Below are 109,424 nucleotides of genomic sequence, written 5' to 3'. Positions count from 1 at the left end.
AAATACTCAAGTAAAGTACAAGTACCTCAAAATTGTACTTAAGTACAGTACTTGAGTAAATGTACTTAGTTACTTTCCACCTCTGGTCTTATGCAATGTTGGTGCCACAGGGCACAGCAGACCTTAATTCAGCATCACATTGCATATAGTAATGTATGGGAATGGAACAATGAATTTACAATGTACACTAGCTAATTTAGATTTTGTAGTGTACCTGTCATCTTATACAAAATTAGCAGGCTGTCATAGCTTTAACGCTGCACTAGGTAACACTTTTATTCAAACTCCAGCTGTCTTATCAGCCTAAAACAGGAAGTGGGGCTGCAACAGAGAAGAGAGTACCATTCCCACTAACTGAGATGCCGTAGATTCTGGTATCGGTGTGGTCACTGGGGAGAAATCTCCACACAGGAAGTGACAAGTTCAAACTAACGAGTGGAATCCAAAACTCTCATAAACAGGAGCAAGCGAGTGTTCCGTCCAGAGAAAACTGGACTCACCAGTGATGGCTGAACCTCTGTTCCACCTCCACCTCCACCTCCACCTCCACCACCCACCACACATTTAGTTTATGTTGCGTTCACATCACATGGGAAGAAGCAGAAGAAGTAGGAGACATCTCGTTGCTACAACCTGGAAGTGTTAACATGTTGAACTCGTTGGAAAGCCCACATCCAAAAATCCTAAATTTGATTTTTATTAATAAAGTTTAAATCAGCCGTAAATGAGCTGCAGCAGATGTTGCTGGCTTTGCATGAGTAGTGTTGATTGTATTAGTTTGAATATAACTTATAATTTTGATTTTGATTACTATGGACTGCCAACATCAATGGATTTTGATTACTATGGACTGCCAACATCAATGGATTTGCTGCCTGTGTTGACAGACTTCTGAAATTCATGACACCAAGTGTTCATTGGGGCTGCCAAAGTGCTTAGTGCAGCTTTAAATAGCAATAATAAGGTTAAAATACTGAGGAACATCTCACCTCCCCTCTCTCTGGCTGCAGCCCTGTTACTGCACTTTGAAGTTCTGTTCTTGAGACTGATCCGGGTTCAAAGCGGTTTCACCCTGGGTGTGGACTTTACCCGCAGGACTGCAAATACCGATTATCATTAGGGTCATCAACATGGAGTAAACTCACTGTGTTCCTCTATGCTTCCAACATAGTGAACCAGCTGTACATAAGAAGTAGAGTAAGTGTTGAGTGGATGAATACAAATAAATCATAATGAGCACCTTGTGGAAGTATTATTCTATATTTGTGAATTCCAAATGTTTTTTATTTTTTGAGCTGACACTGGAGGGTAAGGAGAACAATGGTAACACTTTACAATAAGGTTCACTAAGTTAAGGGTTAGTTAATGCTTAATAAGTATAATAATGCTTAATTAACAGTTAACTGTGTAATTTACTAATGGTGTTCATGTTAACTAAGGTATTAATTTATACATTATTTAATGGTTTATAAAGATGACTATTAAATAATGTATAAATTAATACCTTAATTAACATGAACACCATTAGTAAATGATTACCAGACACATTAGTTAACTGTTAATTAATGGTTAGTTAATGCTTATTAAGCATTAACTAACCCTTAATTAATGTACCCTTATTGTAAAGTGTTACCACAACAACCAGTCATTGTAACTCTGGCTTTCCAGTACATGCAGCCGTTGCCAACGGTGAAGAGAGATGACAGGTTAATTGAGATTGGGTGGCATATACTGGGTAGCGATGAAGTAGGTTTGTGTGTGGGGTGGTGTGGGGTGGGGCGCAAGGGCTGTTTGGTGAATGTTTCCTTGCATTTAGTTCACGCCAATGCAATCTTGCCAACCACAACACTGTTTGCCTCTGTGTGACTGTAAATAAAATGAAGAAAATGTAGGCTAAAACTTTTTATTTATCTGAATGAGACTGGCATAATTAGACAAAGTTACCCATGAGTCTATTTTGAAGATGAAAATATAATATTAAATGAATTCCAAACGTGAATGAAAGTGTGTTTTGTTGATTTTGATTCTGGCACTGCTTGTTTTACTTATTTCCTGTTGTTACATTTATCGGTAACACTTTACAATAAGGGTACATTAATTAAGGGTTAGTTAATGCTTAATAAGCATTAACTAACCCTTAATTAACAGTTAACTAATGTGCCTGGTAATCATTTACTAATGGTGTTCATGTTAACTAAGGTATTAATTTATACATTATTTAATAGTCATCTTTATAAACTATTAAATAATGTATAAATTAATACCTTAGTTAACATGAACACCACTAGTAAATTACACATTAGTTAACTGTTAATCAAGGGTTAGTTAATGCTTATTAAGCATTAAGTAACCCTTATTAAGCATTAACTTAGTGACCCTTATTGTAAAGTGTTACCCATTTATCTCAAATTGAACCTCTGTAGAGATTTCAGAACCTAACCTATTCTCCTATACTCTTCAATGCAATTTACTATGTTTTATATATATTTCATTCCATATTTTGTGCTTCATTCATGTGTTTCCCATACATGCTATAAGGAATATCATAACTTTGAGTTCTTAGAGTTCAACTGACAAGAAGGTTGTGGCACTGATTGTTTCATTCAGAAGGCAGCATTTTATCTTGATACTGATACTGATAGATGATTGATAGGACTGACTGCTAATGAGGATGCTAATTGTCTGAGTATAGGTAAAAAAGAGTTTGAGACAATCTCGGAGGTATCATGTGACTGCAGCTTACTTCAGCCTGTGAGCTGTAAAACGTTGCTGCAGAGGGAAGAGGCATAGAAGAAGAGTGGCAGCCATTTTTAAGACATCCATATGAAAACAACTAGGACAAGCCACACAAAGGTGAGATTTTATACTTAAAAACAAACAATATGTTTTACTTGTATAACAGAAAAGCGTTCAAGGACGTCAGAAAGATTGTTTTCCACATGGTCAGACATGGTGCCGTCTCATAGCATGTATTAGTGAGGACCAATAAATGGAGATAAGGTTAAAAAATGGCAAAGGGTTCCTTTAAAAATAAATTACAAATTTATAGCAACAGTAATAAATGAGAAACCAAAATAAAAACAATAGTGACTGTGTAGTATGGCTCAAAACAAATTAGTGTGATCATATAGATTTTTCCAACAGACATTTTACATTATACATTTTCCCAATAGACATTCCCAATAAAATGAAGATAATACTTTAGATTAGGAAACACATATTAGCTATTAATAAATTGCCTATTAGCACATTAGTAGTGTATTAGTTCATTATTAGTTATTACAAACCACTTATTAGCAGCTTATTCTGCACTATTGTCTTCTTCAAGTATAGCACATTAACTATGGGTTTTCCCTCAATAGCCTCCTAATTAATGCTTATAGTAGTCAGTAAGGAAGCTCTTAGTATGCTTTGCTCAGTATGGGGCTTATAAGGTGCTAGTATCATAAGAATAATTATTCTCCCTTAATTAGGCTTTCTGAATAATTTTAATTCATATGATTCATTTGACCACATTGCTATTGGTTTACAATTCAATAACAAAAGATATTGGTGTCCTACTCAAATTGAAGAGGAATTGTTTTTATCCATTTAACAAACATGAGAAACCAGCAAAAAGACATGCATGAAATGCATGAAATGTCCAAAAGTGACAATGGCAACCCAGATAAATCCTTAAAGGAATAGTTCACCCAAAATTTTCATTTTTGTCACTACTCACCCTCATGTCAGATGAAACACTGGTGAAACGTATGTCACTGTAACACACAGCGAGCTAGCTGGTGCAGCTTCATTTACGGTGGCTTGTTTTTTGTCGGGGTTAGCTTGATACTGACAGATGGTGAGACTGTGAAAGTGGAGGAATGTAGCAGTATATATAGCAAGTGTGAAGAGGCCAGCAGACACAGATAATGAAAAAGGTGTGGTGTGAAAAATAGGTGGTGTATAACCTGTGTCAAAAGTGGCTCACCGTCAATACAATATATGACTCCAATATTTCACAGTCAACAGCTTTCATTCATACACAATATGTAGCAATGATTCTCAGACTGGACTTGGTTAGACAGAGTCTGTGGCAAGTCAGTTTTACCTTTATTATTTCTAAGAAAAAACACTGCCATACACTCGATACACGCAAAAGGAACAAAAAAGACAATCAAACATCATCAGAAGCAATACAACAATTTCAATGTATCTAAAGTACATTGGTCACGTCACGTGCAAAAGAATCCAAACATACCAGAGCAGTAGCCTCAGCCTACACACCAGTCCCCACAACTACACAAAATCACCACAGCGGCAATCTATTAACAATAAAATGTGAAACATTCAATTGTAACAGCAATTAATATATTCTAAACAGCTGAACATAGTTATTGCAGCATAACATACCAGCAAAACACCCAGATTGCCCCTAATCAAGTTGCAGGCATCCCAACTGCAGCCAATGCACCGTGGCACAAGCTGAAAGCATAAAAGTGACAATGACAGGACTTTTGTATTCATGGCAAAAACAACTACAAATTGCCCAATTCAGGTAGTTACTCACATTTTTGCGACCTGCATGGCTCACAGCAAATGCTAAGGAGAGAGTCGGCTCATTCTCTGAACACATTCTCCCGGCGATTGCTCAAGGGCTCTAACACTGTGAAGTCCATAGCCACAACTTCCAACGGCTGTGAAGCGAGCAAACTTACCCACTCCGCATAGGTGGAGCCAGGGAGGGGCTTGGGAGTGCTATAGCACCATCTGCAGGCAAACCAGATGCTGCTCAGAGGAAGTAGAAAAAACTACCACATTGTCCAAGTACAGTAGCAGAGACTGAAAATGTTGAACCAGAACAATCTCCATCAGGTGCTGAAATGCGCCTAAGGCATTGCACAGGACAAAGGGCATGGTTGAACTCACAGAGCTCAAATGGTGTGCAAACTGCCGTCTTCTGGCGATGTTTCTCTGCCAACATGATCTGATTGTAGCCACTGGCCAAGTCAAGTGTAGAAAATCACTGGGCCCCACTCAAAGCATCAAGTGACTCTTCAGTCCTCAGTAAGGGATTTGTATCCTTCCTTGTGTTCAAATTCAGCTGCCAGTAGTCCACGCACATCCTCTGGGTCACATCTTTCTTCCGCGCAATGGCCAGGGGCAAGGAATAGCAGCTATAGCTCTTCCTAATGACTCCCTGCTGCAGAAGTTGCAGGAAGTGCTTTCACCTCTTCAAACTGACTGGAGGCAGCCTTCTTCCCAAATCATTATCACCAGTTGCGAAAACGTCTGCATTCTCATTCAAAAGTTCCCTCACCTGGGCTAGCTGCTGTTCAGACGGAATATCTGTGACATTGGAGCAGTGCTGGCCATTGTGGCCTACTTTGTACAGATTGAGACTTCCACTTCCTGAGGCCCTACCTCAGCTGCTGATGTGGTTGGATGTGCCTCTACTAGCAAACTTGTAAAATTGTGATACTGGAACCCTGCTGCTGAAATAAAAAATATGTTGCAGTCACCACAACATGGGAGGAGGCTAATACCTTAGCAAACCCCGTAGTGTGGCCAGATGAAGGTGGTTCACATGTAAGACATGGGGGACAAGATGAACGTACTCTGCATTTCTTTATTATATTCAAGACAAGATGAACGTACTCTGCATTTCTTTATTATATTCAAGACAAGATGAACGTACTCTGCATTTCTTTATTATATTCAAGCCAAATATGCCTGGAACTTGTCTTTCCATCTTAGTGACAGGATCATTCATCACCAAGATATCACATTGAGGGTATACAGTTCCATCAATCTCAACATCAAGTTTCAAGTATCCCACATAAGAAATCGGTACACCATTGGCCCCCTTCAAACTCAGCCACCCACATGCTTTTAAAGCAGCCTGACCCATGCCCTCAATGTTTTGCTTGAAAAAACTCTTAGTGATAACCAAACATTGGAACCTGTATCCCACAGACAAGATAATGGTACCCTGTAAGCTTCAGCCACCTCTTCCTGAACACTACTTTACATTACATTACATTACATCATTTAGCAAATGCTTTTGTCCAAAGCGACTTACAATAAGTACATTTTGTCAACAGTAGTGAAACCAACTGTGCATCACAGTCTTCATCAGCTAAGACTTTTAATAGGAATAAGTAGCATTTGTTGATTTTTTTTTTTTTTTAAGTTTAAGAAGGGTAAGAAGTTAGGTTAGTTCAAGAAGGGTCCAGGTGTAACCTGAAGAGATGTGTCTTTAGTCTCCGCCGAAAGATGGGCAATGATTCAGCCGTTCTGACAGAAGGGGGGAGCTCGTTCCACCATTGTGGCGCCAGGGATGAGAAGAGTCGCGACCGGGATGAGTGACTTCTGAGGCCACGTAGCGACAGAGGGGCGAGGCGACCTGCAAGGGTCAAGGAGCGGAGGGAACGAGGCAGGGTTTGGAACCTGACCATAGATTGATAGGGAGGGGCAGTCTGATGTACTGCCCTGTAGGCGAGTACCAGTGTCTTGAAACTACTGGTGTCTTCTGAGCCTAGCTGGCCCCCACCTGTAGTTTGTCTCTCCACTACAGAGGGGGGAAGTTTCCGTGCTGCCCCTGAACCTGGGCAACCTCACCCCTGGCTTGTACTGGAGGTATAGTGCTAAAAGTAGCATTGGTGCAAATCCTACGACTAGCACTAGCATTAACATTACGCACAGACGCCCCTCTACATGTGACCCACACCCTGAAATTTGAAATAAATGGGCCTACCGGTGGGATTGTATCTGGGCTCCTGCCTACCGCTATGCAGACATAGCCTGCACCTGAAGCTTTGCCACTTCCCTGCTCCACTAGTATGGGGTCAGGAGGAGTAGAAACATTGGCTACGTTTACATGCGCACAATAATTCAACTAAGCGACTTAATTGTGTTATTAATTGTGTTTCTTCCTCACCACCACAACCTGCACTAAACCTACACAAACCTACACTCACTAGCTCCCCCTGGCGGCCTGGTGCTCCCAAATCCCTGCAAGCGTCTCCAGAGGATTTCTTCAATTATTACGCCTAGGCACTCTACTCGGAAAACTGGCGGTGTTAATCCTCAGAGCCTTCGTCACATCCCGACATTGACCTCTTTTACACCGAACAATTTTAAAGCACGTAAAGGGCTTGGTCTCTTGCATTTTAATGCTAGGAGCCTTATAGCAAAGATGGACTTCCTAAGGATTTGGGTTGAGAACACAAACCCTGACATCATTGTTATCTCTGAATCATGGCTGAATAATACTATTTCTGATATGGATGTGGAAATAAATGATTTTAACATCTTCAGAGTAGATAGAGTCAAAAGAGGTGGTGGAGTGGCCATTTTTGTAAGAAATGATTTAAATGTTGCTGTAAAGGTTTCCATTTCTGTCCCAGGTCAGTTTGAACTACTGGCGATTCATGTTGAAATAGGTAGAGACTGCCCTCTCATGGTTGTGGGAGTGTATCGTCTGCTGTCTGCTAATTCTGTTCTGTTCAGTTTGACAGAGCTTTTATCTTCCTTGGTTACTTCAGAAGTGGTTATTATGGGGGATTTTAACCTGAACTGGTCATCTCATGCAGCTGATGGCTTGAAAGATATATGCTCTGAGTTAAATCTGACCCAATTAATTATAGAACCCACACGACCAAATATGAAAAACCTTGGGAATTCCACTCTTTTAGATCTCATTCTCACTAATAGGCCCCATAATTATCAGCATAGCTGTGTGTTCTCAACAGACTTTAGTGATCACTGTCCAGTTGGCTGTATTAGGGACACTAGAATGAAGAGCTCAGGGTCACAGTTAATCTGTAAGAGGTCTTTTAAGAAATTTGATGAACAAGCATTTCTACATGAGCTATATCATAGTGATCTCTCTTCTACAGCTCTGGTTCCAGATGCTGAACCGGCCCTGGAACATTTTTTGTCTATTTTTAACTCTTAAACAGACAAACATGCCCCATTTAAGAGACGAGTTAAGAACAGATGTAACCCTTGGTTTACTCGTGAATTAAGTGGTCTTATTTTGCAGTGGAACAAAGCATGGATATTGGCCAGATCTACTGGTTGTGCTGTGGACTGGCAAACATAAATGTACGTTCATGGTGAAAAAGGCTAAGTCTACCTTCTACCTGAACAATCTCTCTGATTGTGGAAACAACTCAGCAAAATTCTGGAAATTGGCTAAATCACTTAAGGGCAGTATCTCAGCCACTCTCCCACAGCAGATAATGCTGGACTCTGGCCCTTTAAGTGACGAGAGGGAGATCTGTAATGTTTTTAATCATCATTTTATTGATTCAGGCTCTCTATTTGATCAATTGAATAGAGTACCTAATTCACAACTAGCTCTAGATGATAGGGTCACTGACACAAATGAGGGAGTGCCCTTGGCTTCTCCTCATGGAAGTGTTCCCACTATCACAATCAGACAAATGAACTACTATGAAGTTTTAGATTCCCTGTGTTCTTCTAAATTTATGAAAAGTTCTACAGGCGCAGATCAGTTAGACCCGTATCTGTTACAGCTTGCTGCCCCCCTTATAGCTGAGCCTCTAACACACATTTTTAATTTAACAATCACCTCTGGCCTGATCCTTAAAATCTGGAAATTGGCCTTGGTAACTCTTTTACATAAAGGGGGCGATACAAGTGATTTAAATAACTACCAGCCCATTTCTAAGCTTTCTTGCCTAGCCAAGATATTGGAATCTCTCATTCATCTCTCTCAGTCTTCATCAGCTAAGCCTTTAAGTATTCAGTTATAATATTATAATATATTCAAAATCTAAAAATCTAAATAATATATTCAGTTATAATATTCTTTCTGAGACTTTCAACATAGGTGGGATTATCCCAAAAATTGTCCCTTTGTTTTGTCTCCCCACCAAAGTGGAAGTTGGCAGAGTGGTTAAGCCCAGCAGAGGTGCCAGCCCCTAATAATAATACATAGAAAAACACATTACATACATTAGGAGTTCACTACGTTTGTATATTCTAGGTATATATTTTCTTTAAATAAGTTACAAAGTGTCATGAAAAAAGCTGCAAAAGTGGTGAGTGAAACTGCAAAGAATCTGGACAAGAACAGTTTGCATATATGATCATGTCAAAAATCATCATAATGTAGTAATTCTGAAATTATTTTGCTGTAGATTAACCCAAAATTGACATAATGCGCAGCACTACTGATTACCGTTGGTTTACCAGAACAGTTTTTCCAAGTGGGAAAGTGGTAACATCACTGCAGGGACAAAACTGGGGAAGGTAGAAAGGACAATTCATGAAGATAAAGGAAAAGTAATACCAGTTATGCATTTACATACTGAAAGTAAAGTGTATGCTATCAGACATTTGGCATACCGATGTCTTGACTTTCACAAGCTCTATGTACTTTCAGAGTACAATCCTGCAATCATGGCTCAGGCCTTTGGAAAAATGTCATTTTCACAAATAAGGTCAGGATAAAAATAACCAGAGTCAGTATTGGAATGACAGCAGAGGCTCTCCTACTGTAGAGAGTGTGAACCTTATCCTCAATAGAGGAGGAAGCACACACACTGCTAAAGCAGCAGGTGGCATAGTTACTGGTAGAAATGTGAGTACAACTCTCTACCTCTCTACACTTTCACTCTTCCTCTCTCGCCCTACCCCTCTCTATCTCTGCTGTTGCCATGGAAACCTGGAGGAGAGTGTTGGTGCATCACCTTGTCAGTCTCCACCTGATTGGATAATTACATCTCTCTGGGGAAAACTATGGAAGCGTATCGCATGCATAATTCAAATGGAAATGTAATATGTAAAATGGCCATGTAATCCTACATTTGAATTTAAATTTGCCACTTGTATGCATTTCGAGAGGACTGCATTAACATTGTCCACAGTTTGTTGTTGTTTGTTGTTTTAAAATTCAGTATTTACTGATGTTAAACCATGTTAACCATAACCAAAAGAAAATGCGCTTCGGCGTCAGAACCGGAACTGATATTGTGGCCAGCTTCACAGAACTCCCCGCATTCTCTCCTTTCCCACATTGTGAACTACTTCTGATTGCGCAATGCAAGACCCGCCTTAATGGGATGACTGACAGGTGGACGCTTGTGACAATGTTAATGCAGTCCTCTCGAAATGCATTTGCAATTGCATTTTGCCAGGGAATCAGCGCAGTGGCGAGTGTATTAAATGGCAAAGACAGGAGGCGCTGTTTCACTTTTTACATTTGGATAAGCGTTTACATTTTGCCACCTTTACAGCATAATATTGTCTTTGATAATGAAATGTACAACACCCTATTAGAGAGTGCAAAACCATATAAGGTAAATTACATATCAATTATAATTTTGACACCATTATTGCATAATCACATGAAACATATCTATGCAGTTTGGGAAATACATTTTAACTTTCCAATTTGCATCATCATTTGAATAAAGCTAAAAGCGTGCAAATGAAATGTCAATACTAGTATAGGAATTGTCAAATGCAAATGACATTATTGAATTTTCATTTTGAGCCAAAAACTGCACATACAAGTGGCAAATTTAATTTCAAATGTAGGATTACATGGCCATTTTACATATTACATTTCCATTTGAATTATGCATGCGATACGCTTCCATAGGAAAACAGGGTATACAGAGAAGGAAGATAGATAAGCCCAGCAGAGACCTGAACTAATGCTCTAAAAACTCATGTATGTATAAGAAATTACTCTTTACTAATAGCAAGTCTAGATGTTCTTAAGTCTGGAGGTATAAGAGACATGCTGCCTTTAAAAACATTTGAGTGTTGGCTAAACACTGAACAAGAGACAGGGAGAAGGCTTGATTCATACAGTTTTATGAAGCACAACAACATTATTAAAGCAGGGGTGGCATAATGGTTAGCGAAGAGGGTTTTCAACAAGAAGGTTCAAATCCTCACTAAGGCTGGGAAAATCTGGACATGGGAATGAGAGACTAACATTGAGCTAACAATTATAAACAGGGAAACAATCTCCATACTGAAGTTATGCTAGTAAGAACTGCATGAACACTGGGGGAAACTAAACAGTTAATTATAAACACCTTATTATGAAGCTTATGCAATTAACTGAACAACCTGCCCACTCCAAACCCTGTGCCCTGCTCAAATTTCTCTATGTTGTATTTTGTGAAGACCTGTAGTGTGGAGCAAAATATTTCATAAATATTATCCAGTTTTTTTTTTATTGGAACAAGGCTTCAAAACAGCTATATAAACACAACAAAACCAATGGTTATCATTTTATTTGATTTTGAAGGTCTCTAACCCTAACCCTAACCCTAAAGGCCTTTACACACCAGACGCATTTTTTTCATGCGATTAATTCACACGTTAATAATATTTTTCGAACCTGTATCCAGTCAATGCAAGCTTTCACATCAGCGACGGAATTTCGCTGAGCGATATTGCGGCTTTTATTTTTTCGGACCAAGGTTGATTTTTCCAAGGTTTCGCTTCCGACATGTCCACATCTGACCAATCAAAATGCATGTTGTTGACAACGTCACATTCAAAACATTCAACATGGCGGATCGTTTGATTGTCTTTGTTTCACAGAACTCCGTTTTGTATGATAAAAGAGAAAAGAATTACAAAGACACTGATCTAAAAGACAACGTGTGGAGAGGAATAGCCCACGAGCTTCAGTATGATGATGGTCTGTGTATATCAAGCTTCAACAGTCTACGTAACGTCTTTGTTTAAACTTCCAACTATGCTAATGTAATGTTAGCCCATATGAAGCTAACCTGCCCAGTTACAACGTTAACGTTATCTAATGTCACTTTTTCAAAGTCATGTCAGTTTGTTTGCCTGGCCTAGGCTGTATGTTTATGGATTATGGATTATGCATTATCTGCACCTAACCCCGATTCGGTAGGCTGCTGGACATTTTACAATAGGACCCAGCAGATACCGAGTCTGGGCTAACCTGCACCCATTGGGGTTAACAAAGCAGGATTATCAGGTTAATCAGATATCTTTCAAAAGTGCTACAAAATATCTTCTGAAATTTTGTTTATAATGGATAAGTGAACGTTCAAGGTTTGTTTTACAGAGCCAAATCACTATCACCAAGACGTTATAACATAATCTTTTTCACAGTTATCTGACTAATTTTCTAATCCTACTTTGTAGAATATCCCCCTGGTTTCTTCTTTTGCGGATGTTTGTCAGTGTTGGGTGTACCCAGGCATTTCATTTTTTTTTCTTTTTATTAAGTAAAAGGAGCACCAGGTCATCATTGCTTGATGTTAAGTTCATTTTTTTTCTCCGTAGCACGATTTTTTTTAGAACCTTAATAATTTATTCGCAAAATCGCGTTGTGCTTGATGTGAATAGTCAGGCGTGTCAAAATTCGCCTCTGAATTATTCGCAATTTCGTGCCGTTTATTTGCATCGCTGTTGGTGTGTAAAGGCCTTAACCCTAACCCTAACCCTAACCCTAACCCTAGAACTGGGGAACATAGGACCCTGGGAACATAGGACCCTTTGTCATGTTCCCATTATGTGCCATATAAATCTGGGGAACATAGGACCCGGGAACATAGGAATGACTCCATTCAAACCAACACCTTGCTGTTGTAGGAGACAGTGCAGATGTCACCTGGGTGACACATCAACAGCCCCAAAGGAAACCCCATCACAGGCTTCACCGAAGCAAATGTTCTAAATGAAACTAATCTGCATTTGAATTACGTCAAAACAGTTCTCCACAGTATCTCCACTCTACACTACTAATCAGATGATCTGTGATCAAAAGGACTAAAACAACAGTATAGTCTGGTTACAGCCCTGTGCTCCCTGACTGGAGAGTGGCCTGGCATGAATGTGCCTTGCCTGTGCACAGAGCAGAAGAACAAAGGAATATTTCCCGACCTGTGCAAAACTCTCAAAATATAACAAATAAGAAACTTTAATTGAGCTTTCTGTCCAGGACTCAATAGAGAAACATACAAGTGTTTGATTGTTTTACAAAGTGTGGAACTTGTTTTTTTATGCTCATACCATTATCTCCATCCTTAATGTACATAACACAATCTTGTTTGGTGTCACACAAATCAATAATTCGTTTTGGGTCACCAATAACTTCAGAATTAAGTTATAACACTGGAACCACATGCTCGCCTAAGTTTATTGCAATGACCCGCCCCCTTTGGTGTATCCCAGATAAAACTTCTCTCTCAACGTAGATTTGTATCTGCTAAAGAATCTGTTAACGAACAACCAACCAACCAACCAACCAACAAGATGAATTGCCCAAGATTGACCTTCTCGTGTTGGGACAAGGACTTGTCACTCCGCTGCCAGGACGTTTCACCACAACCGGATAATCATAAGAACTACCTCCATTCCCCAACCAATGGCACAAATATTAGCTATTGATTACCAATGACCTAAATCTTGTAGCTGGTCCTTTTTATGTATTTCCTGTTTATTTTCTTATTTTCTGTTATGTACCGAGTAGGTATGTGTGTTAACCAATAAAGCACCCAAAGACTTATATAATTTTACAATTCAGTGTTCCCGTCTCCCTATATTAGATATTATTAAATAATGTAAAAACATAGCTTAAAAACATAGGAAAACAAACCTTAAACAAATCATAAAACCTTTTTTTTTTTTTTTAAAGTTTGCCCTCATCTCCACTGCCTCCTACTACAACCTATCAGCACTCAGCTTCACCGGTCTACTAATTCCATTGGATTCACTCCAGTAAGAAAATCACCAAGCTACTTCTTGGTATGTGGATATACAGCACACCAGTCTCCAGTTGGTTGATGCTCGTTTCCCTTCTGCAGTACTGCCTGATGTACAAGTGCACACTGTATTTCCCTTATGCAGGGCTCTTGGGGCTCTGTGCCGTCTCAACAGTGCATACAGTAACTTCCCTAAGCACTGTGCATGGCGAAAAGCGCCATGAACAAACACACAAACGAATGAACAAATGAATGAATGCACACAAAGGGCCCAGGTCCTATAGAGGTGCTCCGCCCAAACACCTAATAAAACTACTTCATTTAAAAACTATTTCTAGTAAAGATTAAAACACTAATCTAGTCTAGTTTATTTATATAGCCCTTTATCACAAGCATGTCTCAGAGGGCTTTACATAGCATCATATACAGTACATATGCTGTATATACGCATCATATACTACGTGTTATACATACTTCATATATATCATTAACTATATCATATACATACTATACACCATTTTACTAGATCATATACCATACTACACACAAACACACTCATGCCTATGGGCAATTTAGAGTCTTCAATCCACCTGACCTGCATGTCTTTGGACTGTGAGGAAACCCACGCAAACACGGGGAGAACATGCAAACTCCACTTAGAAAAGACCAGGGCGGAGATTCAAACCCACAACCTTCTTGCTGTGAGGCAACAGTACTAACCCCTGAACCACAGTGCACAGTTCTTATTGTTTTTAAATCTGTGAATGGCTTAGCTCCTTCCTACATCGTTGACATGCTCACTGAATACACACCGGACAGATCCCTTAGATCATCAAATAAAGCTCTCCTCACTATACCTAGAATAAACTCTAAATCAGCTTATGGTGCCTTCAGTCATTATGGTCCTACTCTCTGGAATTCTCTATCACATGAACTAAGGTCTGCTACAACAGTATCTTCTTTTAAAAGCAGACTAAAAACATATCTCTTTTCGCAAGCTTTTAGTTAGGTTAGGTTAGATTGTGGTTAACGGAAAAACTTTTATTTTAGAATCAGTATTATTAGTATTATTCCCTTTTTAATAATAATAATAATAATAATGATACCTTCTTATCTTATTCCTTTTTATTGTAATACCTTCTTATCTTATATGTTTTATCTTTTTATATGTTTTTATATATGTAATACCTTCTTATCTTTTCTTATATGTTCCTATCTTATATGTTTTTGTCATGTATGATCTTTGCCTATTTTTTGCTTTTTATTTTGAAGCACATTGATAAACTTGACTTGACTTGACAGTGCAATGGCTGAGTCAAGTAAACTGGTCGCAGCTTGTCATAAATTGCGTGCTTGTTGTTTAGAGCACAGCCCCATCACCTTGAGCTACGGTGGCCTATAATTGACACAAACAACAAAGTCACAGCTTGTTTTCAAAATAGGAGTAAGCTAGACAATTAGAGCAGACATCCAACAGAAAGATCACCATATTAAATTCTGGATTAATGAATTTGTCTGGCTTTAGAACAAGGCTTCTTTTTTTTTTCTTTTTTTTTTGCCTTCGTAGCTTCATAGACATGATGAGCAATTGAAAATGCCAGAAGAAAGTTAACTTTTTACTGTTGTACACTTTTTGCTGTTTTTATGGTTTCTGAACTTTGCAAACACTGTTTTATCAAAGTGTAACAAAGTGTATTATTATTATTGATGTTTATTGCTGTTTCTGTTACATGTCAGTAACAGGAAATGGTTGGTGCATACAGAGAGGCTGACAACTCCAACAGTCTGACAGGACAACACCATGGAACATTGTTACACACACACACACACACACACACACACACACACACACACACACACATAGATAGACACCCAACCCTTCCTTACTCTGTCAGTAATCTATTCCCGGCTAAATCAATAGACTCCAGTGTCCAGCCGTCTCTGTGGATTGACTATTTCGCTGCACAATAGACCATGGAAACTAATTGCAATGCTCACAATAAGCATATTGATAACACACACGCGCGCGCGCACACAGACATGCAGCTGAAGCGAAAGTCTTACATGGGTTTCTATGAATTCCCTTGGCAAAATTCCAAGTACAAGTGCACAAAGAATACATAGAATGTCACAAGAACGTCTGCATTGTGCAGAGACGTAGCTTCAGAAATAGGCTTCAAACTTGTCTAACGAGTGGATTCCTAAGGTCTGACGCTTCCTTCCGAGTCTCAAATATTCACAGCTTTTTAGCATTCAAGCTCATGTCCAGTCATCTCTTCCTGCCGGCCTTGTATCGAGAACTCTGAAAATGAATTTCAGAGTGAGAAAAGTATTGAATGTGCCGGGTAGGGATCTGTTTTTCTTCCACGGCACCGCTGAGCATTCTGATTTTTGTTTCATAGCTCTACTTTAAATGGTTGTGAGGATAATCTTGGTGGATGGACACACAAAAACACACACTCTATCTGTCAGACACTATGCCTTAACTATATCGACTACTATCGAGATCAATATGTATCACGATATGGTTCATGTATGCAAAATCACGTTAAATAATCAAATTAATGTTCATCTCATTGAACCGAATGGTAATGTTAGGTGTGATGTCAAACAAAACAGAAATATTCAAATAACATTCCTACCATACCTTTTTAAGTAAAATTTGCTTGTCATCATCAATTTAGACAGCAGAAATGTGTGTCACAATATCAAAATATCTTCATATCATCACGATATGATTCCACTGAAAGACGATAAACGATAATATTGAATTATCGCCCAGCCCTAATGGAGGCTGTGTGTGTGTTGACGTTTGGCCTTTGATCTTAATGTCCATTTATTTTATCAACTTTTGAGATATTTAGCAGATGCTCTTATCCAGGGTGGGTAACAATAGAAATGGTAGAGTAAGTGAAAACCTGTTTGTCACCATAATTGAAAATAGCCTACACAGGTGATGGCACAGTGGTGAATAGCTATTTTTGCCTTTGAAATATAAGAAGCCAATAAGAATATTGACAGCATGGAAAGAATTCAACTGGAAATTAAAAATGAAGTATTTTAGAACTCCTGTCATTGTAGCAAAATATGATAGAAGTAAAACAAATTTGTGCTGGAGGGATTGTAAACAGGTTGGAGATCACACACATTTTTTGGGACTGTCCAAAATTGAAGTCATACTGGGAAGGGATTCATACAGAAATACTTGCCATTTTGAACACTGATTTACCATTAGACCCATTGTATTATATTATAGGAGCAATCCCTGATGGAGCTATGGAAAAGAGAAAGGCTTACTTGCTGCATATCCTTTTATTGGTGGCAAAAAAAAAAGATAACTTTATCTTGGCTCAAACCACTGCCACCCACCTTACATCAATGGCAAGATAGGTTAATGAAAGTGTACTCAATGGAAAAAATAACAGCAAAACTCCATGTAAAGACAGACATGTTTTCAAACCGATGGGCTCCTGTAATTGCTTATTGTAGATTACCAATGTGATAAGGAGCTGTACTGACTTAAATGTGAATTTGGCCAAGATTAATATCTGTTTCTTTTAAGGTACTTTTCTTTCATTTATTTATATATTTTTTTATTTTTTATTTTTATTTGGAGACTCCTCTCTATGTGGATGCACATGATGCCATGATTTATAATTTTTATGTATGTTTGCCGAACTGTAAATAGTTCCCCTTATATAAACATCGAACAAAAAGTTCGGAAATTTGTGTTTGGTAGATTATTTCTCTGTTGTAACAATGCTTCTTGGCAATACATTTTATACCGTTGGAAAGCCTGTTTATTTCCCTTTTAAACGGTGCCTCATTTGTAAGGAACATGCATTTGTGGGATGAGCAGCACAGCTGAGTATGTGGGTTGCGCTCATGTAAAATTTGCCAAATCTTCTCTGCCAATGCCAAACAGCTTATTCTGCTGTTGCTATTGACTCTTGTTTGGTGTTGTTTGGTGGATTGGATGATTGAAGTCTATCAGTAACAAGGAAGAAACAAGACATATTGGCAATTTTTCAATTTATTCATTTAACAAACAGTCAGGAGCCTCAGTAGCGTGTGGAAGAACCATACACAGCCACAACAGCCTGGCACCTCCTCCTCATGCTGGTCACCAGCCTGGTCACACACTGCTGTGGGATGGCATTCCACTCCTCAACCAGGATTTGTCGCAAGTCAGCCGACGTGGTTGTGTTGGTCACTCTAGCATGAACAGCACGCCCAAGCTGATCCCATAAGTGTTCAATTGGGTTGAGGTCAGGACTGTTGGCAGGCCATTCCATTCTCTCTACTCCCAAATTCTGGAGGTAGTCTCTGATAAACCCCGCTCTGTGGGGGCGAGCGTTGTCATCTTGGAGGATGGAGTTCGGTCCCAGACTGTGGAGATATGGGATTGCCACTGGTTGCAGAATCTCATCTCGATATCTCTCTGCATTGAGATTGCCTCCAATGATGACAAGCCTCATTTTTCCAGTGATGGAGATGCAGCAATCAGCATAGCGTTCTCCCCGTCTTCTCCACACTTTGACCCTACGATCCAACTTCCGTAGGCAGAATCTGGACTCATCGCTGAACATAACGTTCCTCCACATGTTCAGGTTCCAGTGCAGGTGTTGCCGACACCAGCGCAAACGGGCCTGACGGTGAAGGGCAGTCATGGCAGGCCTCCTGGCAGCCCCATGAGCCCGGAGATTGGCTGCGTGCAGTCTGTTCCGGATTGTCTGGGCCGAGAGCCGTGTGCCATATCGTCCTGCAAACCTTGACTGCAAATCTGTAGAAGACAGCCTACGGTTCCTAAGTGCTGAAAGGGTGAGGAACCGGTCTTCTTGGGGTGTCGTCTTCTTGGGACGCCTACTTCGCGGTCTGTCTCTGACATCCCCCGTTTCATGGAACTTGGCCTTCAGTTTGGAGATGGTACTATGGCTCACTCCAAATAATGCCGCAACTTGCTTTTGTGGAACACCAGCTTGAAGTCGCCCTATCGCACAGGCCTTATCGAGATCAGACAAACGTGGCATGCCGATTCTTGGAGCAGACACCAATTGACCACTGTAGCAGGGCCCATGCTCACAGGTGCTGCCAATCAGGTGCCAATCAGGTACCTGATTGTCAGCACCTGGGGGTACCGGAAGCTCAAAACAAGAGTCAATAGCAACAGCAGAATAAGCTGTTTGGCATTGGCAGAGAAGATTTGGCAAATTCTTCATGAGCGCAACCCACATACTCAGCTGTGCTGCTCATCCCACAAATGCATGTTCCTTACAAATGGGGCACCATTTAAAAGGGAAATAAACAGGCTTTCCAACGGTATAAAATGTATTGCCAAGAAGCATTGTTACAACAGAGAAATAATCTACCAAACACAAATTTCCGAACTTTTTGTTCGATGTTTATCTTTTTTTTTTGGTATTTCATGTTGTTTTTGTTTTAATTTCCTGACAAAGCAGCTGTGTACAATTCAAATGTGGATAAGTAGAAATAAACACTTTGTTCAAAAAAATAATATTGACAGCTTCTCAGAAGCTGAAGGTGAAATCCAGTGAGACTGCCATTGATTCAATCAATGTCCTAATCATGCCTTGATTTAATTGTTCCTTTCTGGCTAATCAGCAGTTGCACAGAGAATGACTCATCCTATTGGAAGCTGTTGCAGGTTGTCATGAGAGAGCAAATTAGCTTCTGTACTCGAGAAAACGAGGCAGACAAAACAGGAGATGGGGAAAGAAAACAGACATAGAGGAGACTGACATTTATTTATCCATTTATTGTAATGAGTGGAGGGCCAGAGAGGGAGGTGTAGAGATAGAGGGGCTACAAGACTGGTCCAGTTCAGACAGATTTGATGGTTGCCAAGCAATAGCATATATCTGAAAAACAGTAGCAGTAGCAAGACTCTGTGGTGTGTGTCTGTATGATTGTATATTGCTAATCCATAAAAATGGTTTAAAATTGCAGTCCACATTTTATTTTAACTTCTACATCGTACCATGTTGGGCAATATTGTGCTATGGCTGCAGGGTTTGTTTTGTTTTTTGTTTTTTTCCATCCAAACACTACATTAGCTGATTTCAGAATCAGAAAGCTTGCACAGACATGGAATTCAACTTGGTGGGCGGCTCACACGGGACACACTGAATAAAACACAACACACAAATTATAAAAGTAGTATATAAAATATATAAATAGAACTTAAGAAAGTATCTCTCTTTTCTGCACAGTATGCACATGAGATTGACTGATTGCACTGCTAGGATGCTATGGAAGTCAGAACACAAAACTACGTGTTTTGAATATTGCAAGGAAAGAGAAGGCTGTGGACTGGAATGGTATAAACAGAGTATAAGCTGGTATGAATATATAACTATACAGTCAGTTTAGTATCTAAGAACTGACTAGATCAGTGATTGTCAACCTTTTTCATATCAAGGACCCTAATTTAGTCCACATTAGAGCCACAGACCCCCATTTGATGAGATTTTGTCTCTCGGACCCAAATCTGAGAATATATTTATCGTTGGATATGATTTTGTCCAGAATTCCATGACTATCTGTATTGTAGGTAGAGAGATAACAGAGAAACTATGATCAAAATAGTCATTCTTCTACATTCTCTAATTGTGTTAACTTCTTGTAAATGAAATAATGGTGAAGTTTAACAATTCATCAATTTCCTGGGGACACCCTGGAACCCCCTCAGGGACCCCTGGTGGTCCCCGGACCCCACGTTGAGAACCACTGGACTAGATGACAGTAAGTGCAGGAGCTGGATACCAGCAGTAGAGTGCCATTGTCTATTGTGGTGAACTAGATTTGTGGTGTGCAGCTCAGTTATTGAAGAGGACCACTGCTTGGGGGAAGAAGCTGTCCTGGTGCCTGATTGTTTTGGTTCTGATTGTTAGTAATCAAACAGATGGAATTTCAATCAATTGAATGACAGTGACCCATACCACAGACTGTATTTTAAATTGTTTAGCTCAGTCACACACTCTCGCATAAAGATAAATTTTAGAAAAGTGTCCAGGAATGTCTCCATCACTATATCGAATCTTAGTCCCTATGAAAAACAGCAGACATCCACAGACCCACATTAGACCACAGACTCCCCAAATAGACCACAGACCCCAAACAGACCCACATTGGACCAACCAAATAGAAACAAATGATATCACAGACCCCCAAACACATTTAGACCACTAAATAATAGACCCACATTAGACCACAGACCACCAAACAGACCTATATTAGACCACAGACTCCCCAAATAGACCACAGACCCCAAACAGACCCACATTGGACCACAGACCATCAAATAGACCCACATTAGACTACAGACCACCAAATAGATCCACATTCAACTACAGATCATCAAATAGACATGTGTTAGATCGCTGGCCACCAAATCTGTGGAATGTTAAGCTTCACTTCCATTTTCACACCAGTAGACTGCGAGTACAATGCTGCTGGTCTGTGCATCTCCAAATGACAAACGTGACTTGATGCATACATCAAGCGGATTAGAGATCAATTTAGATTAGTTTAGTTTATTACTTTATTTGACAGGGACAGTGCATATTAATAACATTTCTGAAAATATGCCAGAGTTAGCCAAAAAGGCAAATTTTCATCTGTAGTCCCTGGGCAGGCGATAGTTGAAAGCACAAACGTTAAGAATAAAAACATTGAAAATAAAATCAACGATAAAAACAGTGAAAAATATGCAGATACAAACAGAGCCTGCACTACATAGAGACAAGAAAGACAGCTCTTATAACACACAAAATCAACAATAGCATGAGAACAATCAACAAATCAACAAATAGCATGACGACACAATGTTAGTTCTGGTGAAGTGTGGATATTATGTACAGAGCCTACGATAAGCAAGAGCAGCTCTTACACTAAGCATAATAATGACAAATAAGACAACAAACAACAGTAAAACACCTGTTGTAGTGTTCACAAGTTTGATTTCTAATAAACCAGGTTCTTAATGTTATGGAGAAGGAATGGTAATTGGCACAGTTTCTTATGTGTTGCGGTAAGTTGTTCCAATCCTGAGGGGCTCTAATGGAAAAAGCAGATTGGCCAAAACTACTTTGTCTTCTAGGAGTTAGATTCATTTCTCTACAATGACCAACGTTTTATTTTTTTATTTTACATATCTGTTAATTATATCTTGTATGGAGTCGACCGGTAATTTCACGGTGTAATGCAAACGCACATAACTATCCCGGGTCTGTTTGTGTTTAGCGTTATATTTTGTTGAGATTTCCACATTCCATATTTTCAGTTTAACACAATAATCACAGACAAACATTGTTGCCATTTCATTTACCTTTATTGTTGTTTTAGTTACAGGATTTTCAGAATTGTAGTCTATAGTTACCTTTTCTTTGTTCACAAACTCTTACCTGCCGCGGGAATCGACTGTTTGGGAGGGGGCCGCCCTGCAGTTGCGTGTAATATGTGGTCAATGACGTCAGCGATGATGTCATGGCCTATTATGTCGGAGGTTTTTTTTCACTGTACTAAAGTGTATTGTTGTTTTGCTGTGCGAGATCGCGGCTATTTACTGTATATGTTTGGTGATGCATTCAGGTACAGTCGGAAAATGGAATTCTGTCAAAATGATACTGTGGTTAATAAGATGTAAAAGCTATGCAGGTAATAGCTTATAATGTGTCTCACCCCTGTAGTGAGGTTGGCGAAGGCCAGGGGATGTGTCTTGGAAATCGATGGCTGTATTTAAACAGTTGTTCTGAGGCAGCTGGAAGGGAAGGTCAGGCAGTGCAGATGCCAGTGCACATGCTGTTATTTTGATTTGGTATGAGTTGAGTTATCCTCTGTTCTGTAATCTTCAGTTTTTAAATTTTTTTTTTTTTTTGGGTTGTACTGTAAATAAATGTCCACCTGTGGGACCTTCAAATCGCCTTCTGAGTCCGCCTCCTACTCACTAAAGGCCCTCAGGCTACAGCTATCTCACAGAAACACTGCATCTCTTAGTCAAAGATGCCCTCTAGAGGCCATCTGATGAAGCAACATCTCACTAAGCATCACCTGACTGACTGACTGACTGACTGCCTGACCTGAGTTCGATAATACCTGTTTTCTCCTCCGTGTCATCATTGCCGTCTTGTGACTGGCTTTTTGTGCATCTTGTGACCACAAGCCAGACTGCAATCCATCGTGGGTAAAGCACACAGACAAGATAGTTGCTAAAATGGGAAACAGTGTTGCAGTTATTAAAAGATGTTCAAAATTTTTGACACAAAATTCAATTACACATGTAATTCAAGCTTTGGTGTTGTCCCAACTGGACTATAGCCCAGCAGTAGCCTATGGTCTAGTGCTGCAATGGATAATATAAAGAAGTTGCAAATTGTACAAAACATAGCTGCGTGTATTGCGCTTCATTGCAAATACAGAACAAATGTTAAAATGCACAAATGTCTTATATGTCTTATAAATGTCTTATATGTTAAAAACAGATTATTCTTTGTATTTATAAGAAATATCTCTGTTACTAAGACTGCATTTATTTTGTGCAAGAACTTATCATTCAGGAATTTTACATTACTGAAGGCAAGAACAAATTCAATCAATATCACACATGAAAATAGTCGAATTCATTTTAAAAATGTATTAGACGAACATCTCTTGAATAGAAACTTTGAACAGACGTAAGATAAGCCCTAATGAGATGTGTGCTGAACAAAATTCCGATGATCTAAATGTCGACAAGCCAGTAGCACAACAAAATATATTTTCACTGTGAACTTCATTAATTAACTGAGCTTTGAGGAAAATATAAATATACTTTAACTGTTGATGTACTTTGTGGTGCTGGTGGGTCTGTCTGCATTTGTGATCCTAGAGTAAAAAGTGGGTTCTAATTTTCAAAGATTGAAAGTTGAGAGATGTTTATATGGCTATGTGTATACACGTGTCTACCAAGAATGAGTGTTTCAGGTGAATTATTAATTATTTTAATTTTAGGAGCTTGTCTTATCTGTGTGTTCTAGTGGTCGTCCAGTTTATTCTGTAATGTCATACATTTTGTTGGTTATGTTGTCTCAATGTAGGAGTGTATATTCAATGTATGCGTATGTTCAATTAGCGTATGTTCAATGTATAGATTAGTGTATGTTCAAGGTATGTTTTAATGGCCGTCCTGTTTATTGAGATGTGGCAGCTAATGCAGATCCAAATAAACAAACTGATGTGAAAGTCACAAGTAGAGCGGAATTTGCATCAAACCCTTTCGCACAGTATGTAATTTCTGCCGCTAGGGGTTTCTCAATCAAAACAATAACAAAGACGTAGTTTGATGACGTCGTGAAGTAGCGTGGGATCATGGGAGGAGTTGTCTTCACCACCATTGCCGGTGAAAATCTATCTGACGTGACTCAGGCAGAAATCATGTTCACGGACGAGGTAATGTATTAAAGTTTTATTCACATTATGTCATTCATTCTAATGAAATAGCCGCAAGTAATGTTAGCTAACGTAATGTTAACTAACGTAACGTAACGTTTGGTTCACCTGTATGTTTGTGCTTTACGGGGACAGCTTCGGCGACAGAACCCGCAGCAAACGGGAATGAATAATCGTGATCCGTCACGAGTGAGCAATAAAAACAATAGAATGAAAAAAACAACAGAGCGGCTAGAGCGGCTAGCTAGCTAGTTGGCCGACTTCCTTCCTCACTCTCTGACGTATCTGGTGTTTCCTGTGTTTCCCCGGAAGTTAGGGGGTAAAGGGGATATGATGCCATTGACAGGCGACCAAATGAAACGCACCGTTACCTTGAACAAAATTATGGATTTCTCTGGGTTTGAACATTGATGGAAACATTTGGGATAATCTAAGTACACAACTCAAAAAATATATCATAGGTCTAGTCGTTTTTAGATATTTTAATGCAGAAATGTTACATATTATACCTTTAAGTTTGTGTTACATTATTCTGTTCTGTGATTGACTGATGGTCAGTTAGACCTATAGGTAGGCTCTTTGTAAAGTGCTTTGAGACATACTTGTGATGAAGGGCTATATGAACTTGACTGAACTTCATGCATCTTCATACATCCTATACACCTTCATACACTTCATACACCTTTAATGCAGTGGTTCTCAACGTGGGGTCCAGGGACCACCAGGAGTCCTTGAAGGGGTTCCAGGGGGTCCCCAGCAAATTGATGAATTGTTAAACTGTAGCATTATTTAATTTACAAGAAGTTAACACAATTACAGAAGGTAGAAGAATTACTATTTTGGTCATAGTTTCACTGTTATCCATCTACCTACAATACAGATAGTCATGGAATCTGGAAAAAAACATATCTAACAATAACAATACAAAATCTCATCAAACAGGGGGCCGTGGCTCTAATGTGTACTAAATAAGGAAATAAGGGGTCCCTGATATGAAAAAGATTGAGAACCACGGTCTTAATGCATCTTTGTAGGCTACATCTTGATGAATCTTGATACACCTTCATAGCTCTTAATACATCTTCATACATGCTGATGTATGTTCACGTTTATCCATAGGCTCTGGCACGCTGAAGGCATTTAGTAGCTGTAATAATTCTATACAATAAAATAATTTAGTTTTAATGCACCTTCACTAGAGCGCTGTAAAAAGCGGCGTTTTTGACCAATAAAACGGTGTAAAAAAAACGGCGTTTAATGGAAATCGCGTGAAAATAGAGGCGAATACTGGCACTTTTGGCTTTCCATAAAATACAGTGTATTTTCTGGAACGTCCAGCATTCCATCTGGACCAACAACGGTCGCGAGGTGAAAGGGCGCCGCCTTGTGGTGAACAAAAGTCCCTCCCTGTTAAACAATTGCAAGCTCCTGGTAGTGAATCGTGGCAGTCGGATGCTCTGAACGGGGAAGGACAGCCCAGTAGCAGGTTTATTCCACCTTAACAGCACACTGCTGTGTATTCCACCTTAACAGCACTGCTACTACACACTGTAACGTTACAACACACTGCTGTTTGCAACACGGAATATAGGAGAATCCACCGCTTCTCTCCCGGGGGATCGCGCTCGCCGCCGCCGCTGAGCCCCCCTCTCTTCCTCCCCGCGTCATATTCGCTCTCCTCCTCGGAACAGAATGCGCTGATTTCTGGTCAGTCGGTGTGTTTTCTATGGAAGGATGATTTCCGTCGTCTCTACTGTGGAAAGTGTTCCCAGCGATACGGGCACCTCGTCGCCGAGCCTTTACCAGAGGTTCAGGAAGGTCTTCAGCAGGTAAGGATGATGAGATGATGATGATGATGTCGGCCCAGAAAGAGCTGCTTTCCTCATCTTTCACATTCACGTCACGCTTATCCAAAACGGCAGCAGCGGCTAAACACTGCGGAAGGTGAAGCTAGTTTTCATTTGACTGACAGAACAACCTGTAACATCAAACCATCATCAATTATTGCATCTTGGTTTGTATGAATATCACGTCAGGTATGTCTGGTGTGTGTGTGTGTGTGTGTGTGTGTGTGTGTGTGTGTGTGTGTCCAAGCGTTCAAGTGGTGGCATTCCTGCACCCTAGGGTGTTGGGCTACAGCCTATACAAGGATTGCTGGCTCAAAACCTGTTGGCTTTGTGGCACATTAGGCTGACTAGGTGGAAGTCTTAGCCTGCATTAAACACTGCCTGTGTGTGTGTGTGTGTGTGTGTGTGTGTGTGTGTGTTGGGGGAATGCCCTATTTTCTCACTTTCTTTATTCCCCATTCATCTGAATCTCCTTGTCTCACAATCTCTATCCCTTGCAAACTCCTATCCAATTGCTCTCAAACACACACTTTACACTTATGGATGCAAACACACACACATACACACACACACACACACAGACACACACACACACACAGACGCTTCCTCTCTTCCCTTCCTTGCCATCTGCTGTTCCTTTCATCTCTGGCCTCTCCTATTTATCCTGGGACAATGTCCGATAGGCTGCAAGCTGGAATCTGTGACCAGCATATCAGTTGCCCATGGCGCTATGTGTGTGTGTGTGTGTGTGTGTGTGTGTGTGTGTGTGTGTGTGTGCATACATGGTGGCGATACTCCAGGGCTATTGTTGCTGCCACGGACACAGAGGGATTTTGTGAGCTCTGTTGTCGTAAAAAGGGATAAACACGTCCTCCCTGGATGTGTGTGTCTGTGTGTGTCTGTGTGTGTCTGTGGCCAGCCCCGGGGAATTAAACAGTCCAAAGGAGAAGCACAGTTATAGCATTCTGAAGGCTACAGATCCAGACTATCCAGCAAAAACTGTTGTCAGTCTGACTTTTCTACTCTGTGAGTGTGTGTTCAAAACAGTAGGGAATGCTCACCAGCCTGATCTTACAGTTTCTTATTTTCTCAGAACTCTAAATACAAATAACAATTAGAGATGTTGGAGTTGGTAAACGATTGGTATTGTGATTGCGGTCTGAGATAAACTGAGAGATTTTTTGAAAGTAGGTCCTTTAATGGTTTTATGAGTAGATATGAGAGACGTTAGAAGGTAAGAATTGTGAAGATGTTGAAAACGGGTTGTTGTTGCGTGTTGTGATTGGAACATTAGTAAATTATGTTTCTAGACCAAATGAACGCAAAGACAGACTGCATTGCCTTAGTATGCCTTGTTTTTGTTTAATAAAGTAACGCGGCATGCGTTGCAAATATACATAAGACATTTTTATTATGCATGTATATTTTTATGCGGCAATGAATTTAGTCTATTGCCAATCCCTGATGTATTTGTCCAATCGCCCAACCCTAAAATACAGCAAAATACTCTAAATACTACAACCGAAAAAATACCATGCAATAAACATAGATTTCTATTGACAAAATATGAATACACAGCCTCCTAATTTTATACGATACAAGGAACATACTTGCTGAGTACAGTATGTATATGTAGGACTACAATAAAAAAGTTGCATAAAAAAGACTAGCTTACTTCAATCAGGAGACTAGGTTGAATGCTCAAATGAAAACTTTATTCAGAAGCGAAACATGATGGAAACTGGCGAAACTCCTCCCATTCATGAAGTTAGGAGTACATCTATGGATGGACGTAGGAATTAGGACGTCCCCCTGGGGAGTTCCTCTGGAGCCTGGACATTGGTGGTGGTGGGGTGGAGGAGGGGCGAAGGTAAGCACAGCGACTGGAATGACAGCAGCATACAGCATAGTTCTGTGGGTAGCACAATAGCATAGTAGGTGACGTGTATACTCACGGTCACTTAGACGATTGGCTCTCTGAAAAAGAGAGGGAAAGTGATGGCTAACTCTGATCGGTTCTCTGGAAAAAGAGGGAAAGTGTTCGCCAACTCTGGGTAAAGAGAAAGCATGAATGGAAGGTGGGCGGATTTAGGTAGTCTTTCTGATTGAACTTGCGAATAAACTTAACTTAAAGAGTAACTAAACCCCACCCAAATCTTTGGTGAAGCCTGACACCTAATAATGAATGAAAAGAATGAAACTTAATGAAAAGTAGGGTACTGAACAGGTCATCTGCTATTGGCTGGTCTTTGTGCCAGGTGATGTCACCACCTGTTGTACTCTATAGAGGGTGACATCACCTGGCACGTCATTTGAACTAGTTAGCCTCTGTGTTGTACAGCACTAGTGTCAAACAAACATCCATACCTTGAAAACAATAGATTGTACTGCTTAGATATTTACATTGTGTGAGAGAGCAAGGCTACCTGAAGATTTTGATGTATTGCGCAGTTATTACATTATCTCAGACATCCGGAGGTTTTCAAATATTGGTTTCTCAGCATAAAATCTCCAACACTCATCTAGTGTGACAACGACATTGATGAATAAAACTGAAATAAAGACTATTTTGCCATCATCCAATTCAGTGTTCCTTTTAATGATACATGCAGCATGGAGAGAAGTGCACAGCAAGAATGGTACAGTTCTCTGAAAATGAGATATGTTAAAGGATAAGGCTGGTGTTTTTAAATACATTTCTTATCGTCAACAAATCCTATGAAAATAACAAAATCAACAATGCGTTTGCTCTACTCCCATTACTTTCCGACTTCCCACGTTCCCTTTTTAGCCTTCAAACCGGAAGTCATTGGCTCCAATTGTAAGCTAAAAACCTTTAAATACAGCTCACAAAGACATAGTTTACATTTAAAAAATTGCTAACAGTTACCATAAAAAGTCAGACTATTGTATTTATTACCAAATCAAATTCAAATGGGAACAAATTCTTCATTACGACGGGGACTATTTTCGGTGCTACAGAACTACTTTCCTGAGATCGAAGTTGTTGGAGGAAAAAGTCGGCCGGCCCGGTGCATCGTAATGATGAAATATGCTGCCAGAGCAACGGCATGGCTCTTTGACGTGTTTTTAATCGTTTTTTTTAGTACAATGGAGTTCTATGGCTGCTGGGACATGGCTTTATTGGGCATCGGCTACATGGACGAGAATTCATTGCTGATTTTCTTATTTTCATAGGATTTGTTGATGGAAGGAATGCATAAAAAAATACCAGCCTTATCCTTTAACAAAGCTTATATGGCCAAACATCTCCTAGACAAAGTGTCTCCTAGACAAGGCAACATCTCAAAATCACAGCACTGTCACAGGAATGTACGATGTCTCTAGATCATACCACTGACATAGGACACGTGTACGGCACTTGTCCTTTCTGAGGACACATGAAGGGAGAAAGCCGATATCCTAGCCTAAAGCAAGGACGTACAGCAAGGGCATACAATGCCACTTTCCTCTACAGTCGTCATGCCTTTGTAATTTACCCCCAACTCTCTCTGCAGGAGAGATAACCCATGCTGCCTGTATTTCCCTAACCATTTTCTCTTCCAAATTCACTTTCTAGCCATCTTCTTCTTTTTTTGTACTGCCAGCTGCTCTTCTTTCTCAAGCTCCATTTTAGCACAATTGTAACCCCTTTCATGTTAGGATTCCAAAGAGATGAAGTTATGTTTGTCTTTTCACTAGTATGTACATGAAGGCAGGATTTGTACTGCAAGGGTGTACTACACTGAAAAAATGAACTTTGTGGTAGAGTAAAATATATTAAATTAACTGTCATAATTTCTACATTGTAATATTAAGATTCAGTGAGAACTAGAATTTCTTAAGTAAAAATTTAAATATATACACATTTTATTCATGTAATAAATTAACTGTGTGGGAAGAGTAAGTTTTATTATAGATTTACTAATAGTATTTAAATGTTTTATAGTCACTGCACATAAACCTAAAAATACTGTGTACATTTTAATCTAAAAGTATAGTGCGTTTGAATCCGCGCATGCGCCTTTGGACAAGACAAGACACCCGCGATTTGTTGGGTTGGTTTCCGGTTGGGATTGTCACGGAGGTGCTCCATGCCTGGGTTATCTCAGGTGTAACGTAAGTTATTGCCTTTCTGTTTTAGATTTTTGATAATATATGGGTCCGTTTGATAGTTTGATTCTTGTTTGCTTGATGCAATATATGTTACTGTTCATAATTACCTTAACGTTAGTTTTAATCACATAAACTCAGGGTGATGTTATAACTGTTAGCTAGCTAATACCAGATTAGAAAAAACAATCGCGTCCACATGTAGCGTTAACTATCCAGGAAAGCTCCGCAATTTATTTCACTTCTATAAAACTGAGGGCACAAAAGTTGCCATAGAGAGGAGGGTTAGTCAAAAGCAGAGGAGAGGAAATGTAACGTTTGTTGAGTTAGCCGTGTCAACGTGGCCCCCATTATTGGACCGGGTAAGACTGGCTTGTAACAGTTAAACAAATACTGTGCAGGAAAGCTCCGCTATTTATTTCACTTCTATAAAACTAAAGGCATAAAAGTTACCATAGAGAGGGGTGCTAGTCAAAAGCAGAGGAGAGGAAATGGTTAGTTAATGTTAGCCGTCAACGTTGCCGCCATTATTGGACCGGGCAAGACTGACAACAAATGCGACATGGAGCTCAACCTTTCTCAGTATAAAGCTTTCTAGTCTAATTTTTTTTTATTTTGCTGCTTTTTATTAGTATATTTAACTTAATTGAACATTTAACCAAGTGGAAAGCCTCTCATGAGTCCAGTCTTGTCAGTTAAGTCATTTCTATTATTCAAACAAGTGTAATTAGGTGGAAATGTTATATTCATTAAGTTCATCTGTAATTTGTTAGTTAAAAAAACAAAGTCTTATAAACATATGTTTCTATCAACAGGAAGCAGAACAGTACAGCAGTGAGTTGTAGAGGATACGCTGCAGGATGAGCCATTGGAGTGAGTGATTGAAGCTGCAACATTAGTCAGGCAAGTAGAAATATATGTATGCATGATATAATATTGCTGTTGTTATTTTTCCCTGTTCTTCACTGTGTAATGTAATATAAAATTGTGGCTAAATGTTTTAGATCATTGTTTTAATATCACAAATTGTGTCATTTACAGGGTGACCTTACTCTTAGGACGAGCCAATACAGTGGACAGTTGAGGTCTAGGAAGGAGGACAGATTGATGGGATTCAACGGTGTCATCAGGGAGAAACAGTAGGCTTCCTATGTTATGAGTTGGTCATGCAAAAATTGCAGCTTCAGGACATCAAAACGTTTAGAGCTCTTAAAGCATTATAGATTGAAACATCTACACACCGGTCAAGGCCGGTCACTACCCTGCTTGTACTCAGATTGTCCTTGTTCATTTAAAGGTTGGGGTGCACTTCGCACACATTTGTCTAGAGATCATACACAAACTGAACAGTTAGGGCAAAGTGTTTCATTTTCATGTCTTGTATGCAATTCATATAGTTTTCACACAGAGAGGCAATATTTTGAACACCTCGGAGCTCATCTGAAAAAGCACGAAACTGTTCATTGTGTTTTTAAAGATTGTGACTACAGTACAAATATATATTCAACTTTTGCTTCACATAAAAGTAGGAGGCACAATCCTCACTGCCTTGAGGATTTTAAAAATACTGTATTTCAGACGTATTCAAGTCAGGCAGCTGAAGATAGTAGTTGGTTGGTAGATGAAGGTGAAGTTACTTCTGATGAAACGCTTGTCAAAGAGGGTGAAGATTTAGTTAAAGTCATTGTTGATGAGCTTGGTTCCTTATTACTTAAATTAAACTGCATCTTCAATGTGCCTAGTAGATGTATAGATGAGATTGTAGAGGAGCTTCAATTTATTACTTGTTCAGCATCTGCACCCGTTATCAAAAACATTGTCCATAACACATTAGCAAACCATAACTGCACTGTTGAAGAATTGGTGATCACAGATTTGGTAAATAACATTTGCCAGTTAAATCCTCTTAGTGCAGCCTTTAGTGAAGAAGGTCCTCTTGGCACAGCATACAAGAGAAATAGGTACTTAAAGGAACATTTCTCTATTGTTGAACCGTTAGAGTATATACTTGATGCGAAAGAGGGAAAGACATTCCAATATGTACCAATTTTGCAATCCTTGTCACAAATTCTGAAAAATAGTGACATTCAGGAGAAGGTGTTGAAGAGTGCAACACATTGTGGTTCTTCATGTCAGTATACTAGTTTTCGTGATGGTTCCCACTTCAAGGAAAACACATTTCTATCTGGAGAGGAGTTAAGACTTTCACTTCTACTCTACGCTGATGATTTTGAAATATGTAATCCTTTAGGAACCTCTCGTAAGAAGCACAAGGTAACAGGTGTCTACTGGGTGTTGGCTGATATTCCGTCTGGATTAAGGTCTACATTATCATCAATTTACTTAGCTGTTTTGTGCAAGGCAGATGACGTTAAGAAATTTGGCTATCCTCGAGTGCTAGAGCCATTATTAAGTGATTTGAAAAGCTTTGAAGAGGATGGTCTTTTTGTGCCCTGTTTGGGAAAAATCATAAAGGGCACCGTATTTTCTGTGATTGCCGATAACCTTGGTGCCCACGCAGTCGGAGGGTTTGTAGAAAGTTTCAGTGGGTTATACATTTGCAGATTTTGTGGCAGGGAGCGGTCCCAGTTTCAAGAACTTGAAGTCAGGACAGGAGCGTTCCCTGGCAGAACAAAACAGCAACACCAGTTGGACGTTGAAGCAGCATTGGCTAGTAACACCCATAGCCACGGAGTTAAAAGGCATTGTGCAATTACTCAAAGATTAAATCATTTTCATGTGACAACAGGTTACCCACCTGATGTACTGCATGATTTACTTGAGGGTATTGTACCTGTAGAATTGGCATTGTGTTTGGAAATCTTGATAAAGAAAAAATATTTCTCTCTTGAAGAGCTCAATAGAATCATCAAACAGTTCCCATATAAGTGGAAAGACAGGACGAATTGTCCCCAAGGTATACCACCAACCTTTGCCTCCCGTAACACCATTGGTGGTAACGCACATGAAAATTGGTGCTTACTGAGGCTGCTTCCACTTATGATTGGCTCCAAAGTACAGGAAAATGAACAGGCATGGCAGTTGTTGATGACACTCAAAGATGTTGTTGAGTTGGTTATGTCACCTACCCACACAGATGAAAGCATTGGTTACCTAGATAGCCTGATTGCTGAGCATAGACATAGATTTAGCAGTGTTTTTCCTCAAAGGAAATTGATTCCAAAGCACCATTTTGTAGAGCATTACCCGCAGCTCATTAAAGCATTTGGCCCACTAGTGTCCTTATGGACGATGAGGTTTGAAGCCAAGCACCGCTTCTTTAAGAAGATAGTGAGACAGACTAGCTGCTTCCGTAACATTTTGAGGTCTATGGCAAAAAAACATCAGTCCATGATTGCATACCATCTCCATGGTTCAAATGTCAAAAAACCTGCTGTTTCTGTATCAAAGATGTCAAGAGTTCCATTAGAGGTTGTAAATGAGAACATACAAGAATTTCTATCACAGAAATTTCCTGAAGAGACAGCTGTGAATTTGACAAACCAGGCAGAATTTCAGGGCACCAGTTACGGTATTGGCATGATGTTGGTATATGGCTCCACTGGTGGGTTGCCCGACTTTGCTGAAATACTACAAATCATCATTGTTCGTGACAGCTTAGTGTTTGTAGTGAAATTGCAAAGTGCATGGTACTGTGAGCATTTTAGATGTTTCAAGTTGGAGTCCACAAGCATAGTCAAAGTAATTGAGCAGTCACAACTCACTGACATATACCCATTGGCTACCTATGCAATGCAAGGCGATCGAGTGGTTTCTCTGAAACACCACATCCGCTTGTCAAACTAGGTAAAGTATCACTTTAAATTGTGCAAAACCGGCTTGTGCCTTATTGTTATGTAACACGTTGACAGGACTTATTTGTGTATTTATTCCAGATTTAAACTTGTTTTAAAAAATATTTATTGTATAGTTCTTCTAATCTGTCTAGAGCACTGGTTCCCAACCTGGGGGTCCCGACCCCCACTAGGGGTCGCCAAAGCTTCACAGGGGGGTCGTAAGGCCTTCTTGGTTTTAAGGGGTGTAAGAAAACTTAAAAAATATACAGTATATCTCAGCATTTCATTAACTTCTGTGAAGAAAGAAACTAAATGTAGTTGTTATTTTTAAAGTTTAGATGTTTTTTTAAGATATAAATGAGGATAAGGGCGCAGTGAAGACATGAACACAAGCTATATTCACTCTCTGCGAAACAGCCTCGTCTTGCATTAGAAAAGTTCAGTTAAAACAGCCAGAGAGCGCCAGTGAGAAGAAAGAACTGAATTTGTCCGAAATGAGCATAATTAAGTATGTATGATAGTTAAAAATAAATAATACAGAGAATTGTATAAAATTTTCCTAAAAATATCAGGAAAACTAATCTCTGATGCAATATTCACATAATCTGCTCAATATTCATCCAAATTGCTTGTTTTACACAAACTTCCTGCGTTCACTATTTGGGTTAATTGTACAGTTGTCAGTTGTTCTGTGCTGTCATTGTTATGCATTGAATATAATATGAAATATACATAAAATATGTCACTTCGTCAGGGGTCGTCTGTTTACTCGGTGATAGAATAGGGGTCCCTTAAGGAAAAAGGTTGGGAAGCACTGGTCTAGAGCATGCATTAATCATAGTCTCTTGTGGGGAAATATATTATTTGCTGTTGTCTTATCGAATCATGTCTTTGTTCTTTGTTTTCTCTTGCAGTTCTGCTTGCCCAAGGCTGTGATGATGTCTGCCCCCACTCAACTACGTGTTATTATCGAAGAGACTCAAGTTCTCAAGTTAACCCTACCAGATGGAATCCCTAGCACTGTAGACGAACTTTTGGCAGCTGCAGAGGATCATTTTCAACTCCAAGGGAGTTTTACTGTTATGTACATGGACAAAGATTTTGATAACCAATTCTTCACTCTAACGTCAACAGATGTGGTTAAGGACAAAGACACAATCAAACTAGTTAAAACAGAACCTTCTGTTATTCTCACACTGACTCCCATCAATGAGGCTGCTGCTTCCTCCCCTCCAGTGCCACTGGATCGGTCTTTCCAGGATGACAGTTCCTCAGTTAGTTCATCCGACACCATCATTTTACCACAGTCCCCAGATTATCGAACACAACGTTGGCCAACTAATTTTGTGATACCCACCTTTTCATATAATGTTGAAATGCCCCTTCAAGCAGGAAATAAGGCTTATGAAAGTGATGGCTCACTCCTTCATAATCCAAGCATGAACTCTGACATACTTGAGAAACTTGCTGAAGCAATATTCCACTACACTGCCTATCCCACTGGTCTTCAAATACTGGCAGTTGTAGAAGCTCTGCTAAAAAAGCATCCATGCCTAAGGGAGCCTGGAACCTCATTTTCATGCATGTACGGGTGGCAGCAGCGTCTTAAATACAAGATGGCTAATTACCGTTCTAAAATGAGAAGGCGTGAAGTACCTTGTCCTGAGCTTGATATCAACTCCTTGAAAAGGAAAGCCCCTGGTGAGAAAAATCCTGCAAAAAATTGCAAGAGACCGAAGAGAGCAGAGGTGAACTACCTTCCCCCACATCCAAGTGGAGAAACTAGCGACAGTCTGGAGATGGAGAGACAGGAGCTTCTTAACGAGGTAAAGAAGAAGAACAACGCTAAGGTGATTCAAGAAAAAATGGCCAAAACGTTCTCCTATCGAAGGCTTGAGGTTGTGAGTGGTAGTCCAGCTGCTGATGACTTCAAAGAGAGATGGCCTGCTTTGTTTTGTGAAGCTGAGGTAGGTGAATCTATAAACCCTTAAAAATGTTACCTGCTCCATTGGGCAGTAACAATAATTTGTTTTTATAATATATACTATGGAGTACTGTTCCTGATTGAACACATGAACATAAATATACTTGAAACACACTTCTCTCAAAGTTAAAATTGGAAGCCAAATTAGTGTTCCTCTTTTTGAGTTGATCATTGTAAAACGTGCTAGCTTGTTCATTCCACCATTAATATCTACAGGGTTTAAAACACCCTATACAGAATTTACCCTCCCTTCATTTTGCATCAGACTATTTGGCCCAGTTCCTGATGTTGTACTTGTGTGTACTTTTGTCAATTCAGATCAAGGAGGAATTCAGGAGAATAACTACAATTTCCATGGAGCAGACCTTCATGTACAAACTGGACCACTACACACCAAAACTTATTGCCCTGATGAAGGCCAAGGGAGGTGTCGTGGGGACCAAGCTGAGGCCATTCCTGGACAAACTGAGTCAGGTGTGCTTGTTCCCATTTTTTTGCAGGGAGACGGACCTACTGTCTCTCACTCTCACGCACACATTCAAATGGTTGACGTTTATGGGACCCTTTCAGAGTCAAGAATCATGGGATGTGGGGAACCACAGGGTAGCATCCTGGGTCCTCTATTCTTTTTATTATATATAAATGACTTAAAAGCAGCCGCCTCATGCAATCTTTTTTTATATGCTGACGATTCTGTTTTATTGGTAGCACATAAAGATATAACGGTGGTTGAGAATACTCTCAGAGAGGAACTTCAAAATGTAAGTAGATGGCTATCAGATAATAGATTATCCCTACACTTTGGAAAAACTGAAGCCATTCTTTTTGGTTCTAAAATAAAATTAGCAAGGTCACCAGGTTTTACGGTCAAAGTTGGAGAGTTCCATATAACTGCTAAAGACAATGTAAATTATCTTGGCTGCATTTTAGACAGCTTTTTATCAAGTGAAAATATGGCTTTAAAAGCCCTCACCAAGATAAATTAAAGAATTAAGTTTCTAGCCAGAAAAGCTACCTTTCTGGACAGCTCAATTCTTCACACACTAGCAGGAGCTCTAGTTAAAAGTCATTTTGATTACGCTGCCATCTCCTGGTACACCAGATTATCTCAACACCTCAAAAACAAACTACAAAAGGCTCAAAATAAATTGATAAGGGTTTTATTAAAGGTCCATCCACGTACACATCTTGATCCTGCACATTTTAAAAAGCTTAACTGGTTGACGGTGGGGAAAAGAACCATTTATATTAGGATGCTGCTCACTTACAAAATTGTTAAAAATATGGTACCAAAGTACTTAATCAATTATTTCTCACTACTAAGAGACAATCATAGCTACTTTACAAGAGGTAGCGATTCAATAGCCTAATGGGCCAAAACACATTTCTCTACAGTGCAGCAGTACAGTGGAATAATCTGGCCTTAAAAAAATGGTTACAAAATACCATGTAACATGAGCATGTTGACATAGCTACCCCACCGCCTGCTAGTTATTTATATGTTGATTGTATTGTCTTCGCTTGCTGTCTTGTTGTTTTGCTTTTATCTTGTGTTTAGTTAAGTGTTATACAGGAGGACTGCAATGGAAATGAGCCTTTGGGCTTTATTGTGTTTTCATCCTCTGTGATTTTTAATGTATGTAATGACTGCAATGCAGTGTTATATGTGTTCTTAATCATCAAATAAATTCAGTCATTCACGCACACTGCCCCATGCATACGCATATCCAGCACAAATCCTCGCACTCGGTAGCTTCAATGCCCCTGCACGCTCCATCTTTCCACACATGGCTCTTGCTCCGTGCGCTCAAATCACTGCTCCTTGCACATGTATGCTCTTGTGTTCTCACTTGACAGTTCATTGTGTATGAATAATGGTTCAGTATTGACAAAATATTAATCTGTTCACAGAACCAAAGCATTGAGATGAGACGTGAAGCTGTTATCCGCAGCCTCACACTGTACCTTGGCGAGAAAGAAGAGGAACTTTTTGAAGATTGCCTGGTAAAGCATGATTTTTTTATTTTTTTTTTTATTTCTTTTTTTAATGGCACAATTTAAAATTTTAATGTGTTATCATTTAAAGTGCAAGTTAACCCTAAAGTAAGAGAGGAAGGCAGACGAAGGGATGGAGATATTCCACTCAGCAATGGCCCAAATGGTACATTGAAAAAGCCAACAAAATCTTATATCATCTGGAAGAACAAACTAAATGGATATTTTTCAATGATTCAAATTAAGTACAATCACAAATATTAAATGTGCTCTAGGGTTACAAAGCCATAGGGTTTCCTGGCACTGTAAAGGTGCAGAGGTACACAATTTATGGCTGAAAGCAACATTCATTCAGGGGTCTACAATCTATGGAGTGCAGCCATCTTGCGCCATGTTCCACAAATGTGTTACCAATGCCGGCTCACTGTAAAATAGATTTGACTCAATTTAACGTAATCTGAGCTATGTTTAATGATGGTAGTTTTTAGCACACGTGTTCATTCTGCACTGATAATGAAGTCACTTCAAATGATTCAAGCATTTCTATTTTTATTTGTTTCTCAATAGAATTGTCTTCATTTTTCTTGTAAATTGTATGCAGGAGGACAGCCGCAGTGATGCCACTCAACACATCCTCAAGATCCTGGTCGTCCATGGTGCTGATGAAGAGGATCCAGTGGATGTATCCATCCTTCTTGAAGGCAAGGAGATGTTGCCAGGATGCGGCAGTACTGCTAAAGCTTGCACGCTGCTTATGGGGCTGATTTATGCCCTCAACCTTGCATACCCCCCAACACTGCGCTACACTTTTGAGGTGTTTCAGAAACTTTTCCTAGAACTGGATGGGATTAAACTGTCCCCAAAAGTACAAGCTTTAAAGTTGAAGTTGCTGTCTTAAATGCTATCGCCATGGCAAGTACTGTACAATCTCGGCTGCTGGTACACCCCGACTCTCCATCTTGCAAATGACTGTAACAACAACTTGCAAAGACACAGTCAGCTCCATTGGACCCTCCGCTCACATACAGCAGCTTGTTTTTATATGGACCTTCCACTGTCCAGACACACAGACTTGCAGTGGTCTTCTTCAGTTTTGACTCTCCAAAAGACTGTGTTGGATGTGGTCAAATATGGCCAGGACATGTTCACTTTGAAAACTATATTGCTGTTTGTAAGATGGTTTAATGCAAAAATAATGCATAGATGCAAAAATAATCGCAGTGGAATGATAATGTATTGTGTGCCAGTCTGAATATCAATATCCCTTTCAATATAAACACTTGGTCCCAATAGTATGTAAGGCACTTGAAAAAAATAGTAATGTGGGGCTTTAGTGATGTTGTCCTGCCCCCACCCTTGTGGAGAAATGCCAAGAATTAGCACCTTGCCTTTGAGTTCAACTTCGCCCTGGCTAACTAGTTGTGGGAAGTTGTCTGTCTGAAATGTTTTCCGTTTTGTGTCAACTAAGGCACCTGGTCTTTCTGTCATGGATGTTTATTACAGATAAAGGGTAAAGAAAAAGTTAACATTTTATTCTTTATCTAGAACTGTTAACACCTTTAGCTGTTGATCAAAATGTTTTAATGCTTTAAGGTTTTAATGTATGGAAGTCCATTTCCGCCAGTGTGATTAAAAAAAAAAAGATCCTGTAAGTCATTATAATGAGAAACTTTATCAAAATAATGCCTTAGTATCTCAAAATAATGACTTAGTATCTCAAAATAATGACTTAGTATCTCAAAATATTGACTTAGTATCTCAAAATAATGAGAAACATTATCAAAATAATGACTTAGTATCTCAAAATAATGTCTTCTCGTTATTTTGAGATATTAAGTCATTATTTTGAGGTACTAAGTCATTATTTTGAGATACTAAGTCATTATATTGAGAAAGTTTCTCATTATTTTGAAATATTAAGTCATTATTTTGAGATACTAAGTCATTCTTTTGAGAAAGTTTCTCAATATTTTGAGAAAGTTTCTCATTATTTTGAGATACTAACTCATTATTTTGAGATACAAAGTCATTATATTGAGATACTAAGTCATATTGAGAAGGTTTCTCATTATTTTGAGATACTAAGTCATTCTTTTGAGAAGGTTTCTCATTATTTTGAGATACTAAGTCATTATTTTGAGAAACTAAGTCATTATTTTGAGAAACTAAGTCATTATTTTGAGATACTAAGTCATTATTTTGAGAAACTAAGTCATTATTTTGAGATACTAAGTCATTATTTTGAGAAACTAAGTCATTATTTTGAGATACTAAGTCATTATTTTGAGAAAGTTTCTCATTATTTTGAGATACCAAGTCATTATTTTGAGATAGTAAGTCAGTATTTTGAGATACTAAGTCATTATTTTGAGATAGGATTTTTTTATTTTTCATCACTTCCATATTAATGGAATACTTAAAGTGCACTAGTTCAGAGTGCCGGTTTGAATGTTGCAATTGCAGAGAGATTAAGGTTTTAATTGAATATTTGAAAGGCACCATTGGTGATTCATTGTTTGTTGACAAAATAAACAGTTTAATTGTATTGTATTTTAGTTGTGTGATTTGTGATAAAAGTATATTAATTGCATAGAGAAAGTGATTACATTTATTTGGTAACATTTATCAAAAGAAAATTAGCAACATTTACATAATTATAGTGAGTAATATAAATTCAAACAACTAAGTAATTGTAATAAAATGTAATAAAATCTACTTATTTACTTCATAACAGTAAATATAACAGATATATAAGATTTACTTTATATTTTGATGACAGTGACTTCCCTGTATATGAAAAAAATAAATTGACTTTACTTAATTAGTTTAAATAAATATAACTTCTAACTTAAATATAATTAAGTAACATTTACTTAATATCTTCACGAATGTTAAGTTTAGTGGTAAGTACATTTTACTTGATACTGGCAAGTGAGTTGTACTTGATATTACAGCAGTAAAATTTACTTAAAAAGTACTAGTGCAAATTGTTACAAAGATTTTATCAAGTAAATCCTACAAGTTGTTTTTTTCAGTGTAGTTAGTTCTAGTTTAGTCTCACCTGAACTCCTCTTACCTCCCTATTGGGAAGTAGGTGGGTCAAAACAAAGGAAAGCCAAGAACTTAATTTGTTTTAGATGCCTAATGATATGGTTAATCAACAAAGAGTGAGGGTTTTTTTTACAATTCTAAGATTCTATTCTAATAGAATAGCCTGCTGCCTGAGCTAAGGATGAGTTTTGACCTGGATGTCAAGCAAGATTTCTTTGTACTAGTGTTTGTTTTGGGGTATCCCCTTTTTCCTTGGGATTAACACTTTGGATTGTTGCTGATTTGGCTCTGAGCTGGTAAGACTGATGTCTGTTGCATTCATTTGGCTGTAAGAAACTCTTTCTTTTGGATATCTTCTGGTTTTTCTGGACTTTCTTTTTTCATTTTTTGTGGACAATTTCAGAGCATTACAGTTAATCTGAAACACTTTAAGGACTGTAAAAGTATGAGGTTGTGTTTTGTTTTTACCAGTAGTTTATTAAAACAACCACTTTTTGTGAGTAAGTATTCCCCCTTATAATTCTTTGCTATTTTCAGGGTTAACCTCAGTGTTAATATCCGTTTTACAATCAGGTGAAAAATGTCACATTTCTGCGAGCGAAACAGCGGGGTATCGAGAACTCTCATGACCAAATCCAAGTGCATACTCTTTTAATGTGTGACCCCCAGTCTGTGCCACATTTTTTTGTGTGTGCATCGCATATGTGAGGGAGAGAGTGTATGAGTGTGTGTGTGTGTGCGTGTGGTTGGGTGTGGAATGGATGTGAGTGGGATTAGTTAACAGACAGGTTTATAGGGGTCCAAATGTTTTCAGAATGCGAGGTTTGATGTTCACGTGTCATTATTTTTTGAGGAGGTTCAACCATTGTGTAGTGTTCATTGTGTTTCTGGACTTCCAATTAAGGATGATGGTTTTCTTGGCGATAGTTGGTTGGTTAGTTGAACTTGAACTCTGAGAGGTCACCGAGTAAGCAGAGGGATGGGGATAGCTCCTTACGTTTACGTCTGGACAGTACGGCATGTTGTTCAGCTGGAAGCAAATCTGGTTCTTGTCTGGCTAAAAAATGTCCTACAGCTACACAAATTAATTCATCCTTATAGAGATGCACCGATTGCAGTTTTCTTGGCCGATTCCGATTTCCAATTTTTTTAAAGTCTGACCTGCCGATTCCGATTTTGGCCGATTCCGATTTTCTTTCTAAGAATTATAATTGACAGCATACACAAACATTTTTGTAACTTTTCTTTAATGGAAAATAAAAATTCAATTGTATGTTCATAATAAAACATTGACTATTAATAACTTATATTTTCTCCAAAACTGCACCAGGTTACAGGACCTTCTCTCACTCTCACTCAAACAAATCTCAAAATAAAAAAGTGCTCCAGGTTACTGGACAGAGCTTTTTTGTACAAATAAAATCCAGCTGAAAATGAATTGCAGTATATCCCACTTTATCTAACATGTTTTACTTTCCCAAAAGAAAACAGGTGCAACACACCTAATGTAATTTATTTACATCAAAAGGTTATCCATGGAGCCCAGCCTAATGTAATGGAGATTTAAAGAGTCATAGTGCCATCTTGTGGTGAAAAAAAATGACTTTTTGTTTTGACTCCGCTGAGATCGGGAGGTAGCTCGTTTCTCCCACACAGTAAGCAGGCTGACCAATATCATGCATGTGATAAACTGAAGCTTGAAAAGTAAAATCTATACAATTACATCATATCACCGTTTATTTCCATGCATATGCGCGAGCTCTGTCCACCTGACAGCTGTCTGTTCTGTCGGCGGAGAGAGAGACACACAGACTATGGTGGTTTCAGCGCATCGGCCGACACTTCCGGAGTTTCCCGGGTTTGTTCCCGGTGATTCGTCCGAGATTTCGGCGGGGGTCCCGACGCATCCCGCCGGGTTTTTCGGCAGGATCGGGAGGATCAATGCGACCCGTGAGCGCGGTGGAAAGGACAGCGGCGGAGAGGGGCGTTGCTGGAATGGAGATCAGTATGGATGTATGGACTATTACAGCGGAGTTTTTACCGTTGTCTTAAATTTGACCGGCACAGAATCGGATATATGAGACTGATCTGCCAGTCACCGGTCATGGCCGATCAGCAGAAAACCGGCGGATTCTGGTCACCGAAGGACCGAGAGGAAGAACAAGGCCTGCAGTTCAGTTTCACCCAGGTGAAAATCAGTCAAGTCCTCAACAAAGATGCATGTCCATTCCCATCTCCTCTTCAGCCATCTCTTCTACCGAGCCTGCCACTGCCTCCCTGTTGACTCCATTGGACCTGTCAGCTATAGATGAGCCGCCAACACAGCCACAACTCAAACAGTACCCAGTCTCAGTCCAGGAGCTTCTCTTCACAATGGTATGAGAAGTATGAATTTTTGGAGTACAGCATCAGTAAGGACGCAGTATGTTGTAAGATGTGTCGGCATTTTGCTGAGAGAGGTGGGGAGGAGAAATTTAGAAGTCATGGATATAAGGATTGGAAACACATGAACACGGCTTGTTATAAACATGAGGGCAGCAGGGCTCATCAGATAGCAGTGGATAAATACAGTAACTACAAGTCCGACCGTGGCACAATCATCGATCAGCTTGTCAACATACAAGAAATATTGGAACTTGTGGCGCCTTTTGAGTTGGACCCAAACTTGTGTGTTGGATTTGGGTTTGATGGTGCGTCTGTAATGGCTGGACATAAGGGTGGTGTTCAGGCCATCCTCAGGAGCACCTTTCCCAATGCAATCTATGTGCATTGTCACTCTCATAGACTGAATCTAGTCCTGGCAGCAGTGGCACGGACATCATCTGATGCATCAACTTTCTTTGATACTGTCAACTCATTGGCTCATGGTTGGCAGTCAAAGACACGCTTGTTTCCTCGACGCACAAAAGGAAATGTACCCCGATTGCAGACCAATGGAATTCAAGCGAGGATACAAGGTGGAGTTGCAGATCGACAGCAGTGAGTAAAGTGTTCACTCTTTATGACGAAATCCTTGAAGTGCTGTCAGAATATGCAGAAGAGGGAGGACAGAGTCAAATTGACGCACAGGCATTACTACAGCAGATGCAAACAAAGAAATTCATATTTCTCATTGTACTCTTTAAAGAACTGTTCAATAAGGCAGATTTTGCAACCAAAGGCCTACAGTCCATTAGCGTATCAGTGACAGATACAGTAGATTTGATAGAAAATCTTAAACAATCACTGACAGACATCCGCTCTAATGACAGCTGTAACAGTGAATTCCTTAAGATGCTGACAACGATGAATAAGATCATGAGGGATAATAATATCGACAGTTGGGATATATCCTTGCCTTCCCGCTCACGAAAACTCCCTAGTCGTTTCGGGTACAGTGTCGTTACTGCCTCGCTGGTAAAGTCTACAAGGGTCCGGAGTCACAATGACCTGTGGGCTATGTTAAACCAACTAATAGACTGCCAATCTCGGAACCCATCATCTATCGGTCTGACGATGAGTAGACTCAAGAACAGCTGACGACTTGAGACACAAGAATTGGAGTTGAGAGACGACGTTTACATCAATAATTTTGTAGGTGTTTTAGGTCCAGACGACATTTCGGCTAATCTCTATAAACAGATATCTGCATATGAGACGTCGTCTCTCAACTCCAACACCATTCTCGCATCTCAAGTTGCTAATCGGACTGTAAACAATGACCAGCGCACGGAAGAGGAAGTCTTGGCGCGGATGTCTGCTGGCTGCACCGGAAACCCCGAAATATTGGCCGTCGCCCCCAGAGTCTAATCGTCGTCAGACCAATAGACGATGGGTTCCGAGATTGATAGACTGCCAGCTTAATGAACTTAATGCCAGGTTCCACGATGACTCGTATGGCCTGATGAGATCAGCAGCGGCTTTATTGCCAACCTCTTGTGACAGCAGTTTGACAGATATGACAAAAAGTATAAATGATGCAGGAAAGCTTTTCCATATCAACGTGACAGAGTCTGAGCTTTCAGTGTTCCTCCAGCACGCCGCAAGGAAGAGGGCAAGAGGAGAAACCTTTAAAAGTCTTATTGATGTGATGGACATATGCAGCGAGGAAGTCTTCCCTCATATTCATTCCTTCTTAAAAGCAATGGTCACTCTGCCAATGACATCATGCACTGTTGAGCGCGTCTTCTCCAGTGTTAAGAGAATAAAAACTGCCAGTAGGAGCTCTATGCAGGAGCTCTATGCTCACCACTCGCCTGAACTCGCTCTCCCTGTTAACATTTCAGAGAGATCTTACAGAAACACTGGACTATGATGAGATTATTAACATTTTCAAAAGCAAACCCCACCGACTACTCCTGTAGGGTTAACATAAATAACCCAATGCGGCTCACAGATGACACTTGTTGACATGAAGTATGTCATAGTAAGGAATTGGATTTTCATGCAGCCTATTTTCTTTGTTGTTTTTTTTGTGTTCTGGCATGTTATTTAAAATGTAAACACATAAATGGCAAAGTGTTGACAGCAATGGCTTGTCGAAACGTGTTGATTTAAAGAAAACATTTTACTGATTTACAAAATAAGTCAATGTGTCTATGACATTTAATCAAGATTTTTTAAATAAATATGTTGCCTGTAATTAAAGGATTTGGTTTTGCGTGCATTTTCATTCAATGGGCTATTTCACCCAGTGTTCGATGTTGCTGTAGCAATACGTCAGCTTCTAGCTGTGTAGAATGCAGGACAGGTGTCAACGCCGATCAGCTGTTTAAGTGGCACAATAATGGAAAATGCTACATGTTTGGCATGATAGAGCCATAACACCTACTATAAATAAATGCAATAAAAGACATGGGATGTGCAAACATAATTTCTGTAATAAAATGGCCCATCCAAAATTATTTTGGCCCATCCAAAAATGAAATCCTGGCGCCGCTACTGGGATAGTTGAATGCTACAATTCATTATGAGGGATAGTCTGTCAGTGACTTCTTGCCAGAATTGTTAAGTCGGTGGACAGGGCCATCTGGAGTGCAGATTATTGCAATTATCTTGGGTGTTTAGTGTACATTATGAACAAGTGTCTGAGTCTATGAATCCCATTTAATACATCTTGTGCTGAGTAATGTGTGCCCTTTGGATTATCTTGTACTGTATAAATTGTAGGTTTGTTGATATAGATTGATATAGGCAAAAGACACACCCCAAGAAATAAATGAAATAATAGTAACTAAAATATAGCCGCAAGCAGCAATGACGGGGTCCAAGCACCTGGTGACCTCTGGGGTAAATGTGAGATGTGGACCAATGTGCAAGTTTCATCCCTGTGGCATGTTTGGTCTTTATGATCCTGATACATTTAGGAGAGAAACTATAATAAAATGGAATTGAAGGAAGCTCCCTTGATTAACGTGTTTTATAACTCATATAAACATTGAACAAAAAGTTTGGAAATTTGTGTTTGGTAGATTATTTCTCTGTTATGTATATGAGTATGTGGGTTGCGCTCATGAAAAATTTGCCAAATCTTCTCTGCCAATGCCAAACAGCTTATTCTGCTGTTGCTATTGACTCTTGTTTTGAGCTTCCGGTACCCCCAGGTGCTGACAATCAGGTACCTGATTGGCACCTGATTGGCAGCACCTGTGAGCATGGGCCCTGCTACAGTGGTCAATTGGTGTCTGCTCCAAGAATCAGCATGCCACGTTTTTCTGATCTCGATAAGGCCTGTGCGATAGGGCGACTTCAAGCTGGTGTTCCACAAAAGCAAGTTGCGGCATTATTTGGAGTGAGCCATAGTACCATCTCCAAACTGAAGGCCAAGTTCCATGAAACGGGGGATGTCAGAGACAGACCGCGAAGTGGGCGTCCCAAGAAGACGACACCCCAAGAAGACCGGTTCCTCACCCTTTCAGCACTTAGGAACCGTAGGCTGTCTTCTACAGATTTGCAGTCAAGGTTTGCAGGACGATATGGCACACGGCTCTCGGCCCAGACAATCCGGAACAGACTGCACGCAGCCAATCTCCGGGCTCATGGGGCTGCCAGGAGGCCTGCCATGACTGCCCTTCACCGTCAGGCCCGTTTGCGCTGGTGTCGGCAACACCTGCACTGGAACCTGAACATGTGGAGGAACGTTATGTTCAGCGATGAGTCCAGATTCTGCCTACGGAAGTTGGATCGTAGGGTCAAAGTGTGGAGAAGACGGGGAGAATGCTATGCTGATTGCTGCACTGATAGAGTAACACCTTTTGGTGGAGGCAGTGTGATGGTGTGGGGCGGCATCTCCATCACTGGAAAAACGAGGCTTGTCATCATTGGAGGCAATCTCAATGCAGAGAGATATCGAGATGAGATTCTGCAACCAGTGGCGATCCCATATCTCCACAGTCTGGGACCGAACTCCATCCTCCAAGATGACAACGCTCGCCCCCACAGAGCGGGGTTTATCAGAGACTACCTCCAGAATTTGGGAGTAGAGAGAATGGAATGGCCTGCCAACAGTCCTGACCTCAACCCAATTGAACACTTATGGGATCAGCTTGGGCGTGCTGTTCGTGCTAGAGTGACCAACACAACCACGTTGGCTGACTTGCGACAAATCCTGGTTGAGGAGTGGAATGCCATCCCACAGCAGTGTGTGACCAGGCTGGTGACCAGCATGAGGAGGAGGTGCCAGGCTGTGTATGGTTCTTCCACACGCTACTGAGGCTCCTGACTGTTTGTTAAATGAATAAATTGTAAAATTGCCAATATGTCTTGTTTCTTCCTTGTTACTGATAGACTTCAATCATCCAATCCACCAAACAACACCAAACAAGAGTCAATAGCAACAGCAGAATAAGCTGTTTGGCATTGGCAGAGAAGATTTGGCAAATTTTACATGAGCGCAACCCACATACTCAGCTGTGCTGCTCATCCCACAAATGCATGTTCCTTACAAATGAGGCACCGTTTAAAAGGGAAATAAACAGGCTTTCCAGCGGTATAAAATGTATTGCCAAGAAGCATTGTTACAACAGAGAAATAATCTACCAAACACAAATTTCCGAACTTTTTGTTTGATGTTTACATACAAGTATACATGTCATCATTATGAACTTAGGTGTGGTTGATCAGTATGCTATACTGAGCATTTTGAAATTTGAATGGAGTTTATACTGTATATAATGACTGAGATATAAATACAATTAATGTGTATGGCTATTTAAAGTTATAATGTTGCTATAGCGCCACCTATGGGCCAAAATGCTCCATATTTTGCTGCCTAACCAGGAGTCAATACCTGATGATATGTTTTGAATTGTGTTGGACTTTGCGTTCCTGAGGTATGACTTATGTTGTCAAGTTGATTGGCCTATAGCAGCCAAACGATATGGAGTACCTTAAATCTTTTGATAACTTCTCATCATGGGAGTCCAGAGATGATGCATACCAAATTGAAGATAATTGCCCCCAGATAACTCTAGGAGGAGTTCGCAAAAATAGGGCTGTGACGGTTGCCGCATTACTGCAATACCGCGGTTACGAGACCCTACCGCGGGGTGGAGCTCATCACCACATTTTTTTTTTTTTTTTTTTTGATGTTTTATTGTGTGTCTTACACTTGTTTGGTGGTGAAGCATGCAGGAGTGTATATGTTGTGCAATCTGAAATGTAAACGCATCATAATAAGCACAATAATCATTGTTCAGTTATTATTTTTCACTGACTACCATCCTCTGTTCTAGGGCTTCGGGTAATGTGTTCAATTGCGAAACTTAGACACTTGCTCTTTGAAGTGAGAGGAGGGTCAGTCCATTATACAAAACTGGGGGGGATTTGTCTTATGTGTGTCCGATTATTCTAAATTATTTCTTGGCTTGAGTATGTGTGATATCTACAGATAAACTTAAATTAGATAGCCTAGGATACACACACATAAAAGCCAAAAGCATGCAGTAAGCAGTTTTATCCCATTTTAATTGCAAGTGCTTATAGCGGACACACTGGTGGTGGCCATCACAGTTGGGAATAAACATTTAGGCTAATTGGCTTCATTGGCTTCGTAGACTCAACAATGGCCACGGAGCTTGTACCCAAGCCAAATGTTACATTGCCTATCTGGCCTATTTTGGCTTCGAACCAGATGACAAGGGGCAGCCGGCGAATTTGGACGAGGCAATATGCCGAATTTGTATGAAGAAAATCTCTGTCGCGCGATCTAAGGTCACATCTTCGAATTCACCACCCGTCAGTATTTGCTATGCTCGAAAGCAACACTCCAGCCCCAGGAAGTTCAACCTCAGGACAGCGACAGTTGGGAGTTGCAGAGGCCTTTGCATGAGCTACGAAATACCGACTTGACAGCAACCAGTGGCGTGCCCTTACGAACAACGTCACTCGCTATTTGGTTGAGGAGATGGTGCCATTCCGTACTGTGGAGAAGCCTGCATTCAAAGCCATGCTCCAGGCCTTTGACAAGCAGTATGAACTTCCAAACAGAAAGTATTTCTCACAAACGGCAGTGCCTGAACTCTATCTAAAAGTGAAGGACAGCATAATATGCGAGTTAAAAGATGTTGACCATTTTTCTGTGACAACAGATATGTGGTCAAGTATAAACATGATGCCCTACATGAGTCTGACAATACACTACATCAGCTCAAACTGGGAACTACAATCAAAATGCCTGGAGACGATTTTCACGCCAGAAAGCCACACTGGTGACAATCTGGCAGAAGCCCTCCGCTCCTTATTTCAAGAGTGGTCCCTGGATGAAAATAAGTTGACCTGCATCACCACAAACAACGGGGCAAACATTGTGGCGGCGGTGCGCAAACTTGGCTGGCCATGGCTAAATTGCTTTGGCCATAATTTGCATTTAGCCGTCACAAATGCACTGACTGCAGAAAAAGACCGCACAGCCCGAGCCATGGGATTGTGCAGAACATTGGTGACAACTTTCTCCCAGACCTGGCAAAAAAAGAAAAAGCTGCAGAAAGAGCAGGCTGAGCTCCAAATACCCCAACACCGCTTACTCCTGGTGAGTTGCTATTTTATGTTATGATAATTATTTCAAAGCTAATCTTTCTTAATGACCTTAAATAACTGGGCGAAACTAACGGACAGGCCAATCATAGCTATGAATGTCTTATAACCTTGTTCTGCCATTTTAATTATGAAAAAATAGCCTGTTGTTAATCAATCAAAACTTTATTTATGTAGGACCTTTAGTGCAAGATTGCAATACAAAGTGCTTAACAAGATACGACTACAAATAGATATAACACAGTAATTATAATGAGAATAATGTATACATAAAGTACAATAAATATATCAGTATAATAAAACAGTAATGAAAAAATATTACTACTACTAATAATAATAAAATAACGTAAAATAAGATGGAATAAAATATATACAAATTACATTAAAAGTATATTATTAGTATGCATAAAATTGGGAGCACAGTGAAAACTGAGAGACCAATGCATTACAGTAAAAGGGGAAGATTAAAACAAAACGGATTAGCATAATTACAGATAAAACAAAGTCACAGTCCGATAATTGTAGTAACACATTGTTATGTGAAAGCTAAACGCCTATTGGGGGATACTTAAGGTTAAGGGGATACATAGTTATTTTCATGTGGAAAAACATTTGAAAACGAATACTATCTTTTTTGTCTTTTATTTACAGGATTGTCCTACCAGGTGGGGTACTAAGCAGAAAATGATAGAGCGCGTTCTAGAGCAAGCCCCAGCCATTAGGAGAGTGTTGGATGACCGTCGCAGCCAGCATTTGAACCCAATGTGGCAGGACATCGCTGTCTTAGAATCCGTTAATGCAGCGCTGAAGAAAGTACCGGATTTTACAGATGCGCTGTCTTCAGAGAAGACCGTTACAGCATCCTCAGTGAAACCGGTCCTACAGTTATTAACAGAGGACCTTCTGCTCCCAGCCGAGGAAGACACGCAGTTGACATGTAACCTAAAACGAAAAATGACAACGGTCTTGGAAGAGAAATACAGTGCACCTGCAACACAGCAACTGTTGGCAAAAATCTCATTCCTTGACCCTAGATACAGGGATGACAACCCCGGACAGGACATAAAAGATGCGGTACTAGAGGAGATGCTGGCAGTACCCGAAGAGCGACGCAATGATGGGGATGGGGATGGTGCCATGCAGCCCAGTACCTCGGCGGCTGGAGATGGAGAAGGAGCAAGTGCGGCACCTGTTCCCAAAAAAAGGAAATTGGCAGACCTACTCAGCAAAAGAAAAGAACAAACCTCCACTCCCAAGAGAATCCGTGCGGACAGTGAGCTGACGAGGTATTTGCAGGAGGAAGCCATCGATTCCCATTCGGACCCGCTTGCCTGGTGGCGGGACAATCAGGCTCGACTCCCACTTCTGGCAAAAGTTGCCAGAAAGTATCTGGCAGTATGTGCCACAAGCACTCCCTCCGAGCGCGTATTCAGTGCGGCTGGGAATATTGTCACTCCGTTGAGGTCCTCCCTTAAACCGGACAAAGTCAATATGTTGGTTTTCCTCGCAAGAAATATGAAGACCGAAAAATAAACCAGCAGGATAGGATGATTCACTTTAGCAAAGGATTGAAGTAGGTGTGAACTCACAGTGACTTAAACTATGTTCTAGTAGCCTACGCCTAAGTTATAGGCTACGCCTTTTATTTTTGCACTTTAAAAGCCAAGTTTTTTTTGTTCAGCTGTAAACTTGACTGTTTCAAGAATATAGTCTATTTAATTATCGATTTGGTAGACCAGATTTTGATTGATTTATTTGTCAATAAACAGCTTTTTGGACCTCATGTTGTTTGCCTAATGTATTCTTGTACCGCTGTGCAAGCGGAGTATAGACCTAAAGTACAATTTTCTGCCAGTCTTGCTTGACAAGATAATACAACACAATAATAAAAATCAGAATAATATAGTAGTAATAATAATAGAAACGAATATAATAATAATAATAATAACAGGCTAATAATAAAGTAAAATCAGATAAAATAGATAAAAAATAAATAAAAACGAATGCATAAAACTGGGAGCATAACTGAAACTGAGACCATAATTTTGTCAATAACAGCTTTGCTCACTTTGTTGTTTTTTTCTTTTTTGCACACGTTTTTAAATAGCATGTGCTTGCCGACTTAAAATCCCATAAAGGTCAAATATCAGCAAGTCTTCTACAGCTGTGCAAGCGCAAGTTGGAATGGATATAGGCAACAAGTAGGCATTTATTTAGAGACCTATACGTCAAACATAGAGAGAGGCTATAACAAATAGACTACAGTACAATTTTCTGCCAATCTTGCTCATTACCTACTTGGGCTATTCACAAGTCATAAGCTATACAAGGACGCTCTAGTTTGGTATCATTCCCCTTTGTCTCGTGAACGGTAGGAAACGTTACCGCTCAAACTAATTGTCCTCATTCTTGATATCATTTCATGGGAAAAAAACAAATAATAAAAGGCCTATTGATGAATATTATGTCAATATATAGGCTATTATACAGAATATAATATTGATAAATAATATAAAAGTTGCAGTGTCTGTCTGGGGTCATTTAAAAAAAAAAAAAAAAAAATTGGCGGTAAACCGCCAAACCGCAAGTGGGCAGTACTTTTACACCGTGGTACGAAAAATTCAATACCGTCACAGCCCTACGCAAAAATAGGTTTTCAATAAAATTAAAAATGGCGGAAAATGTAATAGTGCGCCAATGGATGGGGCCTATAAAAATTATGCAATGAATTTGATTAATTTTGTTTGAATTTGCCTTTGTTTTGAGTGTAGTGGTCATCTCTTTTGTTATATCATTTGTGGTTGTTGCTGCTTGTTTAGTTGTGCTTTTGACTGGGTAACTGCTTCAGTAGCTTGGAGTTTTGGTTTGGAGCACCCTGACTAGGTAGCCACCAGGCAGGTTTGAAGAGCTTGCCACTTTGTTGTTTTACCTTTATTATTTTTGGTGGTAATCCTGAGTCGGGGCACGCTTCAGTGTATTGCAGTGGGCTACATCTCTGGTCTTCGGTGATGCACTGAGTTCAGCGTTTAAAGTCGCCTTGAGCTCGGCAAGCCACTGAAGACTAGCTAGGTTAGTTCTTGCTCTGCCCAGGTCTTCTACACCTGATCAGTCCTCAGTGAGGTGCACCTGGCTCAGGAAAGGAAGTGGTTAAATGCTCCAGGCTCCTGTTCCACAAAGCATTTTTTTTTTTTCTCAACAGTGAACAATTTCGAACATATAACTTCAAGTATAAAAACATCAATAAAAAGGAACAGGAAGGGGCAGCACTTAGCAGCAACACACTTCAGTAAAAGTGCAGTCTTCAACAGTAAACAATTTCGAACATATAAATATAACACACAGAAAGGTTCTAACCCAATTATAATTCTCCTTTACATATTATCAGAACACAATAAACTAAAATATACTAAAATATACTAAATACAAAACATATAGTAAATACTAAAACTATTTACTGTTTACTGTGTGTGTGTGTGGGGGGGAGGTTGAGGATGAGGGCAGCCTGTCAGGAGGGTGCTACACCTCTTCTTTGTCCTTCTGGAGCTCCTCCTGAAGGAGCGCTCCTCTTGGCTGACCTGATGGCTGCCCTCTTCTCCCTCTCCCTCGCCTTCTTGGCAGCCATCACTGTGCTCTGAATGGGGCTAAGGCTGACCATGACCCTTCTGTAGCGTTCCATGGCTGCTATGTTTTTGGTAGGTGTCTGTTTAGTAAACACAAAAAGAAAACACACATTGAGTGTTGTGATTGCGGTGTGGGGCCACACAATCCAGACTGAGGCTTTAAAGTACATGTTTTTACTTACTTGGGCGACCGACAGAGGAGAGGCTTCCTCCGCTCTTTCCTCCTCCATGTCGCGGAGCTCCTCCTCGAGGGCGGAGTCACCAGACTCCTGATAGACGATCTCCCCCTCTTCCTCGGTCGAGGAGTCGGAGTGAGAGGCCCTCTTTCTGGTCATGGGACATGGGGTAGAGGCCAAGGCGGGGGAGGCAGCGTCGGAGGACTTGTTGATGTCTACAAACATTTGCCGCATCTCCTTTGCCTGAGTTTCGTCCATATGTAAGGAGCTCCTCCTCGAGGGCAGAGTCACCAGACTCCTGGTAGATGACCTCCCCCTCTACCTCGGTCGAGGAGTCCGAGGAGTCGGACTGAGAGGCCCTCTTTCTGGTCTTGGGACGGGTAGAGGCCAAGGCGGGCAAGGCAGCATCGGAGGCAGAGGCCAAGGCGGGCGAGGCAGCGTCGGAGGCAGAGGCCAAGGCGGGGGAGGCAGCGTGGGAGGCAGAGGTGGACTTGTTAATGTCTACAAACATCTGCCGCATCTCCTTTTGCCTTAGTTACATCCATATGTAAAAAGTAGAATTTGTCAGCCGTTTGGGTGTTGTGGCACATTTGTGTTGCCACCTTGCGCCGCACGTCAGGGTTCTGGACGTTCAGCCGAACTCTTCTGCGTCCAAATAAATTTGGGCCGCCCCGAAGTCCCGGTTTGTCTTGTGTACGCTCACCTGCAACAGACTGACGAGCCCATTCTTTCAGATGAAACCTTAATTATAAAACATGCAATACAGTTATAACACCTTAGTTGACACCTTCATGCTTACATTGATCACATCCTGTCGAATCCTGTCCTTCCTTTTTTGCCTGAAGGACCTCATCGACACCATGTTAGTCAGGACCTCGGGGCGGTGGCCGTAAATGGAGCATATGAAGGCGGCCAGGTACCTGGACTTGAGGTAGTCGGCGGGGCGGCCTTGATGTCGTCTGAAAGGAGAACACAGCCCACAAGAGATCAGAAAAAGAAATTTCAGCACATTGGAGAGAGAGAGAGAGAGACACACACACACACACACACACACACACACACACAGGGGGAATACACACTTACCCAGCAACTCAGGAGTTTTTTTCCTCGACAGCTCCTGGCACCGGCGCAGTGTGTCCTTGGACACGACCCGGGACATCTTGTTGGCCTTGGTTGCGATCTGATGCAACACCGATCGCCTGTTGACACTCTGCAGGGCTCCTCGGAAAGCCCTGAGCACTCCTCTCAGCTGGCTCTGGGAGAGGCGGCAGAGGGGCGGCGGGGTCTCCTGCATATACTTGAAGTTGAAATTGTTGACCAGGTAGAACCTTGCCGTGGTAATTTTTTTTCCCTGTCGACATCATGTACTTTGCCCATCTGTGGAAGGACAAGTTTGGATTTAGTCGCTGTTCACATCAGGCTTGTGTTATAACTAATCAGTAACAAATGCGGTAACCGTACTTACTCTCTGATGTGGTCCATGTTGTCCATGAAGAGCCAGGAGTGCAAATACTTCTTGCACCATGTAAAACAAGAAGGATTTGACCCTGCTGACCTTAGATATGGCATTTTCCTTTTGTTTTACGGTCGGGTCGCTACCCTCATGGAACTTCCAGTAAACCTTGAGGTATTTTTCTGTGAAGACACATGACAAATATGTGATTAACATTTAATATAGCATTACACCCCTCCACACACACACGTACACATACAGAGTGTGTTCTATCTTACCAGTGGATTTGGGGAAAATGAGGTGCCGCATTGTGGAGCCCCGGCCGCTACCGCCGAATAGCCTGCGGATGGTTTTTGTCAGGACACTTGGAGTCTGCTCCTCCTCCTCCTCCACCTGTGCTCCAGGGATGGATTTGCTGACCACGCTTGGTCCCGCCTCCTCCTCCTCCACCTCCACCGCCTGTGGTCCAGGGAAGGATTTGCTGACCGCGCTTGGTCCCGCCTCCTCCTCCTCCTCAATGCTGAGTAGAAAGAATAATACAAATAGAAAGAGAGACTAGTGAAAGAACTATTATTTTGGCACCCATTACTGTACTATGTTAAACCTTTTCCCCCTCTGTTCTCACTCACCGGGATTCCTGCCATGACAAAAAAAGTGAAAGGAATCTTACTCAGCAACTCGGGAATCTTCTTCTGTGCCTTTGACAGGCACTTCACCATGTCCGCTTTGGACACCAGGGTGGTGAGCTTCTTCCGTTTTGTTGACATTTGGTGGAATGTCACATCCCTAGTTATACTCAGGCCCATTTTGATCTCCCTGGTGATGGATGCCAGCTGGGATTTTGTGAGGCGGCAGGATGGTGGCGGTGCCTCCTGAAGAAACCTGATGAAGTTCTGCACATTCTTCAGGTAAAAATTGGCGGTCCTGACTGCCATGCCACTGCTGACAACAGTCCTTGACCAGCTGTGCAGTGGGTAGAAAGCAAAGACAAAAGATACATAGGTTTAGTATTTATAGAAACAGTCTCTTCAGTAAGTAGCTATGGTAATGACAGCAATATTTGTGCATATTAAAATCCATATCTACACACACAAACAATTGTAATCACAACAGTACTCACCCACAGATCCTCGCCAGGTCGTCCAAAAACACCCAGTCGGACAGTCTGGCGTGGGCATGGCCGGTGTAGAGGAGCCACGTTTTAACGCGGCTCACCTAGGATTTTGCGTTCTCCCTAATTTTTGTGGTGGGGTTAGTGCCCTCGTGGTGCTCTTGGTACGACACATCATTTCATGTATTATGCTTAAAATGATAATACCACCTTAAAATGCTATTTCTGCTAAGTATAGGGTTACACACATGCAATATACTGTATGAAGCAGATGCTTTTACATAAAAAATGATGCTACACAAGATTCCATTGTACCTATGGACTGTTGCAGGGTGATGAGCCACATTCTATTACCACGACCGCGCCCGGTGCTCCATGGGGCAAAGGGTTTGGAAGGCGACAGGGACTCTCATGCCTTTTTCCCCCCAGACCTTTTGCAGAGGGCCTTCCCAGGTGGCCTCTTCTTTGGCGTGGCTGCCGCTGCCCCACGGGTTCTAGGCTGGCTCTCCTGCTCCTCTGTGGTTTCTGTGGTCTGTCAAAGCACAAGCAATGGAACATATAGATAGATTGATAGATTGATTGATTGATTACTAACCTCTTCCTCTTCCTGCGTACCACCGGCACTTGACCCTTTAAGTGAACACTTGCTGGTACAGGCGAACTTGGGCACGGAGGATCCCTATGTCTGTCTGGAGGGCCTCAATTTTTTTCTGTTGCTTCTTGCGTTCCCATGAATACATTTTGTTACGCTCTTTACAGCTAGGGTTGTTGCAGTCCACATCAGGAGAGGTGGGAGGTGGCACATCGATTATGTTCTCCTCTGTGTCCTCATCACAGTCAAGTGTGTAAATCATAGCTGGAGATGGGTTTGAGGCCCTCAGTACAGCAAGCAGCCTCATGGACTCCCTCCGCCTGGCTTCAGACAGCATAACCTGTCTCTCATTAACTGTGAGTTCTGTGTGTGTGGTCACTAGGTGCCTATCCAGCTGTGTGAGCGAGTAGTTGCACCCACTCATTGGACAGGCAGCCTGTCTAATTTTGACCCTCCCTGTTGCCAGGTTGAGGAGGATGCAACGCTCCTCCACATTTGTTTTCACGTGAACTTGTCTAAGGTGCTTAGACAAAGCGCTAATACGACGCTGGCAGAGCGGATATGAAGGCATGGTACTGACACTGTGTTTTTTTTTTTTATATCAAATGCAGCATGGCAACTCCCAACATCCCAAAAAATAACAAACTAACTACAACTCCTTCCCATGTGCGCACTTTGCCGACAAACTGAGCACACTTCGCACAGAGTTTACAAGACGATTTGCAGACCTTGAGGTTCAGAAATTCAATTTCGAACTGTTCAGTAATCCGTTTGCAGCTGATGTGGACAGCGTACCAATGAACATGCAAATGGGGTTGATCGAACTCCAGTGTAACAGCACACTCAGGTCCAAGTACAATTCTGTCGGGGTAAGCGAGCGAGTTCCCCCCTTTTATCCCAGAAATGATGCCAGAACTCCGCCTGCATGCTGCCAGTATGCTGTGTATGTTTGGTAGCACGTACCTGTGTGAGCAGCTATTTTCGGTCATGAAGATAAATAAAACATCACACAGAACACGTCTCACTGACAAGACACCTGCACTCCATACAGAGAGTTTCAACAGCTCAGAAAATGACTCCAAACATTGATGGATTTGCAGCCAAAAATAGATGCCAGGTGTCTAGCAAATAGGTGACAAAGAGGTGAGTCCAATAGACCTGCAAACCTACCAAGGCATGTAAAGAGATTGAAAAAAATGTGTTACTTTTATTCTATTTTTTTTTCTTTATTATTAAGTGCAGCCATCCAATATGTGGTTATTGTTTGAGTTTTGAAATGGCCAAGCATATTTTGATGCAATTATTCATGTGGTTTAAGAAGTGTTAAGATAAATAAATTTGGCTCTTATCTGGCCTGTGAATTTGTCATGAGTTTTCAATATGGCCCATTCATGGATTGAGTTTGACACCCCTGTTCTGGGGTATCAGACAGTGGGTGCAACGAGTGTTGAAGAGGAGGCTGAAGAGGATGGCTGTGCGCCCAGCACTGGCATCTCCAATGCGCCCCATACACCATGAAACCGTAACACATCATTATTTATAACCATATGACATCCAGTCTAATTTCTTAACATCTTGAATGTGTTGCAGTTAATTGTGACAAATTGAGGCTCTGCTAACAGACTGTAATGCACTATTGAGAATAATTCACATATCAGCTTATAATGAAAAGTACATGCTTTTTGGACAAATGATTGGCTTTCAAACTAAAGCAACAAAGAGGCTTTAGTTGTAGCCTAGAAGTTCTTCTGACACGGAATATTATTAATAGAGGTCTTTCTACTTTCTAATCTGATGTGGAGTAGGCCTGGAAATGAAGTGTGTAAAGGGTATTTTTGCTTTTTTTCACTTTGCCATTTAAGTCGCCGTTTCCCACTGCCCAAAAATATGTGCACACATGGGTCGTGGGCAAGTTTCTGAAACAGTTTGCACATTCTCATGCCAAGTTTGTTTTTATAAATGTGAAAATCTGTGTAAAGAGTGGCACACGCACTTTTCAGGCCGTTTTTTTATGCATGCAATGTTTTATAAATGAGGCCCCAGATTATGAGTCACCTTGATTATTACCTCCGCCAAGGAGGTTATGTTTTCGGTGCCGTTTGTCTGTTTGTCTTTTAGCAGGATTACGGAAAAACTACTGGCCCAATTTTCATGAAACTTCGTGGAAGGGTGTAGCATGGGCCAAGGAAGAACCCATTAAATTTTGGAGTGGATCCGGATCTGACTCACGAACAAGCAATAATAGCACGAACCTTGGCGGAGGTCTGCGCTCTCCGAGTGCCCTTCTAGTTATAATTGTTACACGCAAAGATACTGTATCATACCTATTATTTAAATTTTAAGTTAATTTGAAATTGATAGAAATTTAACAGGGTTTCGCACTTGTACCACACTTTGCAGGCATGGCCTTTTTGCTGCATCATTGCCATTCTTATCTATGTTGCAACCCATTGACTTCAGTTGATTTGGAGAAGGATGCTACAAAGTTGGCAACCTCCCTGTGTGTTATATGGACTAACAAATTTCACCTGTGTTTCATTTGGCATGAGGGTGAGTAGATGCTGACAGAATTTTCATTTTTGGGTGAACTATTCCTTTAAAGGAGTGTATTCAAGATCGCTCAGAAGTGGATGGGAAGTTTGGACTCTTATGTTTGTCTTTTTCACTAATTTGTATATTTGGAGCCTTTAGTCATTTTTTTCTTTTTTTGGGAGGACTGAGAAGGAACATGGAAGCCATCTGACTAGAGTCATGGACTGTGTGAGGATTTGGGCTGTCCCAGATGTATGTTATACGTTTTCTGTTATTTCTGTTGTGGGACTTTGTTGTGTTCTATGTCTGTGCATTTGGCTTACAGATAGGTAACATCAAGTATGAATTCAAGTATGCAGGAAGTTTCTATCAGCTGTTGAAATGAATAAAGAAAATAATTTTGGGAATTCTATGATTAAGGGTAAATATGGTTAAGGATGAAACAGGCATTGCAAGTTATAATTGCAATGGAGTCACAGAGTGTAAAAAATGGTGCACCATGTTCTCATGAAAGGAAAGCGAGAGCAAATCTTTTGTCTTCAGGAAACACGCTACTAAGAAAGATGATAGATATGTTGGACAAAAGAGTGAGATTGACCAATTTACTTTTTCCACGGTAAGAGAAATTCAAAAGGAATCATGATTCTTTTCAAGAAAGAACTTGGTTTCAAAGTACAGTACAGATTTAGTGGACAGATGGTTAATTTTAAGTAGGTTTGAAGTTTTGTGTTTAAATATATATGGGCCTAACGCAGATGATCCCACTTTTTTTTTTTTGATGAACTATGTAATCAATTGCAAGGCATATATGGCAAAATTATTACGCTGGGTGATTTTAACACTGGCTTAGATAGGGTATTGGATCGAAAAGGGAACTCTGCAACCAACTACTACTTACAAGCTCTTAGACAAATTCATAATCTTATGGATACATTAGATCTAGTCAATATCTGGCATTTCAGGAACCCTAATCTAATTAGAGACACCTGGAGAAGGTTTAAGATAGAAGATAAAAAGATAAGACTGGTTTGAGTCCTACCTCTCAGGGAGATCCTTCAGAGTGTCTTGGAGAGGGGAAGTGTCTAAATCCCACTACTTGTCCACAGGGGTACCTCAAGGGTCAGTGCTTGGACCCCTTCTCTTTTCATTATACACCACCTCATTGGGTGCAGTGATCCGCTCACATGGCTTCTCTTATCATTCATATGCTGACGATACCCAGCTCCTCCTGTCGTTCCCGCCAGACGACCCCACAGTCTCGGCGCGGATATCGGCATGCCTCGCCGACATCTCGGCTTGGATGAAGGAACGCCACCTTCAGCTTAACTTGTCAAAGACTGAGCTCCTTGTCATCCCAGCCAGTCCCTCTATACAACAACAAATCAGTATCCAGCTCGAATCAACTGAGCTCATACCCACAAAGTCTGCCAGAAACTTGGGTGTCATGATTGATGACCAGCTAACCTTCAAGGAGCATGTGACTTCTGTTGCTCGGTCATGCCGATTTGCTCTATACAATATCAGGAAGATCAGACCCTACCTGTCTGAGCATGCAGCACATCTCCTGGTACAGGCTCTTGTAATATCACGCCTTGACTACTGCAACTCCTTACTGGCAGGGCCTGTACTTTCAAACCTCTGCAGATGATCCAGAACGCGGCGGCGCGTCTGGTCTTCAACCAGCCCAAAAGAGCACATGTCACTCCGCTATTCATATCCCTCCACTGGCTCCCAGTTGCTGCCCGCATCAAGTTCAAGTCCTTGATGCTCGCCTACAAAACAATAACCAAAATGGCTCCGACCTACCTGAACTCCCTCATTCAGGTCTATGCTCCCTCCCGCTCACTACGCTCTGCCATGGAGCGGCGCCTGGTGCTGCCACCTCAGCAAGGCCCTAAGTCTCTAGCCAGACTTTTCTCTTCTGTGGTTCCCCGGTGGTGGAACGAGTTGCCAAACTCCATTCGATCCGCAGAATCCCTCTCTATCCTTAAGAAAAGGCTAAAGACCCAGCTCTTTAGCGAATACCTCCTTTCATAAAAAAAAATTAAAAAAATTTGATGCCCTCTATGCATTACCTCATAGCACTGCCTTGTAGCACTCCCTCGTAGCACCTATGTCCTGTTGGACCAGAACTTAGCTTGTTGCACTGTCTCGTAGCACCTTTGTCCTGTTGGACCAGAACTTAGCTCTATAGCACTTACTCTCATTGTTCTCTCCTATCTAGAAACTTGCTTGTGTTGTATGCAAATCTCATGTGTAAGTCGCATTGGAAAAAAGCGTCTGCCAAATGTGAAATTGTAATTGTAATTGTAAGACGATAAAAAGACGACATCACATAAAAGCATGTCTATAAATTCTGGATGCAGAATGAGGGGCCGCTCACTATTTATAGAGCGACTTCCCATAGGGTTGAATAGGCTCATCCTGATTGGCTTGTTCAGCCAATCAGGATGAGCATGCAAAGTTCAGTGCGCTGAGGCGACTAGATGAGTGGTTAAGCCAATAGAGCCCCGTTAGAGGGCAGAGCCTGTGTGAAATAGAACAGAGAGATCAGGATTTGTGACATATAAACCAATACAGTACAATGATATACAAAAAAGTGTAAACTCAATGTAATATAAAAATGTATGAACTCAAAGTAACTGTTCATTGTTGGAAATCAGTTCTGTTCTCAAATCAGTTCTCATCCATTCTTCCATCTTCCCTGCTCTCATTCTCTTCTGTTTGCCTTCATTTCTCAAAACACCAACTCACTGGTGCTTTCTTTTATAGTTGATTATGGACTGATTGTTGATTGGACAATTGTGCAATTATCATTTGTACATGTTTCACTTATTTGTCATTGTTGTTGTCTGCTGTGACCAAATCATGTCAGTTTAGTTGGGTGGGACTTGATTTTTGTATCATGTGTTGAGACTTTACTGTTGTGCAAAAATGTGTTTGCATTAGTATTTTGTGTGAAAGTAACCAAAAATGACTAACTTTTTTTTTTTTTTTGCAAAAATAGATAGTGTTTTGTTGATTTAGGTGTTGGCATAAGTGTTGGCATTGTGGACTACAGTTTCAATCATATGATGTAAGCAATAGAAAAATACTGTAAACTGAATTAGGGCTGGGCGATATGGCCAAGAATATTATCACAATATGTGTTTTCATATTGATCAAAATCAATGATAATGCTCCACCATTTAAACTAGGGATAATGGCTCCAAGATTCAAACACTGGACCTACGGGGGGGAATCACTTGATTTTTCATAATAATCTAATTGAATATTTTAACCCCCTTTTCGGGCCCTTAAAGACACATATGGCCTAAAAAACAAATACTTTTTCAGATACTTGATTTGGTATTTCATAAGAGATTTGTGATCCAAACACAGAACCAAAACAACTTGTACAACATACTTATACAGACATGTAAAGCACAAATAGGTTAGTAGTATTATGGGTTCTGTATTTTCTATTATAGGTTCTCGAAAATACAACATCTTTAAAGAAAATGTGGAATAATTAGGAAAATGTCATATATAGTTTAGTTATAATGCATTATGAAGAGACCCCGTTCCCACACTCCTTGTTGATCTCCCTCCTTTCTTCTTAAAAAGGTGAAGCTTACTATTTTCATTGATTAGGTCCAGTAATTGTCTTTTATTTTACAGTAAAATACCTTACCACCTCTCATCGCTGTCCAAACCTGGTGAAAATAATAGAGCAGGGTTTGATATTATTTTACAGTGAATGAATCTGTTTTTGAGGCTTTTTATGTCTGGCAAAATGAATCAACCACACCTCAGTTAGTTAAAGGATTTGAAACCATATTCAAATATAGTGTACTTTTTCCCAGGCAGGCCTATATTCCCTCCTTTTCTCCTTCTTTAATTTTTCCTTGCTGAATGCCTGGTTAGGTCTTGCCATAGTTTATATGTATTATTGGACTTTTTTCCCATTTTCAATCAAGTATAAGTAAGCACGTTTTCTCCTTTCTCTTATGGGGGTGTCACCTTAACACTGGGTCAAGTCTAATTGTTCCTCATTGGCAGTATTACTGGACTAGTTTCTGTTTGCAGCCATCAATAGTGAATGCAACTTGCTTACCTTTTTCCCCTTTTTCCTCTCCTCCCCAGGGACCTGTTGGTGACCCTAGCGCTGGGTCAGGTCTTGTCGTTACTGGTCTGTGGTGTTGGTCTGACCAGCAAATACCTGGCTGATGACTTCCATGCGAACACCCCAGTGTTCCAGAGCTTTCTCAACTACATCTTGCTGTTTCTGGTCTATACAACCACACTGGCTGTCAGACAAGGTATGGATAGAGATAGAAAGAGAGGTGTGTGTGTGTGTGTGTGTGTGTATTGCTGTGAGTCAGTATGCTGAAAGCCTCCTGAATGGAACACCTATTGCACCATTACATACTGTGTCCTAAATGTTTAATATTGCCTTGAAAAGATGACTGAATTTCAAAAGCCCTAAAGCAGCTGTTATTACAAATGTTTTTTCTTCTGACTTTTTTATTTAACCAGAGGTTGTCATTGCTATTTGCAATTGAACCTTTAGGATCATGTGTACGAGACGTAACATTCATACCTTCGCTAAATAGAATTTGATCTAAATCCTTGTCTTTATTTATTAAATAAATAAATAATGTACATACACTACAAATCATTGGCATATTATGGTATTGTTATTTACAACTTTGTCACTGTTTTTATTCTATTTTTTTTGTTTCCGTTATGTGTGTGTGGGGGTGGAGGCGGAAGGGATGGGGGACATGAGGATACACAGGGTACTACTGTATTATGTTTGTGTGTTTATTCATTGGTGCTGGTTATTGTGCACTTTCTTTTGAACTAAAAAGATGCACAAAAAAAGAAAAGATGACTGAAAGTGATGCAGTACTTTTTACTTGTTGTTTATCGTTGATTCATAGCTCTGCTTTGATAATCACATCATGGCAATATCCAACACAGCATCTTTACCTTAGAAAATTTCCAGAATTATGCAGTTCCTGTCTTTTATCGACCTAGAAAATATTTGTCTCCTCCAGAATTGACTACTTACTACTGTTAATACTACTATCACTACGATTCAAAACATGAACATATTATATCAGTCTTGTTCTGGCTACCTGTACTCTCTACAACATGATCTCACACAAATACGTGAAATGAACGCGAACTCTGAAGTGACGATTTAAGTGCTGTGGACACGTATTATGCGAAAATAAGTTTCTCCACCACAAATTGAATTGCGTTCCCCCGCCAACAATTGAAATACGTTCAAAAAAGGTTGGCCTTGGGTTAAGTTTAGGCAAGTAAAATAACTTTGCTTAAAGTTAGGGTTAAGGTTGTTGGGCGTGGAGGTGGTACAGGTGCCCTCATTTCCAAAGACTGGAAATTTACTAAGCTTTCTCCTCTAAGAAACAACTCCTCCTTTGAATACCATACAATTATGGTTACCACTCCTGTTAAGCTGTTTGTGGTTGTCATATATCGCCCACCAGGTCAGCTGGGGAACATTGTAGTTGAACTGGACATGCTATTCTCAGACATTCCTGAAGATGGCACCCCACTGACTGTCATGGGGGACATGAATATCCATCTTGACAAACCCCAAGGGGCTGACTTCCTTTCACTTCTTTCCTCATTTGACCTCAAACAGGTCTCCACCCCTCCCACACACAAAGCTGGCAATACACTCGATCTGACTGTGACTCGGAACTACAAATCTGACTGTCACCCCCTTACATCTGGCAGAGCACTTCTTTATTAAATTTATGTTTTCTGTGCTGGAACATCCTCACGTTCCTCCGCTAATGGTCTTCTTCTGACGAAACCTCTGTTCCCTCAGACCGGCTCAGCTTTCCAATGAGGTCTTGGCTTCCATGCCCCCTCATAATGAATTCTCCTCACTCCACGTCAATGAGGCTACAGACACACTTTGCTCCTCTCTAACAATCTCTGCCCCCTCTCATCCAAACCTGCTCGTAACACCCCCCCAGTCCATGGCTCACTGATGTCATCAGAGAGCAATGGGCAGGGCTTAGAGCAGCAGAGAGGAAATGGCACAAATCCAGAGATCCCACTGACCTCAGTGACTATTGCCGCTTTTCCACCGCATGGAAAAGCGGCTCAACTCAAGCGCTCAACTCGCCTCGACTTGACTTGACTCTACTCGCTTTAGGTAGTACCACTTGGTTTTCCACTGCAGATAGTACCCCCTCAATGCGACGCAAGAGGGTAAGCTAACCTGGTAGCTAACGTTCGGGTTGCCACTAATTGTAGTTAATTAAATAAAAATAAATTTAAGTTAAATTAAGTTTAAAAATTGCTATTTAAATATGGCGGGTTTGTGCAGGATGTCCCGTGCCGCGCAATGATGCCGATTCTCTCTGACCAATCAGTAGTCTGCAGTGTTTTCACGTCACCTTTTGGTAACACCTCAGCTCGCTTGGAACCTCGACGGAGGTGCTACCAAAAAAAAGTACCAGGTACCAGGTAATATGGTACCTGGTACCTGGTACTTGCCCAGTGGAAAACCAAAAAAGGCGACTTCATTACTGATAAGGTTTCTGTCATCAGTAATCAATTCTCTGAGCCTGACCAGCTCAGTCTGCCCCCCCAGCTAACAGGGCCTCACTCCTCTCATTCTCCCCTCTTACTGAGGAGCAAGTCTCCAAGCTTCTGCTTGACTCTTGTCCCACTACCTGTCCGTTGGACCCCATACCCTCCAACCTCCTGCAGGCCATTTCGCCCACACTTAACCCTGCAGTCACACATATCATCAATTCCTCACTTACAACGGGTGTGTTCCCCATTGCATTTAAGCAACCTCGGGTTACCCCACTGCTAAAGAAACCTACACTCAACCCATCTCAGGTTGAAAATTACAGGCTGGTTTCACTCCTCCCCTCCCTTTCCAACATACTTGAGCGCACAGTCTTTAATCAAGTCTCCGAATTCCTTTCTTGGGTGTCATGATTAACTAACATGACCAACTAACCTTTAAGAATCATGTGGCTTCTGTTGCATGGTCATGTCGATTTGCCCTGTACAACATCAGGAAGATTAGACCCTACCTGTCTGAGCATGCAGCACAACTCCTGGTACAGGCTCTTGTAATATCACGCCTTGACTACTGCAACTCCTTAGTGGCAGGGCTCCCAGCATGTATGCTCAAACCTCTGCAGATGATCCAGAACGTGGCGGCACATCTGGTCTTCAACCAGCCCAAAAGAGCACATGTCACTTCACTGTTCATATCCCTCCACTGGCTCCCAGTTGCTGCCCGCATCAAGTTCAAGTCCTTGATGCTCGCCTACAAAACAGCAACCAAAAGGGCTCCAACCTACCTGAACTCCCTTATTCAGGTCTATGCTCCTTCTCGCTCACTACGCTCTGCCAAGGAGCGGTGCCTGGTGCTGCCACCACAACAAGGCCCTAAGTCTCTATCCAGACTTCTTCTGTGGTTCCTCGGTGGTGGAATGAGTTACCAAACTCAATTCCAACTGCAGAGTACCTCTCAATTTTTAAGAAAAGGCTAAAGACCCAGCTTTTTCGTGAACACCTTCTCACCTGATGGACTGTATAATTAAGAAAAAAAAAAAAAAAATGGGTAAATTCTAAATTGTTATGGTTAAGTTTTGGCAACGAGAACAACTTTGGCTGAGGTTTGGGTTAAGGTTATGGTTAGGCAACTAAAGCAACTTGGTTAAAGAGTAACTAAACCCCACCCAAATCTGTGGTGAAGCCTGACATCTAATGGTGAAAAGTAGGGTACTGCACTGGCAATCTGCTATTGGCTGGTCTTTGCGCCAGGTGATGTCACCCTCTATAATGTACAACAGGTGGTGACGTCACCTGCCGTTGGATTTTCCACCTAAAAACTCTGCAACCTCAAGGGCTTAATGAGGAACTACCCCTACGATGTTTTTTATAAGGGTCTATCCATATGTGATACAGCTTAAGTTGAAATGTGTTAATTTGCTGTATTAACATCCTATGTCCTTCTAGGTCCAATGTCATCCATATGAAGGAGAGGCGATCCTAGGAATGATTAGATTTTTTGTATAGATCAGTCCATGTTCCCAATAGGGATTTTCTCTTTTTCTACAATTGTAATTTTCTAATAAGATGTATTGGACTATTATTTCCGGTACCTATTCTTTGTAGTTTGTAATGGATTATGTATGATGTATAGATTGGTATGGGCTAATGAGCTGAATGATGACCTAATTGGTAACGCCTGAAAACAATAGCCTGACCTACTCCTTGCTGATAAAAGGGTGTCTGTCCATATGTTTGTAGGACACTGAGGACGGTTACATAACCAAAACATTTGTCTTACTTCACTTTTTTGTAAGCATCAAGTGAGCCTTTGCCTTGGGACATATATTAATACGCAATCTACGCACTTGTCAGAAATAGTCAGTGGCTTTTTTATTTGGCGTGACAGTGTTCTCCCAGATTTTATGCCTTTAACAAGTCATCTCCATTTCAGGTTTTTCTGTGAGATCAGGTTGACTCTACTCACAGGATACAAGACTTCTTGTCATTCCACAAATGTGGAAGGTGCTACGTGTAGCATTTTAACAATTCAATAAATTATGACTACATTAAATTTGAGTATAATGACCAGAAACAAACAAGACCATCACAGAGAAGATTGGCAGCCTCTACTGGCCTCAACACTACATTTTACAATGCATTCTTGGTAACCCAGAGTTGAATCCCGATGGTAATCTTAATATCTGATTTGAAAGATTATTTACATTGTTCCCACCACAGATGCAGTTTTGGGGAGAGCAGAGAGGTTTACTGCACCCCCTAGTGACCTAACGCAAAAATGTATGTAGGGCTATATTTTGTCTACAAGCCATTCATCAATTGGGATTGAATAAAGGTCCGGCAGTCATTCACCAGTACTTAAACAAGTTTTTCTATATAATCTGCGCGATCAGAGTCTGACAAACTAGCCGGGTACGCCATTGTTGTCCGTTTGTTTGTTGTTATCAGTGCAAAAATGACAGCCCAGTTGCTATAGCTCCGTGGCTTTTCTGCCCCGAAGCTGCGCGCGCATCCTTGACTGTTTGTAAACGGGAAACTCATCTATAGCATATAGCATATTTCAGGTTGCTTCCCAAATTTTCAAAATGGACTGACTGTTGTGTGTGTAGTTGCCATTGTTGTTGATTGCTTGGCTATCATGCCTGTCAACTCAGACTCATCTTCCTTGGCTAGGTTTTAACTTATTGCTAAACACAGGTCTGTGTCATAGCATGATGTTGTACCACATACTGTAAATCCACAAGAAGTCAAAAATGTATAATTTGTGGCAGGCATGATGATTAATTATTAACAATGATTACTAATCAATAATTGTTGCAAAATATTTTTCCGAGTGGGGCTTTGCAGTTTGGGCCCAACTCAAGGTAAAGGCATTGATGCAATGTGGCTGACTATATAAGTAATGCATGAATCAGAGTCCTAAAAGCCTTGCACAAGGGAAATACAGTGTGCACTCGTACACCAGGCAGTATGGTAGGCCTGAAACAAGCATCAGCCAACTGGAGGCCGGTATGCTGTACATTCACATTCAAGGATGTAGCTGGGTGATTTTCTAACTGTAAGTCAAAGCCTAAGAACGCATGAATTAGGCTACATATTTTATTCAGTGATTCTAACCCTAACCCAACCCTAACCCTAATCCGTGCTTAAAATGTCCCCCTCGAAAAAATGGAGCAGAGCATTGATGGCTCCCAACCTGCGGCTGGGTCAGTCTGTCACCATAGCCAACCCGACCTATAGGCTGATCATAGGCTGATAGTGGAATTTAGTTGAATGAAGAGAGTATCTCAGAATGAAAAAAGTGCACCCATAAGTAGTGATGGCAAAATGAGCCTGAAGCTTTGAGGCTTTACAGCCAGTTGCAATCTAATCAGGCAGGACACACGTACTAGCATGTGTGTATTTGGTGTATCAGGCGGATAGGCAAGGCAGCAAGGTTCTCTTCACCTGTTTCGGGATGAAACAGGCTCTCTACTTGGCTTGTAGTGATGATGATGCTGTTGAGTCCATCTTTGCAGAGATAAACTTTGGTTGTTGTCAGACTCCTTTAGCACATGGGTTGCAACCACGTAGTGCATGAAATCCACTTTGGACAGTGTTGCATGTGGTTTTGTTGTGATCAGGTGAGGGGTGTGTGTGTGGGCTGGTACGTCTAGTGTTACGGCGGGAAAGAGCTCATTACATATGCATAAAACATTCATTTTGGCTCCCAGATCTATCTAATGAATTTGAATTTGAATCTATCTAATATAATTGACCATCGTAACATTGACATTAAACAAATTCTAGAACACTTTGATATCAAATATGGCTATCTAAGCCATAAATTGAATAATGCAAATAACTATTATATAAAACATCACAGTTACACATAATTAGAGATATACATTAGAGTCTACCACAATGTGATAACCAAGGTTTCATGAGTCTGTATCAAAGATCTGTCTTGATTTTGGACACATTCCTATGTGTCTCATCCCAGACTTTCTGACTCTTTGGGGATTAACAGACAGGGCTGAGTGTTGGAGTTTTATAGCTATTTACCAGGTCTGTTCCTTGGCACCATCTTTTAGGGGTGGAAATGAGGTAATTTACGTTGAGGTCAGTGCCCTTTCCTTTCGATCTTACAGTCTTCCCCCCACAGTGCTGACGAGTTATCAGGAGGAAACTCAGACAAGATGCAAAAGGCAATCTGCTTGTAGGATGACAGGCTGCGTTTACTACAAAGGTTATTACATTGAAATAAAGAATTTGATACACACTGGCGACTTTTATGAAGGTAATTTTAAAATCTTACATTTAATGTTACAACGTAAATCCATTGTCCTCATACTAACCCTAACCCAGGTCTCACAAGTAAAAATGAGAGAACAAACCATTTTTATAATTTCAACACCTTACACCTATCAGGTAAAGGAATTATCCGAAGGTACACAGAACCAGCTAGCCAGCTAGCGTTGACTTTAACTTTACAACTACAACTATCGATACAAAATAATAATACTAGAAGGGCACTTGGAGAGCGCAGACCTCCGCCAAGGTTCGTGCTATTATTGCTTGAGTTGGATGCGGATCCGCTCCAAAATTTAATGGATTCTTCCTTGGCCCATGCTACACCCTTCCACGAAGTTTCATGAAAATCGGGCCAGTAGTTTTTCCGTAATCCTGCTAACAGACAAACAGACAAACAGACAAACAAACAAACAAACAGCACCGAAAACATAACCTCCTTGGCGGAGGTAATAATCAAGGTGACTCATAATCTGGGGCCTCATTTATAAAACATTGCATGCATAAAAAACCGGCCTGAAAAGTGCGTGTGCCACTCTACACAAATTTTCACATTTATAAAAACAAACAAAGACACGAGGATTATACTTCCATGAATTCTATAGTTCCGTGGGATCTACTCGCAGAAATGGACTGTCCCGAATAATACCTCACAGCTGCGTATAAGACACATAATAGATATTTGGTCACGTAAGGTCATATAATGGTCCAAGTGACTTTAGTAAACAGCCATGGCAGAACTACAGTGAGAAGAAAACATATCAAGAAGGCTTTGCGGTGCTACTTCATGGAAAAAAGAAAAAAACAGACTATATAGTATAAATTCAATAAGAAACTGACCTGGACAAGCTACAGTCATCCTAATGTTATACCAGGCTTTCTCTGTTTTCTCTTTGTTTCTGTAATCCTTTGATGATAAGTCATACCGTTATCTCAAATGTAGGAATGCTAATGCTAATTGGTAATGATCATGGAAACACACTCAGTACATACACAGTACATGATGTGTTTTGGCAATATTCAGGAGCTTTATGGCCTAGGGGTAAAACTGACCCCGAGTCAATTGGACCGGCATTTAATGCTCTGGTACCTGCTAGATGGAAGGGGGAAATCAAATATGGCTCGGGTATGTGGGGTTCTTGATGTTGTGGGCCTTCCTCAGCCACCGCTTGTTATAATTGTCCTGTTTAGATGAGTCAGATGCCAGTAATGGACTGGGCCGCCTCCACCACAAGTACTGCAGTGCCGGGCCCATGGGACCGGCCTAGAAGAGTGAAAGTAGCTAACTGACTGATTGGCTGTCTACCCATTGTTGAAAGGTGCGCGAGAAGTGGCGTGAAGACCTACAGAGTTATGGTGGTATACGTGATATTGTGTTGTTTGCACTACTAGTGTTTGCTCACATTATGGCGTGCCTTCGCTGTCTCCTAAGAAAAAAAATTATTCAACAAGCACAGATCCTGTACAGACCCAGAGCGCGTGTGTTCAATTAAATTCAATGCACTGAAGCATTACGACAGTTATCGGTTAAATACCTTTACCGTTAACTTTAACGTTACCTAACGTTAAAGTTTAAAGGGCAACGGAAGACGTGGATGTATGTAAATTAATGGCAGAGAGTGGGGTTTAGTGTGGGAGCAATGCTCGCCTAGCGCGTCACTTTTATTGGTTAAATAACCTATTCCATGTTTATCGGTTAAATTACCTATTCCACCAACGTCACATACCACAGGTAATAATGTTACCTACTGTTAAGGTTTGCAGGACAGCAGAAGATGTCGAATGAAAATTGACGGCGAAGAGTGTGGCTCTGTGTGGGATCCAATATGGCATTATCAGTGTATGAGACTCAATGTGGCATTTAGCCCATAGGCAAGAGGCCTTCTCTTAGTCAAAGACGTCCTCTAGAGGCCATCTCACCAACCGTTACCTGACTGACTGACTCACTGCCTGCTGCCTGACCTGAATTTGCCTCGTGATGCGCCGTGGGAACAATACAAACCCAACACAAAAAAATATGACTCCAATAAAGTATAAAAAAAAATATATTTTGACTCTTTGTTATTTCTCTTTGTTGCTTCCACACACTAAATTGACCGACTTTTTTCACTTTGCTGTTTTCACACACTATCGTGATTTGCAGATAAATCTATGAACAAACGAGAGGTGATTCCCATAACGGCGACCACTGCATGAAGCCAAATGTTACTTTTTACCTTCTGGAACAGCCACATTGTTTACACCATCTGCAAGTAACTCTGGGTATACGTACTAACACCTGCACCTGCACCTGGGAGTGCACATCTACCTTTTGTTGTATGTGTACCTGTGCACTTTACAATGACAATAAAGTTGAATTGAATTGAATTGAATATCAAAACGTTTGTTTACATGCACTTCCCAGGCAGGAACCCTTAAAATTGTACAAAGTGCCACTTATATAGTATGTCATTACAATGCAGAGGGCAGTACAGAACATGTATTATACTAGGGTGCGAAAGCCAAGAGGAGGCGAGACATCAATATTCCGGCTTGCACTAGGTCAACCTAGTCTTGTTTTTTTGCAATTGAAATGGCAGATGCAGGGCTGTTGCAGACCCAAAATAAGTACTGGTGCAGGGCTTACATGAAGGCCAAGAATGTGTCAAGCAGGACAGGACAGATGTATGGAGTACATATACCGTATGAGTGTGTATACTCTCTCTCTCCTCTCTGTCTTTCTCTACCAGGTGAGGAAAATTTGTTGGCCATTCTGAAACGGCGATGGTGGAAGTACATGATTCTGGGTTTGATTGACATCGAGGCAAACTATCTGGTTATCAAAGCTTACCAGTACACTACACTCACCAGTGTACAGGTTAGTGTTTGTGAGCGTGTGTGCGTGTGTGCAAATTTTATGTCTCTGTTCCATCAATATAACATGTACAGGGATTTGTTTTGGTGACATTGCGCCAGAGACATAGTGACTTACAAACTTATGAACCCTAACCCTAACCCAAATATATTACAGCGTTACAAAACTTTCTAATAGCCTTATTCCAGTGTATTAACCTATGGAAAATTATTATAATGTGTACCATATTACTGTGTAGGTACTTGATGAAAATCTCCCTAATACATGATGTACTTGTACATTGCACTGGTGTAACAACACAATGTAACTTCAAAGTGTACATACATAATGTACTAAACTTGTACTTGTACTTACAAAGGTTTTCCTGCTGAGTGATGTACCATTTCCCACTCTTTTCTTTACTGAATTATGTTGTGCCTCACTGAGCACTAAGGCGATAGGCTATAATATAGTATGGCATGCTGGATTATTTGCCAACAGAAAAATAAGTAAATTGGACCAAGAGTTTTTATTTAATTTTGTTTCCCAAATCATTCTGGTTTGTTCGAGTCGTGATAGAATATAGGCAGTAGCCAAATGGTTGCGTAAAGTTGTTCATGGTTACATTTTGGAAACCAAGTTCCTAGATCAACAACATCACAATAAACCAATAGTAAGGAGTGCAAAGGTCACAGTTATAGTCAATTGGAAATATGAATCTGACCACAGAATGATTATATAAGAGAGAGAATAAATTAAAATAAAAATTAGAGTTAAGGAGGCGATTTTCAGTGTTGTCACTCTCAAGACCAGTCCCAGTATCTCTTGATCTCTGTCTTGTCTTGGTCTTCGACCTAATTTGTCTTGAGCTTGTCTTGGTCTCAGACACTGGTGTCAAATTTCTGGAATTTGCATTTAGGGAAATTAAGCTGATACTAAATAAAAAACACACCTATAAAATTAAGACATTATTTTATGTACAGACAATAGACCATTATAGACTTTTTCCCATCCATTATAAAAAAAAAAAAAAACCTTTATGCTCCCCATTACTTGTGTTCTGACTGCCACTGCTGCCTTCAGTGAGAAATGTGTTGTGTTGGTGTTATTGGCAATCATTCAATTTGGATATTTAAACCACAGAGAGTTTGTTCATGGCATGAAGAAAAAACATATGGCTGTATGCCGGTTCTGCAAGAAATCCATAACAGAAACTCCCAGGACATTAAGGGCCTCAAAGACAGGTAACATAAGTCAAGTCAAGTCAAGTTTATTTATAGAGCACATTTCATACACAAGGCAACTCAGTGTGCTTCACATTTAAGAAATAAAAACATATAATAATAACTATAGCCGCAAGCAGCCATGAAAGGGGTTCAAGCCTTTTCTGAACGGTACTGACGTCGCGAAAAAAGTGTCAGTGGTTCCGAGGACATGGTCCAAATATATCCCTTGATATATCTGCCAAGGTTCGCGATCATTGAACAAATGGGTGTGGAGTTATGGCCGTTTTGTGTTAGGCCACGCCCATTTTTGGGGTCTGCGGCGTCCCCTTTTGGTTGAATTGCATAAAATTCGGTATGCATGTTAGAAATGCCATTCCAGATGAGGCTGAGAAGTTTGGGACCGATTATACGAATGGGCTTTGATTTACCGGCTGTTACATGGTTATTAACCATAGGCCCCGCCCACTTTCACCAATGATGACAAAATGTCTGATTTTGACTAGTACCTCCTCCCTGAACATGTGTACCAAATTTCACACAATTTCGTCACCTGGATTAGGAGATACAGTTTTTTGCCATTTGTAGCGCCCCTTACTCTTAAAACAGCTTTGCACACATGGTCAGTGATGATATTTGAACATGTTCACCAAGTTTCGTGATGATTGAACAATCGGTCATGAAGTTATAACAATTTAGCTGACAGGCCATGCCCTCTCACAAATTAAAAAATGTATATCTTCAAAACGACAGTAGATATCAACAACCTTTTAACAACTTTTAATGAGATTAGTCTGTAGATGCTATATACCAATTTTGGTGGTAATCAAGCGGTGTAGGAGATAGATGTTAAAAATGTGTTTTCAAAATATCTCAAAAACTTTCCTGCGGACCTTGAGGGTCCGAAGTGCAAAATTGTAGAGTTAGGACACCTGGACATGTGGACCATGTTTCGTGAAAATCGGACTTACGGTGTGGAAGACATGGCCTCTAAAGTAAAACCTTTAACTATAGCGACCCCTTCAGGCCGATTAGGTAAATATTTCTTGAGCAGAAACTAGCCACCAATATCTGTCTTTGGGCCAAATTTCATGTCTCTGCGATGTACCAGCTCACGGCAATTTGCGTCGCGGCAGAAGAACAATAATAATGAATAATAATAATAAACCAGCACAAAAACAATAGGGTTTCAGCCCTATGGGCTTGAACCCCTAATAATACCTGAATTGTTTTAGAAGTTGCAGGAGAAAAATGTGCCATGATAGTAGTAGGTCTCCTGGTTAAATGAAAGGGGATTGATGTTATATCATCAGTGATAGGCATGGCAGTAGGCGTACTAATGGCTTGTCTGATATTCACAATTTTTGTTTTGAAAAAGTCTGCAAATTGTTCAAATTTCGAGGAGAGAAGTTCAGGGTGGATTGATGAAGGAGGGTTGATCAGTCTGTCAATGGTAGAGTGTCTGTGGACTGTTTGTGTTATCGTTGATGATCCTGGCAAAATATGTCTCTCTGGTGTTTTTCATTTGATTGTTGTGATTATGGATAAAAAAAGACTTGAAGACTTGAGACTTGGCTTTATAAATATTGTAATGCACCTGGAGTTTTGTTTTCTGCCACTTTCGTTCTGCTTGATGGCATTTTCTCTTTGACTGCCTTAAGCTCATACTGCTTCTCTAGGATGCCATTTGGAGCAGCTTGATCTAAGATCTCTTATTTTAGAGTTGAAATTCTCCACAAGGTCATTGGGTGATGCTGTAGCATTAGATTGTAGGTGTTCCTAAAGATCTATCATTTTTTAACAGTTTTTGAAACTACTTGTAGATCTAAATGAACATCGACCTCAAAAAAGACACAAAAATGGTCAGATACAGCAACATTAACAACTGAGATGGCATTCACATGTAAACCTCTGGTAATAATGAGGTCCAATGTGCGCCCCTGATTGTGGGTGGGCTCAGATATGTGCTGAGAGAGGCTGGTAAACTCTCTGGCACCAGGGTCAGCTGGGTTGTCTATATGAAGGTTAAAATCACCTGAGATTAAAATACTATCAAAGTCTTCAGAAAGAAAAGGTCCGGAGTGCTCGGAAGTTCAAACAGGTGTGATGAAGGTGCTCTTTGGTAGGGAACACAAAAGTTCAAAAAAGAAGAAAGGTCCAAGGCACTCTTCTGGCAAAAAGCTTAAAAGCCTTTATTCAGATGGCTCAAAACAGCACAAACAGCCTTCTTCAGTCTCTTTTATCAAAGTCTGTAGAGACTTCTGATAGCAGTTCAGCAAAATCATCAATAAAATCACTTGAGCGTTTAGAGGGACGGTAAACAGTGAGACATAAAATTGGAGTGGGACATTTAAAAATAAAAGACAGATTTTCAAAAGAAGTAAAATCACCAAGAGAGACTTTCTTGCATTGAAATATGTCAGAGAAGAGAGCTGCTACACCACCCCCTCTCTTGCCAAGTCTCATGGTGTGTAGAAAATGAAAACTTGTTGGCGCAGTTTCAATAAGAACAGTGGAACCATTGCTGTCAAGCCAGGTCAAATAAAATCAAGTTAAAAATTTCTAATGCCACTAACCTCAAAAGATTTCGAAGATAGTGCCCTGACATTTAATAGCGCTAGTTTCAGAGTTTGTTGGCCTGCTGACACGCCCTATCCTACGGCCAAGTGTGGCGATTGGACACAGATAAAAATGTCCTTTGCAGTGTTAAACAGATGGATAAAATCCTGCTTTAGCAGTTCAGACTGCTGTTGGGGAATATCATTTGTTCCGACATGGACAACAATCTTATCAGTAAGTTTTGGCCAACATGACCTTTACATTCTGGATTATTGAATCACCAATAATTAATGTTGCGTTGTGGGAGCTGGTTGTTGGGATAAGCTGGCAACTCTGCAGTTTATCGGCCAACCGGGGGACAGCGATGTAGACTGACGATGCGGCCAGGGACGAGCTGGAGGAGCGGCCCGTACAGTGGCGCCGCTCTGGGGTGATGGGAGCAGAGAAGAGCCGACAGAGGGCTCAGGGTGAGGAGGAGGGCATGTGAGGCTTGTGGCATCTCCATCTTCTCCAGAACCTGGAAACTATTTTCCAACTGGAGGCCCTCGGGTGAAAGAGAGCGGGAATAGAGTTTCCCTCATTGATTTCCACCCCGTACAATAGTCCATGGCTCCAGGTTATGGGGAGTCAAGCACACAAGGGTCTTGGGTCTAGCCCCTAGTTTCATCCAGTGATCCACCATGTTGGACAGTTCTCCACCAGGAACCGAGCCAGGGAAGAGTTTTGTCTGTCGGCTGCACCGCCGAGTCGAAGGGCTGTTCATCATCTCTTATTTGGTACAGAGTGGATATCCTTCCCTCAAGTTCAGCAATCTTCTGTGTGAGACGGAAACAGCCTGTGCACTCAAGAGGGGAGTAGCCCCGTTGGACTTGGGACTGGCACCCACGTAGTGTTGTGCCAGTCCCAAGTCCTTGCATTACAAACCTTGAGTTTTTGATCGTTCAGGAACTTTGACTACGAGCAGGCAAGGTTTCCAGACTGAATTTTGCCAATCTGAAAAGCTTTCTGGGGTCCTTGAACCCTTTTCTGTTACACGAGTAACAGTCCTAGTTGTCCTAGTTGTTTTCAAATGGATATCTTAGAAATGGCTGCCACTCCTCTTCTAAGCCTCTTCCCTGTGCGCGCGAGCTGGAAAACATGCTCTTTGCTGCCCCCCTTTACATCTGCTCTTTCCACACACTGACCAGATACAAGGGGTGTTTTTTCTAGTGGCCAGAGGAGGCAGCAAAGATTACGTTTTCCAGCTTGATAATTTACTGAACTGTACCATGGATGGCACTGTTGGTTGGTCGGTTGGTCGGTCGCTCTGTGTACCACTTTATGGGTAACGTGGGTAAAGGTTAGACAGCAGACTCCCAATCGGGAGACCCGAGTTCGATTCCCAGCAGGAACGAACATTCAATGTCGCGGGGCTGTTTGACTAGTCTTGTTGATTGTTTATTGCCTCAGAATCGCTCATTAAATGTAATTTTATTCGACATCAATGCTTTATTAAAATATTTTCTTTTAACAAAGACTGTTTAAATTTGATTTTACATTGCAAATTCATATTGACAAATGCACACGTTTGTGAAGTACCGAATGGGTGACAGTGCCCGATTTTGACAAAATTTGGACATACTGACCAACCTAGCCTTGCAACGAACCTTGCAGGTTTTCACATTGTGAGATACAGTTTGGCTACCCACCCTATTCAGAGCATTTGGAAAAGGCGGGCTTACCACAATGCAGCAAGCTGGCAGATCAAACTGTCAAACTAGGATCTAGGAAGTATGAAGCAAGATTCAGCAACTGCATTGCCTATTTCTTGCCTCAAATGTTTTCAGAAACATATTTCAGTCAACTGTTATAATATATATATAGCGGAATAGAAAGTAAAGAGTAAATGTATAGTACACAAAAAAGATACGTGAAACTTTTGCTCACTCGAGTTACTTTGTATAAAGGTAAATCGATACCAGATTGAAACGTATTTGAATTTGAATGGAGACCAAGCATTATTTTAATACGCTTGCTATATAGCTAGAAACCCACCTCCTGTGTGCTTGGTTCAGAGTGGTCGATGGTGGTCCCCATGTCCTTTTTCTTCATTACTGATCGTTTCACATCGATACAGATGTTTTGTAGCTTTTTGAATTTGTTTCTTTTTTGTTGACCAAATCCTTGAAATTATCTGAAAAGTGGAATATTTTTTTGCCATGCTTATGATCTTATCTTGCAGGCTAACAAAAAGGCCATACCATAGGCTCGGCTACCAAATTGGTTATTTGCTTATTTGCTTTTTTTATATCTATATTGCTGAAACACAGAAGACACTATAGGCCAATTGTGTGTGTTTTACAGTATAACTAGATCAGATGCTAATTTGAATAAAGAGACAAACCCTACTATGAAAATGTGAAATAAGAATTGTCAAACTTGGAGTAATTAGAAATGTTTATGGAAATCGCTGGAACTGTTTTAGTTGTTGCTCTAAACCGCAGCTGGCGGATCGGCGCGGCACTGTGTCCATGGAATGGAAATTAATAAGTCCTATGTCAGATCAGCGAGCGAATGGCTTGCCAGACACAGCTGGTCTGAAGGTAAATTATCCAAAACAAAACAGCCTTATTAGCCTACTACTAGGATTTTGCAGAAGAATTACTGAAAATCAAAAATATATATATATTTTTCTCTTCATTAACCCATTAAAAGTAAAACTTTTGTAAAATAAGTTAAAAGCTTAACTTGCTTCCCAAAAGAAGAATATTTGCCACAACCACAGTTCATAGTCCTCTCCTGTTGGCATATTCGAGTTCAATCCATCCTTCCTCACTGTCAATGAAAAAAAAAACAGATCGAATGCCAGACGGCATTCGATCTGTTTTTCCGGTGTGTGTTTGTATTCCTCTCTAACAATATGCGTTGTATCAACACAAACTGATTTGTTGAAGAAGTAGAAAAACGCAAACCTATATCTCTTCGCATTTTTTGTTTCCTCTGCATCAACTGACTTCCAACTTTGTACAGATGCAACGTTGTTGCCTGCGCTACATGTTGATCTGCTTATCTGCTAAGTCTCTTGTTATGTAAAATGCACCACTTACCATGTGACACTACTATTTCCTGCCAGTATGCAGCCACTCAGCCAGTTCTGTTGGAGCTTGGAAAGGCCAACCCCAACACTAACAACAGTGAACTTGGAGGAGATGCATATACAATCACACTTCATTGGTAATAATAATTTTCATAATATATAAACATGAGCAGCACAAATCATATACCGCACCATTCGTACCACCAATGAATTAACAATACAATAACTGTAGTATTAACCTAATATAATTTGTGGCTTATACATGAGAAAGAAAAAAAAACAAGTATAATAGGAATAAAAATAAGAATAAAAATAAATACAATGAAATAAATAAAAGTAAGAATAGGAAAAAAGAGGTGACTAAAATTCTGGCATTGCCTGTATTAATGGTGACCATCTTTCAGCAAGGCTGTCTGTTCTCACCTGTAATCTTGCTGTGATTTTCTCCATGATAAAGACATTTTTTACCCTGTCTCTCCATTGCGTTATGCTGGGGGGCTGCGGCTTCAACCAGGAAACTGTTATCATTTTTTTTGCTATTAAAATCAGAATTCTCAATAAAGAAATTAAATCTCTATCCATCATATTATCAGGAAGTATACCCAGTATGAAAAGTGCTGGATCTAAAGTAAAGTTAATACCCAAAACCTGTTTAATCTCCTTTTGAACATTCTTCCAGAAATCCAGGAGTTTTGGGCAATCCCAAATACATGTGTCCCCCAACAGTGAATGTTTTACCACAAAAAAAAGTCTTCACATAGAGCTGTGCAAAACCTATAAATCCAATTGCTTAGAAAAATACAAACAGCAGAATACAACAGAGCCACAGGGGTGCAGTCATTTCCTTCACTTTTCAGCAGTTTGGTGCAGGAAAGGACCAGCTGGTTTTGTTGATCATCAGACAAATTTGTGCCTGTTGTATATATAACTGTGTTGATGTTACAGTGTTGTTATAACACGTGAAAGGATTGAGAAGTGTGAGATTCTTAATAAATAACTGATACCTTTTCACTTAATTTCTTGGCTTTACATTGCAGTTTGTAGATGCAGAGAAATACGCTGATATTCTGCAAATTAAACCGTGAACATTTTCTATTTTCCTATTAAAAATGTTGCTGTGATATTAGACCAGTGGTTCTCAACGTGGGGTCCGGGGACCACCAGGGGTCCTTGAGGGGGCTCCAGGGGGTCCCCAGCAAATTGATGAATTGTTAAACTTCACCATTATTTCATTTACAAGAAGTTAACACAATTAGAGAATGTAGAAGAATGACTAGTTTGATCATAGTGTCACTGTTATCTCTCTACCTACAATACAAATAGTCATGGAATTCTGGACAAAATCATATCTAGCAATAAAAATATTCTCAGATTTGGGTCCAAGAGACAAAACCTTTTCAAATGGGGGTCTGGGGCCCTAATGTGGACTAGATTAGGGGTCCTTGATAAGAAAAAGGTTGAGAACCACTGTATTAGACTATGGTGCTTAACTCATATAGCACAGTGCTTCCTGCAGTTGGGTGAGATCATGGTTGGATCATGTTCTCCCTCCAAACAAAGCTCCATGGTTGGTTTGAAAACGTAGTGAGAAACCTCTCTCTCAACAAGGTCTGTGGTCTGATTGCTGCGTTCTGATATGGATAAGTGAACCCTAAAATAATGTTGGAAATAGCTCTGAACAAACGAAGTGTGAAAACTAAATTAAATAATGTCCATACCTCTGTCTCTCTCTCTCTCCCTCCATCAGCTGTTAGACTGTTTTGTCATCCCGGTGGTCTTACTGCTGTCCTGGTTCTTCCTGTTGGTGAGGTACAAGGCCGTCCACTTTGTCGGGGTGGCGGTGTGTCTGTTGGGCATTGGTTGCATGGTGGGGACTGACGTGCTAGTTGGCCGTCAACAGGGCCTTGGTGAGTATAGACACACATACACACACACAAACACAAACACACACACAGCACTAAGTACTTCTGAATCCAGCCAGCTCATTGAGGCTCAGAGAGATAGAGAGATATAAATATATAGTTTTTTGGTCTGACTGAATAATGGATACAACATTCACAGTCATATTGCATTGGCAGAGATAATAGATTACATATCTATTATCATATCTATTATTATTATTATATCTATTATATAATATAGTCACGAGCGCCCATGGGGGGTTCAAGCCTTAACTGACTGGTAATAACATAGAAAAGATTTGCGGTGCCAGTGGGCTTGACCCCTAATTACAATGTCAACTGCAGAAATCTGTTTAGTAATCTATCAAGGTAGTCCTGAGTTTCTTTAATTTAATTAGGTTGTAATGCGGAAAATATACAAATTCAATTGTTTTAATATGTGTATATCCACAGAATTTGTTGATAAAGAAAACTTGGTAACACTTCACAATAAGGGTCACTAAGTTAAGGGTTAGTTAATGCTTAATAAGGGTTATTTAACCCTTAATTAACAGTTAACTAATGTGTAGTTTACTAATGGTGTTCATGTTAACTAAGGTATTAATCTATACATTATTTAATAGTTTATGACTATTAAATAATGTATAAATTAATACCTTAGTTAACATGAACACCATTAGTAAATGATTACCAGACACATTAGTTAACTGTTAATTGAGGGTTAGTTAATGCTTATTAAGCATTAACTAACCCTTAACTTAGTGCCCTTATTGCAAAGTGTTACCGAAAACTTTTTCTTAATAAAATCAGAAAATTGGCCATTTTTGTGTTAAGCCACTCCCTTTTTCAAATTCATTGGTTAATAATGGCCACACTGCTCATCCAATTGGGTTCGTTTATACATTGTTGTGTATCTGGGTCCACTAATGCTATGCTGAAACATGGGTGCAAATTGGTCTTTTGGGGTGAACGCAGGGTCAGTTGGTTTTATGGAGACCTTGCGCATTTAGCGTGACGTGGTGAGGTTATTAGTTACAGAGATTTCACGATTCACAACTGTGTTTTTAGTGCCAACCTCGTAGGGGCTTTTATTCTGAAAAGGAAATGCGCTTCGGTGACAAAACTGCAAAGTTCCACTGTCCGACCCATTTCGGCCACCATATTCTCAGGGGGCATTTCTTGTACTGAAGTAGCCGGTGGGGGGCGTTTCTTGTACTGAGGTAGCCGGTGGGGGGCGTGTCTTGTAGCGAGTCTGCAGGCTGCAGATAGACCTACTTGGCTCCAAGTGTGGCTGCTAACACAGGCCAGGATGACGTAGAATCAAACGGATGTTTTATTTACTTTGAACAGATGTGTTTTAACGGAGACGTGCATGGACCCCCGGGCATGGAAGATTAATGTACGCACAATGAACGCAGGCACACGACTTGAAGCTAATAATAATAATATAGCCAAACGGTAGCTAACTAACACAGCCAGCACTATAGAAAAGTTAGCCATGTTAGCTTCCAGGCAGGTGTTTAAGTTTGTAGCATGCATAATCTTTCACTCACCCCAGTATAGGCTAAAGCTAGAGAACGGCTCAATATCTGTAACATTGATCCCCCGGCACTTTACGGTCTGGTCTGTATGGAATGTAAGCTGCTGTCCCGTTTAAATATACCATTTAAATGCCAAAAAATAAAATAAACATAGTCACATTGTATGAATTATTGTCCACTTACACCCACTTCACATTACAGGTCCAGTACCATGTAAATACATATGAATTACTATTGAACTGTAGAAAGTAGACCCTTGTGTAGATAGATACTTGTACATGTTTTACCACCATATGGAAATAGAGTTTGAATAGGATGGAAGATGACTGAATTGGTGTCAGGAAAATAGTAATGTCATATAGCTATAAGTAGCGCTGGCAGGGGGGTATATACATATGGCAAATGTATTCTGAAAAAAAAAGTACCTAGGCATACCCATTTTGAACACACACATTTTTTTTATTTTTCAATAAATGATGCTCCCCAGGTGTTCCCCATGGTGAAACTGAGTCATTTGTGTTAACTAAGAAGCGATTTGTATTTAATGGAGTGTCTTGCCTGATAATGAGACTACTTGGGTGTAGCTTATTCACAATATTTATGATGATATTCCAAGCCATAGCCTTGAGCAACAGTGACGTCAAACAGATTACAATGGCTTTTGGAAAGAAAAAGACTAGTAAGTATTTTCCTTTGAAAAGCACTGGTAATTGCATACATTACCTTTTTATTAGTTATTCATAGTTTGTTCTGTTGTCTGTCAACAGTGTAGGCTACTCATGCTTGCTAGTGTCAACGTACATGCTTTCCCAGCATTTAGTTCATGTCCGCTCTGACTGTAATATTCATTCTCTTGTTCATAAATTCTACATTTCTGGAAACCTCTGTAACACAGTGATCATTTTTCAATGTAACATCAATAGGTCACAAAATCATGTACACTGTAGGGGGTGACTTTAACTTACTTCAATGTATTGTGATTAGATTAGTTGTTTTAGTGGGCTTCTTGCTATAACTGCTATAATAGTATGACTAGTTATATGCTGTCACAACCCAATATGATGCCAAGAAGTAATACATGCAATTTCATAAAATGCAATATGCAAAATAGCAAAAAGGTGGAGATGTTATCACTAGTGGAAAGTTGAGCTTTTCCCTTAGCCTTGTGTCTGTGCCATTCCCTCTGAATGACTGGATGACAGTAATTGAGTCCTCACAAAGAGGAAAGCTTTCATTGGCTAAACACTAATCAGTTGTCACTATACTAGATTGCCATTGGCTGGCTGTGTACTGTGGAGAATTTAGGTTGTTAATGTCAATTTGCCATGAGCATTGAGTCATGCTATGCAGCTGGTTGGATAATACATAATAAAATACAACTAAAATACGTCTACCCCTAATAAAATAGGTTGGATATACTGAGGGACTCTCTGAACAATACTGATTGGACAAACCAGCGGAGAAACTGGCTGGAACCCTAATGAAAAAAATAATAATAAATCAGCACAACAAAAATTATACATTATGCATTTTCACTGGTCTATGGTTTTACCTGTCTCTCAGTGGGATTATCTTCTCTGTATTTTTAAGTTTCTAAATTTACACAGGTCATGATGGGTATGTTCATGTATTTATGCTTGTCTTGCTGAGGTAGAGTTTACCTTAACCTAGATACTGAGATACTAGATACTGAGATACTTAAGTACAGTAATTTCAATGTAAATTTGCATGATTATCATTTTTTTTACAACTGTCTCTTATGTTGTGTTCCATGTGAAGTTGGAAGTTGGAAATCCCCTGCTGGTAAATTATAATTACAACCTCTGTGCGTTGCGGTTGGCCAGGTTGGAAAAACTGGAAAAACATGGATGCTTGGAAAAAGCTGATTTGTCTAGCTGGTTTCTTGTTTTCCATGCATCAGCTAACATTATGTCAACCTTATCTGGCAACATTATCTGTTTGGCATAGAACGTTATCACATTTCACATTTCACATTTCAAATTTATGTTTAACCATTTATTACACAGGTGTTTTGATAAATTTAAGGTCATGCAATGCTCAAAATCTAATTTATTTTGAGGATTATAAACACGTTAAAAGTAATGCTGTGTAGTGTGTACCAGTGTTGGGAATAACGCGTTACAAAGTAAGTAGCGTTACTGTACTACTTTTGGCAGTAACTAGTAATGTAACAAATTACTTTTTCAAATTAATAACGCAATTACAATTACTGAAATTTAAATGGGCTCGTTACTCGTTACTGGATTATCCGGTTTATGATCATCCGACTGTCCATGGCGCAAGTGAATCAAAAGACTACCAACCTCCCTGGAGACTTTATTTCTCAAAAGCGACTAGCGACAAATCTGGAGACTTTTTCTGACCATGGGAAGCAATGTTAATGTGTTGAATCCCAAAGCATTTGGCAATAAATTGGTATGGCTGATGCCAGTTTTCTCTACTTGCTTGTCTAATCCAGAGAGTCTGATGATCACAGCGCTTCCCACAGCAGGGGCTGTAGGATAGGGTCTGCTTGTAATTGTTTCCGGCGTACGCCGAAACTGGCCCGGGTGGGCGGAGTCAGCACTTATATTAAAACGGGCTACTCCGCGGCGTGCATAACAAGTGCAGCATTATATATTGATATGCAAATTATCGTATGACATCATCTGCAGCCAATAGCTACTTTCCTTGGAAAAGAGTTGGCAACACTGCTACCGGTCCGGTAACTTAGGCTACAATAAATACGCCTATCACAACATATCTATTCTGTTTTGTTGTTCCACTACTTACTTTTCATCATAGTGATAATGGGTACAATGATAGATAAAATTTGATAGTTGTCTTGTCCCACACTGTACCACAGCAACACTAAAATAATATAGCTATGTGTAATAAGAGAATTGAAGCAGACATTAAAAAGTAGCGCAAAAGTTACTTTCCCTAGTAACTAATTACTTTTATTATGCAGTAATTGGTAAAGTAATTCAATTACTTTTTGAGAGAAGTAACTAGTAACTGTAACTAATTACTCATTTTCAGTAACTTGCCCAACACTGGTGTTTACAGTGTATGCTGCCATGTTGATGAGTGATGACTGCATCTTGGAAAAAATCAGGGTTGAGACTTCTTCCCTGGAATTACGACAGGACAGGACATTTTTCCTAGTAGGAAGTTTGAACTTCCAATTTACGGACATCTTTGCAATGCACTATTCTCTTTCTGTCTCTATCTCTTTCTCTCTACCTCTTATCTGTCTCCCTTTCTTTCTTGCTTCCTGTCCCAATAATTTATTCATCCAGGTGAGCAGAAGCTGTTGGGGGATCTGCTGGTTCTGGCAGGAGCAACACTGTATGGGACCTCCAACATCTGTGAGGAGTTCATTGTGAAGAACTTGAGCAGGGTGGAGTTCCTGGGCATGATGGGCCTCTTCGGATCCTTCTTCAGTGGCATCCAGCTGTAAGTTTGTATGGTGTGCAGCACTTAATGACAGTAAATGCGGTAAGGCACACAGGACATTGCCTGGAAGTTATGAAGACTGATAGCTCAATCTAAGGAAAAAACTCGAAAACCTGAAAAACTCAAAATGTTCTATTCATTTTGGCTCATACTGGCTGGAAATGACCAATTCACAAAAAGACGTGAAAACAAAAGTGAACCATTCTACTATTTGCTCCAAACCCGCCTTTGTTAGTGAAGAGATTTGTAAACAGTAACCTCATAACACGTCTTCTGCTGCCATACAAACTTTAATGGTTTGTAATGTTATAACCTTGTGGTATTTAAGTAACGTTAATGGAATTAGGTATTTAACCGACAACCATGTCACAGTGGAAAAAAAACTCAGACTCAACGAATGCTACTTATTCCTATTAAAAGGCTTCGCTGATGAAGACTGTGATACACAGTTGGTTTCACTACTGTTGTTCAAAATGCACTTATTGTAAGTCACATTGGACAAAAGCGTCTGCTAAATGACATAATCTAATGTAATGCTTCAGTGCATATCATTTAATTGAACTGAATTTAACTGAATTTAAATGAATTGAACACACACGCCGTGGATCTGTACAGGATCTATGCTTGTTTTTTTACTTTTCCCAGACAAATCATTTGTATTTGCAGGGAAATCAGAATAGGCTGCTATACTCACTGTCTGAAATGTGTGTGTGTGCGTGTGTGTGTGTGTTCTGTTGTAGGGCCATCATGGAACACAAGGAGCTGCTGAAGGTACCCTGGGACTGGCAGATAGGTGAGATTGCTTGTGGCAGTCCATCGAAGATGACGTTGCTTCGGTTAATTGTGTATGGTGGGGCTCTGGCTCTGGTTAAGTCTGTTTACGGCGATGCCGCTGCATGTGGCTGTGGAGGTAAGGGCAGAATCTGGGGGAGGAGGGGGTACATTGGATTGGTGTCTCCGCTGCCGCTGGGCTGTCCCTTGCTTTATCTGCTGGATTTCAAGAATGCTAATTCCGGAGGAGCTAATGGAGCTCCATGATGACCTGTCCACAGCCATACACTCCAGGCCGCTGGGCTTGATATTGCATCTCTTCATGATGTTCTTCAGTTGGTCTTTGTAGTGGAGCTTTTGTCCTCCAGGTCTTCTGTTGGCAGCTAATAGTTGACTGTATAGGACTTGTTGTGGGAGGCGCCCTTCAGGCATCCGGATTACAACCCTAACCCTAACCCAACCAAACAGATATATATATATATATATATATATATATATGTATATATATAAACATCGAACAAAAAGTTTGGAAATTTGTGTTTGGTAGATTATTTCTCTGTTGTAACAATGCTTCTTGGCAATACATTTTATACTGTTGGAAAGCCTGTTTATTTCCCTTTTAAATGGTGCCTCATTTGTAAGGAACATGCATTTGTGGGATGAGCAACACAGCTGAGTATGTGGGTTGCGCTCATGTAAAATTTGCCAAATCTTCTCTGCCAATGCCAAACAGCTTATTCTGCTGTTGCTATTGACTCTTGTTTGGTGTTGTTTGGTGGAGTGGATGATTGAAGTCTATCAGTAACAAGGAAGAAACAAGACATATTGGCAATTTAACAATTTATTCATTTAACAAACAGTCAGGAGCCTCAGTAGCGTGTGGAAGAACCATACACAGCCACAACAGCCTGGCACCTCCTCCTCATGCTGGTCACAAGCCTGGTCACACACTGCTGTGGGATGGCATTCCACTCCTCAACCAGGATTTGTCGCAAGTCAGCCAACATGGTTGTGTTGGTCACTCTAGCATGAACAGCACGCCCAAGCTGATCCCATAAGTGTTCAATTGGGTTGAGGTCAGGACTGTTGGCAGGCCATTCCATTCTCTCTACTCCCAAATTCTGGAGGTAGTCTCTGATAAACCCCGCTCTGTGGGGGCGAGCGTTGTCATCTTGGAGGATGGAGTTCGGTCCCAGACTGTGGAGATATGGGATTGCCACTGGTTGCGGAATCTCATCTCGATATCTCTCTGCATTGAGATTGCCTCCAATGATGACAAGCCTCGTTTTTCCAGTGATGGAGATGTCGCCCCACACCATCACACTGCCTCTGTGGCATGTTGAAATCCTCTGATTTATATTTATCTCTGCTTCAGCAGACACCACCAATTATTTCCATACGTTTACTTGGGGAAGGCAGTTAGTCTTAGAATTTAGAACGCAGGCAGGTGCCGTGAGTTCGCGCTGGTCCTTCAGTTGGCGATTATCAGCAGAAGCAACTGTATGTACCAGCCGTGCCAGCCGACTCATTTTGCATTTATAATTATTTTGCAGGTGAGTCAAGTGCCACCGAGCACTTAAATGCGTCCACTGTAATGTGTGTGAGCTAGCGGAGCTATTGTTTCTGTTCTTGGTTGTCCGTGTATTTTTTGGGGTAATCTACTTTAATAACTAACGTTAGTTCGCTACCGCGACTATAACGGTCATTTTAACCATTTTACAATATTTACAGTTACCTGTTAGGTTGTGGTAACTCACATACATGTGTTGTTTGTTTGGGAGTGTGTATGTTATATTGTAGATGTTTTACCTTGAAGGGGAGCCGGAATGTGGGTGTGTTTTGACTTGCGGTGGCTAGCGGTAACATCAGCTGTAGTAGTAGCGTTTACAGTCGCCATGGCAACAGCGCACCAAGGCAGATGCCAGTTGTAAATATAGTTTAATCAGTTTTGTGAATGAAAGTGTAGAAATACATTACTTATGATTTGTAGAAAGGTTAGTACATTACAGAATGCTTGGAATAGATAGTAGTGTGATTAAGAATTATTAATCTAATGTAGCTTAATTATAATTTTCTATTGATGTTGATTATTTTGATCATTATTTTGTATTAGTAATCACAATGATTTGTACAGTATTTGTTTGTCAGTTGGCGATTATCAGCAGAAGCAACTGTATGTACCAGCCGTGCCAGCCGACTCATTTTGCATTTATAATTATTTTGCAGAATAAACACCATTCACAAAATATGCCACTCTGAGTCCAGTTTTGAGGTTCATGAGTGCAACACCTCCACCAAAAGGTGTTACTCTATCGGTGCAGCAATCAGCATAGCGTTCTCCCCGTCTTCTCCACACTTTGACCCTACGATCCAACTTCCGTAGGCAGAATCTGGACTCATCGCTGAACATAACGTTCCTCCACATGTTCAGGTTCCAGTGCAGGTGTTGCCGACACCAGCGCAAACGGGCCTGACGGTGAAGGGCAGTCATGGCAACCTTGACTGCAAATCTGTAGAAGACAGCCTACGGTTCCTAAGTGCTGAAAGGGTGAGGAACCGGTCTTCTTGGGACGCCCACTTCGCGGTCTGTCTCTGACATCCCCCGTTTCATGGAACTTGGCCTTCAGTTTGGAGATGGTACTATGGCTCACTCCAAATAATGCCGCAACTTGCTTTTGTGGAACACCAGCTTGAAGTCGCCCTATCGCACAGGCCTTATCGAGATCAGACAAACATGGCATGCCGATTCTTGGAGCAGACACCAATTGACCACTGTAGCAGGGCCCATGCTCACAGGTGCTGCCAATCAGGTGCCAATCAGGTACCTGATTGTCAGCACCTGGGGGTACCGGAAGCTCAAAACAAGAGTCAATAGCAACAGCAGAATAAGCTGTTTGGCATTGGCAGAGAAGATTTGGCAAATTTTTCATGAGCGCAACCCACATACTCAGCTGTGCTGCTCATCCCACAAATGCATGTTCCTTACAAATGGGGCACCATTTAAAAGGGAAATAAACAGGCTTTCCAACGGTATAAAATGTATTCCCAAGAAGCATTGTTACAACAGAGAAATAATCTACCAAACACAAATTTCCAAACTATTTGTTCGATGTTTATATAGTATAGAATATATATATAGTATAGAATAAAATAACACACAAAAGGATCAGAGGACATAAAACAAATAAAATAAGGAAGAGATATAAAAGAGGACATAAAATCAACAGTAAAACCAAATCTTGACGTCAGGCTTTGACAAAGGCTTTTTTAATAAAAGAAGGTTCTAAGAAGGGACTGCTGTGTTAACCAACTATGATAAATCCACCCAGTTCCTATTACATCGTGGGACTCGACAGGGATGTTGTCTTTCTCCAATGCTCTTTGATTTGGTGCTCGAGACTTTGGCGATTTCTATTAGGAGTAACCCACAAATAACAGGAATAAAATTGGGCACTGTGGAGTCCCTTATTGGCTTGTATGCCGATGATGTGATCCTGAGTCTCTCTGACGTCCAGACCTCTCTTCCTCCTCTTCAAGTCTGATTGGGGATTTTGGTAATATATCAGGTTTCTCTATTAATTGGGAAAAGAGTCTCTTTATGCCTTTACTGATGATTTAAACTCAAGTTTTCTTAACCACCTGCCCTTTAAAATCTCGACCGATCTCGACAGCTTGTCTATCTTGGTCTGAAAATTTCCAGGAATCCAAAGCATTTATTCAAGCTCAAGTACCTAGATATGGTTATGAAGCTCAGAAAATACATTGAAAATTGGAAGCTTTTACCATTATCTATGATCGGTCGGGTGAATGCTATTAAGATGGTGGTACTCCCTAAATTTCTTTATCTTTTTCAGAATATACCCATTTTTCTTACATCCTCATTTTTTAAGACCTTGGAATCTATAATCTTGCCGTTCATCTGGGCATACAAGTCTCATCGCATCTCCAAAGCTCATTTGCAAAAACCCAGGACAGAAGGAGGCTTAGGGCTTCCGGTTTTTCGACATTATTATTGGGCTTGTAATGCCAGAGCCATGGTATTCTGGCATCTAGGCTCCCCTTCTACTGGGGTGGGGGATAATGTATTTCCAAGGTGGCTTGAGTTAGAGGCACATAGGGCTGTTACACTGGCTAAGTCATCCCTGTCTGCTGTAGTATATTCGAGTAACTCAATAAGGATTCTTAGGCAAATCAAGGGGGTGCTGACTCTCTCGGACACCTCAGTGTACGCACCAATTTGCCACAATCATAATTTTAAACCAGGTCAAACGGACACTGTTTTTACTGCCTGGGCAAAGAAGGGCTTATGTGTAATTGAAGATTTTTATGTTGACAAACATTTTGCATCGTTCACTCAATTACAAGCTAAATTTGGTCTCCCTCATAGTCACTTTTTCTGTTACCTACAGGCCAGAAACTTTGTAAGGCAGTCTCTTGCTCAATTTGACTCGTTGCCTATCCAACATGTCTTTTACGACCTTACTGTATGTCTCAGGCCCCTACCTCCAAACACTTAGTGTCACAGTTTGTCGATCTTTTCACAGTGACCACCCCCTCTAACCATCTCAAGGAGGCATGGAGTATGGAAATTGGTTCTGAGATATCTGATGAGCTTTGGGAAGAAGGGTTAGATAGAATCAAAGGTTGCTCTGTTAATGCTAGGCTCCAGCTCATACGGTTCAAGGTTGTACATCGCATACACTTTTCGAAGACCTGAGAAGCTGAATAAGATCTACCCTTCTGTTCTAGCCACATGTGACAAGTGTAAATCAGGACATGACACATTAACTCATCTGTTTTGGTCGTGCCCCAAATTGCTGAAATTTTGGGAGGAAGTATTTCAGTGGTTTAGTGTAATAACTGGTAAGCAGATCAACCCCGACTGTGTTCCTGCCATTATGGGATGTTCTGAGAGTGCCTTTGAGCTACCATACGAGACCCAACAGGCTCTCATATTTGACATGGTTATAGCTAAAAGGGTTATTTTGAGAGAGTGGAAATCAACCTCCCCTCCTTGCTTCAAGAAATGGCTTAATGACAGGGTTTCCTGTTTGTGTTTAGAGGAGATAAGGTACTCCACATCTAATTCTCACTCAGGGTTTCTGAAGATCTGGGGACCCTTCATTGATCATATTAGGGGATGGGGTGTTTGATGTATGGGTCTTGTGTATGTGTGGTCTATATGTGCCCTGATGAGTATGCCCCATTGTACATTTAATTTGTTTATCTTGATCTAATCTACTTAGCATTTATTTTTCCATTGCATATTCACTGGTCATCTTCTGACCATGGTTATGTATGATTTCCTCTGACCTCAGGACAATTTTGGATCTGGTGGACATTCAGTTCTGGCAGCTACAGACATTGTTGACAAGGACTATTCAAGCATGCACGGATGATTAACAGTCATCCATGTTATACAGGTCTTTGTGTTTTGTTCTTGCAATTTATTTTTTTCTTAAATTTCTCTCTGTGCGTTTGTATACTGTAAAAAGCTCAAAATAAAATATATATATATAAAAAAAAAAAAACTTTTACACATTCAACATGTCAAGTTCCTCCGTGGTTGTTGGGTGACAGTTAATTTCTGTCAAAAAGGAAAAGAAAGCCTTGTTATAACAATGTTGCATATTTCCATTTCATATGTATATTGCAGAAATCCAATACATGTCTTTGCTCCTCCCATCAACCCAGAGCGAAAGTCCACTCTACTTCACAGTCAGCTTCCTGATGACTGTGTCCAGGAAAGCTCTGTCTTTTTGAGGGACCGTCCTCGCCCACAGTTTTGGGAAGCTGCTATGGAGGGCAAGTTTCTGGAGGATGTTTCGTCCGTGGTGCCTGTGGAGAAATTGACTTCTCATTTACTGTTTGTCTTTAGAGTGTAAGCACAATGCACAGATAAGTGGAACTGAGATTCCTAAAAGGTTAAACAAACAAACATGATTTCATGGTGGAGCCCCAAACCACAAATCATAAGAAAATGCATTTCTGAACCTCGTGACCTAAACGCATAACTTTACAGTTCAGTCATCCCACCTCACTTCCGCTGCAGAGTCCAGAGACATTTTGCCGACTGCAACCAGGAAGCGTTCGGTGAAGTTCTTCCTGCCTGTTAGGACTCGAGCGGCTCCGAGGACGTCAGCCAGCTGGTGGAGGTGTTGAGCTGCACTCCCCCTCACCGCAGCACTACGGTGGCTGAGGAGGGACAAAGACATGGGGATGTGAGATTTACAGAAGCTGGAGACTAAGCTCATGTTGTTTCATTTCATTTAATAAATTATGATAAAGTGAATGCAGCCTGTTCTCTCCTCTCCACCTCAGCCCTCCGGAGCAGAGCGATCATGACTCTGCCGGGGCTGCAGTTGTGCACCAAGGCATCCAGGGCGAGGTTGGCCTGCTGCTGGATGAAGGCGTTGGACTGGCCAACTTTGAGCAGCAGAATGCGGGCCGTCTCCTCCGCCTCACAGGCCATGGCCCTCTGGAGGTGAACGAACAGGTCCCCGAGGGTCGCCATGGCAACACGGGACACCGCAGAGCGCAGGTTTTTCACCTGGAGAGCGACAATGAAGATCACCAGTGATGGCTAGACTTCTAACACACATGCAAATGAAAAATAAATGAACCACAAAGACAAAGAGGCAAAGAAAGAGCCAAAGAGGCAAACAGCAACAATACCTCCTCAGCGACGGCCTGACACACTTCATGAAGTTTGGCCTCCAGTGTTGCTGAGTGGTGCTGTGCCAAAGCTCCAACAGATGTCAAGCCATCAATTTTCTTCTCCCTGTGTTTCAGTGACAAGAATTATTGAATTGTACTTTACATGACTTCAAGTCCAACACAAATGTTCTTTGCAAACCTGGCAGTTAAACTCAGGTTCAAATGTGGGCTTTTTTGAACGTAAATGCTGAGTCTTAGTCTAAGTCTGAGTTCACACATTATTAAACATTTAACAGTTGCAACAACTGAAATAGTCTTCTGTAAAATTAATCCTAATACTTTGTACTAGAAAAGGTACCTATTTGTTGACGTTTGGTGATGTTAATTTCCTCTTTTTCTCTCACTACCCTGTAAGTTAGCTGACATTAATTAGACTGCTGTTCATTTGGACAGGAGAAACTGATTTTGGCTCGAACTCTATTGGCCACAGAAGGTGAAAACATCACGGTCTATGACAATGATTTGGTTAGTGGTCCCTTAATGCTCTGCTAGAAGATGTACCTTACATGGTGCAATGAAACAAAGACACAGCTTTAGTGTCAAACTGGTTTCAACAGAACATTTAGTGTAGACTTTACACCCTAACTGAAGATTGAGTGTACTGGAGGTCCAGCTGGTGCAACAGGCTGCTGGCTCCTGGCAGATTACAGTATGTTGATCAAAACATGAGTCTTTCTCTAACTACAGTAAAATCCTCACCAGTTGTCTGAGCTGAGCAGTTTGAAGCTCAACTCAAGGCTTCGTTCAGGGTTGGCCAGGGGCTGCAATCTGACCTGGACCTGCTGGACCTGATCCTGATCCTGATCCTGATCCTGGTCCTGATCCTGATCCTGATCCTGATCCTGATCCTGATCTTCTACCTGGACCCTTGGCTCAGTGGCTGCCTGCGTATCTGTTCAGATTAGGTTGACGCTCATCACTCACCTTTCTACCCATTCGTCACATTCATCTGTCTTCACCTAGTTCTTTCTCTCCACCTGAGGAATTGTGCTGACAAAATCAGTGATTCTGTGCAATAATATCATGTGACTTAAAGACAAGATGAAACTTTAATAAACTGTTTGAAGAAATTGGTTTGCTGCAGCAGCAAATGGTAATGGGATACAGAAAATAACATAGAATATAAATATGAATATAGCTAACGAGGTTATGTAAACATAGCAAGCTGACAACTCCAACACTAAGACATGTTAAGGAACAAAAGTAGGAGAAATGTATGGATTACAGCATCAAGTCAACAGTCATTTATAATAGAGGAAGGGTGGGAATTCACTTCAGTAGAAGTTCACAGCAACAGTATGTGCATAGAGGGACTCACCTGCTCCACCGGCAGCCTTTGGCAGCCTCAGGAACCTCCCGGGACGGGACAGTTTCCTCCTGGCTGTGGGAGCAGCAGGAGGAGGAGTGGGAGTGTGAGCAGGCTGAGAGCGGGACACCTCAGCAGGGCCTGACCTGCAGATAGCCCCACAGCTCAGCGGGAGTCTCTGTGTCCACACGGTCCAAACTGTGCAGAGAGCCGATGGACCTGGCGGTGCTGGGCCTCCCGTCTCTGGCTATCAGCTCAGCCACCTTCCAGGCCTCCTGCCTCAGATGAGTGTGCGTGGCCTTGTCTTCCATCATGGACCAGAAGTCGTCCTCGTCGCCCCTTTCGGGACTTCTGTGGACATTCTGGGTCTTGGACGTCCTTTGTCCCGCTGACGTCCTGACACTCCTCTTCCTCTGGTTGTCCTTCACGGAGCCAGTGGGAGGAGGAGCAGGGATGTGGGCTTCACCGCCGCTGGTCCCGGTCTGGATGGGCTCAGCGGGGTGAAACCACTTGTTTTGGACCAGGTTCCTCATGGGGGCCAGAACAGCGTCCGCATCCTCCTGAGGACCGAGGGTCGAGGTGAAGGGGGCCGCTCAGGCTGGAAGGAGCGTCCCACCCTCTCCAGAACAGCCTTGGTGCGCGCCTCCTGCCAGGCACTCATCCTGTCTGCTCTGGCAGCCAGAGCCTCCCGCTCACTGAGGTCAGGTGACTCCACCTGTCCTGAGTGGCTCTGCATGTAACACTGTAATGCAACGTGTAGTTTTTCAGTTTAAACAGTTAAGACTCAGCTGACAGTGTTCACTGATTACAGTTGTTATAAACCAATTCCAATTATTGAAATAACTTACAATGTCAATATAAAAAACATAATAATATGGCATAATTACAGAGTTGAGCAAGTTTATTTCAAAAACTAAAAAGATGAGAATATTTTTTAGGAAAATTTCTATGAAAGCAGACTTTGAGATATGAACAGCAGGACGGTCAGAGCATAACGTTAGTAAGAGCAGGTCAAACTTACATCAGCATCATTATCAGAGCTGTGCAGACTGTGGTGCCGTTTCTTGTCCCCCTTCCGGAACTGAAAAAAGTCAGCCATGGTAACGCTTGGGAAAACTAGTAATAACTAAGTAACTGAGTAATAAGTAATAATTCCAAGAGAACAGATCGCAGTGTGTGTCTGAGTAGTAGTGGTCAAATTATGCCTATTGCTTCGAGAACGATATCATCCATGTTCCATTTGCAATGTGATGTCATAGTGAGAACAGGAGCCACAGGGAAAGAAAATAAGATGTCTGTAATATAATAAACACTTAATAAGTTGATTTCTGATGTTTTTTAAAACAGAGTTTACTAAATTCAGCTTACTGTAAGTCTGCCTATATAGTTCAAACAGAGGCTAGGTCCTATTTCACTTCTTTACACAGGAGAATGTGATATCAAACTGAAGTACATTATCCAGTCTTTCAATGATGACAAAACTTGTACTTGATAATAAAAATTAATGAGAAAAACAATGATTCCAGGTAACAGGGAAAGGTCTGTCCAGCCTAATTATGATATTAATAGTTAATCACTCCATTAGTCAAGGTTAATGGTAAAGTGGTGTGTGTGTGTGTACATGTCTGTGTGTGTATGGGCACATAACATACTGACAATTTAATGTCAGTATGTTATGTTTGAATTATATCTCTAATATATTTGAATAAATGTCTCAAAATAGACTGCAAACTTGGCGGCCCTTTTTCACTTGTTTTCACTTGTTTTCGAGACATACAGTCAGACAGATAACATACATTAACACTCTGTATATATTCTCCATATTCAATGTTGTGGTCACCCTGGTGGTTCAGTTGGCTAAGGTGCATACCCTGCACTTGCAATATAGTCAGTTTTAATTTGGCCGCATGTCATCCACCTCTCTTTCTACCCCATTGTTCCTAACTGTCTCTGCTGTGAACAATCAAAGCAAACATGCCAAAATATATGCGTGTATTCAGTTCAAGTAACATGGATTAAATACACTAATGTCAACTGTTCTCAGGTCTTCTCTACCTCTTCTCAATCTTTCAACACATACACACTACACGCATACACACACATAATGTTGCCATCTCTGTGTGTTTGCAGGTCTTCTCTACATTGGTTTCAGTGCCTGTATGTTTGGCCTGTACAGCTTCATGCCGGTGGTGATGAAAAGGACAAGTGCCACTGCAGTCAATTTATCTCTGCTGACTGCTGACCTGTACAGCCTCTTCTGTGGCCTCTTCCTCTTTCACTACAAGGTAACATCATGCTAAACTACATCCACACACACTTTCACTCACTTCATCTCTCTGACCCCATTTACACCTGATATTATAATGCAATCTGAATCTGTCCGTCCATCTGTTAGCAGGATATCTCAAAAAGTTGGCCACAGATTTGCACAAAACTTGGTATGAAGGTTGGAAGAACTGATAAACTTTTCATGTCGATTGGCAAAAATGGGGCGTGGTGGTGGGTGTGGCATATCAGCAAAAGGTGCATAACTTCCTTGCATTAGAGTCTGTACTCTAATGCAGTGGTTCTCAACGTGGGGTCCGGGGACCACCAGGGGTCCTTGAGGGGGTTCCAGGGGGTCCCCAGCAAATTGATGAATTGTTAAACTTCAGCATTATTTCATTTACAAGAAGTTAACACAGTTATAGAATGTAGAAGAATGACTGTTTTGATCATAGTTTCTCTGTTATTTCTCTACCTACAATACAGATAGTCATGGAATTCTTAACAAAATCATATCTAACAGTAAAAATATTCTCAGATTTGGGTCCGAGAGACAAAATCTCATCAAATGGGGATCAGTGGCTCTAATATGGACTAAACTAGGGGTCCGTGATATGAAAAAGGTTGAGAATCACTGATCTAATGAGCACATTTTCCAGTTCTATGTGTAAATGCTCAGAGCATGTGTTGCAGTGGAAATATGATGAGATCTGAGTAAGCCAGGTGGAAATGCAATCCATGCAGTGTGTTGGCATTAATGAGAAAGTATCTGCCCACAGGTTAAAAACATCAATCATGTTCATCATCATGTTCAAATAAACATTAGATTGGGCAAGACACCAAGTTACTTTGAACATGGTATGATTGTTAGTGGTTTTCCAGAACCTCTTTCCGCTCAAAAATTTTATTTAAAAAAATCTGGACTAATATCACTCTATCTTATCTATTAAACATTGTGTCTGAAGTAGGTATAAATGCTTATAATTTATTTTTTTGTCTTACATCATGAAATGCTGAATAACACCATTTCAGGAAAAGACATTGACTGGGGACCCATTGAGGTTCATTTAAACAAAGTAATGTACATTTGAAAACATGACAGGTTAAATGGTGGTTAAATAGAGTGACTTATTGTCAGTTCTTCGGTTAAGTCTCCCTTTCCTCTGTTGCAGTTCTCGGGCCTCTATTTATTGTCATTCTTCATCATTGTCCTGGGCCTGGTCCTCTACTCCTCCTCCTCCACCTACGTGGCCCAGGACCCACGGGTCTACAAGCAGTTCAGGAACACAGGTAGCCAACCAGTCTCCGACCTGCCCCACCTGGGCCCCCTGGAGCCCTCCGTCACCTACACCAGCCTGGGCCAGGAGCTGGAGGAGGACCCTCCTGTACGAGTAGCCTGAGACTATTTGGGAGGGACCCAGTCAATCAGCCTGACGGATCAATTAATCAGCTGCTGCCCCTTAGTCCTAGCCACACCTGTATACAGGGAAGAAGCATTGGTGCACCTGGTTTGCTGCCCTGGGCAGTTTGGTTGACTACCCAGGTGGGTCCAAGTTTTGATTTGATGCCTAGTTTTGATCTTATAGGGAGGGGGCTCCACCCACTCAGTGACTGGGGTAAGAGCATTTTAATGTTCTCATTTAAAGCTAAATGAGTGACAAAAATGACATTGAAACACATAGCAAAGCAAGTAAAAATGTACACTGTGATCAAAGACTGTGGATAGATAGTAGTGACTTTGTAAATTATGATTCTGATAAACTGTTTAATGTAGAGAGAATATTATTATAATTTTGTTTAATCTCATGCTCTCTTTTTACAAGGAGTTGCTTAATACTTGTGTAAATGCTGAAATTGTGACTGTTTAATTTCTGTGTCCAAAACTTTATTGAACTTATTTAAATCTACATTGTTTATAAAAACCACCTGTTCAATTTCAAAGACAAATTCAGCAATGTGGTTCAGTAATACACAGACTCCAGACTCACAGCCTTACTTATTATTACTGCAATGGAGATAATAAAATCCCTCCACAAGTTCCCAAGGGAATTTCACTGTATTAATTTGCCAACTTCTTAACACCCAAACTGGTTAAGATGGATTATGGTTTGGCTTTGTGTAGTATTTGTCAATTCATACAACTATTGTGTTGGAAGTGAAATCTTTTCCTGTTGCACTCGGACTTACAGGACAAAGACCACAAGGACATTGAATGGACTGAAAAAGCAGTTGTATTATAATATTTGGTTTGATCTGGTTCTTTGTTCCAGTCAATAGAAATAATAATCTGATTGTAAACTTGTGATCATGATTGTTGTGTTATAATGCAGCTGTTGAATACCAGAATTGGTGGTATTATGTTTCATTGATTAACCACCATTTGAAGTGTATAGCCTTTATTATTATTATTATTATTATTACTAGCATTATGTAATTATGTAATTTCCGTATCCAAAGCACATTAAACATCACACCTTGTTTTAGATTTTCTTTTTCAAAGTATTATCCTACACTGGGTTTTTGTATGCTGTTTGATTTAGTGTATTGGAGCTTTTGCCATCAAGAATGTTACCTACAGTAAAATAAATCATCTTTGTCTGAAGTCTAAGACCTTGAATTACAACATCACAATTCTGGCATTAGTCATTTTATGGTCAGTGGTGTACTGTAGTGTCTGTACTTCAAATAATTGATCACACATCATCAGTAACTGCTCCACTTTATCCCTAGAAATGTAGTTTTGTTTATTATTTTTTTTGTTTATTTAAAGGATCCCCATTAGCTGATGCCGTGGCAATCAGCTAATCTTCCTTGGGTCCACACCTGACATACTGTATATAACACATTACATGATAAACATTAAATTGCATTAATATACACTACATTACATCAATATACATTAATATTAAAAAAATGCAAGCTTACATTAATATGAAATAAAAAAATGCAAGCTTACAGTAATATGAAATAAAAAAATACATTCATATACAATTCAAAGCCAGTCAACCCTGAACGTACATTTAGGTAGAATACTAATTAAAAATCAATATATAGATAATATTTAAAAAGAATGAGAATTATACAACCCATATGAAGCGGAACACGAATATTGAAAACTGCACAGAGTTATACCTCCTACTATTCAGACTGTCGTCTGCATGCCAATAAATGCCTCTGCATAATCTTTTTGAAGGATGATTTATTTTTTATTAGGTCAGTTTAAAAGGTAAATTATTCTAGTTTGTTATGGCTCTGTAAATGACAGTTTTTTTCAACGAGTTAGTCCTTAGGCTGGGTACCACAATATGACCGTTACCAGCCAATCTGGTGTTGTGGTTATGTATGTTATTGCAGTAAACTATTTGGTTGAATAATAATGGTGTCATCTTTGAGTTAATGATGCAGCTGAAAAATGTGGCCATGCTTAAGTAAATCCTTTGCTCAATGGTGAGCCATGAGAGGCTGGAGTGCAACTTTTAGGTGCTAGTTCTAATAGTGGATATGGGTTTTTAAGTTTTAGTGGTAAATCACTGGATTAATAGCAGTGTTTTTCATTTTTATTTTTCCAAAATTGCCCCAGATCACATATACTACCAAACTTGAAATGATTTGCTGAATGAATAATTCAAGTCATTTCAGAGGTCTAGGAGCTCAGTCACTTTGAAACTCTAAGCGTACTTATAATGTAGAATGAAACTGAAATTGAAACTGTGATGGTTTGCTAAAAAAAAAATGTATCCTTGGTAAAAATGGGTTGAGCAAAAGATTTTCTTTATATCAAATGCCAAAATTAGATGGTTCATTATACTTTTTAAAGGCACATTACATTATGGACGGATGGGTTGACTGCAAATGTACCCGCCATTATAGCAACAGATATTAATAGGATACAGCCAAAAAGAAAAAAAGGGTAAAACTTTACATTATGGTTCACTAGTTAATGTTTACTTATGTAGTTAGTTTATCACTGATTAACCACTAATTGATATATATGTTAGCTACTCACAGTCTCTTAGTCACTATTAAGTAATATGTTGATAAGTGTTTAAAGGAATAGTTCACCCAAAAATGAAAATTCAGTCATTACCTACCCCCATACCAGTTGAAACTCTGGTGAAGTCTGTTAGTCCATATAACAGTCCCGGAGCTTCCCAGCACAACTCTGTAGCAGCCTTCTCCAAAACACCTGAAGTCTTTGAGGACGGATAGAGTTCCAAAAATAACAAAAAAATAGCCATAAAATTACTCCATACAGCTCATGTAGCGTAGTCCAAGTCTTCTGACACCATACGTTCGCTCTGAGAGTAGAAAAAAACAAAATCTTCATTTTATTCCACTCACAGAGCGATCATATATTAATAATAACTTTATTTATTGGATTATGCTACATGAGCTCTGGGTATCAGGGTGTGAGTTATCAGGCATACTGACAACCCTTGCATTGTGGGGCATTATTGTCAGTAAGAGGTAACTAACAAGGATACTGAGAGCTATACTGATGAGCTATACTGCCGTCAATATGCCGACTTAGAAGATGTGATTGACTTTATAGTTGACCAGTTGCAAGCAGAGGTGGAAAGAGAACTGACAAATCCTACTCAAGTACAAGTATTGTTACTTTAGTGAAAATTAACTCAAGTACAAATAAAATTACTAGTCCAGGAAATTACTCAAGTAAGAGTAAAAAGTAGCCTATTTAAAAGTACTCAAGTAAAAGTACATTTGCGTTACTTTAAAAATGTTTTATATTTTAATTATTTACCCTAATAATTACATTTCATACATCCAGCACATTACCAGTGTTACCTAAGCTGTCCCAATGCAATGTCATTAGCCAGGAAGGGAAAAATAGTATTCAGAAAAACACTTTTAATACAATTTTCTCAAGACAAATCTGTATGTAAAATACATAAAAAATACATACTATTTACAAAAAATCAAATATGCTGATATTGGAAAGGACGCAATTCTCTCCTTTGCCAGACGAGCTAGAGCTGCTAGCAGCAGCAATATCAGAATCAGATACATCCATTTTGCTATGGCTATATCAGCAGTGTCAAATGAAACTGAGATTTCTGAACTAATGTGACGGTGGGGATAATTACAATTTTGTGGATTGTCTATGCCTGTCTAATTCAATTGGCCAGTCTTGAGCACGATTTAATTTCATTGGCCACTGCACTAACGAGCCACCAGTTTGGGCGCCCTAAATGCGGAAGTGATTCTGGACCTGTTAGCGAGCAGTCCCAATGCTACCGTGCTGTTTTCATAGTGCGGTGTGCAAAACAAAAATCTGAATTTACTCAGTAATGGAATGTAGGCCTACATTTAAAAGTAGCGAAGTAGAATATCTATTATTTAAATTACTAGCGCTATTAAACACAACAATATGTTACATCTCCCCTCTTTAGCAAAAAGAAACATCTCAACACACTGCATTGTATTTCAAAGTCAAACATTTGTATTATCTCAATACCACTTGTTTGTTATCTTAAGTTCCCTTACTTGAATAACCAATAAATCTCAATAACCAGTCTGCAGTTAGCGGCTCTTGAAAACAAAAGAATAAACCGTCATTGAACTTTACCTAATGTGATTTCACACACAATAACTTGGAAAGAGTGTTTACCAGCACTCCACTTCTTCAAGGTGAAAATAATGTATCAACATAAATCAATTATAGATTCAGTCTATCAGGAGGCTTAACAACTCTGCCCCGTCTAGTGGTAAGCTGTTCAGCTGGCTGGGCTCGAGTGGGGCTCAAAAGTGCCTTAGGCGGTGAGTTCGGTAGTTCAGGAAGAGCTGGAGGATGGGGCTCCTTCTCAGTCGGCGGATCTGATGGCTCAGTCCAAGGTTCATCCCGAACCTAGTGGCGAGGACGGTTGGCAGCTGTAGTGCTTTTGCAAAGGTGTTGACTGTTGCGGCGGTATTCCTTGTTACCACAGTCCACAACATAGGACCGGGGAGCACTGTATGGTTTAACTACAACTCCAGGGGACCATTTGTAGTTGCCAGGGTACGGTTGCATTCTAACCTCATCTCCAGGCTTAAGTGCAACACGAGGGTTGGCTGCTCTTTTGCGGTCATAGTAGAACTTTTGGATGTCCTTGCTCTTGTCCAGCAGATGCTTAACTTTGAGAGGGTCATAGGCTGTTGGTGCAAGTAGCACACGAGCAGTAGGCAGCTTATTATGAGGCCTCCTGCTCATGAGCAGTTGAGCTGGCGATAGACCTACTGACTCAAGTGGAGTAGTTCTGTAGTCCAGCAGTGCGAGGTGTTTGTCTGGTGCTTTACACCAAAGCCTCTTCACAGTTTGCACTGCACGCTCTGCTTCACCGTTCGAGTGTGGCGTGTGTGGTGAAGATGTCTTATGTGAAATACCATAACTCTTACAGAAGTCTTTGAATTCCTCTGGGGAATACTGCGGACCATTGTCTGTCCGTAGAGTGGCAGGGATACCATGTCTGCTGAACTGAGCTTTCAGAGCCTCTATGGTGGAGCGACTGCGCATGTCTTTCAGTTCGTCTACTTCAACAAATTTTGAGTAGTAATCCACTAGTAGGACGTACTGTTTGCCTTCAAACTCAAACAGATCTGAAGCCACCTCTTCAAATGGTAGCTCTGGCGTTTCTGTTGGTTTGAGTGGTTGTCTGGGCAGCTTATTTTGGAAATCAGCACACTTGCTGCAGTTTCTGACCATTTCTTCGATTTCTGCACTCATACCTGGCCAGTATAGCACTTCACGGGCTCGCTGTTTGCTCTTCACCATCCCTTAGTGAGATTGGTGTATAAGCCTTAGCATGTGCTCTCGCATGGTGGGGGGTACTACTATACGTAGTCCTTTGTAGACAATTCCATCAGAAAACACAAGCTGATTTCTCGAGTCCCAATATGGCTGAACAGGAATGGGCACTTCCCGTCTGTGTTCTGGCCAGCCATGCTGAATTGTCTGTTGGAGACAGCTTAGCTCTTCTCTTGTGCGCTCCTGCAGTTCTGAATACTTCTGGTCACTAACTGCAACAAAGTTGAGCATGGAGACACACTCTAGGCCATCCATCTCTGGCGTGCTCTCTGAAAGCTGAGCTCTGGACAGATACCAGTTTCTCATACACACAGGTGAACTAAAACGCTCTAGTACAGTACTCCGCTCTTATTCCAACCACAAGCTAAAGCCTGTCGCTGCAGTTGATCTTCTGACCAAACACAAGAAGTGTGAAGTGAGTGCGGAGTTTGAGATTGTGAACATTGCACAGGAGAATGTGCTCAGTGGTGCTACAGCTGAGGCTTTAGGCCTGATTGTTTGTCTTGACTCACTACAAAATACTACTGAAAAAAACAAATCAAGTAGGACTGGTGTCGCCACTTCAACACAGAGTGTACCAGCTGGACTGTACGAGTTTCCGGAACTGACACGCACTACCGGAACCCTGCCAGGTAAATACACGATCAAAGTTGATCGAGAAGTCAAAGGCGTGGTTCATCCTGTCCGCCGCCAACCAGCCGCACTCAGAGAAAAGATAGTGGAGAAACTACATGAGATGAAGAAAGACGGCTACATCACTAAAGTTGACCAACCTACGGAGTGGGTGAGCTCTATGGTAGCCGCAGTGCGTAATGACAAGATAAGAATCTGCATAGATCCAAGTGATTTAAATAAAGTCATAAAGAGGGAGCACCACCCCATGCGCACCATAGAGGAGGTTGTATCCACAATGCCTGGTGCCAAAGTTTTTTCAGTGTTGGATGCCAAGTCGGGATTTCTTCAGATAGAACTGGATGAAGCATCATCCTTTGTCACGACCTTCAATACTCTGATCGGAAGGTACAGATGGCTGAGACTCCCATTTGGACTGAAGTGTGCACCGGAAATTTTCCAAAGCATCATGGACGAAATGCTTGAGGGCATTGCAGGAGCCATAAGTGTGATGGATGATATCCTCATAGCGGCCCCCACAGTGGAGGAGCACGATGCACTCTGCGCAGAGTGGTCGAGAGAGCAACAAACTACAATCTGAGGCTCAACTTCAACAAATGTCACATTCGCCAAGCAACAGTGCAATATGTGGGACATCTGATAACGGCTAATGGTCTGAAACCAGACCCAGCGAAAGTTGAAGCAGTACGGCGCATGTCGCCGCCAACGGACAAAGATGGTGTCCGCCGCTTTTTAGGCTTTGTAACTTACCTGTCAAAGTTTATACCGAACCTCAGTGAAGAGGATGCTCCGCTGCGTCAGCTCCTCAAGAGCGATGTAGAGTTTGCGTGGCAGCCAGCACAGCAGCAAGCCTTTGACAAACTCAGGGAGTTGTGCACGCATCCTCCAGTGCTGAAGTTTTTTGATCCCGCAAAGCCTGTCGAAATATACTGTGATGCCAGCAGCAGTGGCCTGGGAGCTGTCCTGCTGCAGGACGGTCAGCCCGTTGCCTTCTCATCAAGGTCACTGACTACATATTTGGAACTCATGTCACAGTATACAATGACCACAAGCCTCTCGAAGATATCTTTAAGAAATCACTGCTGTCTACTCCCATGCGCATCCAGAGAATGCGTCTTCGACTGCAGTGGTATGACTTAACAGTCAAGTACAGGAGAGGAAAGGACATGGAGTTGCCTGACACACTGCCCAGTACATTACAACAACAACCGCACGTCACGCCAAATGATCAGGGTCCCATAAAAACCAGCTGACCCGGTTTTCACCCCAAGTGAGACCAAATTAATTGGTCCTTTCACCTCTTCAGTCCAGCTAAAATCAACAATGCCGGGTCTCCTGATCAACTGATGGCTGATAAGCGATCAGCCATCCCGACATGACATGAGATGAAAGATAACGAGTCACCAGACACTCAACACTGGCAGTAAAAAGCTGCCATAAAACAGTTTGACCGCAGGACCCTCAGGAATCCCATCATTGAATCAAAGGACTGCAAACTATATGAACTGAAATACAACATTCTTAACTTCTTTTCCATACAGGAACATGATTATTTTATGATATAGTCAGCATCTTGTCCTATTTGTAAGTTCATAAAGTTAGAATTTATTAAGTTAATGAACAAAACACTATTACTTCACCAGTCTTGACACTACAGGGGCCTATACTACGAAGCAAGTTCAACAAAGTCAGGGTATCTTTGAGTTAGCCGGCTTCACTAAACCTAACATTGACGATCCTGATAACCGGTCTCACGTAGCTGGTTCTCAACTGGCTCTGTCAACCCAGGATTTACCTATCCAGCTATGAGCGTGTTCAGATGATAGAGGCGGGGTTTGTAACAAATAGCCAATCACATGCAACATGGACAGATCTAGATCAGACAATTCGGATAAGATAAGATGAAACTATTGATCTCCGTGGGGAAATTAGATTGTTGCACAGCAAAAGTAATATGATTCAGCTGGGGAAAAGACATTGAATAGGCCTATAAGCGCAAAACTATGAAATAATAGTAGCCTATAAAAATAGGCGAAAATAATAAAATAGGCTAATCAAACAATAAAAGCCATAGAGAATAGATAATTATAGGATGATATAAGCCCTAATACTTCCTGCTGACATTTTCAATCGGAAAGAAATGGATAGCAACTAACTCTCTCAAGAAGAACAAATTCTTATGATAAATAACTGTCAGCATTACAAAACATAACCGCGAAAAGTAAAAGTTGTTTCTGCTTCCAAGCTAGAGAGGATTACTGGAGGAACTGTCTGTCATCAGGACACAGTGGGCATATTTTTCATTGATAAAATAGTTTGTGGACACACTGAGGCTGTAAAAAGATTTTCTATTCATAAAGTCGGCCTCATGTTCTTCGGGGCTGCGGTAATGGAATATGAAATAGCCTACATTGAACCAAACACTGTCGGGAACCCAATTAAATAAAGTCAGCGCAATTAATATATGCAACACTAACTTCCATTAATAATATGGTCAATTAGGCTAAGTAGCCTACCTGCTATATCTCCGATAATAGGTTATCATGGAAAACAACATCATTCTACTGGTCTGTAAACACATCGCCCTGCGAACAGCACTTCTTTCTGTCTGTTAATTCGAAAATAGCCTACCAGTTTTCCGTTTTTTATTGTGATTTCCATTTGTATATTTGTCCATATCAGGATCCAGTAGGAATGGTGACTCCCTGTTTCCAGAGAGCTGATTGGTCAGAAGGCGGGCCTTTCATACATTTCTATCCGATACCCTGAACCTAACCTGCTCCGGAGCAGGTTAGCCGTGCAGCATAAGTTGCCATGGTGAACCACCTTCGTGAGACTGAAAACCCAGGGTTAAACCTGAAGTTACCTCGCTAACACCAAATCCTGCTTCCTAGTACAGGCCCCAGGTCCCAAGTTTGGTATCAACTTGTTTGTTTTGATCTTGACTTGTCAAATCTGCCACCAGAAAGGTACTATGACCAAGTGTACAACTTTGGTGAATCATTTCTCCACTCACCCGGTCCTGTCCGTCCAACTTGGCTCCAAAGACTCTCTCACCATCCAAGTCCAGCAACCCAGCCACAGCAGACTCCAGGATGCAAGCAAGTATCACGGCACTCCATTCTACTTTGCTTTAACCTCCTGGTGCTGTTAGTGGTCCCTTTATCAACTGGCATAGCCTCCAAAGCTCCGTTATTTTGAACTACTTGCTCAACTTTCAGTTTCTCAGGGAACGATCTATAGGCCTGGTTATCTCAGTCCATCCATATTCTGATGTCATTTTCATTCTGTAACTTTCCCAATGTTATACTGCTTGTTGCCATTTTCCTTGCCCTCTTGTCTAGACTGTGTTGTGTTGTTCCCTTTTGTGTTGATTCCTGTAGTACTGTTTAGTTGTAGTTGTAGATATAACGGTACAAATAAATGTGTCTGATACTAAAAGTAACCTGTTCTGTGTTTGTTTGCTCACAATATCAACCCCTAAACCAGAAAAGATCCGTGCTGCCCTTTTTATAAACAATTAGTCTGTAGTAGTAATAATAATAATCATAACAATAAAAGTTATAACTATAATAGCCTACTTTAGGCTTTTATAGTTATAACTTTACCTCTTGTGTTTGGTCAACCTAGAGGGCTTTTCCCTTGTGTTATTATCCGTCCCTTTATAGAAATTGGTTCGCTAGACAAATAATTGTCTATTTGGGATATGTCTAATAACTCATAATTTCCCTTATAAAATAATATAATCTTTGAGCTATGATTTCCTACACACTGAACGACATCATCCCTGCTTGTCATCAAACATGGCAGACAAGGCTGCTGACAATTGTACAGTAGGCCTATATGCGTTAACAATTAGGCTACTACAATTAGGCTACTTAAGCTAGGCAACGATTTAAATGCCTACTGAAGGCACGCAGGCAATGGCAGTTTTTTCCTTTAAGGTTTGTTCCTTTGAATGTTAGTCCTTTACTACTGTGTGTGTCAAACTTGCAAAGCGAGTGATAGTAGGCTAATTGGGGTATAGACAGCTAAATAAGGCC

General features: G+C 40.7%; 1 protein-coding gene across 1 annotated transcript; it reads left to right on the top strand.

Annotated features, from left to right (window-relative positions):
• Positions 1-25,895: 25,895 nt before the first annotated feature.
• On the top strand, positions 25,896-99,346 carry slc35f1 (solute carrier family 35 member F1). The gene is made up of 8 exons (XM_071514616.1): positions 25,896-25,990; positions 63,570-63,745; positions 73,025-73,152; positions 81,734-81,893; positions 86,731-86,887; positions 87,628-87,680; positions 97,812-97,966; positions 99,119-99,346. Exons 1-8 carry the CDS (start codon positions 25,896-25,898, stop codon positions 99,344-99,346), a joined length of 1,152 nt encoding a protein of 383 aa, XP_071370717.1.
• Positions 99,347-109,424: the final 10,078 nt, after the last annotated feature.

This window comes from Centroberyx affinis, unplaced genomic scaffold (genome assembly GCF_046629955.1).
Source record: "Centroberyx affinis isolate AG114_WGS23_722 - 3 ecotype Tasmania unplaced genomic scaffold, CSIRO-AGI_Caff_v1 ptg009398l_1, whole genome shotgun sequence".
NCBI classification, from domain to species: Eukaryota; Metazoa; Chordata; class Actinopteri; order Beryciformes; family Berycidae; genus Centroberyx; species Centroberyx affinis.
Note: the sequence above shows the minus strand (reverse complement) of the source record. Positions and strands in the feature narration are given on the sequence as shown.

Coding starts and splice junctions, on each gene's coding strand:
- slc35f1 (XM_071514616.1), top strand. CDS start 25,896: ATGATTTCCGTCGTCTCTACTGTGGAAAGTGTTCCCAGCGATACGGGC. Junction 63,746..73,024: donor CACACTGGCTGTCAGACAAG/GTATGGATAGAG, acceptor TTTCTCTACCAG/GTGAGGAAAATTTGTTGGCC. Junction 86,888..87,627: donor TTCTTCAGTGGCATCCAGCT/GTAAGTTTGTAT, acceptor GTTCTGTTGTAG/GGCCATCATGGAACACAAGG.